The 142,111-nt window shown below is 35.9% G+C and overlaps 13 protein-coding genes and 1 long non-coding RNA gene across 28 annotated transcripts in view; 5 read left to right on the forward strand and 9 right to left on the reverse strand.

Moving 5' to 3' along the window:
• The window catches only part of LOC306882054, a 2,480-nt gene extending 1,294 nt beyond the window's left edge, over positions 1 to 1,186 (forward strand). Inside the window, exon 3 of the long non-coding RNA XR_013785208.1 lies at positions 1 to 1,186. This exon is cut by the window's left edge and continues 42 nt beyond it. This is a non-coding gene — a long non-coding RNA (uncharacterized lncRNA).
• A 7,175-nt stretch (positions 1,187 to 8,361) lies between these two features.
• gpr137ba (G protein-coupled receptor 137Ba) lies at positions 8,362 to 17,172 on the forward strand. 2 transcript variants are annotated; one of them, XM_079436832.1, is made up of 7 exons: positions 8,362 to 8,913; positions 10,960 to 11,009; positions 11,975 to 12,197; positions 13,684 to 13,833; positions 14,525 to 14,653; positions 15,256 to 15,377; positions 15,895 to 17,172. In XM_079436832.1, exons 1-7 carry the CDS (start codon positions 8,563 to 8,565, stop codon positions 15,998 to 16,000), a joined length of 1,131 nt encoding a protein of 376 aa, XP_079292958.1. In that variant the 5' UTR covers positions 8,362 to 8,562; the 3' UTR covers positions 16,001 to 17,172. The 2 variants fall into 2 exon arrangements, with proteins under 2 accessions (XP_079292958.1, XP_079292957.1); XM_079436831.1 differs by having other exon boundaries at positions 8,365 to 8,913; positions 11,951 to 12,197; positions 15,895 to 17,168.
• A 2,948-nt stretch (positions 17,173 to 20,120) lies between these two features.
• LOC306882904 (interferon-induced, double-stranded RNA-activated protein kinase-like) lies at positions 20,121 to 24,848 on the reverse strand. The gene is made up of 11 exons (XM_079437898.1): positions 24,220 to 24,848; positions 24,088 to 24,132; positions 23,810 to 23,926; positions 23,424 to 23,546; positions 23,226 to 23,351; positions 22,960 to 23,016; positions 22,087 to 22,270; positions 21,867 to 22,004; positions 21,656 to 21,757; positions 20,949 to 21,011; positions 20,121 to 20,871 (listed from the first exon to the last, which is right to left on the reverse strand). Exons 1-11 carry the CDS (start codon positions 24,675 to 24,677, stop codon positions 20,749 to 20,751), a joined length of 1,536 nt encoding a protein of 511 aa, XP_079294024.1. The 5' UTR covers positions 24,678 to 24,848; the 3' UTR covers positions 20,121 to 20,748.
• A 2,643-nt stretch (positions 24,849 to 27,491) lies between these two features.
• Positions 27,492 to 38,927, reverse strand: eif2ak2 (eukaryotic translation initiation factor 2-alpha kinase 2). 3 transcript variants are annotated; one of them, XM_079437245.1, is made up of 19 exons: positions 37,721 to 38,927; positions 37,490 to 37,619; positions 35,421 to 35,566; positions 35,120 to 35,255; positions 34,983 to 35,035; positions 34,418 to 34,576; positions 34,221 to 34,353; positions 34,102 to 34,142; positions 33,894 to 34,008; positions 33,703 to 33,737; positions 33,543 to 33,594; positions 32,644 to 32,720; positions 32,444 to 32,563; positions 30,606 to 30,731; positions 30,305 to 30,509; positions 29,241 to 29,384; positions 28,867 to 28,968; positions 28,281 to 28,343; positions 27,492 to 28,121 (listed from the first exon to the last, which is right to left on the reverse strand). In XM_079437245.1, the coding sequence occupies exons 1-19, from the start codon at positions 37,831 to 37,833 to the stop codon at positions 27,996 to 27,998; spliced, it is 2,076 nt and encodes a 691-aa protein (XP_079293371.1). In that variant the 5' UTR covers positions 37,834 to 38,927; the 3' UTR covers positions 27,492 to 27,995. The 3 variants fall into 3 exon arrangements, with proteins under 3 accessions (XP_079293371.1, XP_079293373.1, XP_079293372.1); XM_079437247.1 differs by having other exon boundaries at positions 37,490 to 37,588; positions 37,721 to 38,047; XM_079437246.1 differs by lacking the exons at positions 37,490 to 37,619; positions 37,721 to 38,927 and adding an exon at positions 37,258 to 37,330.
• Positions 38,928 to 39,165: 238 nt separating this feature from the next.
• Positions 39,166 to 45,544, reverse strand: gpatch11 (G patch domain containing 11). Its single transcript, XM_079437312.1, has 8 exons — positions 45,389 to 45,544; positions 44,033 to 44,259; positions 43,525 to 43,566; positions 42,225 to 42,345; positions 40,433 to 40,523; positions 40,188 to 40,310; positions 39,891 to 39,972; positions 39,166 to 39,813 (listed from the first exon to the last, which is right to left on the reverse strand). Exons 1-8 carry the CDS (start codon positions 45,436 to 45,438, stop codon positions 39,755 to 39,757), a joined length of 795 nt encoding a protein of 264 aa, XP_079293438.1. The 5' UTR covers positions 45,439 to 45,544; the 3' UTR covers positions 39,166 to 39,754.
• Positions 45,545 to 46,642: 1,098 nt separating this feature from the next.
• Positions 46,643 to 70,268, reverse strand: mypn (myopalladin; the record flags this gene model as incomplete). The annotated part of the gene is made up of 20 exons (XM_079437306.1): positions 46,643 to 47,528; positions 48,533 to 48,666; positions 48,836 to 49,001; positions 50,993 to 51,200; positions 52,214 to 52,340; positions 53,237 to 53,313; positions 53,404 to 53,553; positions 54,204 to 54,425; positions 58,304 to 58,381; positions 59,537 to 59,678; positions 59,964 to 61,403; positions 61,997 to 62,798; positions 62,884 to 63,000; positions 63,098 to 63,121; positions 63,291 to 63,432; positions 64,218 to 64,292; positions 64,376 to 64,775; positions 64,871 to 64,916; positions 65,007 to 65,182; positions 69,367 to 70,268. The coding sequence occupies 20 exons, from the start codon at positions 70,266 to 70,268 to the stop codon at positions 47,353 to 47,355; spliced, it is 5,604 nt and encodes a 1,867-aa protein (XP_079293432.1). The 3' UTR covers positions 46,643 to 47,352.
• Positions 70,269 to 74,754: 4,486 nt separating this feature from the next.
• Positions 74,755 to 80,233, reverse strand: cacul1 (CDK2 associated cullin domain 1). 2 transcript variants are annotated; one of them, XM_079436835.1, is made up of 8 exons: positions 79,952 to 80,233; positions 78,608 to 78,734; positions 78,433 to 78,535; positions 77,238 to 77,333; positions 76,947 to 77,049; positions 76,768 to 76,857; positions 76,373 to 76,511; positions 74,755 to 76,296 (listed from the first exon to the last, which is right to left on the reverse strand). In XM_079436835.1, the coding sequence occupies exons 1-8, from the start codon at positions 80,094 to 80,096 to the stop codon at positions 76,257 to 76,259; spliced, it is 843 nt and encodes a 280-aa protein (XP_079292961.1). In that variant the 5' UTR covers positions 80,097 to 80,233; the 3' UTR covers positions 74,755 to 76,256. The 2 variants fall into 2 exon arrangements, with proteins under 2 accessions (XP_079292961.1, XP_079292960.1); XM_079436834.1 differs by having other exon boundaries at positions 74,756 to 76,296; positions 78,433 to 78,734; positions 79,952 to 80,199.
• A 1,279-nt stretch (positions 80,234 to 81,512) lies between these two features.
• Positions 81,513 to 90,280, reverse strand: sirt1 (sirtuin 1). Its single transcript, XM_079437652.1, has 9 exons — positions 89,800 to 90,280; positions 88,658 to 88,777; positions 88,295 to 88,533; positions 88,057 to 88,209; positions 86,222 to 86,369; positions 86,043 to 86,122; positions 85,159 to 85,345; positions 83,620 to 84,210; positions 81,513 to 82,689 (listed from the first exon to the last, which is right to left on the reverse strand). The coding sequence occupies exons 1-9, from the start codon at positions 89,993 to 89,995 to the stop codon at positions 82,409 to 82,411; spliced, it is 1,995 nt and encodes a 664-aa protein (XP_079293778.1). The 5' UTR covers positions 89,996 to 90,280; the 3' UTR covers positions 81,513 to 82,408.
• An 8-nt stretch (positions 90,281 to 90,288) lies between these two features.
• On the forward strand, positions 90,289 to 94,204 carry dnajc12 (DnaJ (Hsp40) homolog, subfamily C, member 12). 2 transcript variants are annotated; one of them, XM_079437655.1, is made up of 5 exons: positions 90,289 to 90,422; positions 90,674 to 90,752; positions 91,345 to 91,484; positions 91,614 to 91,731; positions 91,801 to 94,204. In XM_079437655.1, the coding sequence occupies exons 1-5, from the start codon at positions 90,345 to 90,347 to the stop codon at positions 91,881 to 91,883; spliced, it is 498 nt and encodes a 165-aa protein (XP_079293781.1). In that variant the 5' UTR covers positions 90,289 to 90,344; the 3' UTR covers positions 91,884 to 94,204. The 2 variants fall into 2 exon arrangements, with proteins under 2 accessions (XP_079293781.1, XP_079293780.1); XM_079437654.1 differs by having other exon boundaries at positions 90,320 to 90,422; positions 90,659 to 90,752; positions 91,801 to 92,454.
• A 563-nt stretch (positions 94,205 to 94,767) lies between these two features.
• Positions 94,768 to 97,178, forward strand: cox5b2 (cytochrome c oxidase subunit 5B2). Its single transcript, XM_079437656.1, has 4 exons — positions 94,768 to 94,936; positions 96,492 to 96,562; positions 96,650 to 96,749; positions 96,868 to 97,178. Exons 1-4 carry the CDS (start codon positions 94,840 to 94,842, stop codon positions 96,978 to 96,980), a joined length of 381 nt encoding a protein of 126 aa, XP_079293782.1. The 5' UTR covers positions 94,768 to 94,839; the 3' UTR covers positions 96,981 to 97,178.
• Positions 97,179 to 97,370: 192 nt separating this feature from the next.
• Positions 97,371 to 120,299, reverse strand: LOC306882772 (putative E3 ubiquitin-protein ligase HERC4). 3 transcript variants are annotated; one of them, XM_079437650.1, is made up of 24 exons: positions 120,115 to 120,299; positions 118,369 to 118,651; positions 116,577 to 116,736; positions 115,944 to 116,020; positions 115,626 to 115,847; positions 115,463 to 115,554; positions 113,741 to 113,871; positions 113,446 to 113,606; positions 113,027 to 113,103; positions 108,946 to 109,070; positions 108,748 to 108,807; positions 108,544 to 108,655; positions 107,647 to 107,836; positions 106,686 to 106,858; positions 102,887 to 103,006; positions 102,239 to 102,337; positions 101,988 to 102,161; positions 101,773 to 101,916; positions 100,907 to 101,073; positions 100,642 to 100,708; positions 100,458 to 100,540; positions 100,126 to 100,309; positions 99,594 to 99,696; positions 97,371 to 99,491 (listed from the first exon to the last, which is right to left on the reverse strand). In XM_079437650.1, the coding sequence occupies exons 2-24, from the start codon at positions 118,592 to 118,594 to the stop codon at positions 99,283 to 99,285; spliced, it is 3,156 nt and encodes a 1,051-aa protein (XP_079293776.1). In that variant the 5' UTR covers positions 118,595 to 118,651; positions 120,115 to 120,299; the 3' UTR covers positions 97,371 to 99,282. The 3 variants fall into 3 exon arrangements, with proteins under 3 accessions (XP_079293776.1, XP_079293775.1, XP_079293777.1); XM_079437649.1 differs by having other exon boundaries at positions 113,027 to 113,127; positions 118,369 to 118,713; positions 120,115 to 120,277; XM_079437651.1 differs by having other exon boundaries at positions 118,369 to 118,713; positions 120,115 to 120,271.
• Positions 120,300 to 122,653: 2,354 nt separating this feature from the next.
• ccnj (cyclin J) lies at positions 122,654 to 126,959 on the reverse strand. Its single transcript, XM_079437433.1, has 6 exons — positions 126,804 to 126,959; positions 126,357 to 126,432; positions 125,584 to 125,794; positions 125,175 to 125,474; positions 124,892 to 125,051; positions 122,654 to 123,571 (listed from the first exon to the last, which is right to left on the reverse strand). The coding sequence occupies exons 2-6, from the start codon at positions 126,423 to 126,425 to the stop codon at positions 123,229 to 123,231; spliced, it is 1,083 nt and encodes a 360-aa protein (XP_079293559.1). The 5' UTR covers positions 126,426 to 126,432; positions 126,804 to 126,959; the 3' UTR covers positions 122,654 to 123,228.
• Positions 126,960 to 128,464: 1,505 nt separating this feature from the next.
• On the forward strand, positions 128,465 to 136,970 carry LOC306882646 (uncharacterized protein). Its single transcript, XM_079437436.1, has 3 exons — positions 128,465 to 128,775; positions 130,636 to 132,576; positions 133,770 to 136,970. Exons 2-3 carry the CDS (start codon positions 130,653 to 130,655, stop codon positions 134,504 to 134,506), a joined length of 2,661 nt encoding a protein of 886 aa, XP_079293562.1. The 5' UTR covers positions 128,465 to 128,775; positions 130,636 to 130,652; the 3' UTR covers positions 134,507 to 136,970.
• A 558-nt stretch (positions 136,971 to 137,528) lies between these two features.
• The window catches only part of blnk (B cell linker), a 22,948-nt gene continuing 18,365 nt past the window's right edge, over positions 137,529 to 142,111 (reverse strand). For all 8 annotated transcript variants that reach the window (XM_079437437.1, XM_079437440.1, XM_079437439.1 and 5 more), the window contains 6 exons: positions 142,051 to 142,111; positions 141,923 to 141,954; positions 141,738 to 141,787; positions 141,451 to 141,534; positions 139,500 to 139,655; positions 137,529 to 138,080 (listed from right to left, as the gene is read on the reverse strand). The exon at positions 142,051 to 142,111 is cut by the window's right edge and continues 30 nt beyond it. In XM_079437437.1, coding sequence (XP_079293563.1) covers positions 137,964 to 138,080; positions 139,500 to 139,655; positions 141,451 to 141,534; positions 141,738 to 141,787; positions 141,923 to 141,954; positions 142,051 to 142,111 — 500 coding nt within the window. In that variant the 3' untranslated portion in view covers positions 137,529 to 137,963. The remainder of the gene's footprint in view (positions 138,081 to 139,499; positions 139,656 to 141,450; positions 141,535 to 141,737; positions 141,788 to 141,922; positions 141,955 to 142,050) is intronic.

Consider the following 142,111-nt stretch of genomic DNA (forward strand, 5'->3'; position numbering starts at 1 on the left):
GGCCCAGTGTTGTGCTGGATACAGAGTCACCGTCAGTTATTCTGTGGGGAGGTGAAAGGGCCTGCTTTACTCCAGATGGAAGGTAAAAATGCAGAATGCCATCAAAGACTACCTGGGGTCTAATCGAATGAAGCAACAGATGTTTTTTTATACATCTCTCTGGACCTGAAGTGGGACAATCACATTGACTCCATTGTGAAAAAGGCCCAGCAGAGGTTGTACTTTCTTCACCAGCTGAGGAAGTTCAACCTGCCACAGGAGCTGCTGAAACAGTTCTACTCTGCCATCATTGAATCCATCCTCTGCACTTCAATAACTGTCTGGTTCAGCTCAGCTACCAAATCTGACCTCAGAAGACTACGGAGGGTAGTCCGGACTGCTGAGCGAATCATTGGTACAACCCTCCCCACTCTCCAAGAACTGTACTCATCCAGAGTGAGCAAAAGGGCTGGTAAAATCACTCTGGACCCCTCACATCCAGCACACAACCTCTTTGAAGTGTTACTGTCTGGTCGACGCTACAGAGCTCTGAGCACCAGAACGACCAGACACAGGAACAGTTTCTTCCCTCAGGCAATCTACCTCACAAACAGTTAAAAGTTCTCCCCACTGTGCAATAAAACATGTGCAATACCAAACTATCCATACTTATATTTATTATACATATGTTTTTGATTTAATATATCATACATCTATCCACATTCCCTTGCATAATTTGTATATAGCACATCTGTACAATACAATATTCTGATTGTTTGAGTATCCGGAGGAGCTGGACACATTCATATCTAATTGTGTTGCTGAACAAGGCTTGAAAGTCCATGCCATGTTTCTGTGAATAATCTAACAAGGTGTACTGCATCTCAAGAACTGTTTATCTGATCATTCAGTTGTTCATTTATGATAGTTGGAACATATCTCTTATAGAACATATATTTTTAATGGAATTATTTTTGTAAAATAATAAATATAAAAATACCAAAAGAAGCAAGAGATGTCTGTTTATTCATCTTTAAATATGTGGAGGACCTGGACACACTTCATATGAAGTTTTGTTGATGAACAAGGCCTGAATGTTAATGCCATGTTACTCGTTATAATCTATCAAAGCAAGCAATCTCTGTTTAGCATATGTATGTATTGATGATAAGTTTTCTTTAGAAAATTAAATGACAATTATAAATTATAACAATGTGTTGTGACTTTATGTGTTGTGACAGTAACAAAATCTAATTGTCCCCTTTAAATGTGATAAATCTAAAAGGTGTCTAGGTAGTTTAAAATCAATAGTAATAAATGAGAATTGATCTCATTACATATATGAATAAGGCAAGGTGTAGAGGTTTTTTATTACAATTAGCCTAATTTAATCAACTAATGTAAGTGTTTTACAGGCTGTTGTGATGAGAAATCAGCTCCTACATTAGACATATTAAATATATTAGATTTAAGTTGAGCTATTTTAGTCTAGACATCCTTTAAAGAAATACGAAAACGTGTATTAGTAAAACGAAAGGCAACATTATTTTATTTAGATCCCCGAAACGCTGTAAATTGTTTGGACATTGAACTTACATTTCACTGCTGGTTATACTCTGTATAATTGCGTATGTGACAAATAAAAAATCTTGAATCTTGACATAACATTACTTCCGGGTTTCCCGGGGAATCACAAGAGGTGAGGTATATGATAGGGCGTTGTTTCTGACGTAATGGTTTGACGTGGGCGTGACTGTATTGTATGGGCGTGGCTTGTGACGTCACACTTGGATGTGGGCGGGGTTGTATGTCCACCGCAGGCTGCAGCGAGCTCTACTTGGACTCATGTGAGAATGAATGTTTGACATTTAAAAGAGTTTAAATTGAGGTACGAGACATGATGCAGAAATGCAATTCAAGTTTAAACTTTTTTTCTTTCTTTTTTTATAAAATGGAATGAAATTCATATAACTATTCACATAACTATGCATTTTTCACTATGGATTGTATAATATAATGTTCAGAGTCTGAAGTGACACTTTGAATTGAATGAAATTTGTATTTATTTTAAACATTACTTACATGTTAGACCATTCCCAGAATGCGCTTATCGTCTATTTTAAATCTTCTAAGTGCAGCCAAACAACATAAAGTGAGTTTTCCAGATGAAAACCTTGAACAAAACACAAGAAATCATCTGCGCTGGAACATTTTAGTTGTTATGTTGAACCTATGAAATTCCTCTGTTGAATGATTGTGCTGAACATCTTTAATTCCTCTTCCTGTCTTTCCAATTCAACTTCCTGTGCTGTGGCCTGAATTGAAAGGAAGCCGGTTTTTATTAGATGTTTTTTCCTCAATCCTGCTACATGAACTTGCACAGCAACATATTCATGGTTTTAATTCAAATAATAAGGCAAGAATGTAGTGAAACATACCTGTATGATTTTCTTGTGAATTTATGAATTGACAAAAAGCACCATGAACGTTCATACAGTACCGTAGTACTTCTTTATTGCTTTTGTTAGTGCTAATCCCAATCACAAATCACAACGAGTATGACTGGGTTATATAGTTATAAACTGAGACACATGAAACATGAAAAGATACATTTAACTCCCTAATAACCAGATCAGATGACCTTTATTACAGTATTATTATTGCACTGTTGATTGATTTGTCTCACAGCTGTCCTTTGCTGCCCCGTCTCAGAGTACGATGAGAGCTTGACCTCTGACCTCTGGGTGACCTCAAGCTGACCTGTGAATGAGAACCTAAGCTACATCAGCAATAATTCACAAATACAGTCCCAGACACAGAGAGGTTCTCATGGCTAGAGGAGCGTGGTAAAACCAGAGGTTAGTCAAACAGAAACAAATGCCTAAAAGTTATAACCCTTCGCAGAGATTTCATCAGGCTGTAATGAGGTTATAATAATAACTGGACTGGCTAACACAAGTCTGAAATCATGAAGAGCCAACACAGACAGAATATTAATTCGTTTCCTCACTTGAATATTTAATTAGCGACTTGATTTTGGCAAACTGACAAGAAACAACTATTCAGCATCTTAAATGGGCCTTTAAACCTGACTGAAGCAGGAACATTTTAATACAATTAAACAAAAAGGGTGATTCTAATGTAATACATTTCTTCAGACTGACCACTCTAATCCAGTGTTGTTAAAAATACAATAAAATATAAACGTTAGATGGAAAACAGAGAAAATTTAAAATGTTGCCATAGCAACTAATTGGAAAAAAAAAAAAGGTTTAAGTTAAAGTACTAAAATTACTAAAACAATAACTGAAATAAAAAATAAAGCTAAATAGAATGGAAATTATTGTTGATATAAAGTTATTTTTTATAAAGTCTCATTATGCAAAGCAAACAACAAAGGCTCTAATGAGGATTTATACAATATTTATACAATAACTTATACAATAATTAGGATTTATGGCAAACTGAAGGAAAATGCCAAAAAAAAAAAAAAAAATTAATTGAATTGAATGAATGAATGAATGAAAGAAGGAAAGAAAGAAAATTAAAATAAAATAAAGATTTATACTAATTCCAAAAAGTTAAGATTAATGTCTTAATGAAGGAAAATGAAGGAAAGAACATTTAAAATAAAAATTATATTAATAAAAAAAAATCTAATTTTGGTTTGAAGGAAAAAATACTGCAAATGTCCCTGGTTTACATGTATTTTTTTTTTTATATAAAAAAAAAAAAAAAAAAAAAAAAAAAAAAAAATATATATATATATATAGTTACGGTCCAGTGGTTGTAGACAAAAAGGCGCTCGACGAAAGTATAACAAAGGAGTAATTTTTAATCAGTAGCATCAACACACATAAGACATAAAGTAAACTCAAGATCGGACAACAATACAGGCAGAACTGAGGACTTATAAAGGGAGCGATCAAACAAGGAAACAAGATAATTAATAGAACACAGGTGATGACGATAATTAATTAACAGAACTAGGACACAAACTAAAGCAGGAAGAACCAAATAAGGAAGAAACAGAACAAAACCAAAACTGACATATTACAGTATCTCCCCCCCCCCGGAAGGTGCGTCCCGCACCGTAACAGTAACATCGGGGAGGGGGGGCGGGCGTCCTGGAGGCTGGAGCAGGACCAGGATAGGATAGGGAAGCCTCCAGGACGGATCAGGAGCCTTGAGAGACCATGGCAGGACTGGAGACTCGGGAGTCCATGGTGGATCCGGAGCCTTGGGAGGCCATGGCAGGACTGGAGATTCGGGAGGCCATGGCGGATCCGGGGCCTTGGGAGGCCATGGCAGGACTGGAGATTCGGGAGGCCATGGCGGATCTGGAGTCTTGGGAGGCCATGGCAGGACTGGAGATTCGGGAGGCCATGGCGGATCTGGAGCCTTGGGAGGCCATGGCAGGACTGGAGATTCGGGAGACCATGGCGGATCTGGATCCTCGGGCGGCCATGGCGGGTCGGGGTCCTCCGTGGCCTTGGCCCTTGGCCTGGCCACACAGACTGAGACTATATGGCCCCCCCCCAAAATTTCTTTGGGAAAGCTCCCCTCTGGGGGCCACATTGGAGGAGAGGGTTCTTGAGGGCGCTCTGGAGGAACGGACTCTTGGGGGCGCTCTGGAGGGGCGGACTCCTGGGGGCGCTCTGGAGGAGCGGGCACTTGAGGGCGCTCTGGAGGAGCGGGCACTTGAGGGCGCTCTGGAGGAGCGGGCACTGGGGGGCGCACGGGAGGCGCGGAGCTGGATAGAACCAGCGGAGACGAAGGAGCGCTGGACGGGACCAGCGTAGATGCAGGAGGGCGCTCTTGCAGCGCGGACTCCTGAGGGCGCTCTTGCAGCGCAGACACTTGAGGGCGCTCTTGCAGCGCAGACACTTGAGGGCGCTCTTGCAGCGCAGACACTTGAGGGCGCACGGGAGGCGCGAAGCTGGATAGAACCAGCGGAGACGAAGGAGAGCTGGACGGGACCAGCGGAGACGCAGGAGGGCGCTCTTGCAGCGCGGACACTTGAGGGCGCTCTTGCAGCGCGGACACTTGAGGGCGCTCTTGCAGCGCGGACACTTGAGGGCGCTCTTGCAGCGCGGATTCAAAGGGGCGCTCTTGTAGCGCGGACATTAGAGGGCGCACGGGAGGCGCGGGGCTGGACGGGACCAGCGGGAACTCAGGTGGGCTGGACGGGACCAGCGGGAACTCAGGTGGGCTGGACGGGACCAGCGGGAACTCAGGTGGGCTGGACGGGACCAGCGGGAACTCAGGTGGGCTGGACGGGACCAGCGGGAACTCAGGTGGGCTGGACGGGACCAGCGGGAACTCAGGTGGGCTGGACGGGACCAGCGGGAACTCAGGACGGCTGGACGGGACCAGCGGGAACTCAGGACGGCTGGACGGGACCAGCGGGAACTCAGGACGGCTGGACGGGACCAGCGGGAACTCAGGACGGCTGGACGGGACCAGCGGGAACTCAGGACGGCTGGACGGGACCAGCGGGAACTCAGGACGGCTGGACGGGACCAGCGGGAACTCAGGACGGCTGGACGGGACCAGCGGGAACTCAGGTGGGCACTTGCGAGGTGCCGGAATTGGTGGGCTCAGACGAGGAGCCGGCACAGGAAGGCACTGGCGAGGAGCTGGCACTGGAGGGCGCCGGCGAGGAGCAGGTACTGGATGGCACTGGCGAGGAGCAGGCACTGGATGGCACTGGCGAGGAGCAGGCACTGGATGGCACTGGCGAGGATCAGGCACTGGAGGGAGTGTCATGCCCTCAAACTCAATTAAAATCCCTACCGGCACCTGTTTTTCCTTCCTCGGTGGTTCAGGGTGAACCGTTATAGGCGGCGGGATCCTCTCCAGCGCGGACGGCGCAACGTTCATCGCCCCTTGCGGCGGAATCCTCCTCGCCGTGGGCGGAACATTCATCGCCGTGTACGGCGGAATCCTCTTCGTCGCGGACGGCGCAACGTTCATCGCCCTTCGCGGCGGAATCCTCTTCGCCACGGGCGGAACATTCATCGCCGTTTCAGGCGGAGCGAATTTCTCTTGGGCGGGGGGTAAGGGCGAGCGGCGAATGGCGACCCGTTCTCCCCAAAACGGGTGGCCTGGGTAAGCCGCGACAGCCCGCCCGACATCCCACGCTGCACGGGCAGGGGCGAGCCGCGAACGGCGGCGTGAACCCCCGCAAACGACGGGAACCAGCTCAAGCATTTCGAGCGGCTATCTCGTCTTCGGTTGTTGGTCCGATCTTCTGTTACGGTCCAGTGGTTGTAGACAAAAAGGCGCTCGACGAAAGTATAACAAAGGAGTAATTTTTAATCAGTAGCATCAACACACATAAGACATAAAGTAAACTCAAGATCGGACAACAATACAGGCAGAACTGAGGACTTATAAAGGGAGCGATCAAACAAGGAAACAAGATAATTAATAGAACACAGGTGATGACGATAATTAATTAACAGAACTAGGACACAAACTAAAGCAGGAAGAACCAAATAAGGAAGAAACAGAACAAAACCAAAACTGACATATTACATATATATTGGCAAAATGATTTATGCAATATTTATACAATAATTTTTACAGCACTCTTAATGACTTCGATCCAACTGAAAGAAAATGCAATCAAACGAATGAAAAAAATGAATGAATAAAAATTTAATTAAAACTTAGATTTATACTAATTCTAATTATTTAGATAAACATAAATGAAAATGCAAAAAAGTGAAGAAAACAAATGCACTTGCCCCTTGTTCATATGAAAAATGGAAAAAGAAAGAAATGAACCAGTATCCATACAGTATAATAGAGTATAAAGTTACCTGTAACCTGTGTTTCATTATGTAAAGCGCTACTGAATCTTCAAGCTACACTCTAAAAAATAAAGGTGCTTCACGATCAGTGTTGGGAAGCTTACTTTGGAAATGTCATAGGTTACAGATTACAAGTTACCTTACTTAAAATGTAATAAGTAGTGTAACTTTTCAATTACTTTATTAAAGTAATGTAACTGATTACATTTGATTACTTTTTGGAATTTCAGTGTTTTCAACTGGTAATGCGGCAACGAATGCACCTAAATTAGTTTGTGTCTGCGCAAATCATATTAGTCCTTTGCTTTCTGAATGAGGGACAATTCAAGGCAGGTTTTGTTAAAAAGTTAAATCTCAAGGATGGATCAGTACCGATTGTTCGTGATCCAGATGCACTTCCAGAAATAGTAAGTCTTACAATTTATTATTTTTTTTAATGATTATTTGCTAATCACCTTTGCTCTTCCACCGAAGAGAGGGGCGGGGTGAGCAGAACTCATTAGCATGTAAAGAGATATGCACCGAAACAGCCGCTGTGAATGGAGCTGTTTTTGACAAGGTAAAAACAGCACAACCACTGAGGCCATTTCAAAAAGACCCTAAATCATACCAACTTGTGGAAAATGGGCATCCGATGTCCCCTTTGAAGCACAGCCACCACAAAATCAGACTTACTTTGAGATCATTCTTAGGTTAAATACAGATTTAAAATCATAACAAGAAATAGTTTAATAGCTATGATACTGTTTTTGAAATCAAATCTTTGCATAGCTATGACAGGAAACACTGGAATCTAACAATACTCACTGCAATTTATGAAAGAAATCAATTAAATCTGTATGGGGGAGTGTGTGTGAAAAGAAAAAAATATCAGATGTAGTAATCCTTAACATTTTCATAAGTAACTGTAATTTAATTACAAATTTTTTTCTCAGTAACTGATTACAATTACTTTTATTTTGTAATTAAATTACGTAATTCAGTTACATGTAACTAGTTACTCCCCAACACTGTTCACGAAGAACCTTTTTTGTCTGAATGGTTCCATAAAGAACCTTTAACATCTGAAGAACCTTTCTGTTTCACAAAAGGTTCTTTGTGGCGAAAGAAGGTTCTTCAGATTATAAAAAGGTAATAAAGAGATGGTTCTTTAAAGAATCTTTGACTGAATGCTTCTTTGTGGAACCAAAAATGGTTCTTCTATGGCATCGCTGTGAAGAACCTTTGAAGCACCGTTATTTTTAAGAGTGTAACCTGTAAAAATTCAGATTTGGTCCAATTTAAAGTAAAAAATTTGGTTTATATGGCTAATAAAAAAGAAAGAAATTAAAACTGTCCCTGGTTTAAAATCGCTTATATAAAGATTTCATTCTATAAAAGCAAATAATCTGTTCTGAATCTTCAAGCAAACCTGTAAATAGCCATATACTGGTCAGAGAAAGCAGCATAAGCATCCTGTGGGAGTCTGCCAGCGCTGGGAAGCTGAGCACAGGGTTAAAGGTACAGTAAAGCACGTCAACACGGCGTCAGAGGGGCTGTCCTTCCTCCTCCTCCTCCTGCTTTCACTGCACAATGCTCTTCCTGCAGCTGAACACAGCTCACTCTTTTCCTCTTTCTCCCTCGTTTCCTTCCCCTAAACCCCCGGCCGCTCTCAGAGGCTCGTTTTCTCCAGCAGAATCAGGGCGGTAGTGATTTTAACACGTGAAGGAGAAGCAGCAGAAGCCGCTGGAGGAGGAAAAGCCCCTTCTAGGAGGAAAGCAGAGCCATGGAGAGCGACTCTCTCCCTCCTCTGCCAACCTTCAGCCCGGCCGTGCCTCCCTTCGTCAAGCTGGGGCTGACGGTGGCCTACGCCGTCTTCTACTCGCTGCTCTTTGCATTCGTGTACGTGCAGCTCTGGCTGGTGCTGCGATACGGACACAAGCGCTTCAGCTACCAGACGGTGTTTCTGTTCTTGTGTCTGCTGTGGGCGGCTCTGCGAGCGCTGCTCTTCTCCTTTTATTTCAGGGACTGCGTGACAGCAAACACGCTCGGACCCTTGGCTTTCTGGCTGCTCTACTGTTTCCCAGTCTGCCTGCAGTTCTTCACGCTCAGCCTCATGAATCTGTACTTCGCACAGGTGAGTTTGACACCTTTGCACCTTGCAATTGCGGAGACAGTAAAATAGGGTTTTAAGACTAAAGGTCACATGAGCAGAATACAAGCAAAAAAGTATTTTGGACATTAAAATGTAAGCAGGAGGAGATATTCTGTCCATTTTTCTCTGCCTTTATATATGGAAGCAAGGAAGTTCCAAATAAAGACAGTATATAATATAATAAGGAAGGATCCCTATATAATAAGGATTTTCCTGGTTTTATTAAACATATTTCATAACGTATAAATGCATAATTAATTCCAGGGTATAAATGGTCTTTTTATTATTTTACCAAAATGCATTAACTTAATCATACAACAACTTTTCGGCTGATGTCAGTCCCTTTTATTTATCCAGCCACCTCCAGTGTTACTTTAATATCACTGATATACCGTTATAGTTTTTGTTAATATTATAAATTAGATTTTATTTGTTATTTAAAATGAACCATATATAATGTATAACATACAGTATTTTGTTAATATTTTAATTTTAATTTTCTGTTTTTCTTTTAATCTTACTTAAAGTTTAATAATAATTATTTAAACTTTAATTATTAAACTATAATTATTAAAATGAGAAAATATTTATTTAGTTATTTTTGAATTATATTTTCTGTATCATTTAAATATTTTATTATTTTAAAGTTTTAGTAATTTTGTTGTGTTTTTGTCATTTGTATCATTTTTATTAATATGTCTATATAGTTCTTATTAAATTTTAGTTTTAGTAATTTTTTTATTACTTCACATTAAACTAAACAAGAGAATAAGAAATGTTGCCTTGTCAACGAGCTGAAAGATTTTAATTAATTTTGTATTTAATTTCGTATTTAATTTAATTTAATTTAATTTAATTTAATTTAATTTAATTTTATTTAATTTAATTTAATTTAATTTAATTTAATTTAATTTAATTTAATTTTATTTTATTTTATTTTATTTTATTTTATTTTATTTTATTTTATTTTATTAAGTAATAAAATGTTGTTTTTTTAATGGTTTTAGTTTAAGTTAACAATAATAATTCTGTCCACCTCTTTATACAGAAAAACTCCAATCAATATCTGATGGATAAAATAAAAAATATATAAATCAGATTTATCTCGTTAGTCAAACCTTTCATGCAAAAAGCATCAACAGCAAAAAGCATCTTGATATCTCAGAGTGGATTATGTAATCATACTGTATAATATAGAAAAAACACTCAATTCATCATTATTGCTCCATAGATCATAATAATATGACAGCGAAGGTGAGGAATTATATGAGAGCAGCTAAGGTCATTATTGATTCAAACCCACTCTATGCTTAAGTCAGTTCAGCTCAATGTTATGTGTATTGTATATTCTCACAATGCGTATTGTTCCAAAGCAGAGATGTAGCAGCACAGAACTATTCTTCCTGTTTTATTATGATCAAAGCTGCGTATGTAAATGAATCATACGTGTGGGAGTGCAGCGCGAGCAAAAAAAGAGAACTGAAATCATTCGCTGCGGTCTGAAGCGTTTACACTGCACTATAAAACACACTACAAGAAAAAGCTGTTAATTATTTACTGTAAACCACCATATCTACCATATATATACAATAAACAACTGATTTATATTTAACACGACAATACATGTTATTTTAAATGCACAACAAGCAGGTGTCCACATACTTTACTGTACTGTATATATGCTTAAGAACTGTAAATTATGCATTTGTGGAATAAATGAGTGCAAGATCAGGTTGAAATAGCTCAGTAAAGTAACTTTTTACAGTATATGACACTCTTTAGTCCCCCAGACATGCCTGAATCAGATTTGATGTAATATTTCTGTAATATTCTGATACTGTATGTCAGTGCAGTGATTCAGACGGAGATGAGCAGTAAAGCACTTGCTTGTTTCTGTTATGACCAACATGCTGGGAACTGGTGACTTTTATGATCCTGAATGTGTCATTCTCTGTTTAATAAGTCATGAGCTTAAAGGTTTTATGCATGCAATATTTACACTAACATGCAGCTTGATTTCTGGTACAGGTCATTTTCAAGGCGAAGTCTAAATATTCACCAGAACTTCAGAAGTACAGGTGAATATGGATCCAAAAACTCTCATCTGAAACTTATGCATTTGTACTTTTAAAAAATATATATTTTTTAAATAATTTTTAAGTTAATTTTTTTTTTTTTCCCCGAAATGTTGGAATAATGTACCTCAAAATCTATCCAGATATTCAAATCACACTTATTTTACAATCTGTTTTTTTTTTTTTCAAATGTTTTGTTCTTACCTCTGTATTATTTGTTTTTGCTTAGATGTATTTGTTTTATTTATTATGTATTATGCATTTGTAAAGTGACCTTGAGGTCCGGAAAGAAGCTATATAAAACAAACTATTATCATTATTATTATTATTAATGCTATCTGATTATTAAAAATATGTGGAAAAAATAAAGTGGAATAAATATTATAATACATTTTAGGCAAAAAGGCTAATAAAAATATTAAACAAAAAAAAATACTATAGTTTAAAAAGTTTTTGTTTGCTTTTAATAATATTCTAATATGCTTATGAGCTTTAATTATATATATATATTATATATATATACACACACACATAGATAAAGCAGAATATTATTTATAATATTAATATATTTATATTAATTTTCACATAATAAGTATCAATGAGATATCATTATAGTTAATATTTTAAATAAGTTTTGATTTTTAAATGTGCTGTTTTCAATTTGATTTAATGTCAAGCTTGTTATTTTGTTGTTTGTTTTGTCATTTTTAGTAGTTTTTCATATATATGTTTTTTATACATTTTTAGTTTTTGTTTTTGTTTTAGATTTTAGTTTTTAGTTATTTTAGTTAGTCGTGTTGAATCAAATTAAAACATAAATACATTAATTTCAGTTAATGTTTGTTTTATTTCAAGTAATGAAAATATTTATGGGTTTAACTCCAATTTTAACTCCAGTTTAGTTTTGTACAATAACCTTGCAGCATGCTGTAATAATGCGGTAGCTTCACTCTGTCGTGTCTCGTCAGGCTGCCGCTGTACCTGCTCTTCCTGTGCATCAGCATCATCTTCCTGCTGGTGAACCTGACCTGTGCTCTGCTGGTGAAGATGACGAAGGCCGACACAGAGACTGTAGTGCTGGTGCGCGTGGCCATCAACGACACTCTGTTCGTCCTCTGCGCCGTCTCACTCTCTCTGTGTCTCTACAAGATCGCCAAGATGTCTTTGGCCAACATCTACCTGGAGTCCAAGGTAATGAAACACAAATACTCAAAGACCAATTAAAGCAGATGAAAGTTTGGGTTACACTGTACAGCAAGATTAAAGGGGTCATCGGATGCGACATGCACTTTTACAAATTGTTTGAACATAAATGTGTGTAGGCAGTGTTGGCCACCCAATAATGATAAAGATCCATAAAGATTAAATCATTTCCCCTTTCTCAAATCGAGCTGACCTCAGATGCCTGTCTGTGTGACGCCCCTCCCACGATTGTTTGATTGACAGTAGCGTTTTAACACAGACTGCACTGGTGTCTTACCTCAGGCCGGCCCTGAGTGAGCTGTCATCAGCTGTTTCACCGCCGGAGCAGATGTAGACAAGAATGATTCCAAAGCAATTGAGGTGTTTTGTTGTTGGATGTATAATATACATATCAGTCGTCATTTACTCCCGTCATCTGAGCCGCTGAAGACACAGCGGATTACCTTTTTTTTAAGGGACTGCGGTCCCCGATCTACCTAAATGCGTTTATGTTCGTGTGAATCATTCGTGATCCAGCTTCATCTACAGAAAAAGTGAGTGTAAAGTTTTTTTTAATGAAGCTTTGCAATTCGCCTTTCTTAATAATGTGCCAGCTAACAAGTTTCGCAATGAATGCGGCTCAAGTTTACCGTCTCTCAAAGAGTGGCTCGGAAGAGAGGGGCGGGGTGAGCACAGCTCATTTGCATTTAAAGGGACATGCAATAAAACAGCTTGCTGTAGACAGAGGACAGGGTAAAAAGGGTGTTGTTTTACACTACCATTGAGAAATTTGAACCAAACTATGTTACAGACTTTCCATTAAAACCCTAAAGAATCAAATCAACTTGTGGAAAATGGGCATCCAATGACCCCCTTAAAGACAATATAAAATGGGGGAATTTATTATAATTACGTCCATAACCTTTTAGTGGTATTTGGGTGAACTCCTTAATCTGTTGCTTGACCTCCTTAATCTGTTGCTTGACCTCGTCATATTTAGGGAGAGAACTATTTAGTTTCCAAAGTATTTTCATTTAATTTGAGATGAAATACTAAAAATAAATAAACAAAAATTAATAAAAAAAAATACTATGTAGACACATTTACAGAAAATCACAAAAACACAAAATTGTCAAAAGGTTATCTAAAATTAACGTGAAAACAGAAAATATAAAAATTAAACCCAATTCAAAACATTAACAAAAATATAAGTGTATGTGATACTAAAATAACACTGATGCATATTCCATTAATCAATTAAAACAGACAATAACATATTACAAACACGTTGTCACACATAAAATCAGTTTTAAACTATATTAAATTTATACAATTCATGTAAATATAAAACAAGATTGGTTCATGTTAAACTGAGTTTTATTTAAACACCCGTGTGAAATAATCCCTGTTCAAAAACAGTATATTTTCTTCACTGTAAAGGAATTGGATGGTGTTTTGTACCAGAATTGAATAACGTCTCGTCTCTTCTATCCAGGGGACATCCGTGTGTCAGGTGACTATAATCGGAGCGACGGTGATCCTGCTGTACTCGTCCCGTGCCTGTTATAACCTAGTGGTGCTGGCACTGGCAAAAATCAAGAGCATCAACTCATTCGACTACGACTGGTACAACGTATCAGATCAAGTATGTTCAATGCAATTGTTTTGATAGAGGGAACGTGATACGTGTTCAGTTTCAACATTATTTGTTCATCAGACGTACCTCTTTAAAATAAAAAAGGCATCATCTATATGCAAAAAGTGACCCATTTTGGTTTTTGACCACTGAAAAAGTGTATAATTTACTCCTGGAGCCACATTGAGATCAACATACGTATCTCTGAATTTGAACCAAAGTTCCAGTATCTAAAAGGATATTAAGATTATCTTTAATACTTTTTGAGTAACAGACATGCAAAAACACGAAAAGTGCTTTTCCCCATTTCTGAGCTGTCCCCATTTGCATATAATTCAACAAAGATTGCTAAAATCAACAGATTTTGCTAACAGATCTACCAATCTTTTGTGTTAAAATAACAATGATGCTGCCATCTTTCTAAAGTCATTTAAAGTCCTGTAATTTGGCTCTAAATTGTCAAATTTGGTAATTTTGACCCTCCTCTACAAAATAGTGGATTATTCAGTAAATAGTCATCTATGGCATTTCATATTTTGGCTTTCATTACTATTCATATTAGTCTTTCTTCAGAAAAATATAGAGTTTGGGAAGTTTTTTTTAATTTGGTTGATTTGACAGAATGAGCCTTTTAGTATGTCTTGATGAATTTGGCCATTTTGCTGATTTTTGCAACCGCTGAAATGACTTTATTCTACAGGCAGATCTGAAGTCGACGTTGGGCGACGCTGGATATGTGGTTTTTGGGGTGATCCTGTTTGTTTGGGAGCTGCTGCCCACTTCACTGGTGGTCTTCTTTTTCAGAGTCCGTAAGCCGGCTCAGGATCGAGTACGGGATTTATAATATTTTAATAGACTTCCCAATATTTATACATACAATATTTAAATTACCATTCAAAAGTTTGGTGTCAATAAAAAAATATATACTTTTATTCATCAAGGATGCATTAAATCAAAAGTGACAGTAAAGATAATATTTACAAAAGAATGATTTCTGAAGGATCATGTGACACTGAAGACTGGAGTAATGATGCTGAAAACCACAGGAATAAATTACATTTGAACAGATATTCACAAAGAAAACAGCTATTTTAAATTGTAAAAATGTCACAATTCTTATTGCATTTTTGATCAAATAAATGCAGCCTAAAGGAAAGGGAAAGGGAAGTGGTGTGTGGCCAAGTATGGTGACCCATACTCGTAATTAGTGCTCTGCATTTAACCCATCCAAGTGTACACTCAGTAGTGAACACACACCCGGAGCAGTGAGCAGCTATTGCTGCGGCGCCTGGGGAGCAGTTGGGGGTTCGGTGCCACAAGACTGCCACAAGTGACTAATAAAATCATACCGACCTCAAACTTTTGAACTGTAGTGTACATAACACATAATATCAACAATATAATGCTGAAGACTCTCTCTTTGGCTTGTAGAGCGTGTCAGTGATCCCCGGCCACATGTTCTCATCTAGAGCATATTTCTTTGACAACCCGCGGCGTTACGACAGCGATGATGATCTCGCGTGGAGTATCATCCCACAAAACATTCAAGCCAGGTACGGCAGTCAAGTTTGGCATTCAGTCTGAAATAAATCACCATTTGTAATAATCTACTCCATGCCTTCTCTTGTAAATCAGTAATCCAGTAAGTTATTTTAGTGTAATTGTCCAAACGTCCAGCTTCAGCTGCTGCTTCATCAGATCTTCACTGATCTTAATCACGTAAATGTAAGAATAACTAGTAATATTTCAAGATGAACACTCACTGGACTGAAGCAGCTTAGTTTTACTTGGCTATGTAGTGTACCAGACATCATTAAAACAATAAAAAATAAAATGTGAGTATCTAATATAAATCATATTATTTGTTTGAGAAGCAGTCTATTTATTTTCCAATTGCATATTCTTGGTATTATTGTCAAGAATTAATCTGTATAAGAACATCTGAAATGACATGCTTCAGCTTTAAATTTCAATGCTAAGCTGCATTGCACTAAATTAGACTGATATAAGACCTGAATGTAAGATCTGACCAGAACGGTTTTATTAATTGCCTGTTGCTTTCGTTCACAGTGTTACGCCGGACAGCTATGATTGGGGAAGTCAAAACAACAGTTTCACGGCATACGTTGAAGGTGAAGAGTCTCATCTAGTGCCGGAGGAGTTGAATCCTTACTAGAACATTCCCAATGAGGAGTGGTATTATTTTGCACATTCACCATCACTGATGGGAAATATTACACACCACAGATGTCTTTACCGCTATTTATTACGGTATTTCAACATAATACAACAGTACAGCTCTGGAAGCAAAACTACCAATCATTTTCTCCAAAAAGAAGTCGATTCTTACCAGTAATGTGCAAAATCTTCTGGAGAGGGAAGCAGTAATATTAGTTTCCACAGAAGTAAATGTGATTTCAGATACACTACCCAGAGATAAATCAGAGAAATCCCATGATTCAATGCAAATTAATCGTGTCTGCCTTCATACATTCTACATAGTATTTGATTTAAATATTTGTATTTATATAAAATATTTGCATTTTGTATTTAAATATTTTAATGTAACTATAAATGGCTCTAAGTCAGTAGTTTTATATTACACAGCTGTTTTTGATTTGATTATTTGCAATGCGTCATGGAAAGAGTAGTTTGCTGACTCATTAAATAAATTAAATATAATTTCTTCTACAAATACAAACTGAAATCCCAACGGAGAAAATGAACGGGGGAAATATTTCCAGAATCAGTGCTCTTTGTCGCGTTCATTTCTTTAAACTTGTAGGCCAGTAGTTCTCATTTCAGATGTACAAAACCTCTCTGAATTATTCTGTACGAGTTTGCACTGTCAGTTATATACAGAAGAATATATATGAATTAATATATTAAGTATACTAGATAAGTATGCTAATATTCCACTGTGTGAAACATAGTTTTTGTTGCTATTTTTGTATTGCTGCTCTATAAACAAAATCATTACCTTCATTTCAGTTCTGCTTAGATTCGGACACAAACCTGTTTAATAAAACCAGATGAAGGAAATAATTCATATTTACTTGGCCTGAACTGTGAAAATGTTATTGACACTCTCCCATTGAAAATGTCTATTTTTGGAGACGTTTTTCTATAGATAACTGCAATATAATGCATTAACAGAATGATCACAAATGAAACAAAAAATGTATATATTTTGAAATGTTGGGAAGTGAATGAAGGAGTTTGGTTTGTTGTCCATTGTTTTTATAAATGCATTTCTAGTGTTTGATTGTACAGTTTGTAGCTTTTGCACTTTGTAAGACTTTGTTTTCTACATGAATAAAAGATAAATTCTCTACATTACAGACAATGAGATCGCTTGTCTAGAGACTGAATGAAACCTATTGCAGAATGACACAGACTGTTTAGCATTGCATCACTTGCTCAGCAATGGATGCTCTGCAGTGAATGGGTGCCGTCAGAATGAGAGTCCAAACAGCTGATAAAAGTCGTGGCCTAATGGTTAGAGAGTCGGACTCGTAATCCAAAGGTTGTGGGTTCGAGTCTCGGGCCGACAGGGATTGTAGGTGGGGGGAGTGAATGTCCAGCACTCTCTCCACCCTCAATACCACGACTGAGGTGCTCTTGAGCAAGGCACCGAACCCCCAACTGCTCCCCGGGCGCCACAGCATAAATGCTGCCCACTGCTCCGGGTGTGTGTTCACGGTGTGTGTGTGTTCACTGCTGTGTGTGTGTGTGTGTGTGTGTGTGTGTGTGTGTTCACTGCTTTGTGTGTGCACGTTGGATGGGTTAAATGCAGAGCACGAATTCCGAGTATGGGTCACCATACTTGGCAGTATGTCACTTCACTTAAAAACATCACAATAATCCACAAGTAATCCACACTACTCCAGTCCATCAGTTAACACGCATCTTTTTGGTTAACTGATGGACTGGAGTGGTGTGGATTATGGTGATGTTTTATCAGCTGTTTGGACTCTCATTCTGACGGCACCCATTCACTGCAGAGCATCCATTGCTGAGACACTGATGCAGAGACACATTTATACAAACCTGATGAAGAAACAAACTCATCTATATCTTGGATGGCCTGAGGGTGATTACCTTTTCATTTTTGGGTGAACTATTCCTTTAAGAAGCATGTGCTCTCTACTACAGAAAACAATGGCAGTAATGTTGTTCTTGCCTATAATATACTCATTCATATCTTTTTTTAGACACACTGTAACTGCTCATCCATTATAAAAGAGGGTTGTTTTGTGTCTGCTCGTGTCTAATGCCTCCATTCATTCAGACGTACAACACAGCATTCGGGCTCATAGTGACTTGTGCAATCACAGCTGCCAAGTGTTACTCTGGTAAATTAAAGAAAGCTACATACATAAACTCAAATTTGCAATAAGTAAATATTATACAGTAGTTCCAGGCAACCGATTTGAACAGACAAACGGTGTTACAAGGGATATTTCTCATCGTTTACCTACCTTCATGTTGTTCCTAATCGATATGACTTTCTTTCTTCGGTGGAGCATGAAAGGACAAATTCTGACAAATGTTCATGCTGCTCTTTTCAATGAAAAGACAAAAAATAGCAGCACCATAAGTGTTCAGTTTAAAGAAGAAAAAAAATTAGAAGTGTTTATATTCTACTTTTTTTATCCATTCTTTTTTTGACATGAATTTCAGGGTCGTTAATATACTTAAATAGCATATCTGGCAACTTAAAACGTTTTCTCATTTTAAGTATGCATGTTATAAAAGAGGTTAAGCGCACAAAATGTTTTTTCCCTTGTACGTTTACTGCTATTCTGAAAAGTTAACATCAATAGTACGGAGTAATATTTCCGTTTGGTATGTATAATTTTAGTACTGGTTATGTCTTGACTATATAGGGTAGCTAACAAATACGTAAAATCAAAACCAAAGACATTAAAGCTGCAGTAAGTTTTGGCTCTTTGTCGCCATCTCTGTTTGAAAACCTGGAATTGCAGCCAGGTGCAGAATTATCTTCCTTGCATGGGTTGTGCTCCGGGACGGCTCCAGCTCGGATGAATCTAATGTTTTGAGGTGAATGTGTGGCAGTCAGTCACCGCACCGGTGTGAATGTTTACTGTACTTCACAATCACAGATTCTAGCCTACATCTTGGAATATACTGTATGACCCAAATAAGACTTTTCATCTTGTATTGCCATTGTTATACTTTACTCTCAAATTATTAATGTTAACAACATCAGCATTGAGTATAGTATATGCGTGTAGATTTTAATTTCTGCACAATCTAATTGTCATGCCATTCGAATTTCATATTAAGAAATATTAAGAAATTCTTTTAACCCAAAAAGCTAATTATGCTCCCTTCAAACTGGTTTTCTTTAAAATACAAATCCTGTGTAATCCCAGGCTATCTGTAATCAGAAGCACATTTAAAACTGGAATATAATTTAATTTCATTCACATGTGTTTCATAAGCACATAAACCTTTCTGGATTACAATCCGCCATCAAAATGATACATTTAATTATTCCAGCTGCTGTGAGAAAAGGCTATAAACGATCTTCCACCTGCAGGATCCTCACATGACTTGTTTAGGTTTCGTAGCAGAGGTCGTTATTGTTCATATGCTTGTGTAAAGGTTGTATGTGCAAAGTAATCTGATTGTGTAAAAGTTTGAGCAAGTTCTTCATTTTTTATGTCTAAAGGGATGTAAACAAAGATCTAAATTTACTCACATAAGAATACAAAACATTTATCTTGTATCTCATCCTTTCAATCAGAAACAACTCGTCTCATTCATCAGATTATTGTTAATACTGAGATTTTTTTTTATTTGAACTACAACAATGAAAATAAATATACAATATATCAAGATATCAAAAATACATAAATAAAATTAAACGTGGGTTTACATTACAGATATAAATATACAAATATACATTTTGGCAAGAATACAAAGAAAAGACAGCAACTAAATGCCAATAATCTAAAAGACAGCATATATTAGATCACTTTTCAATTAAATTCAGCTCTTTAGCAAATATAATTGTATTTTTTTACTATCAATAAACTGAAGAGAGTCCTTATATGAATGTACATCAACCATAAAAACCTTCAAACAAGGTTTAGAATTATTTCTTTTACTTTTATGGATATGAAACTTACCAAATAAAATCATAAGATTCAGCATAAAGTTAAAATACTTACTGAGATTTGCTTACTTTTCCCTCTAAAATGATGTCACTTCCTGGAGGACGATGGTCGTTTTGTCATTGTAATATGAAAGAAAAGTAACAATTTCTTACAAAATGTGAGTTTATTATTTTATCCGATGTCAGAACACATGATATTGTATTAATGAAACATTTTCTTTTTTTCTTTTCATTCTACCAGCATAAACAGTATATTTGTCAAGAAAAACTGATGGCTTCAAGTCAACTTGAGCAGCAATCTTCCCCACCAGCACAAAATGATTTCACATTACATAATATTGCATTACACTGTAAGCAAACAACTGCCACTTTGATGATCTTTTAGTGGCATTACATTTAAGACGTAAATCCATGTTCATTTTATGCAGCTAACATAAAAATGTGAAATTTCATTCGTGTTGGGATTTCTAAAAAATAACCTCACAACGTCAATATAATGTATTTTTATGATGAAAACAGAATGAGACTGAACTTTTGAAACTTGTAAAATATACTAGAGAAATCTAATTTCAGATTATTTTTTATAAAATCACTCCCCAAATGTTCAACATTTCACGAGTTTATATTATCACCTAAATCAGAGAACATGAAATAGTTCATTAGATCATGAATAAATCAATTAAATCATCATAATGAAAAAGCTGTTGCTTGTCAAAAGTACTCTGTGGTAATTCATTATTTTGACCAAAATGCTGAAACGATTTCTATACATAACAATCTCAGACGGTTTTCTGGCTTAGACTCTGATTCAGAGAGAAAAGCGTCTCCAGGTTTTCTTTTAAGTCTTTTGCATGTGGCCTGTGCTCTGGTGAATACGATAACATCTTCATGATGAATTTACTCTGAAAAAGAAGCATAATAAAGTTATAGGGTAAACTCGCTCCAATCAATACTGTTCAGGTAAAATCAAGTTCCTTACCTCAGTCGGATGACTGCCACTGAACCCTTCTGGAAACCTTCGATCTCTCAGATCCATCCACAGCTGTGCAACGTCAGGGGAAAATCATTTCAAAATTAAAAGAATTGTTTTTTGTTTTGTTTATTCATCAGAACAGATTTGGAGAAATGTAGCATTGCATCACATACTCAGCAGTGAATGGGTGCCGTCAGAATGAGAGTCTGATAAAAACATCACAATAATCCACACCACTGCAGTCCATCAGTTAACATCTGGAGAACACAAAAGCTCAAACAAATCCAAGAAGTCGTTTTTAACTTCAATCCGTTGTTAAAATATGAGTCCATAATCCATAATAACGTTTCCTCCAAAATCCTGTTCTCCAGCCACATATATGTTTAGAGCTGTTTTGGCGAGTAAACGGTGCTTGATCTGTGCAGATTTCTCTCCTGATTCGCCTTTTTCACTGGAGGAAGCGTTATTATGGATTATGGACTTAATGCTGGATTTGTTTCAGCTTTTCACTTCACAAGACATTAACTGATGGACTGGAGTGGTGTGGATTATGGTGATGTTTTATCAGCTGTTTGGACTCTCTGACGGCACCCATTCACTGCTGATGAAGAAACAAACTCTTGGATGACCTGAGGACGTTTCCTAATGTTTTATTTTTTGCAAATACAGGTAATATGTGCTTATTATGATGACTGTCATGAAATACTACTGACCTTCACTCTTTCGTTACCAGTAGATATTTTCCAGATCATCTCAAACCATACGAGCCCAAGGGGAAAAATGTCTGTTTTTTCATCATAATTCTTCTTACATTTCTAAGGAAAACAATGCATTTTTTAAATTCATGTATTTATTTAGCAAAAAAAGCAGTCTATAAGTCTTATGGTTTAATTATTTCTCTTAGAGACAATACAAATGCGTTACCTGTTCAGGACTCATATAAGGTCGTGTTCCTCTGTTTGACCTCTCTATAGGGTCACCGTTTTGATCGGTCTGAGCCGCCACCAGCCCAAAGTCTCCGATCTTCACTTTGCCATCAGCGCCAAACAGTATGTTATCAGGCTAAAAGGAAAGTGCACATGGGTAAAATGCTTATTTGTTTAAAAACAAGTTTAGTTGCCTCCCAGTAACTAAAATGAAATACCTTCAAGTCTCTGTGGATGAGCTTGTTTGCGTGGATGTATTCCACTCCAGTGATAATTTCATTAAATATTTGATGGATTTCCACTATGGTTCTCTGTTTTTCCATATGATTTCTCGCCTTTATCCAATCAGTCAGTGTTCCTCCCGCACAGAACTCCATCTGAATAAATAAATATGTCCTGCTGCTGAAATAAGAGAGAGGGAAAAAACAGGCATGCCACACGGGTCAATATTTAATGTTGCAATACACAGTATTGTCCTAAATGAGTCTTTTTTTCTTATTTTTCAAATAATACATTTAATATCATCATATGTCTCTAAAAGTTTGTGTATAATGTTAGTCAGTGTTTCTTGCACCAGATCATATTTTTTGTATTAAATTATGATTTTCCACGCTTTTATCTGGTCCTTGAATTGAGATTACATTGTAACCAAATCATCTGCAAATTTGAGACAAATTATATTTTAGATTTAACAGTATTATTCATTATATTTAACTGTAAATACATTGATTTATGCAGGCATAAAATTTAGAAATAAACAGCTCCACCCTTCAAGAACAGCCTCTTTCATCACATTATGACAGATTCATAATTCAGATTCAATGTGTAACTATTCAGATCAAACTGAAATGCACAGGATTATTTTTATTTTTTCTCAAAATATTAAACTTCAGCTCATTTCTAACACTGTTATTCTTCATAGGGAAATGCAGAGCAGATGGATTTAAACAGATGGATGTTTTTGGACCTATTTAAAATTTACAGTAAAATAAAATCTTTCTATTTCAGAGAGCAAAGAAAATTTGATTCCACGGTATACGAGTCCAATAATGCAGTTGTGTCAAAAATGTGAATCAAACAAATAAACTCACTGATTTGAACTGTTAGTTCTGTTGTTTCCTGAGGGCTCAGCAGCAGCGGAAGCTGATCTGAGAACAGACACAGTTACAGTTACATTTACATGCATGCATTTGGCAGATACTTTTGTCCAAAGAGACTTAAAGTGCATTAGTGCTACATTTTATTAGCAGATGCATCAGCTGGGAATAAAACCCCTGACCGGTTGACACACTGTAGTTTACCCTAAAAGGAGCAAATATAATAAAGAAGTGTCTCATAAGAGGAATGCTGGACATACTCTGTCACACTCAGACTTTCCATTCCTGATGTGACATCTTCTTCATCATCATCATCATCATCATCATCTTCCCTCTCTTCACAGCCGTCTCTATCAAAGGTCACTACATCTGAAGAACCTGGTGCACTGAACATAAAACATAAACATGACTATTGAGAAGCAGTGAATGTTTTATCAAAAGTGCTGGAGATTGCTTACTTGTTCACTTGGTTTCTTTCTTGGTTTGACGTCCAGTTGTCAGAATCTGTCCAGCATGTGATGTACCGTACTATGTTTGGGTGAACTAGATCAGCCAACGCCATCACCTCAGAATCAGCTTTCCTGTTTTAAACCAATGAATGAATAAAATAATACAAAATAATGAATGCATAAAAAGTACTGCATGAAGAAAATTAATTAAAATAAGGAAATTAATAAATAAATAATGACAAACAAACAAATAAAAACAAAGAATGAAAATGAATGAATGAATGAGTGAATTATATTATTCTCTGTTTTTTGTTTTTTTTTTCCGCCTCATAATCATGACAAATGTTCTTTTTAAAATGAGATATCATATGTTCTTATGACTTGTATGAGCGTACCTGGTTAAGATGACCCTCTTTACAGCGTAGATCTTGCGATCATATTTATGTTTTACTTTATAAACGCAGCCAAATCCTCCTTCACCGAGTTTTGTGATCACTTTAAAATTCTGCAATCTATAGATGAAAACATACATGTCAATAGACAATAAAATCACTATGCATTATCATATAAACCAAAACATTGATTTAAAACATTTCTCTTTGATACATCTGAATGAATTAAACAAGAAATATATTTCTGGTGGACACAAAGCTGTCAGGTCCAGTATGCTTACCCTGAAACTGAATCCAATCCATGATCACTGGGACAGGAGCTGGAGCTGATCAATAACAAATCAGATTTCAATTATTATCCAAACACCAACCAGTCATGATAAATCAGTACTGTAAGTATTGTTAACACAAACCTCTCTTGGCTGAAACTATCATCGCTCCACTCCTCATTCAGACTCCACGTGCTGCTTTTGCTACATTTCTGTACTTTACCCTTCTCCATCATACTGTACAGCTGTTTGTTGATGGTTGTTCTTGACTGTCCCAGACCTGTGGCGATCTGATGGGCTTTTAAAGCTCCTGATCTCAGCAGATCCTCCACATGTTTCTCCTCACCGGTGTCTCTTGTAGTCGGAGACGTTTGCTCTGGTTTGAGAGTCTGTTTGATCTCATTCTTCTTCTCCATAAGATCCCAAACAGGAGGCAGTTCGTCAGTCTTGAACACCTGATTTGATCTCTCTAGGTCGTACAGATGTTTGTTCACGGTGCGTTTATCTAGTCTGATTTCTTTAGCAATTATCAAAGCGGTGCTTTTGCCGTTTCGCTCCAAGAAGTCACAGATGTTTCTCTCCATTTCAGTGTCGGCAGACATTTAGCTTGATTTTTAACAGAGTTCAGATGCTGTCAGAGTGTTGTCTTCTACCTTCTCCTCTCGGTCTAGAGACTAAAAGTCTCAGATAACAGTGTCGGTATTTAAACCAGCCTTCTGTAGCTTTCTGTTTCGATTCACTCTCTCTTTCCTCAGACATGTTTATAACACACCCTATGGCAAGCCGCTTTAGCATTTAATCTATTAACCGTACTAGTATCTATTTTCATGCTACTAGTACTTATTTTTTAGATACTAGTATCTTTTCCATTAAGTACTAGTACTTATTCATTAACTACTAGTGCTTATTCTTTAGGTACTAGTGTCTTTTGTAAAGTTACTAGTACTTAATCAGTAGATAGTACGTTTTCATTTGATACTAGTACTTATTCATTAAATACTAGTACTTAATCAGTAGATACTAGTATGTTTTCATTAGATACTAGTACTTATTCATTAGATACTAGTACTTATTCATTAGATACTAGTACTTAATCAGTAGATACTAGTACGTTTTCATTAGATACTAGTACTTATTCATTAGATACTAGTACTTATTCATTAGATACTAGTACTTAATCAGTAGATACTAGTACGTTTTCATTAGATACTAGTACTTATTCATTAGATACTAGTACTTAATCAGTATAGTACGTTTTCATTAAATACTATTACTTATTCTTATTTCAATAGATGAATATGCTTTTATTTACAGGTATTTTCATCTGGATCTGATACACAACTTAAAAGATAGCACCTTCTATTTGAACAATGAGTCTAGAGGTCACTCGATGACCAACAAACGCATTAAACTACTATGTTTACGTAATTACAGTGTTTACAAAACTGACACTATAGGTTTTCTATGTGCTTGTGTACAAATGATTGTTTCTTTTCTATGTGGTTTCCACAAAAAAGTACATTCATCTCCTTTCCGTTTCTTGTCTAATCTCTCTCCTATATGTTGCTGGTTCATTAATATTCAACATACGATTAGCATACTGGGCAGAAATGCTAATTTTAAAAGTACTAGTATCTATTAAGTTCAGGATATCTCTGGTCTAAAAAGTTACTAGTAACTAAAAAATAAGAACTAGTTCTATTTTGTCTTAACAAGAAGAGTATAAGTAAATACTAGTCACTATTGGAATAAGTACTAGTATCTAATGAATATGAACTAGTATCTAATGAATAAGTACTAGTAACTTTACAAAAGACACTAGTACCTAAAGAATAAACACTAGTAGTTCATGAATAAGTACTAGTACTTAATGGGAAAGATACTAGTATCTAAAAAAAAAGTACTAGTAGCATGAAAATAGATACTAGTACGGTTAATAGATTAAATGTTAAAATGGCTTGCCATACACACCCAGCTCTGGGTTTCCATATACAGCATATTACAGAAGAATGGAATAATACATCTATAGCCTAGTACAGAATTAAAATACAGTTTGTTTGTGGAATATGCGTATAGCCTATGTAGGTGCTTTGGAAACATAATATCATGTCTTAATTTTCATTTTTAATTCATTCATTTAGAATGAAAAAGCCTAGAAAAATAAAAAAATACTTGTTCACTGAGAAGGTGACCATAGCAAGAGTTCACCAAGTTTAAAATTGATCTTAGCCTATTATAAAAATTATAAAACGGTAGGTTTTATAGATTTCAACCACAACTGCATTGTTTGTTGGAAGAATACTGTTTTTATATCATTACACTTATTTGCTCTGTTTTATTCTGTGACCAGTCTTAAGTCGCTGGGGTATATTTGTAGCAATAGCCTAAAATCATGGGTCAAAATTTTAGATTTTTCTATAATGCCAAGAAACATTAGGATATTAAGTAAAGATCATGTTCCATGAAGATATTTTGTAAGTTTCCTACTGTAAATATATAAAAACTTAATTTTTGATTAGTAATATGCATTGCTAAGAACTTCATTTGGACAACTTTAAAGGAGATTTTCTCAGTATTTTGATTTTTTTGCACCCTCAGATTCCAGATTTCCAAATATTGTTCTATCATAACAAATCATACATAAATGGAAAGCTCATTTATTCAGCTTTCAGATGTTGTATAAATCTCAATTTCGAAAAATTGCCCCTTATGACTGGTTTTGTGAAAAGAAACCTTACGAAGTATATGGAATAACCCTTTTATAAAAGCAATACGCTCTGTGAAGCCGTGGTTTACAGTGAATTTATAACAGCTTCTTTCATAGCTTCACTAGGTGTGACGATTGTCTGAAGATAGACATAATACTAATGTTTGGCATTTCTAACTGCAAGCACTGAGAGAATTTTACTCTAAAAACCTTGAGCACTAGACTCATTGTTCAAATAGAAGGTGCTATCTTTTAAGTTGTGTATCAGATCAAGATGAAAATACCTGTAAATAAAAGCATATTCATCTTTTGATGTCAAACCCAAATATTTTCAGTCTACAGCAAAAATAAAGGAATTGGTCTTACTGTCCCGATACTTTTGGAGGGCACTTTATATACACACATAACACCACTTAATTTTACTACACTATAAAAAAGTTTTACAAGAAAATAGGCTACCATTTCAGCTTTTCTATTACTTTCACATGTAATTAAATGTTACTTACCGTCCATTTGCAACTGTGAAATTTAATAACAATTTCTGAGTAATAATTGTTAACACATCATTCCTTCAAATTGAGTACTTTAACAGATTTTTAAAAATATTTTCACAACAACATAACTTTATAATATCAGATGTGAGCAAATACAACCTTCACAGACTAAAAAGAGAAAAGCATAGATACAAATGCACCACTTTAACTGTAGACAAGATTAAAAGCTCATGATTTATTGTTACAGAATATTATTCAATACAGACAGGTTCACAATCAAGACTGACAGCTAATGGATTCAACTTCTGTTCCAAAGGAAATTCATGTCAATTGAAACTAAGTGAATCAACAATGTGTCAACCATTGTTTCTTGACATGATAATTCATGTGAACATACAGACTGAATTACAGTAATACAACAGCATGATCCGAGATAAGTGTTAGACAAGATAAACTGATTTTATACCTTTTTGCACTTCTGGTTTACAGAACATAGCAGACATTCTGTTACATATTTTCCACAGACTAACGGTATAAGGATGAGTAACTGATGACAAAATGTTCTTTTATTTTTTTTTACATCAACTTGTAGTTATTTTTAGAATTGCACACTTGCCATGTGAAATTTTAAGATGCAGCATCTGCTAAATGTTTCACCTTAAATGTTACAGTTTAAGCAACTGCTATTATTATAAAGGCATATAAGAGATGAGATCTCATTAAATCGTCCTGTTGTCTTTATCTGCATTCAGGATTTTAGTATATCGGTCCAGCTCGGTGATCAGCTCTGAAGCGTCTGGTCTCTCTTCAGGACTGGGACTCAGCATTCGATTTATGAGCTTGTGCTATTTCATCAGCCGGGAAAAATGAGACGGCATGTTAGATAACAGTCAGCTTTGAATAAGTAATATTTAAATTGACTGATAATTCAACTGAGTTTCAGCAGGTAGCACTTGCACCAAAGAAAAACATGCTAATATTTCCAAACATGAAATTACACGCACCTCAAAGCTACATTTCTTGGTGAACTGTGGTGGAAAATTCCTAATTCTTACATCATCCCAAATCTAAAAGTCAGTCAGAAAGTAAAACAAAAAATAATAAAAAAACAAAATTTTTTTATACACTTTATAACATGTATACACTTTATATACATCATTTATGCACTGCAAAAAATATGTGTGATACTCCGTATTCTTTGTCTTGTTTCTAGTACAAATATCTCAACATTCTAAAATAATATAATGTAAAGATGTTTTCCCTTTAAATTAACTTCATTTTTTTTTTTTACCCCACTGGCAGATGTATGTTCCTGTTTTAAGGATAAAATCATTCAATTTTAATATTATATATAATTCAATTTTAATATATTTTAATTAACACTTAAAAAAAAAAAAAAGTTAATATAAGTCATTTTGGTATGTATCTTTGACTTAAGAATGTTTACATGTTTGTACTAGAAAACAACAAAAATACTAAGAAAATAATTATTTGTAGTGTGACACATCAGACACATTCATGTAGACTAAATTTCAGATTCAAGATGAGTACATATATTGTATTATTAAAGGAGTAAAAGATAAATCCAACCTTTTTCCTTTCATGCACTGTGAAGAGATTCCAGATAAGCTCAAAATAAATGAGACCCAGAGCGTATATATCCACCTTTCTGTCATAGGATGTCTCCGTCGCCTACATATTCAGTTTAGAACAATGAAAATGTCAGCATTATACTCACATAAAACACACTATATTACAATCTCCTAAAAAAAGCCTTGTTCAGACTGACCAAATCTGATTTTTGTGCATGTCCGATTGGAATCCGATCATATTTAGCAAGTCTAAACAGCAAAACATCATGTGAAATTGTTGTTTCACCATCATTTGTTTTTGTCTGACCACTCAGAACGGATTTTGCGTAGCTTTTTATTTTTTATGCCATGTAAAACGTAAACATGTCAGACCTGCTCTGGGCTCATGTAAACACGGGTTCCTGTCCTTTTAGTCCGCTCCAGCAGTTGCTCATCACTGTCATTTTCTGCTGCGGTCACGAGGCCGAAGTCTCCAACCTTTACTGTTCCCTCGCTGCTGAACATTATGTTTTTAGGCTGAGACAAAGAAACAGAAAGAGCAATCAGAACAGTATGCAAACCATGACTCTATTGGAAATCTGAGGTCAGGAATTCCTTTTCAATTCAAAATCAGGGATTCTGTCGTTAACTAAAGCTAAAACCATTCAAACATTTTCATTACTTGAAATAAAATAAATGTTATTTTATTTCAGCTAGTTACCAAGGCAATCTTTTCTAACTTGAGACACTAAAATAACAAAAAAAATATTAATTCATTAAATTCTTCAGACAATTAATATAAATTATACAGACATAAAAAAAAATAAGACCATCGTGGTTACATTTTCACAGAATGTTCTTTACCTTATGAAGGATGACATAATATAGAAAACAGTAAATCACCAAAAAATGACTTTAGCTGGGTTTGCACAGCCAGAGTCACAAATTATATAAAAAAAATTCACTTAAATTACAAAATTTGAACTAAAACGAAAATGAAAAAGCTATATATTCAAAGCTAATTCAAAATATTAATAATACCAAAATAACACTGATCCAATCATTTGAATTCAGCTAGGAAAAAGAACCAGCACCGTGTATGTGTACATATCATGTCTTCTTCAAATGAAATAAGTGCAAATAAGGGCGTGTACGTCTGATCATGAACAGAGGATTATTGTGATGCACAGCAAACAATCATACAGACCGAAAATTCAAAGTAACGGCCTTTATTCTTTCTGTTTTAAAGATATTTTAATATTCATCTGTCTGTAGGTCTGTGTTATTGGTTGTTTTCTCCCTTGTTCCCTTCCTCCACACTCCCACTTTTCCACAGTTTTACACGCCCAGTTCTGGAGTCTTTTTCAGGTCTAAGGTGTGAAAGACCGGTGCTGAAACAGGGGGGTTTCATGACACTTTAATTCTAGTTCTGCCTGAGCATGATGTAAACAGCCCACCTTCAGGTCTCTGTGGATCAAGCTCTTGGAGTGGATGTACTCCACGGCCTTCAGCACCTGCCTGTTGATCTGTGCTGCCTTCGTCCTCCGCTCTGGATAACCAACATTTGAAGAGTTTCTTTTATCAATCCAGGCATAAAGCGTGTCTCCCTCACAAAACTCCATCTGAATGTAGAGGTACTTTGTTCCCTGGTCACTGCCAGAACTAAAGCCAACAGACAGAGAGACCAGAACAAATATGCATGTTACAGCTGGTTGAAGGTAGAGACTGCAGATTGTTTCAGAAAGAGTTATTAATTACTCGGAGAAGCTGTAGCTCTCTGAAGAATCGTGTTTGTACGCCGTGTCCTCGAGCCAAGAGGAGTAGTAGCGGACGATGTTGGGATTATTAAACCTAGCCAAAGCACCAACCTCACGAAGAGCTTTTCTGGGGAAATACAGTATATATTAGGGATTGAACGATGTGATTAAAGTCGCTGATGAGGTCATTAATAAAAACACAAGAGATGGGAATGTTTTGCAACATGCCAAGATTTGCAATGTATTTGCAAAAATATACAGACAGCTCATAACATGTTGCAACTTAACAGTAACAATGCAACAATAACAATAACTCCCATTTTAGTGCCTATATTTTCTGATGTTCATCTTGTTCTGTTCTGAACACCGGTAAAATTTAAAGGATCAGCGACTAATCAATGTCAAGATTAAAGGGATAGTTCACCCAAAAATGAAAATTACCCCATGATTTACTCACCCACAACAAGCTTTCCTATCAATTTAAAGCATCACAGCAGAGCATTAAAGTCGATTAGTTGACTAATCTGTGGAACCTCTCGTATATTTGTGACCCAAAACCAGTCATAAGGGTCAAAAAAAAAGATATCTCAATATTTTTTGATAACGATAATTAGATGATATTTTGCTGAGTGTGTTATTGTGCTGATATCTGACTACCGTGGACAGCTGCTGTTTTTGATATTCTTCATATTCTGTGTGGTCAGTTCACATCAGTGATAGAAATTAATCTTTTCATATAAGTTTAAATAGATTTTTACCTTTTATGGGCAATTTTCCCTTTAATAAAGCCATTGTTTTGAGTCAAATTGTTACATTTATTGTTACATTGTTACAAATTGTTACATTGTTACCAATCAAATTGTTACATTGTTACAAATTGTTACATCAGTCAATTAGAATAATAAGACATTTAGGCTGTTACCAAGCAAATGAAACCAGTATCATCAAAATGAATCTTTGCAGAAGTTGCATCTGAAGTAGCATTTAGATGTGTTTACACACGGTTTAATGCAGCTCAGAGGGACATGGAGTGCTTTAGCCTGCAGTTACAAATGCATAATGTTTTGATATTTTAAACAAAAAACATTAAGGCCCGGTTTTACAGACAGGGCTTAGACTAAGCCAGGATTAAGTCTTAGTTCAATTAGGGAATTTAAGTAGCTTTTCTAAATGTGATTTAGAAAAAAGCATTACTGGTGTGCATCTTGAGACAAAACAATAACACTGACAAATTTTAAGATACGTTAGTGCAACTGGCTTTCAGTTAAAACAGCTCAAACATGCATTTTAGTCCAGGACTAGCTTAAGCCTGGTCTGTGAAACCGGGGGTAAATACTGATATTTGAAATTATTTTAAAATGAACAGATACCACGCCAGTAGGTGGCAGCAAGTCACTGTTAAGGGAGTCATTGCGACTGAACCGCATCACTACAGCAAAAATAAAGGAATTGGCCTTACAGTTCCAATACTTTTGGAGGACACTGTATATACACACACATCTTCTGCCCCCATATCTTAAATTTTGTGATAATTTTTAATGCATTTTAATAGACTGAATCATGCATGCAGTGAAAGAACACACTCTATACGACTATAAATAATCGTACACCCCTAGGTCCAGGGTCACATATAATGACATTATTTTACATAGCACAAAAATAAGGTACATTGCTTATATACTGTGTTTTAAAAGAACTTTGGAAATTATTGGCACACAACCAGCGTGAAACCTAAATCTAATATCACAGATGTAACCTATAGGATACATATCAAGTTCAACTATCAAATTACATTAATCATTTAAGGACGGACACGATAAAAGAACTTAACTGACTTACTCTGTACTCTTCACTATCTTCACAGCAAAGTATTTCTTCTCAAGCTTTCGTCTTGCCTTGAAAACACGGCCGAAGCCACCTTTGCCGATCGGATTTATTAATTCAAATTCTTCTAAAAACCTACAAAGACGAACATAACAGCATCAAAACTTTCTAATGGAAAAAAGCTATGGTGATTGACACAAAGTAATATGTTTTACCTTGACTTTGTAGCTTGGTTTGAAGTTTGACCTCCCGATGGCTTTGCTGGTTTTCGTAAGTTCATGTTAGGACCAAGCTGTGGAAAGAATTAGAAGAGGGAAAATAAAAGAAATGATAAATTAGTCACTTTTTCTTACACCCCATAAGAAAAAACTATGCTTTGGTAACAGCTTATCAAGAGTTGACCATGTTTTTGATCAATTTAGCCTTAAATACTTGACTAACCTACAATAAAAACAGTGATATAAAACTTGTTAGTTTAAACATTATCCTAGTGTTTGTGCAGAAAGCACGCTAAAGTTTGATTATGGAGGCGCCAGTGCGATCACCTGCATTTTTAAAATACACCATAATTTTTGCTCATACAGATAAGCGTAGTACATCATTCGAAAACTATAAAGGGTCTACTTTTATTTGTGTTCACTCACAAACACAACAAAATGTCATGCTTTTGTAAAATAAAGAAATGAGATGTTCATTCTGCCATCTGTCTCCTTAAACTGGTGCATGTCAAAAAAAGAGAACCAAACAGTGTATTTTTTGCCTCACCACTTTCATTACACATGATAAATACAGTGGGGCAAATAAGTATTTGATACACTGCCGATTTGTCATGCCAAAGCATGATTTATTTTTTTAAATGTAGCAAAAATGGCTTCCATACCCTTTGGTCTCATTTTACAACATTGTTTGCATTTATCTATTTATTTTGCATTCATTACCTTATGGAGAATACTCATAATAAAGCAAAACATACAAATCTCAAACTTCACATATATGTTTTTTCAATCTTGATTTCTTTGTATTTTTTCATTTGTCACAGAAAATGTAACTCATTTCACAGATAACTTTTTGCATTTATTCACTTCTCCGTTACTGGTAAATAATGTTGGAATACCTCTTTACTACTGGCCAGGCCATTTGGTGACAGTTGAAAGTTTGGGGCTAATCTAAAAGAAAAAAAATGTAGCATGTTATTTTGTCATTAAAGATTAAAAAATATGTAAAAAAAAAAAAAAAAAAAAAAAAAAAAATATGTAACAACTGTAAAAGCTTACTTTATTTTCGGCTTCACATCTAGCGGACTTATACTCTGCAACACAGATTGATTCATGAGTTCAAATATATATAATGCACTAAAATATGTTTGTTTTATGAAATGGATAGGTGTAATGTATTACTTTGTGAAATCTGTGAATATTTCAAAGTCAAAAATGCAAATGCTACCAATAATGCACAATGGATTTACAGGACTTATGGCCATAGGTGAACCGACAGCAGATGAGTCTTTGAAGACAATGGAAGAACTTGAGCTTGGAGTTTCACACAAGCTTATTGAGGAGTGTTGTGCATCCTGAGATTTACTATGAAACAGATAAACATCTCTTTAGATTATTACATGCACGTAATATATACTTATATAAAGATGCACTGTTATTTTGTTCATTTCAACTTACGATGTCTCTTGAGTTTGTAAAGAGCTGTCATCTTCAGAACTCTGTTAATACATGCACATGTATTAATAAACATGACATCATTAGACTATAAACATATCTGTATTTGTGAAGCGTCATGCCTGTGTGGTCCATCCAGATTGCATATTGATTTCGCTCCAAGCGCGCTGAGCAGCATGTTGCTTCGCCTCTTTTGCGCTCTTTCCTTGTCCTTCAGGGTATTCCTTCCCATGTATGACAACTTTAAATACAAACCTGAAAAAGAAAATTTCAGTTTTTCGTTTTCAACTCAAACGAATCTGCAGAGTTCAAGACTTACTCAGGGTTGTGAGAAGGGCCTCGTTTCTCCACTAATTTGAAATGAAGTGCATGTTTATTTTTCTGGCTGTAGTCATTGAGACATGCTATGTAGTTGCTGTCAGGCGTGGCGCTTCGAGATTCATCAGCCAAACTGAAACTGGCACGGTCCATGCTAGCACTTAAATAAAGGACAAGATGTCAGCACAATATAGAGTATAGTAATTAAAGGAAAAGTTCAGCCAAAAATTTAAATTAGCTGAAAATGTCCTCACCCTCAGGACATTCAAGATGTAGATGAGTTTGTTTCTTCATCAGATTTGTAGAAATATGTCTCTGCATCAGTGTCTCAGCAATGGATGCTCTGCAGTGAATGGGTGCCGTCAGAATGAACAGCTGATAAAAACATTACAATAATCCACAATTCACCCATTCACTGCAGAGCATCCATTGCTGAGACACTGATGCAGAGACACATTTCTACAAACCTGATGAAGAAACAAACTCATCCTAATCTTGGATGACCTAAAGGGTGAGCACAATTTTAAAAATAAAGGTCAATTACTGTCAGTCATGATGTTGTTTACCTACGAGACGCAACCTCTGACCTCTGTGTTCGCTTGCTATTGTCATCAAAGACCTTTAATGCCAAAAAAAAAAAAAAAGTCAAACAAACAAATAAATTAGAGCATTAGAGAGTCCAAGTAGATAAATGCTGTATTACCTCTGAATCTTGTGTTTTGAGTAGCTCCTCATAAACACATTTTGCCGCTGCTTCTTTAGCATCTTTCTTATTTTTTCCATAAGCCTCAGGAAACTCTCTATCACCACAAACATACTTACAAATATAAGTACACAATCTGCAAAAGAGATAAGAGAGAATTAAGTGTTATTTCTTGCTAGGGGCTGGAATTTATTTGACAGATTGTGTACATTTTAATTTAAAACGTACTGTACTTTTCTATCTTTTCTCAGCAGGACATTGTGAATCAGAAGAACAGGTGTGCAAATGTTTAAATACTCACTGAGTAGCGTTTCCTGGATCCATCTTAGTGGACTCGCGAGCCTTGAATAATAACTTTTTCTTCTGTGAATATTCATTAAGCCAGCAAGTATAATTCCTCTGAGATACAGTCGTATTGTTGGGAGTGTTTTGAACAGATGATGTTGTCTGCATTTAGAGACAAATACATAAAATTTTATACAAATGATCTAGATTGTAGAAAATAATTATAATAATGAAAATAAATATGAAATTTGGTAACACTTTACAATAAGGTCCCATTAGTAATGCATTAATTAACAGTGAACAATACTTTTGTTACAGTATTTATGAATGTTTGTTAACATTAGTTAATAAAACTATTGATTGTTAGTTAGATTACTAGCTCAAATCCATAAATAATATTAATAGATACAACAATTGATTAAATAAAGCATTAAATGTTGAAATTAACATTAACTAAGATTCATTTATTAATATATGATTATTTTAAAGTATTATATAATGTATAATATGTATTTTGAAACAATATTTTTGTATAATATTAAACATAAAATGTAATATTATATATGCATTCTTATATTGAGCACTAACAATATGTATTGTAGAATTTGTAGCATCAAAATTATATATATGTGTGTGTGTGTATACATACATACATACATACATATATATGCACATACACCCCTCACATTTTTGTAAATATTTTATTATATAAGAAGATTGCCAAGACCCTGAAACTGAGCTTCAGCACGGTGGCCAAGACCATACAGCGGTTTAACAGGACAGGCCTCGATATGGTCGACCAAAGAAGTTGAGTTTGAGTGCACGTGCTCAGGGTCATATCCAGAGGTTGTGTTTGGGAAATAGACGTATGAGTGCTGCCAGCATTGCTGCAGAGGTTGAAGGGGTGGGGGGTCAGCCGGTCAGTGCTCAGACCATACGCCGCACACTGCATCAAATTGGTCTGCATGGCTGTCGTCCCAGAAGGAAGCCTCTTCTAAAGATGATGCACAAGAAAGCCCGCAAACAGTTTGCTGAAGACAAGCAGACTAAGGGCATGGATTACTGGAACCATGTCCTGTGGTCTGATGAGACCAAGATAAACTTATTTGGTTCAGATGGTGTCAAGCGTGTGTGGCGACAACCAGGTGAGGAGTACAAAGGCAAGTGTGTCTTGCCTACAGTCAGGCATGGTGGTGGGAGTGTCATGGTCTGGGGCTGCATGAGTGCTGCCGGCACTGGGGAGCTACAGTTCAGAATGAGAAGAATCAGAATGAGCTTTATTGGCCAAGTATGTTTACACATACAAGGAATTTGTTGTAGTGACAGAAGCTCCACAGTGCAACAGAAAGACAGTAACAGGACAGGACACAGCTAATAAAAGAATAACAACAATTAACCAAAAGACAAATGTACAAAGCAGCAAAAACACAATATATAATATAGACAACATTGAGGGAATATTGACAGTTTATTGAGGGAACCATGAATGCCAACATGTACTGTACTGAAGCAGAGACTGGGCCGCAGGGCAGTATTCCAACATGATAACGACCCCAAACACTCCTCCAAGACGACCAATGCCTTGCTAAAGAGGCTGAGGGTAAAGGTGATGGACTGGCCAAGCATGTCTCCAGACCTAAACCCTATTGAGCATCCGTGGGGCATCCTCAAACGGAAGGTGGAGGAGCGCAAGGACATCCACCAGCTCTGTGATGTCTCCAGTGGCAACCTGTGAAGCTCTGGTGAACTCCACGCCCAAGAGGGTTAAGGCAGTGCTGGAAAATAATGGTGCCCACACAAAATATTGACACTTTGGGCCCAATTTGGACATTTTCACTTAGGGGTGTACTCACTTTTGTGGCCAGCGGTTTAGACATTAATGGCTGTGTGTTGAGTTATTTTGAGGGGACAGCAAATACAAGCAGTACTTTACATTGTAGCAAAGTGTCATTTCTTCAGTGTTGTCACATGAAAAGATATAATAAAATATTTACATAAATGTGAGGGGTGTACTCACTTCTGTGAGATACTGTAAATACACTCAATCAACAATATTTTAAACCTATATAACATATTTGTACTTACAGGTTCAGTATTTTGAGTGCTTTTTATGCCATTAAGGGCGTTCCTGGCAGCATTTTGCTTGGCCTCTTTCTTGGATTTCCCAGTGCCCTCAGGATACCGCTGTCGATTAACAATAGCCCTCATAGTGAACCTGATAACACACATTTGATTGAAAACAGCACAGAAACTGTTCTCTCAGCACACTTCACTCATTTCTACTGCGTGTAATGTTAATGAATGATAGCTCCATACGTTTTGTTGTGGCTCGGTCCATCTGTGGATCCCTCCTCGTACTCCACAGTGCACTGTGTCTTCTGCTGGTACTCGTTCAGCTGAGAAATGTAATTCCCTGACAGAGACTCCATTGCAGTTAAAATATAACTAAAATAGCAGCCAGTGACAGAAGTTCACCGAGTGTTTACGCTGATCAGCACGTGAGCGCCACGCAGAGCGTCACATCACTAAAAGACGCATTACCGTGTTTTTACATCAATATAACACGGTACTAACAGCGTCAGCTCAGATCGACATCGACCACAGACACGAGTTCACTTTCATTTCTTCGTATTATTTCAGATCGATAAGTTTCGATTTCCGGAATTCAACGTCATTGCCAAACATTGTATTGACCAATCAAAGCCCGAGCGTGTTGCTAGGCCACACCCACCTAAATATTTACTTTACTTTACTTACTTTACTTACTTTTGTCATTTAGCAGACGCTTTTGTCCAAAGCGACTTACAAATAAGAAAAAGTAACTAAAACTAAAAAGTTACAACTCTATAAATACTATCTACCCACATATTTAAGAAAATAAAGAAATTAAATAAAATTAACACATGCATATAACAACAACATTTCAATAATAAACATATCAATGAAAAAATTAAATAAAAAGCTACTACTATCCCTTGCCGGTGTCCCTGCCCGGTGGAGTCGCACGGTAGAGTCGATGGTCTTTACACTCTTTACTTTTTTACTTTTGTCATTTAGCAGACGCTTTTGTCCAAAGCGACTTACAAATAAGAAAAAGTAACTAAAACTAAAAAGTTACAACTCTATAAATACTATCTACCCACATATTTAAGAAAATAAAGAAATTAAATAAAATTAACACATGCATATAACAACAACATTTCAATAATAAACATATCAATGAAAAAATTAAATAAAAAGCTACTACTATCCCTTGCCGGTGGCCCTGCCCGGTGGAGTCGCACGGTAGAGTCGATGGTCTTTACACTCTTTGGTCTTCACACTAAGAGGGCTTCACACGACGACTGCCGCGACCGCTGCCGCGGTATAATAACCTTTATTATACCAAACCAACAAATGATCATTTCAATTCAGCTGGACCCACTTTCCTGTTTATCAACTACAAATGGCCAAGCAAGTGCACACACTGACAAGATACACGATACAGTACGAGACCAAACGCGATTTCAGCAACTCTCATCCTAGTAAACAAAATAAGCGTTTCCTAGCAACGGCAAATGCGCTAAACACTGAGACAAGTAAATACACTTACGAGCTGATTTTAAACTTCCGCTGATAGACTGCTTCTCTTAAAGACCACTTCATTACACTGCCTTCTGCTGGCGCTTGAACCCACTTTCCTGTTTATCAACTACAAATGGCCAAGCAAGTGCACACACTGACAAGATACACGATACAGTACGAGACCAAACGCGATTTCAGCAACTCTCCTTTACCTCCTTTTTAACTTTAGGAGACAAAGCACAATTATATAAATTTATTTTTAATGTTTTTAAAAATAAATAAATACATTTTTAATTTTCTTATGTTAGTTTTCCCCCCAGTTTGTTTCTGTAAATATGAAATCTGGCAATAAATAGACAAATAAATCAACAAAATATCATTCGTTTAATCTAGATGCTTAAAACTACACTATAAAACCACAAGAAAACGTTAATACCTAGAAATATTATGTACAAAATCATTTTTTTAATCTTTATATTGGTTTTATGCTAATTGGTCATCTACAAATATTACAGTATTTTCACACAGTCCACAATGAATTAATCAATAAAAAATAATTAAATTAATAACCATGCAATCACAATCTTTGAGACTGGCTGAGATTCAGTTACACAGAACAATTGAAGTGATGCATCAGGGTCGATACTGATATAAAACCACACAATTACAATCAAACAAATCAATGCAACATTTAATGAACGAATATGAAAACATAAATATTAAACAGCTATGCAAAAACCTCAAAAGCAAATTAAAAACAAGTGTTTGAGATAATTTCAGGTGGCTCTAGTCGTCATGATCTGCTGCGGTGTCACCAGGGCAGTTTGAGCTCAAATCCTCCTCATCTGTTGAACAAGAACAGATTAGTTTATTTATCATTTATGTATCTGCTCAAACATCTTTATACGTTAACACTTCTTACCATTAAATGCCGTCCCACACCATATGCAGTAAAAATGCACTCCTCGCAGATACGAGGTGAGAAACTGCAGCTTGTCTAAAGGCTGTAAAGAAAAAACGGTGCTTCTAAATAATAATGCAACATAGTAAAATCATTTTAATACACAGAGGCACAGATAAGGCTCCTCTTAACACATTTCTTTAAAAAAAAAATTAATTCTAAAATGATACACAATGCAAAGTTATTGCAAGACAAATAATAAAACAAATTATTCCCCTCCAAAGCAACTTGTTAGCAATGAAAGTGTCATAAACTCACTGTTAGTTCCTCCTCGTCGTCACTTTCCTCTGATTTGGTTTCTTCCTCCAGAAGCTCTGCCTCTTCCTCTTCATCTTTCACAACTTCAGGCCAGTACCAGCTGTCTCTGGGAACAGTGATGCGCTAAAAGAAGAATCACAACAGCAGGCGAGCTTCAGAGATTTCTGGTTATATGAAATGCGTTCATGCAAATGTATTAAACGTCAGGTTTGACCCTCAAAATAAGGAAAAAAAGTCTTTCTGACCTTCTGGCTGTCGAGCTGCTCACAGGCCCGCTGGCTCTTCCTCAGGTCGCCCTGTATTTGACGCTCTTCTCTTTCGGTTCTCTTACGCACTCTGTAATAAACATGTTACTCAACACTGCTGCTCAACCACATTCACACACAGAGAAGCTTAAAGCCTGACCTATAAATAACAGTCAGAAAAATCTGCTTTTTTAAGTTGCATTTGTGTTTTATGCCTGCAATATAGTGAAAATATGCAGAAAAAACAGCTCAAACGGAGCAAAATATGCAATTTGATGCAGATGCTGATATTTATGTAGACAAAAAGTGATGAAATTACATAAAATTATATAAATATCAGTCATCACTCTATATCGCCAATAATATGTCTTAGTAAAATGATATTTAAATGCTTAGTTTTATTATCAAAACATAATGCAATACAATTCAGTGAGGACTGAGAGATGAACAAATAAATGTTCCACAGAAGCTTAAGGCTGGAAGAAGCTCCTATACTTTGATCTCCTGAGATACAGACAATGCAAACACATACAGGCATCAGTCTCCACACCACACAGAGAGAAAACGCAGGAAAGCCTCTTTCACATGTGTTCCTTCTCTTCACTCAGAATGACTTCATGCAACATATAATGTTCTGTGTCAATGCCTGAATTAACAGTCATGTTTGATATCATTTAAAATGTCTCAGTGTGACTGGTGCACGCCTTCATGTCCAGAGAAACAGACTAAAAGTTATTACAAGAAAGTTTAGGGATATTTTACAGAGGGTTTGCCCTTTTCCTGGGGTCTTTCATCCAAATGCCCTCCTGGGTGTGCATTCCCCAGGCTTAAGATCCGATTTAATGCAAATTCCAGTTATTTCATGCCTCCGTTTGGAGAAAGTTTATCTTGGTCTGCAGAAGGCTCAGGGTGATTCTGTATCCAGAGGAGCCCATACACTCCACACTATATATATATATATATATATATATATATATATATATATATATATATATATCTTACTGGAGTCAGGAATGCATCTGTGTCCCTGGAGCACAAAAGCAGTCTGAAGTCGCTGGGGTATATTTGTAGCAATAGCCAACAATACATTGTATGGCTCAAAATTATTGATTTTTCTTTTATGCCAAAAATCATTAGGATATTAAGTAGAGATAATGTTCCATTTGTAAATTTCCTACTGTAAATATATCAAAACTTCATTTTTGATCAGTAATATGCATTGCTAAGAACTTCATTTGGATAACTTTAAAGGAGATTTTCTTGCACCCTCAGATTCCAGATTTTCAAATAGTTGTATCTCAGCCGAATATTGTCCTATTCTAACCATACATCAATGGAAAGATTATTTATTCAGCTTTCAGATGATAAAAAATTGGCCCTTAAGATGGGTTTTGTCAGTCACATATTTGATATTCACATTTAAACACGATTTTACTACAAAATGATGTCTGGATTATCAAGTAAACCTAAGTTGCTTCAGTCCAGTAAATGTTCATCTTCAAATATTACTAACAATATCAAAGTCATTTTTACGTTTACTTGATAAAAATCCAGATTTGACAACAAAGAGACACGTGAAGCACAAGCTGAAGATGGATGTTTGTACAATCACACTAATATAGCTAATAAACGTAAGAAATATTAATCAGACGACAGAAGGCATGGAGGAGATTGTGTGTGACAGGTTTTCAAAGTTGGATCATTTAGAGGCCTTGCATATCAAATACAATACTGTAGCTTTATAGGGTTTAAGAAACATGAGCTTGATTTGATGTCATCTGCAGGTTCATACCTGAAATCCTCTAATGATTTCTTCTCCACCTGTTGTTTCATTTGCGCTTTTCTCCTGTAATTCTGAAGCTCCTCGTCTGCTTTCCTCTTCTTGACTTCTTCCATTCCAATGCCGCCTCTGTCTGACAACAGCACACATACAAACATCAGCGTTTCTGAACAACGGCTCATCATGATCAACAACACCTGCTGTTAAGAACCAGAAAAGACACCTCCAGCAGCTCAGATGGTTAACTACTGAAAAAAGATGGGCACTTCTGAATCTAAAAATGGTACATAGAACAATTAATAATAGAGCTCCGGTGTATTTTAAGTCTTATTTTTCTCAGGTTAAATTAAGACCAGTGTTGGGTATGTTTTTCTAAAAAAGTAATTATACAAGGATACAAATAAAACGGTTCTTTCAAGTAACCACATAAATTATTCTGGTCCAATTCTCACTATTAACTATGACTTTTGCCTCAATATACTCCTAATTACTGCTTATTAATACTCAGTAAAGTAGTTGTAAAGTTTAAGAATTGGGTAGGATTGAGGATTTAGAATAAGACATTAATATGCTTTTTAAATAATAATAAACAGCCAATATCCCAGTAATATCCATGCTAATAAACACCTAGTCAATAGTGAGAATTGGACACTAAAGTGTTACCTGTATTAACTCTCCAAAGTATTTAAAGTGAGTAGGGTACATAAAAAGCATGCATTTTAAGGTTAAACCTTAAATTGATGTTAAATCCACTATTGCATTGAATATAAATGTTCTACAGTCTATACAGAGTATTAAGTTCAATTACATAACTGTAATTAAATTACAGTAACTAATTACACCCAACACTGATTAAGACATGGTCATTTTACTAGACAGAGCATTATAGATCTTAATTTATGTAAGTTTAGGACTTTGTATGGACAAAGGGCATTTGCGTATTCTGGTGCACAGGAGTGGAATAACTTGCTTTTGGACATTAAAGTTATGACGGTTCATGAGGGTTTCAGTAAAAGACTAAAAATAATGTTTTTAGATGGGCTGTCTTAAATTTGACAGATTAGGATAATTGTACTGTACTGAAGATTGTCTCTGTGGTGTGTGATTAAGTGTGAACATGATATTTGTTTATTGTAATTAGTATGAAATGTATGCCAAAAATGGCTGTTGTCATGAAAATTGTTTTTGTTTAATATCAAGGACCACAATGGAAATAAGTCTTGTTACTTTATCGTGATATCCTTAACAAAGAAGCGTAATGCAGATGTATTGTCACTTGTTATGTCAAATAAAACTCAAACTTTTTAAGAACCTGTTTTGATGTTCAGAGAAACCGGCTCGACCCGTCCAGCACCTGCAGCATGAGAATATTTTTAATGCACACAAAACCACATTATGTTTATGGGGTATTTGTGACCCTGGACCACAAAACCAGTCATAAGTAGCACAGGTATATTTGTAGCAATAGCAAAAAATACAAAAAATATTTATTTTATGCCAAAAATCATTAGGACATTAAGTAGAGATTATGTTCCATTAAGATATTTAGTAAATATCCTACCGTAAATATATCAAAACTTCATTTTTGATTAGTAATATGCATTGCTAAGAACTTCATTTGAACAACTTTAAAGGAGATTTTCTCAATATTTAGATTTTTTTCCAGATTCCACATCAATGGAAAGCTTATTTATTCAGCTTCCAGATGATAGATGCATCTCAATTTTAAACAATTGACCCTTATGACTGGTTTTGAGGTCCAGGGTCATATTTTTGCTTTTTAGAAGCAAGCAGTCCATTTAAAAATCTCAATCACTGACCCTCTTTTCCCAGGCCTTGTCCTGCTTTATATCCCATCTTCTGCAGTAACGCAAAGCCTTTATTTTGGCTGCTTATGGAGCTCTGCAGCGCGGTCTCCCGACTCTCACGCTCCTGCTCTTTGTAGCTCTTCTGCCGGTTCTGTGCGTTTTTCTCCTTATGTAGCGCCTCCTTTTTTATGGTTTCCTTCAAACGGTTCACCATCGGGATGCCAGGCCGAACATCTGGGCTGTTTTTGTGTAAAGAGCATCAAAACAATTCAACAAAACAACATGTAAGACACAGCGAGGAGCTATTTATGTTATTTAGGACACTGGTGAGCTGGAAGAATTGGGAATTATAGATGTTGAGAGCCTGAACTGAAACATTTGTTTTTGTGACCCTGGAGCACAAAAGCAGTCTTAAGTAACACAGGTATATTTGTAGCAATAGCCAACAATACATATGTATGGGTCAAAATTATACATTTCTCTTTTATGCCAAAAATCATTAGGATATTAAGTAAAGATCATGCTCCATGAAGATATTTTGTAAATTTCCTACTGTAAATATATCAAAACTTAATTTTTGATTAGTAATATGCATTGCTAAGAACTTCATTTGAACAACTTTAAAGGAGATTTTCTCAATATTTAGATTTTTTTGCTCCCTCAGATTCCAGATTTCCTAATAGTTGTATCTCAGCTGAATATTATCCTATCATAACAAACCATACATCAATGGAAAGATTATTATCAGCTTTGAGATGATGAATAAGTCTCTTTTAAAGACACTTAAGACTGGTTTTGTGATCCAGGGTCACATTTCTTTTTTGTATTTCAAGGTTTACAAGCATATTCACTGTCATACATTGTAAAAAATGACTTTTTAAAGTTATAAATATGCATTTTACAAGAAAATACTATTTCCCACTTAAAAATGTCATGTTTAATTCAATGTGTCACAAGCGTTTCTTTGTAATAATTTGTGATATTTACTAGCAATTTCTCAGTTTCAAAGTAAATCCTACATCAATTTCAGGATACAGAGTTTACACAAATGTTATGCTTAAAAATAAATCATACTATACTTAAAATAAAACCACTGTACATGCCCAAAAAACATAGCATTCCCATTGTTTGTTGTTATAATTGTTTGGATGTGCATCAATTCACACCATTAATCACAGCAGTTTTGATGAATTCAGTAAGAAATAATAATCTGAGGAAGCTAAATTACATCATCCACTCATTTAAAAACATGTAAAAATGTTTGTTTGCTAATAAATACAAATATTATTCCATGTTTATGTCTAAAGCACAGCAAACAGCACTCACTCTGACAGTGACATGTTATAACAGGAAAAGATTTTAACTCACATTTGGTTCAGGAAAGCATCAGACATGTAATCATCTTCTTCGTCTGCCATTTGTGTAATTAATGAGAGACTGAGGACAAATTATAGTTGAAACAGAAAATTAAGTCCTTGGATCGCTTTAGTTGTTTCCGCCAGTAAATGCGTCCGACTGAAACACAGCAGAAAGTGTGTTTGGTTCCGGTTCCTGTGCAGAGCACATTCAGGGCTTTATAGAGATACCAAATGACTGGAATTTAGTCAAACATCCTTATGGAAATATGATTATATTGTGTAATTGTCATTTAAATCTGAATAATTTTCAAATTGTTTGTCATAAAGCAACATCTCAGGAAAATGTTATGCATTTCCAAATTCAAATATGACTTCTTGTTATGAAACAGGACATAATTTCATACATGTCCACTCTAGAGGACACCACTTTATTATGCATTTTGGAAAACATAACAATTGAATAGGAAAATAAATTATATATAAATTTTTATTATGAAATATTAGATATTATTATGAAAATCTGGCCAATTATTACTCCCATTGTGTTTAATAGGAAAACCAGTTTATAGAATTTTTTACACACATATTGCATAAAACAAAATGGTACATCAAATATCTTATATATTTATATATATTTCATAACATAGTTGAGAATCATCCTTAAACAAAGTTTTTTTTAAATCCCATCTATTCATGCCTTTTTTATTTTTTTAGAAAAACTGAGTCCTTATCTCCTCTACAGAGGATATAGAATAAAATATGAATAAAATGCAATTTTAAATTTTTTTAATTTTGTAATAAAATGTAATTTTGGAGGGAGGGGGGTCTCAGGAGGATATATATATATATATATATATATATGTGTGTGTGTGTGTGTAATTATAAGTGTATTTAATATTATTTATTCATAGTTCAGGCTGTTATTGAGCAGTAATAATAATAATAAATTACTATTCTTAAGTATAAATACACTAATAGCATTTAGTAACTCAGATATATTTGTCGTGCTTTCTATAGATTTTTAAATTAATCTTCCTATTTTAATACGTTCAACCAACTTTAGATGATGGAGACTCTTAATCTGAAATCAATATTTAAAAATGAATTATTTAAATGCAATAATTTACTCAATTACAAATGTATTCCAATAATATCTCTATTTATTCAAATATCAGGATGTTTTTAGCAGTGATAACAACAATAATAGTAATAATGAATGCAGTTTGTTTACAATGCAACACATTGAAGAAGAGACACAGTCCTTGATTGAATAAATATAACTTTATTTTCAAGAAAAACAACTATTGTACATTTTCACAAGTTAGGCATTTGCATTTATTTATTCTAGTGACTGTATAACAATACATTGGATTTGTAAACTTCCACAACAACTTATAATATCCAATATTTGATATATATATATATCATATTGCTCTACAGAGAATTACCTGAAGCAGCAGTATTCATTATATAAACAAGACTAAATGATTTTTTTTATTTATTTCTAGTATTTCACGTGTTAAAGAGATTTGTTGAATAAAACCAGCTGAAGCTCACATTCACAGTTAATGCAACAGACACACAGTCTAATAAAAAGACCAGATTAAACTGACCAGAACAAAATTGCATAATGCCTCAAATGGCACAAATTGAATCAATTAAATGAATAAAATCATGTGCAAATAAAGTGAAATGCAGGAAAAACAACCTGTAGATGCTCATCTACCATTAGATCTAAATATAGTTCAGGCCAAAAACTTACAATTTGCTGAAAATGTGCATACCTTCAGACATCTAGGATAGCCTGCGTATGAGCAGATGTTTAGCCATTTTCATATCTGGCTGAACTATTGCTTTAAATGACAGGCCCGTGTAAAGACACATACAACAACAAATGAGTGCAGAAACATCAGATCCTTGTTTGCTTCCATCTACTCAGAAATCATCTGTGCAGCATCATTAACCTGCGAGCATCTACAGCTCCTCACTCTCTAGCCTTCGCTCTGGTTGGGAGGAGAACATGACGGGGCCGTTGTCGCTCATGGAAAAGGCTGACTTTATATCCAGACCCTGGCCGGTGAGAGCAGCGTATCGGCTCCCAGCAAACTGTGTTTTGTTCATCGGTGGATGAACGTGCTGATACCACTGAGCTACAGAAAACAAAACATATGAACATATTCGCCATATGTGCTGTGAGTATATATTTGTAGTCAGATAGTTGACACAACTACATCGTTCATCACCTTTTGGGTCAACTGTGATATAACTGTATAAGAGAAAATGCATGTTTTTGGTGCTTTAACTGCTCGTCTTTTTTTTTTATCTTTATAAATCAGCTTTTTGCAGTTCACTTGTCCTGCATGAGGAAAATGAATTTATCAAAATACAAACATTTAAATGTATAGTTTAATTTATATTAGTAAGAGTTTTTTTTAAGAAAATAAGTTTAAAATAGAGTATAATATAGTAGTTGAATTACATTTTTTATTATCAGAATCATTTCTCAAAAAAATAAAATAAAAATGTGCTGTCAAACGAATAATCGCATCCAAAATAAAAGTTTTTTACATAATACGTGTGTGTACTGTGTATATTATGTATTTACTCATACTGTATATATTTAGAAAATATTTACATCTATATATTTATATTTAAATAATTTATATTATATATAAATATATTTAATAAACAAATATAAAATTTTTCTTAAATATATACATGCATGTGTGTGTATTTATATAAATGTACACAGTACACACATATTATGTAAACAAAAACATTTATTTTGGATGCGATTAATAGTTTGACAGCACTAGAAAAAATATGTTTAAAATAATTTTAAAAGCAGCATATTATATATTTTAATTTAATTTTTAATTATTAGAATAATTTCTTAAAATAATCAGAAAAATTGCATTTTAAATAATTTTGCATGGGGTATAATATAGTAGTTACATTTTTAATAATTAAAATAATTTCTTAAAATAATTAGAAAAATTAGTTTAATAGAGATTTTCATTTATTTATGACCAGCTAACAAGTACTGTACTCTGTGTGTGAAGTCTTTGCAGTCAAATTGTAGCTAAAATGCTTAACTATTTTTTAACTTTACTAATATATAGTGATGCAATATTAAGAAATGTAATTGACTCACCGTATATGTCTAGTCGTGCTGTGCATGATATGATTCCTGCTTCATTTTTTGCAGACACCGTGTACCAGCCAGCATCTTCCTTTCTGGTCGGTTGAATCAGTAGACAAACATAACCTGTCGTGTCCTGATGCATGCTGGGATAACAAAGTATTCAAAAATATGAATGTTCTTTTTATTCATTTACTGTATGCTATACTGCATTTATGTTCTCATACAGTAAGTAAAAAGCACAGTGTTGCTCATATCTGGGAAACCCTGCTAAAACAGTTGCTGGCTGGTCAAAGCAGATGTGAGCAGACTCACCTGACTCTGTCTCTCGAGTGAGGGATTGTGTCATTGTCTTTCTTCCAGTAGATGACCGGCTGTGGCATTCCCACAACTCTGCACTCCAGACGCACCGGGGCGCCCTCGGCGATGCCCGTATTCTGCAGCTTTTCCACAAAATGCGGCGCCTGCTTCAGCTCTTTTTCTGCATGTGTGCATTTGACAGGGAAAAGAGGGTCAAATATTTGTGTGTTATTAAGCGATTGTGTGTTAAGTCAGAATTGCTTCTTTTCTCAGAACTGCAAGATGTAAAGTGCAATTCTCAGAGAAAAATAAAAAGCCTGACTAGTTTCTTACAATTGCAAGTTTACACTACCGTCAAAAACGTTTTAGAACAGTAAGATTTTTATTATTTTTGCATTTATTTGATCCGAAGTACAGAAAAAAGTGTCAAATTTTGAAATATTTGTACTAAAATAACTGTTTTCTATTTATATATTTTAAAATGTAGTTTATTCCTGTGATTTCAAAGCTGAATTTTTTGCATCATTACTCCAGTCACATGATCCTTCAGAAATCATTCTGATTTGCTGCTCAAGAAACGTTTATTATTATTATTATTATTATCAATATTTATTAATAGTCGAGTAATTTTTTTTCCAGGATACTTTGATGAATGGAAAGATCCAAAGATCAGCATTTATCTGAAATAAAAAGCTATTGTAACATTATACACTATACCATCCAAAAGCTTGGAGACAGTATCTTTTTTTTTTTTTTTAGTAAAGAAATTATAGAAATTAATACTTTTATTTAGCAAGGATGCTTTAAATTGATCAAACGTGATGATAAAGACATTTATAATGTCACAAAAGAGTCTTTTGAACTTTCTATTCATCAAAGAAACCTGAAACAATTATACTCAGCTGTTTTCAGCATAATAATAATAATAATAAAACATTTCTTAAACAGCAAATCAGAATGTTTTCCGAAGGATCATGTGACTGAAGTAATGATGCTAAAAATTCAGCTTTGAAATCACAGGAATAAATTACATTTTAAAATATATTCAAATAGAAAACAGTTATTTTAAATAGTAAAAATATTTCAAAATTTTACTGTTTTTTCTGTACTTCAGATCAAATAAACGCAGGCTTGGTGAGCAGAAGAGTCTTCTTTAAAAAAACATTAAAAATCATACTGTTCTAAAACTTTTGGCCGGTGGTGTATATCTCACAATACTGACTTCATAACTCTAATTGTGATTTAATAAATCAACAAGTCGAAATGATGACATAAAAAGTAATAAATCTGAGATAAGTCAACAAAATTATGACAAAGTCATAACTATTAGATGAAACGTTATAACTATGAGATAAATGATAATTATGACACAAAAAGTTAAATCTGACTAGTCATAATTTACTTTTTATGTCAATTATAATTTATCTCATGGTTATAACGTTATATCTAATAATTATGACTTTTCATGTCATAATTTTGTAATATCTCATTTATAACATTCTTATAAATTCTTGTCATAATTAACTTATCTCAATATTATAACATTTTGACTTTGTTAATATTTTTGACTTGTTATAAGTTGTTATAATATTGAGATAAGTTAATTATGACAAGTAGAAAATATGACAAGAATTAAAAACGTTATAAATATGAGCTATAATTTTGGCATGACATGAAAAGTCATAATTATTAGATAAAAAGTTAGAATTATGAGACGTCATAATTTTGACATAAGTCAATTGAGTAAAATAAAAATAATAAATAGGCATAATTGTGAGAAAAAGCAAAACTAGCATACATTGAAATTATGACAGTCATAATTATAACGTAAAAGGCTGAATTTCTGATAGTCAAAAAATGAGTTAGTATGGAATTATAAAATTACTGAGATACTCAAAATTAACATAAAATTCAATATTAAATTATGATATGCTAAGTCATAAAGTAGTAATTTTTAATGTCAGTCATAATTATGACTTTATTATCTCATAATGCCATAATTTAGATCTTTTTTGTCATAATTATGAATTTCTATCTCATAATTTTGACTTGTGTCATTCTAAGTCATAATTATGATTTACCAAAGCACTTTTTTTCCCTTTTTGGCAGAAATAGAAATGCTTTCTAGTATTTTAATGTTAAAAAGACATTCAGAAACGATCCGGCTCTCACCCACTACTCTGAGCTCGAGGCAGAATGAACTCTGTCCCGCTTTATTTGAGGCGATGCAGGTGTACGTCCCATCATCGGCTTGAGTCAGAGGGTCAATAACCAGAGAATGGATCCCATTTTCTCTCACGAGCATTCGGTGAGTAAGGTCTGGATATATGGGCTTCCCGTTGAGAAGCCACATGATTTCAGGATGAGGTAACCCACTCACCTACACAGCAGCATGAAGACTGATTTAAAAACATGGCAAAACATGCAATATGTTTTTTGTCATTGCATTGGATAACAGACAGCTGCCCCAAAAAGTACTTAGACACTTCAGTGACTTTTCAAGCATTTTGGAATTAGACAAAAAGAGTTTAAATAGTTTTAAATGATACAACGGAATACAAAGTCACTAGTAAGTACTTAAGTGACCAGGTTTCTTAAAGTACATTTAAAAAGTGCACTTTGTAAATATATAAAATTAGAATTTTATTTTTAAAGGATATTGAAAATCTGGGTTATTATAGGAAATTAAACTGAAACTAATATTAAAACCATAAAAAAAAAAAAAAAATTTGTTGCTTTTTTGTTGCTTAAAATGCATTTTTGTTGCTTAAAATGTTTTTTTTGTTGCTTTTTTGTTGCTTAAAATGCTTTTTTATTGCTTTTGTTGCATTTTTGTTGCTTAAAATGAATGTAATCTGAAATAAAATATAAAATGTTATTTCCCAAGGCAACATTTCTCATTTTCATTAAGTTTAACGATGTTCTAAAATAACTAAAATAGAAATAAAAACTATATAAAAATCAAAGAAAAATTAAGATTTTTTTTTTTAAATTAAGATGAAAATGTAAAAGGTAAAACCAAAAACTTTTTAAAAATATTAATTAAAAACTATAATAGTGCCTCAATTATACTAAAATAACACTGTTGTAAATCAATCATTGTTTTAAATACATGACATGCAAGTTTCAATAGAAATGACATTAAAATAGCCTATATATTTAGTTTATTGTAAATCTAGGTTAGTACATTCAGCATTACACTGAAGTAATTATGCAATAGATGTACTTAAAGATTTACTTAAGTCCTGCTCTCTATCTTCGTAAGTTAAAATAATTGAATTGAACAAATTTAAACTATAATACATTTTCATTTAATTGCTATTAACATGCAATAGAGTCCAAAACATTACATTCAGTTTGCACTTAAGTAGGCCTATATTATATCTCCAGTACCTTGCAGTCTAACCTACAGAGGCGTCCCTCGTGAGCCGACATGTCTCCTGAAGCCTGCAGGAAGTGCGGCCGAAAGAAGCGCTCTTGAGCCGGCTCGCCCTCCACTTCCTGTACACGCGCTCGGACTCTGAGTGATGACAGAAATATTAGAGATGCAAACAGGTAAGCGGGGAAAAGGGTGAGACCATTGCACGGATCGGGGGCATGCTCCACACAGAAGTTATTTTAAAGGAATTTGCTTTACATGCTCATTTGTAGTTACTTTAAGGTTTTTAAAAAATATTTTAAACACTCTTAAAAATAAAGCTGCTTCAAAAGGTCCACAGCGATGCCATAGAAGAGCCATTTTTGGTTGCACAAAGAAGCATTCAGTCAAAGATCCTTTAAAGAACCATCTCTTTCTTACCTCTTTATAATCTGAAGAACCTTCTTTCACCACAAAGGAGCTTTTGTGAATCAGAAAGGTTCTTCAGATGTTAAAGGTTCTTCATGGAACCATTTAGATAAAAAAGGTTCTTCTGTGGCATCGTGAAGCACCTTTATTTTTAAGAGTGTATATGTCCAAAACTGTAATTTTTCATGCATCTTGTTGCAACATTTTACAAAAATGAATATATTTGGTTAAAATCCTATGTTATATCCTATATATATATATAAATATAATATAATTGGCCGGCAATGCTGAGCTAAAATGCATAATGTTTGCCCTCTCTCTCTTCACCGTTCCCACATCTCAGATCTCAAATACATCAAATATTACCCTTTTTAGGCATAGTTTTTGAAGTAAAGAGTAAAGAAAATACTATGCAATACTGACTGAATCAACCACAGTTCTTTATTTACCCTTGTAAGACCCCCCCTCACACTTTCTCATTGGATCTAAGCAAATCTCATGGGTGACCTATTTTGATCTAAAAAAAAGTGAGCTGAGGAGTTTGCATCTATGTATTACACATGCAAGTCTATTAAACGTAACTCTTTGTCAGCTCTAACTGTATAAAACTGAGCACTGATCCGACTCACCTCTGCGAGTGAACCACGGGACGGTTTCGCACGGGACCCGTTTGGACAATCAAATGGCCAGAGCAACTTATTCTGCCCTGTGAACATGCAAACAGGCTCGATTTTCATTTCTGCTGTACATCAGAGTCATTTCTGATGATTTTCTCCAGAATGTTTGCTGGCGTTACCTGTGGATTCGCTGCCATGACTGTATAATTGCCGTCATCGTCACTTGTGATGGTTTCTATGTGTAATGAACACGTCCCATCACCATCTCTGATCTTCTTACAGTGCTCGTTTTTCTTCAAAATCTGCTTTCCATCCTTAAACCAGTAAACCTGTGTGGAAAAGTACAAAATAAAAGTCCATCAACAAGTAGTTTGAACTATATATTTATGTTTCTGTTATGCTTAAAGATTGAAATTAATATAAACTGTCCACAAAATGAATTATTTACAAAATAGTAATGATTAATTATTTATCTACAAGCACTAGATTATTATTTTTTTTAGCTATATAAAATAAATGAGTACTTTTATTCATTAAGGAGGACGTATTAAATTGATCAAAAGTGAGTGTAAGGATATTTTTAATGTTCTAAAAATATTTCTGTTTCAAATAAATGTTCTTTAGAACTTTCTATTCATTAAAGAATCCTGAAAAACAAAATGTATCACAATTTGCACAAAAATATTGGGCAGAACAACTGTTTTTAACAAATTATTTCAACTTAATTATCAGAACTGTTTTTTTGAGAAGCATAACGGCATATTATTATGATTTCTGAAGATCATGTGACACTGAAGACTGGAGTAATGATGCTGAAAATACAGCTGCAGATCACAGAAATAAATTACATTTTACAATTTAAAACAGTTATTTTATATTGTAAAAATATGTCCATTTTATTGTATTTTAAAGAGACACAATAAAAGTGTTATTTTTTGTGCATGCATTACAGGATCATCACAGGCTGTCAAAAACTCACTTTAGGAACTGGAATTCCAACAACTTTACAGGTAAATGTGACAGGAATCCCTTCCACAGCCCTGAAGTGCTTCAGTTTCTTGTCGAAGATGGGCGCGATGCATTTTCCAGTGGGAATTTCATCGTGCTGCACTTCATCATCCGACTCTTCAACTGGAGTTCTTTCCAAACGAAACTCGATCTCACTCAGTAGCCTCTGCTCAAAGCTCGACACCTTGTATTCCTACAAAACACATCGTTATGAATGAAATTATTCATGAACGTGTCCCATTTATGTTTTCATATTAACTACTTTTTCCAGGTTCTGTGGAAACATTGCTCACAGTTGCTACTTAAATCTTAAAGTTTCCAGAATAGTCGCATAATTAAACAATCAAATAGTAATGTCTAAAAATATCAATAAACATAAAAACAAACAGATATCTGATAAATGACAAGGCTAATCAGTGGTCAGGTTATTTTCAACAATCAGTGTGAACTTGTATATTTGCATGACATATTTTACAACATAAGCCAATTACAATTAAAAGCGGGCTTTGTGGAGATAATATAACATTATAACATATAACCTATTTGAAGGTAATTGCGACTTTTTATCTCACAACACAGTTTTTTGCAATTCTTGGAAAAAAGTCAGAATTGCTAGATGCAAACTCAGAATTCAGAGAAAAAAGTCAGAATTGCTAGATGTAAACTCAGAATTCAGAGAAAGTCAGAATTGCTAGATGTAAACTCAGAATTCAGAGAAAAAAGTCAGAATTGCTAGATGCAAACTCAGAATTCAGAGAAAAAAGTCAGAATTGTGAGATTTAAACAGAATTCCAAGACAAAAATTCAGAATTGCAAGATTTAAACTCAGAATTGTGAGAAAAAAATCACATTTAGCATTTTGTTTAACCCGTGGAAAAATCAAATAAAGCTATATATTGCTAGATGTAAACTCAGAATTCTGAATTTCTGAAAAAAAGTCAAAATTGTAAGATATAAATTTGCAATTCTGAGAAAAAAAGTCAAAATTGTGAGATTTAAACTCAGAATTCCCAGAAAAAAGTCGAATTTAGCTATTTTTTTGATCCCGTGGCAAAAACAAATAAAGCAGAATTGCTAGATGTAAACTCAGAATTCTGAATTTCTGAAAAAAAGTCAAAATTGTAAGATATAAATTTGCAATTCTGAGAAAAAAAGTCAAAATTGTGAGATTTAAACTCAGAATTCCCAGAACAAAGTCGAATTTAGCTATTTTTTTGATCCCGTGGCAAAAACAAATAAAGCAGAATTGCTAGATGTAAACTCAGAATTCTGAATTTCTGAAAAAAAGTCAAAATTGTAAGATATAAATTTGCAATTCTGAGAAAAAAAGTCAAAATTGTGAGATTTAAACTCAGAATTCCCAGAAAAAAGTCGAATTTAGCTATTTTTTTGATCCCGTGGCAAAAACAAATAAAGCAGAATTGCTAGATGTAAACTCAGAATTCTGAATTTCTGAAAAAAAGTCAAAATTGTGAGATTTAAACTCAGAATTCCCAGAAAAAAGTCGAATTTAGCTATTTTTTTGATCCCGTGGCAAAAACAAATAAAGCAGAATTGCTAGATGTAAACTCAGAATTCTGAATTTCTGAAAAAAAGTCAAAATTGTAAGATATAAATTTGCAATTCTGAGAAAAAAAGTCAAAATTGTGAGATTTAAACTCAGAATTCCCAGAAAAAAGTCGAATTTAGCTATTTTTTTGATCCCGTGGCAAAAACAAATAAAGCAGAATTGCTAGATGTAAACTCAGAATTCTGAATTTCTGAAAAAAAGTCAAAATTGTGAGATTTAAACTCAGAATTCCCAGAACAAAGTCGAATTTAGCTATTTTTTTGATCCCGTGGCAAAAACAAATAAAGCAGAATTGCTAGATGTAAACTCAGAATTCTGAATTTCTGAAAAAAAGTCAAAATTGTGAGATTTAAACTCAGAATTCCCAGAACAAAGTCGAATTTAGCTATTTTTTTGATCCCGTGGCAAAAACAAATAAAGCAGAATTGCTAGATGTAAACTCAGAATTCTGAATTTCTGGAAAAAAGTCAAAATTGTAAGATATAAATTTGCAATTCTGAGAAAAAAAGTCAAAATTGTGAGATTTAAACTCAGAATTCCCAGAAAAAAGTCGAATTTAGCTATTTTTTTGATCCCGTGGCAAAAACAAATAAAGCAGAATTGCTAGATGTAAACTCAGAATTCTGAATTTCTGAAAAAAAGTCAAAATTGTGAGATTTAAACTCAGAATTCCCAGAAAAAAGTCGAATTTAGCTATTTTTTTGATCCCGTGGCAAAAACAAATAAAGCAGAATTGCTAGATGTAAACTCAGAATTCTGAATTTCTGAAAAAAAGTCAAAATTGTAAGATATAAATTTGCAATTCTGAGAAAAAAAGTCAAAATTGTGAGATTTAAACTCAGAATTCCCAGAAAAAAGTCGAATTTAGCTATTTTTTTGATCCCGTGGCAAAAACAAATAAAGCAGAATTGCTAGATGTAAACTCAGAATTCTGAATTTCTGAAAAAAAAAGTCGGTTACACTTTATTTCGATAGTCAACTTTAGACATTCTACTAACTATAGGTAACTTTGTAACTACATGTCAGCTACATGTCAACTAATTCTCAGGGTGGACTGTTAGGGTAGGTTTAGGGTTAGTAGAATAAGTTGACATATACTTGCAAAGTTTCTTATAGTCAGTATGTTGTATGTTGTGGACCCATCAAAATAAAGTGTTAGCAGATATTAAGCAGACAGGCTACTAATACTCTAATACTCTGCTAGTTGACATGTAGTTGCAAAGTTACTAACTGTTAGTAGAATGTCTAAAGTGGTCTATCGAAATAAAGTGTTACCAAAAAGTCAAAATTGTGAGATATAAATGTGCAATTCTGAGATAAAAAGTCAGAATTGTGAGATAAAGTCACAAATGTTTTTATTCTGTGGTGGAAACGTATGTTCTGGGGGTTAGAGAAAGGATGAAAAATGGTCATATCTCGCTAAATTATTAATGTTTTTGGTGCAAAAATAAAAACTAGGTTACTAAATAGCTATGATATGAAACTTTTTAACACACCTTCCCATTTTAAAAGTACCTATTAGTATCTCAAGAGGCCTGTCCGGTAACAGCTCTCCTTCAGTTCTGGATATCCGCCAACATGTTTGAATACAGTCACCTCTATTTATAGTACAGAAGAGCCCTGTTCATTCCTATCTCTGTCTAGTCTCTCAAGCCCAGCGCTCATGTTTACTCACAGATAGTGTTTGCATTCAGATCATTCAGTCACATAGACACTGAACTGAACTGTGATGGCAATGAAAACACAACCCAAACTGTAGATGGTCTAATGTAGTGCTCATGTCATTATTGTTTCTGTTTTGAGACCCATTGAACACTGATATTAATATTCATGTAGTTAGTAAAGCGTTAAATTAAAGTCAAGTTGCTCATGCATAATCTTTTGTGATATAATTTTAGAGTATTAGTTACAATTTACAAGGACGCAGCTATATTTTTAATATTTGTTAAATGATTCTGACTTCAGGATTTAATGATGATTAGCCATAAAAATTATGGCTTTAAACATTCATACAATTAATTTTACAAAACATAACACTTTACAATACGGTCCCATTGGTTAACATTAGTTCATGCACATTAACTAACAATAAGGAAGACATTTGTTATAGTATTTATAAATCTTACTATTAATCTAATATGGCATATAATCTATCTCTATAATAAACAAATTTATTATAATATATTAAACGCTACTTAATAAAAACACAAGTCCACGTCAGCTCATAATATTAAGACATACATTAAATTAACTAACATATCAAATGCTTTATAAGTATTTTCCATTGTTAATGTTAACTGATATAGTTAACTAATGTAACCTAATTGTAAAGTGTTCATAAAATGTACTGCATCTTCCTCTAAAGAGAGTTATTATCCATGCAAAAAAATATCAGCTCAGGATCATCTTGTTTCTCGTTTTAATCAAAATTGATTATTATATTATGAAACTAATGCACTTCAGAACAAAGCACTGCTTGCAATGGAGAAAAATCCTTGTACCTCGTCATAGTTAATGACTGTTGCAGTGGGAATGTTTGGTCCGAGCGGTCGGCTCACTTCCCCCCAATAACTCCGCTTCTATGGAGGACAGGATGAATGACGATGATGTAAACACAAACGCTAGTCACACATCAAGACAAATGTGTGATAAATAGTGTTTTTAGCATGTTATTCTGACAAGAAACACTCCAGCGTGTGAAAGTGTTAATATGGTGCATCACATTTGACACATGAAATGTGAAAACAGTGAAACTGATTATTAAACAAAAGATTAATGAAAACAAAAGATTTTCATTAATAAGTGACAGCCATCAATACATTGAAATTGAAAGTATTACATGTAATGAAGCCCTCAAATAAATTATACTGACATTTAAACTCAACATGAAAAACCTGATGTGAAGCTGAGGAGGATATTACAAGAAAAAAGAAGTAGGGTTGATGTCATGTTGACTTTAAACAAAGCTTTTAATTGAAGTCCACTTTTACAGAACACCTAAATATTTACAGATTTGCGGCACTATGAAATATAAATATATTGCAAATGCAAATGCACATAATAAGTAAAATTGCAAGCATGCACTTAATCAAATGCTGTGTACACCAGTATATCAAATACAAAAATGCAGGAATTACACACATATATCTATATAGATAATTATAGAATTATCTGTATACATATCAATCTGTAATTCCTGCAAGGCATAATTTCGGCTAAATTCAGGTGATATATTTTTGCATTTGGTGCAAGCCAACCAAGAGTTAGATTCAGCCTTCAATTTCAACATCAAACAGAAGCTTGAAAACTTAAGCACAAGAGATAAAAAGAACATGTTTTCGCTAATATCATTACAAAGTCCTACCTATTTTGTCTTAAAGGGTAGCAGTGATTTATTTTATCAAGCTGTGGTACACGGAACATGTTATTTAGAGGGATATTTTTCTTCCCTATTCCTTCTCCATCTCCATCAATCTGTGTTTTGTGTAAGCACACACAAACTTAACTACTACAAACCAAGATTAAACCCTCTGTAATAGTGTCTCACATAAAGAAACCCGTAACTCAAAGTAAGATGATCAGAAACAGCAAAAACTTTCTTCTGTGAATAACAGAAGATGAGCAATATTATATAACTGAATTGTGTCTGTCAATCCTGCAAAGCATGGCCTAGGCCAACTGTTTGTACTATACACAACAAAACCCATCTTTGTAATATTTATGACACCACATACCTGCTGTCCAAAACTAAGATGCTCATCTCTAAATTGCAATTTCTTCTCAATATCTTGTAACAGTGTTTCCTTGCTCTCGCGGATGTCATCATCAGACATGAATCTGGAACCTCTTTGATTCTTCTTTAGTGCACCTTGAGGCCTGAACATGAAGTAACACAATGAGACTGAGGTAAGGCATTAAAATATGATACAAATACAAATTATTAGTGGTCTTCAACCCTACTCCTGGGGATCCATGGTCCTGTATTTCCAACCTGCTTCAGCACACCTGCATGTGTGTTTTCAATTAAGCTATTCTGAAGAATTAGTTTACCTTCAGGTGTGGTTGATTAGGATTGGAGCTAAACTCTACAGGACAGTGGATCCCCAGAAGCAGGGTTGTGAATCTCTGTTATAATGAAATGTTGTGTTTGTGTTTGTTTACCCAAGTGGGGCACTCTTAGGCAGGCCCATGGCATTGGTCGGAAGAGATGTTGGAAGTGAAGGAAGGACTGAACTAAGGAAGGCCACTGGATTTTGGATGGGGCTAGGAGAGGAACTGCTAGACGTTGGTGAAGAAGCTTGTGGGGGTGACTGATTTCTAAAAGAAAACACTGAATTCACCAGCCCAGGAGGCAGTAGAGGTGGTGAGGACACATATGGTGGGCTGCTTGGACACTCCAGAACTCTTGTTGGGAACTTTCTTGGGGACGGAGATAACTGGTTGACGGGCGACGTGAGCGCCCGTGTTGACTTCGGGAATATCTGTGCAGCTAATTCATGGAGCATTGGAACAGGAGACTCGGTTGGGGAAGGACTCCTGATAGGAGAGAGTGTCTGGGCCGCGATGAACTCCTTCGGCCTTGTATAGGTGAAGCTCTGAGTGGAGATTGGAATAATCCCAGGAAGTGGAGGCCGGGTGTCATTCAATGGAGGTGGAGACATTGGACTCGGGATGGGTGCAGGTTGATTTCTCACTAGATGTGATGAGGTGATTGTACTCAGGAGTGGATAAAACACACCTTGAGAATGTGTGTCTTGTGGAGCCATGCTGGGATGATAATTTGTGGTGATGTTTAACTTTGGCGCAGTGTTGTTCACCGTTGATGCATTAGGTGATATTAGTGCCTGTGTTCTGGCAACACTCGTGTCACTAACCGGAGCAGAGTTCATCTGCAAGGTTGGATTCATGTTTATTTGTGAAATATGGGTGGAAGGCGTAATGGGTGGAACATTGGCCACATGGTTGGGGTTTGGTTGGGTGGTTGGAGCCATGATAAGTTGAGGAAAATGTGCAGAAGGTCCCAAATTTGGAGGCATAGGGATGTTGGGAACTCCTCCTGGTTGAGTTATTGGGATTGTTGGGATCACACTTGGCATAGGGGTAACTGGAGCCACACTGGGTGAGATTGACCCCAAATTCAGCTGAGGAGGAGTGGGCACCACATTCGTTTGGGTTAGTAGGTTAGAGGGAACCATACCCGGTGGAACAGTACTTAAAGTAGTAGGAACCAGATTTTGTTGAGGTATTGGAGGGTGGTTGTGTAAGGTTGTGGCTGATGGAGTAAGTTGGGGCAAGGGCATGGAATTGGTTAAAGGCATGCTTAATTGGGATACAGGTACAGCTTTTAATATGGGAGCAGGTGCTGTAGAAAGTAGAGGGACAGATGCAGGGATCGGCAGTGGAATTGGAGCAGAGTTCATTACAAGAGGAGGTGGTTGGAGTTGGGAAGGAACTGGATTTGCAGGAGGGTGATTTGGCTTGACAGACGGTGGCTCACAACTTGTCTTGTCTAAATGTGGTGAATCTTGGCTTGGGGAGACGTTTTCCTGCCACTGTTCCAAAAGCACCTGGTTGTGGAGGATCTGAAGCTGCACTGGGTCTCTAAGATAAGACAGAAGAGGAAAACAAGCATGTTTTCTACTTCAGATATACACCAAAGGAAGTAAGCCTTTTTACTAAATAAATCTACACAAGTTGTGCTTAATGTCATATTTAATGGTGTGTTGAGATATTTAATATGAAAATAAATGTAGCCTAATTTGGTTATATGTCTTTTTTCTTATTTAACCATAATCATGATATTGTAGCTGTCGTGTCTTGCACACTTTTCCGTGAACATTCGCGCATAAATCATAACTGGGACTAATGAAATTCAATAATAACGGACCCGTGCAGGACTCTGCTTTAAACCACTTTGCGTCAGAGATGCGCCATTTACAGGTATTTCCCTAAACCGCCACACAGCTCATATATTTTTCAGCCAAGAGGTGAGAACTTAATGATTACGAAAACGATTATTTATTTTTGTTAATTATTATTTTATTTCAGTTAGTTTTCCAATAACTGTTGTTACTGTCGTTTCGTTTTAGTTTTTCAAATATTTTGATATTTTTATTTTATTTCCGTTTACGAAATAGTTTTTTCATCAATCGTTTTCGTCTTCGTTTACAAAAATAACCTTGGTTGGTACTTACAATTTTGGTTTGGCCAACACTGGTGGTGGATCTTTAAATGACATTCCTTTCTCTTCCTCGTCTTCATCCTCCGGGAGTTTAAAGGTTACACGGAGGCCAACTCGGGAACTAGAGCGGGATTCGCTGTGCATCCCTAACACACCCTCGGGTCTTGTCTTGAGGCAAGAAGTTGGGGGATCTGGTAGGGGTTTAACAGCTGGTTGCTCTTGATGGCTACTGGAGTTTACTGGTGGGAGACTAGTAACAGAAGGGCTGAGGGTTGGTTTTGAACCATTCGGTAATGGTTCAACCCAGGCATCAGAGCTCACAGTGATACTGGAGGCTGATTCGTTTGATGGACTTTGGGTCCCTTCTGTTGAAGGCTTAAAACCAGACCCTCCTGAATCAAAGTGTGTTGTGCTAGAGCTGAGAGGCTTATGGTTTGAGTCTGAGTTCAGTGAAGAAGAACTTAAGCTGAGTGGGTCTAGCTGAGGTAAGCTAGTCCTGAAAGTATCTGAGCTGTATTTTCCAATGCTGAGAGGGTTTAGACTAGGTAGGCTAGTGGTGAGATCATGGCGAAGGGTACTAGGATTTAGGGAATCTGAGCGAGGCGTTCCAGAGTCCTGAAGGTCTGAATGCTTATATCCAGAGCTCAAAGGGTCAAGGCAAATCATACTTGAGTGAAGCTTGTTGTTTACCAGAGGAACATCTGGTTTACGCTTTACAGTTGTTGACATCAGTTCTGTTGCCGGAACCTTTTGGAGGGAGGATTCCACTGTTAAAGTGCTTGTTGTTTTAGGGTTGGTGCTGTTATTATTGTATCCTATCAATGAAGACAAAATATTGTTCAGAATTAGACTTCAGATGTGATATATGTATACATTTTTATCTCAATAAAGCTAAATTACCTTTTACTCTTAAGACGGCAGTACTGGAAACTGTGCCATATTTATTGCCGGCTATGCAAATAAATGTTCCAGAATCCTCTGGAAAGACCTCCGCAATAACCAAAGTACATATCTCCTCTGATATCCACACCGAACAGAGAAATGGTACAATGTTAGGTGGTTAGAGTCATGAAACAATTACCTTGACAAAGCAGGGGTAATCAAATCCACCTACCAGATTCAGCCATGGATCTTGGTTCTGGGATGAAAAAAGCAGAATGTGTGGATTGTCAGATAACAATTTTAAGAAGAAAGAGTCAAGCACTGTAAACTTTTCTTTCAAGTTATAAGTTGAAACATTTTCAGCAGTTTTCACGGATGGATCCAACCACATATCTAAATGCACTGTGCATTAAAATTATACATACTCTTCTGAAGGATTCTGAAGTCTGGAGAATCTTCAATAAGTGTTCCCTCCCGGTACCAGTCCACTTTAGGAGAGGGAATGCCTTTTACTCTGCACTCCAGAACTACCAACTGACTCTCTAAAGCCAGGATATCCTGGAGGTTCTACAGCAAGAGAGACAATGGAATGGAAAACCTGTAAAAACTAGGTTTTAATTATTCCAAATTTTAATTATTCCGAAGGTAATAATGTATGCTGTATTCATAATGTATTCATGTCTTATAAATTGTTATAGATCCTGTTTTTTATTTGAGCTTACTGATCTGTACAGCACTTTGGTCAACCTTGGGTTGTGTTTAAATGTGCTTTATAAATAAACAATGAAATGAAATAACTATTGCATGACAATTTTTGAATAGCTGCCAGGGCATTGCTACTCTATACACCGTCCGAAAAAACAGCTTGGCACAGAGGGACACATTTGTACCTTCTTTACCCTGTAGAATAGTAGTAATATGTACTTTTCTGTTCCTAACATGCACCCTTTAGGTACAAAGGTGTCCCTTTGAGGGTACTGCCCCAGTGACAAGCTGTTGTACCACTAAAGGTACAATTTTTGCAAATTTTTTCTGAGAGTGAACAGTGGATTTTATGTATTTTAAAGGGTGTTCTGTGGGGTTGATAGTGCATTGCTAGGTGGTTTCGTACTGACCCAAGTCAAACTGGGACACCACCAGTGTCTGTGATATTTCTAAACATTCTAAGGCATTTTACAGCCTGCCAGGCAAAGCTGCATACCAAGGTTTTGACTCCCTGGATTTGGGATAGGCATCCATGCAAAAGTTGAAAACACGTCAAAATATACGTGTGTGTTTTTTTTCAAGCATTAATTTATACTTCATTGGCGCTCAATGTCAAGATTTAGAAATACAAGCTGTGTTTGCTCTACCTTCGTAAAAACTGGAGCTGCCATCATGGGCCTTACATCGAAGCTTTGAAGATAACTACTGCTGCCATTTAGATTCTGAAAACAAAACATATGGAATGTAAGAAAAACACATGCATTAGTGGGAAATCAAAACTGCAGATTTGGTGTGTTTTTCATACCTCAGAAATGCTCTGTTGAGATGTTAACAGTACATCGGAGATACTTTGGCTGGATGGTGGTGATGGTGGGGCAATGGTCAGTGGAGGACTAGGTGGAGTGGACTCCACCTCAGATATTGGCGTGGGTGGTTCTAGTACAGGTACAGTTGGTTCTACTACAGATATGGTTGGGTCTAGTACAGGTATTTCAGAGCTGACAACCTTGGAACTCAGAAGTTCTGTATCTTCCTGCTTAGAGGTTGGGTCAGCAATCAGCTCAGTCAGTGGCACTGCTTCTGTGTCAGAAGGTGCTGGTGGTTCAGCGAAGGTGGTTGTTATAGTTGGTGTGGTGTCTTCAGCAGATGTGTTGGGTTCTGCCAAGACCACAGCAGGTCTGGGCTGAGGAGAACTTTTATGAAGTCTGGAAAAAAAAGATGTGTGCATGTGATTTCAACCCCTAGGGGTTCAAAAGGTACTGCAGATACAGATTTCATAATGGAAAATATACAAACTCACTCTGCTTGAAAATGTTTTTCTTCGTCAGAATCTGACGAAGATGCTCCTAATAGAAAATGAAATATAGAAACTTAATTTCAGACTGAAGCTGCAATCATTTAGTCAATGTAGATGTCATATTAAGTCATTTACTTACCCTCAATGTAGATTTCTGCTGAGGTGGAGTCTGTGCCATAAAAGTTGGAGGCAAAGCACGAGTATCTGCCCGTGTCTTCTTCAAACGCCTCTGCTATGATCAGAGTGTGTCGCTCACCATTAGCAATTATCTGAATATCAGGACTGTTTTCCAACTCTTTACCCTCACAAAACCACCTGGAAAACACAATCAGAATGTTACATTCTGGATAGAAACACACATCTACAAGTACATCCACAATACAATAAATCCATGAATGAAAATGTAGAACATGCACACAAATCATGTTTTAATTTGACCTCAGTAAATCCAATGAATGTACATTCAGTTGTATACTGACATTAACAGACTAAAACAAAACATCTAAACATTTCAGCCCAGGCCATTTACAACACAAATACAATGCATATTTACTTAAATGTACATTTAATTCTTCATTTTAAAATTTCAAGTGTGCTAGTGACACTAAATTAATGCCTTTGAACACTATTTGCGGTCTTGCACATCAGCTTTTAGACATATTAAATGGTCAAACCAGCCTAATTAACGTAAAAGAAATACAGATCACAAATATCTCTTAACAAAAATAAAGAATAAATTAAAATTTTTAGGGAAGAATCTTTTGAAAACCTAGTTGATTAGAAAAAGCTATCAAATTTTCAAATTAACAAAAGCATGTAAAAAAAAAAACACCAGAATTAGAAAATAGCAATGGTTAAGACCAGCAGCAAATGTCAATAAGAAAAACTATCCAACATGCATCTCACAAATCATCCAAAATCACTCCTCCTTATCAAACTCGTCAGCAAAATAAGAACCACATCACAACACAAGACAAAGTACAACAGCATTCATTCAGTAATAAATCAATGGGCTAAAATTCTTGAATCCACAAATATAACTTTCCCACAACCTTACCTAGAAGATTGTACAACAGTTATTCACTTTAACTGCTGTTTCCTAAAATTTCCTAAAGCGCTTCTGAAGAGACGAGCTGTGGTTCATTCCATGGGCGAGACATGGCTGAAATGTATTGGGTTCGATCCATGAGCCAATGAGGATCATTTCTAATGAGTAAGACTCTACTTTGAAAGCCTGAGTTGTGGGGGAAAGACATCCAGGGCTAGATCTGCACCTGTTCAGGCTATTTTCCCTCTCGACTCACCCACGGCACAGGAACCCCTGTTAAAACTGGACACAGCATCCCTGACCGACACGCATGAGCTAAACATAGAAGGGCCACTCATACAATCACCAACACTGCTAATAGATCTGTCAGATATTTAGCAGGCATTTGCCTCTGACAGAGAAACACTTGACATTTTTAGTTCCAACAACTACATTTACAACATTTAGAACTTAAAAATAAAGCTTTAAGATTTTGGAAAATCTACTACAAAGACCAATTATTAAGTAAAATGTTTCTAGAAAGCATTGGCCATGTCATTTATGTAGAGATGAATGTTCTCAAATGGTGCTGTAAGTAAAATGTTGAAAAGTGAAGCAAGTTTGGGTCAGTGGAGGGATGATCTAATGTTTCTGACATCACAGTCTCTCGGTCAGCTGAGAACAGCTGTCCAAACACGTCTCCTGTCACACAGACACGCTCAGAAAAGCACGGGTTTCCTTGACCTGCCAGTGTGGGAAGTTTGCATTGAGTAATGTTACACTAACGTTTCATCAATGACACACTGATAACCATAATTACGTTTAAAAAAATAAATAAAATCATGGTGTTTAACAGGTGTCTAAATAGCTTGAATAGAGGTTTTGTCATGTTAACGCTATTTTAACATATATGTTTCAGTTTTTACACGATATCTTTATGCTAACAGAAAATGCTTCAATTTATGTTACTATGTAATAGGTTATTAAATGCAAAAATGATAAATGCATGATCAGTTCATTCAATGTTATTCAAGGCAAAAATGTTACATGCATGATCGTTTTATATGAAGTTAAATGCAAAAATGTTAAATGCATGATCAATTTATACAAACAAACCTATTAAATGCAAAAATGTTAAATGCATGATCAATTTATATGAAGTTAATAAATGCAAAAATGTTAAATGCATGATCAATTTATACAAAAAAACTATTAAATGCAAAAATGTTAAATGCATGATCAATTTATATGAAGTTAATAAATGCAAAAATGTTAAATGCATGATCAATTTATACAAAAAAACTATTAAATGCAAAAATGTTAAATGCATGATCAATTTATACAAAAAAACTATTAAATGTAAAAATGTTAAATGCAAAGCTATTAAATGTATGATCAATTCATACAGTTATTAAATACAACAAAAATTAAATGCATGATTAATTTATACGAAGTTATTAAATGCAAAAAAGGAAAAAGAATGATAAATTTATATGTAGTTATTAAATGCAAACGTTAAAAGCATGACCATTTTTTAATGCAAAGTTATAAAAATAAAAGCACAGCCAATTTATATGAAGTAGTGATGAAACAACCTCAAACATAATTTTAAATCATAACTGAAGAGAGAATATAATTCATAACGTGAGATGTCCAGTTTATAGAGAAACACAAGCTGAATATCCCGGCTGGAGCAGCACATTTCCACAATCTGAGTCATCCGGCTCTTTAGGCTTTACAAGTTATGAGAGACTGAAAGATAATCATCCTTTAAAGTTCATCTAGCCTCAAGACGATTTTGATTTCTTCTGTTCTGCTATTAGCTTTTAGTAACCATAAACATTATCAACATTTCCTGACAAACACACTCACTACAAGAGTAAACTCCTTCAACACAGTGTTGTTATTGTTAACTAAAACTATTAAAATCATTTTTGATCATTGAAATGGAGAAAATAAAATAAAATATAAATATTGGGTGAAAAACATAAAATAAGAATAATTTGAACTAATAAAATAACTACAACTTATAATAATAAAACTTCAAATTACAAGCTAAATTCATATTCAAAATATGAATAAATACTATAATGGTATATAAATAATACTAAATAACACTGGACAATCTTACATCACCATAGCATGATTTTTTTGTAAGGAAGTGACATTTATTTGTTTATTTCATGAATTAGGACAGAAAAGGCATTCATTGTGCCCAAGTAAACACTGCTACAATAAACTATAATCTTATATGCACTAATTGTGCAATAATTTGCAAAGCTCTGTACCCATTTAATATCTTGTTTACTCTTCTACTCTTTGGCTAACTGCGCTCTACTGAAGATGTAGGACGATCATTTCCACTGCATTCTCATAGCATCATATTTCCGATGGAGCAGAATTAGAATGGCTGAGCTCAGACTGCATGTTATACGGTCAGCTTTCACAAGACGTCTTTGTGCTCACAGGCAATGCTTGAGAAAGTAGATTTTTAGCATGCATTTGCTAGCAAAACCTGTTGCCATCATGCTATGGTGTTACAGATCCCTTGTGAAAAAGTACACTTTTTTACTTACTGTACTTAGGAAAAAAAACTAAAAGTATTTGTTATTATGGAAATATAGAATAAAGAATACAAGTGCAAAATGAATGTAATGTTTTTGGACGCTTTATTGCATGTTAATGGCAACTGAATGAAAACATTCTAGTTCCAATTTAGATCAAATAGTAGATAGTTCACCAAAAAATGACCTTTTTTTCTGTCTATAAGTCAATGGTTACCGTCATATCAACTCTTTCGTTACCAACATTCTTCAAAATATCTTCTTTTGTGTTCGAGATATTAATAATTTGCATTTTTTAAGTGTACTTAATTCTATTAAGAAACAGTCACAGTCTCTCTTTTTAAGAATGCTTTTATTTCATTAATATTATATTATCTGCAAGTAAAGTTGGTTTAAAAATACATTTAAGATTTGAAGTACACTACAAGAGCACATTCAACGCAATTAAATGCACAAGTTCTGTTGTCAAGGCGTTGTTATTTACACAAAAAAATATTTTTAAAAGTTTTTACAAGAAAAAACCCTGTCATCCTTTCAAAATCTCATGTTTTAAATCAATGCATTACTTGCAATTTCTGTATAATTATTTGTGATATTTACTTGCAATTTCTTAGTAAAAAAATTGAGTAAAAGTTTGTGTTTACAAAGAATTTACAATTTTTTTTTTAAGGTAAGTGGTTGCAATCAATTTATTTTAGCTACATTTAAATAAACTAACTTTCAATTTTTTGTTATGTAGCTAAAATAAATTGATTGCAACCACTTACCTTAAAGAAATTCAGCATCATTTTCTTCAGTGTTGTTGCTAAAGACTATTTCATGCATTTACTAGTTGGCTGCTTTCTGCATGAACAACAGTAATAATAATGCACTAATCATGTGCATCAATAAAAGCAGCTCAAACTCACCGAACTTCAGGAGCAGGCAGTCCTCTGACGATACAATCCAGCTGCACTTTACTGCCCTCGGGAACCTCCCTGCTTTTGAGTTTCTGTATGAAGTGTGGAGGTTCACACACAGGTTCCTCTGAGCCCTCCGGTGGAGTCAGAGCCGGTTCCTCACACGCCGACTCCGGCTCCTGAGGCTCCTCCGTGTCTCGACTGCTCTCCATCGGCTCCTCCATCGGCTGCTGGTTGAGCAGGATAGGTCTTTCTCGATCTTCTGCATTAATGGAGTACGAAGTGCCATCAAGCTGGATTTTGTTCTGGCATCGGCTCCGGTGGGGTTTGCAAGTACGAGGCCGAATTCGCTTGGTGCTGTTGGCTTTAAACAGAGACGAAAGCTCTTCTATGAAATCAGCTGCTTTGTTGAGGAACTCCTTCTTGGATTGGGTCTCCAAGCCGTATGGAGCGTTTCTCTGAGGTCTTTTGAAATCCGTTGCAGGTTCCCTAGCACTTCTGACGTTCCTGACTGCTTTATCTTGGATGGGAGTCTGGACTGTTTGTCTTTCTGAAATGACCTCTGCTTCTGGAGTGGGTTTGTTGGAAGGAAGATTATAGTGGCTCATTGGAGGATGTGCGTCGGATCTCTCCTCACTTTCTCGAGGATCGCTGCTGATGGCTTTGCAGGCCAGATCGACGCTCTTGTCCAGTTCCTCCTGGCTCAGGAAGGCAGAGAGGTCCGGGAACTGTGGCTCCGCTTTCCCACCGGAGTCGTCTGCTTTCTCCTTGAGCGTCCCATACACCAGGCGGCGAGGGGCGTCTATGCAGCTGGGTTCACCGTGTCTGTGATGAGCTCGGGCCTCGGCCAGGTAACTCTCACGCAGAAGCTGCGATAAAGATGTGGGCTGATCCATGCTGTTCTCCTGCATACTGCTGGAGACAAAAACACAAAGATGTAGAACAATGAGATCTCTGCAAGATCTGCTAGATCATCATCTACTAGTGATTTGTTGTTCCTTTTCGTCACTCTGCCTTTGGTTTATAGTCTTTCTCAGTGAAAGCAGACATAAGGATGTGCACATCTACTGACATGTTTAAATTAAAACTAAAATCTATCTCAAATCTGTAAACATTGACACGGTTGTGGTTTAGCTCAACGTTATCTTTACTGTTCTTTTTTGGCTCTTATAGGAGGTGTATAACTAATTATTACTGTGTTTGTTGTTTTGTTTTTATGTTTATTTGTGATTAGGATTACCTGCCTTTTCTGGGTACTCAAAGAGTGCAAATTAGTCTTATGTTTCTGAATATGTATCATGTCTACTGTTATAAAGTAATTTAGTTTACATGGATACATAACTCAAAATATTTCTGATTTCATTTTGATGAGATACTATATTATTTGTTCTTATAATATGTATAAATAACACCCCCATAACAAATATTTTTGATCATTAGATATGGATTTTTAATAATTATTTCTAACAAGACTGCACTCAAAAAGAGCAACTAATAAAAATTGAGAGGTGAGCACAAATAGAAAAACTCACATTCACTATAAGATTTAATTCTTTTAGGCCTGGAAATATTATAACATTACTGGATATTTTAAAGTTTTCTATGTAAAAACAAGGGGAAAAATGGAAAGCAAATGCCAATTTCATTAAATGTATAATAAATGCATCTACACTTTTGAAGTTGTAAAAGTTGTTACTAGAAATAAAATAAACATTTACTGAAATAAAATAAAATATATATATATATAAAATGTATTTCAGCCAGTTGACAAGGCAACATTTCTCATTTAACTTTAGTTGAACCTCATGTACTAAAATAACTAAAACTAAAATAATAATAAACACTTAATAAAACATTTATAAAAACTATATAGACATTAAAAAACTACTAAAAAAGACAGAAATACATTAGAAAATGGGAAATATAAAAACTGATTCAAAATGATAATACAATCTTTAATAGTATTTCAATGATACTAAAATAACACTGGTACGTTTTACAAAAAAATATTAATTCAGTCTTAAAATATTCACATTTAATTAATTGTGCTTCTTTATAATTATTTGTGAAATTTACTAGCAATTTTAATTGAAATCCTACACCTATATTTTTTCAGTGCACATTTTAAGCAATTGGTTTAGATAATTCAGAGCTTTTTGTGCCACAACAAACAGAATTCTTGTCATATTTAGAGCCTAATATCAACACATTTGAATCTTCCTTGCTAAATCAGAGAAAGGCTTTCACTGTTGTTATTGAATCCAGAAAGGGGATACGCCTGCAGATGCTACTGACACTCAAATCAGAGCAATTAACCGCAGCAGCGATGCCCTTCCAGCAGACCTGTGCAGACAGCTGTTGTGTGCATTAATCCTGTGCAGACACACTCCAGCCCCTGTCACTGCTAATTATAGCACAGCTCACTTTACATGAGCAAAACACAACACTATAAAAAACATATTACTCAAGAATATTACAAGAACTTTCGCAAAAGCACAATGACATGTATATGACTTTCTACCTCCAGAACTGTTATGACATGCCAAACTAAAATAGAAACTGACTCTGTCTGGACAAACATATACATAGCTGGATGCAATTTTACTCCATAGTTAAGCATATTAAAAAGTGAGTGCCTTGCATGCATATAATGAAAGCATTAAGTGGGATAAATAAGTCATTAGACAACAAGGTGCTTTACCTTTGAACTGTGTGAATGTCCACAACGTCTAGATCTACTGCACCTGCTTATAAACCACTTAATTCCAGCTTTCCAGAGCTGGCCTGAGCACAGCTGCCACAGCTTTTTCCTAGTCTTGAGCAAAGTTAACCTTGGAGTTTACAGCAGCAACGCAGAGACCGCCCGCCAGTAAAGCAGAAACATTTGTCAGCGTGTCGGTGGCAGGTTATTTGAGGAAGGTGGAGGGTTTGAAGCGTGTGCCAGGGAACGATCGCTCCTCATTGGCCGATGAGAATGCTGTCAGGAGAAGGGTGACACCTTTGTGAAGCACCTATGACAGTCTGTAGGACACAGAAGCAGTGCATTATGGGTATTAAAGGTGGAGTTCACCCACAAATGAACATTTGCTGGAAATGTATACTCACTCTTAGGTCATCCAACATGTAGATGAGTTTGTTTCTTCATCAGGTTTGTAGAAATGTGTCTCTGCATCAGTGTCTCAGCAATGGATGCTCTGCAGTGAATGGGTGCCGTCAGAATGAGAGTCCAAACAGCTGATAAAAACATCACAATAATCCACACCACTCCAGTCCAGCAATTGTCTTTAGAAGCCAAAAGTAGTGTTTGTAAGAAACACATCCAGCATTAAGACGTTTTTAACTAAAATACGAGTCCATAATCCATAATAGCACTTTCTCCTGTGAAAAAGTGGTCTGGTCTGAATCAGGAGAGAAATCTGCACAGATCAAGCAGCGTTTACAAGCCAAAACGGCTCTAAACAAATATGTGTCTTCTCCAGATATTAACTGATGGACTGGAGTGGTGTGGATTATTGTGATGTTTTTATCAGACTCTCATTCTGATGGCACCCATTCACTGCAGAGCATCCATTGCTGAGACACTGATGCAATGACATTATTTTCATGACTCTCAACATCTCATTATTATTGATATTATAGACATAGATATACAGCCATGGTCAGAATTGTTGGTACCCTTGGTAAATATGATCAAAGAAGGCTGTGAAAATAAACATGCATTGTTAATCTTTTTTATTTTTTAAAAATTCACAAAAATCTAACCTTTCTTTGGTGAATAAGAATTTAAAATGGGGGGAGAATCTCATAATGAAATATTTTTTTTTGTCTAATACACATTGGCCACAATTAACGGCACCCTTTCATTCAATACTTTTTGAAACCTCCATCTGCCAGTTTAACAGCTCTAAATGTTCTCCTATAATGTCCTATAAATGTTCTCTAGCCTGATGAGGTTAGAGAACACCTGACAAGAGATCAGAGACCATTCCTTCATCCAGAATCACTCCAGATCCTTCAGATTCACAGCTTCTTCTCTTCAGTTCACCTCACTCATTTTCTACAGGGTTCAGGTCAGAGGACTGGAATGACCCATTATAAGATTTCTAACAGAGTCAGTCACTTATTGATTTTTTTATCTGTTGGTATTTGATAGAATCCATGATGCCATGTGTCTGAACAAGATGTCCAGGACCTCCATCAGAAATATAGCCCCACAACATCAAAACTACAGCAGTATATTTCATTGTACACATGGGGTACTTTTTATCCCTGTGTTCACCAAACCCATCTTGAGTGTTTGCTGCTAAAAAGCTCTTTTTTTTGTTTCATCTGACCATAGAAGTCAGTCCCATTTGAAGTGCCAGTCCTGTCTGATAACTGAATATGCTGGAGATTGTTTTTGGATGAGCCAGGAGAATTTTTCTTGAAACCCTCCTGAACAACATGTGGTGATGTAGGTGCTGTTTGACCATTTTTTTTAAAGGTTTTCTGACCCCGAGACTCAACTATTTTCTACAATTCTCCAGCTGTGGTCCTTGGAGAGTCTTTAGCCACTCAAACTCTCCTCCTCACCGTGCATTAGGACGATATAGACACACGTCCTCTTCCAGGCAGTTTCATTACATTTTCTGTTGATTGGAAATTCTTAATTATTGCCCTGATGGTGGAAATGGGGATTTTCTCTGCTCTAGCTCTTTTCTTAAAGCCACTTCACTAATTTGTGAAGCTCAATTATCTTTTGCTGCACATCAGAAATATATATTTAGTTTTTTCTCATTGTGATGGATGATTAAGGGAATTTGGACTTTGTTTTCCCTCCTATTTATATTTCTGTGAAACAGGAAGCCATGGCTGGATAACTTCATGTTCATAATCACCTGGAGTCCTCAAAATTGTGAATATGAAAGGAAATATAGTTCAGAGATACTTTAATCATAATCATTTCTAGGGGAACCAATAATTGTGTCCAACATGTATTTGAGAAAAAACTTATTTCATAATGAGATTTTCCCCCATTTTAAATAGTTTTAGTTGAATTAAATGTTAGATTTTTGTGAATTTTTAAAATAAAAGATCATTAATAACGCAGGTTTATTTTCACAGCCTCGTTTGATCATATTTACCGAGCGTACCAACAATTCTGATCACGATTGTAGATATTTAGAGACCTGTGAACAAACAAATAAAACATTCAGAGTTGAGCACAACTAGAAAAACTCATATTCACTACAAGATTTCATTCTTTTCCAGGTTTGGAAATGAAATATAAAATTTCCTGATATTTCCAAGTTTTCTATGAGAAACTGGGAACTCCATGAACAACATATTCAACTTAATAACATATAGTCCTGTTTCGAGGACAATAACATTTTTCATTAAATTATTACGTGACAATTTTCTCTTCAATTATCTTTATTGCAATGCAAAACATACACTGTAATGCTTTTAGATTTGAACTATAATACAAAACAATAGAAAAAAACAAGTGAGATCATAATTAATTAGTTAATAACCATTTATTTTCAAGTGTTCTGCTCGCCGTTTTGCTCATTTCATACACGTAATGTAACGAGCTTACAAGGAAATTCTCATAAAAAAGATTTTTACAAATATAGCTTTAGTTTAACTGTCTTTAAGCTGATTTAAACAGAAATTACCCATAATATGATTAATGTTTTGCTTCCCTTGCACCGTTTAATAATTTTTATTAAGCCAGAAACAATATTAGAATAACAATTATATAATGTCTAAATATACTCCATATACTTTGAAAAATTAAAATATATGAATAAAATGTTAGTTAACTAATAATCTATTTAACATTATGCAACTTAATACTGCTTGTTAATGCCTCACTGTAAGTTATTAACAAATTTAAACTCATGTGTTTATTCCAAAACATATTTGCTCCCTTTTTGCATTTTTTATTAAGCCATAAATGATATTATAATAACATTACTATATAATGCTTATATTATACCTAACATACATTCAAATCTGAAAATGTATTAAATGTGCATTAAGTAATGATCTATTTAGCATTATATATATAAAATTGCTTTTTAATGACTTAATGAAAGTTATTACACACAATTCTTGTTTCAGTGTCATGAGTTTATTTCAGATAAATTATTAGCAGCCCTTTATATCACACCTGCATTTCAGATGCCCTTTATCTGTGGTGTTTTTCACAAACGTTTGAGCTTCCAGATTCAATATGCAACTTTTTTTTTTTTTGAAGCGCTGAAGAAAAAAAAAAAAAAAAAAAAAAAAAAAAATCAACAGCTGTCATAAATGATTGACTTATATCTTACATTTCACTTAAAAAGGAAAAAAGGCCAAAGGCACGTTATTATTAGGTAAAATGGTCATCACGTGTCAACTAAAACTGTTTAAAACTACAGTAGTGATCCTAAAATTAAAAAAAATAAAATTGGGTAAAATTCTGGATTTTGAATACCTTCATTCATCACCTAGTAAGACATTATGGATCCAACATCATGTTACTGCAGTCTATAACCATCCTTTCTGAAATCACCGCAAACCGGATGATTTGACTGAACGACAAAGTGAGGAGAAGGGAAAACAGCCCGCTTGATAGAATAAATCAACCTGGAAATATGATAAATACTGTGAAACAAATCCAGAACAAGAGAAAAGAGGCAATCCCACAAAGGCCGTAGATGATGCTCATGTTTGTGTAACGCTTTTATGAACTCTCAAAATAACTGAGAATTCCCAAAGGACTGTATGAAGAGATAAAGTGTCTCTGTATCAGATAAAGTCTGTTGTGAAGTGATTGTTAATGAATTACGTAGGCTTGAATTGCAGCAGCTTGTCGGCGAGTGCTTCGTGATCACAGGCGTGTTTGTGTCTTCTCACTGAAGTCCACGTCGCTGTCACGATTCTTCACTCGCTCGCTTCCGCGACTGATCGCCTCTGTGAAACAGGTGAAGTCAGTCATGTGATCTGGCATCATTTACAGATACAGCTTGAGGTGTGCAGACAGCGGTACCTGGAGAAGCCGTTGTGAAAAAGCTCCATCTGTAGTTTTTTATCTTGATCCGCGTAATGCGGGAGCTGAGATTCAAGAGCAGGAGGATCGATCTGAGGAATGAATCTAGAGAACAGAGCCGGAGCAAGAGGAACCCAGTCTATGAGGAAACACAACAAAACACATAAGATCCTAACAGAATGCATCTGGACTTAAAATGCACTACTTAAACTATTCTGGTGCAAACAGAACGACAAACAAATGACGGCGTCACTGACACAAAACAAACCCGCTGTAACTGTACTTCAGTACATGAGTACAGATCAGTCACTGCAGCTCTGTTCAGGATAACAAACACAGAGCGATGCATAGAGACATTTAAACTTACACCTGCATCACAACCACAATCCTCTCACCTGGCCGGAGGGCGTAAAGACCTTTCACAACACTCGCCATAGTTGATGGTTTCACTTGAAATGGCATGGAATGAGCCTTTTTAAGAAGAGCTGAGAAACAAACAAACACTTTATACACTTGTATTAATATATTTACAAAATGCATTGCAAAGTCAGAAGACTGTTTGATTTGCGCTCACGCAGCAGCGTGCTGATGTGTTTCTCTGCTACGTGATCGGAGAAGAGCTTCATGAGATCGTCCCGCAGGTCGCGGTTCAGCTTCGTCTCAATGTAGAACTTGTTCTTTAACAAAATCAGGTTAAAATGCACATAAATGAGTACAGCATTCAAAACATGGAAAGTGTCATGATAATTATATTCAAAAACACAGAGTATTGGCTTTTTTTTCATTATTTTTGTCAGAACAAGGTACATTGCAAGTATTCAGTGGTACTTTCAAAGGCATTCATTTTGGAGTATTGGTATTTTACCATATAGATGAAGACGGGAACGATGCAGTGCAGGGCGGCGGTGTACTGCGTCAGAGCCAGGTTAAAGTTCTCAATCAAATGTTCTGCTGGGCTGGCCTTCAGAAGAGATGACAACATTCATTTTTCTCATTTAGGTATTTATTGTAAAAAAAAAAAAATATCTATAAAAACAATAATTAAATAGAAAATAAATTAATTAATAAAAAGTATTTTTATTGACATTTCGAACGACAAATATTTAATTTAGGCATTTATTACTTTGCTTTTTCCAAGAATAAAACAACAGAAAATTAATACAAATTTATAAAATTATAATACAATAGAAAATTAATAAAAAGTTAATATTAAGTCATTTTTGCGAACACATTTTAACAACAGATTTTGGCATCACTGCTTCCTTTTTCTAAAAAAATAATAATAAAAAAAAATCTAATAGAAATTATAAAAATGGAAAAACATTAGCATAATAGGAAAATAATAAAATTAATAAAACGTTAATAAAAGTGTGTAAACATTTAAAGAAAAGTTATTACAAAATATATATAATATTAATAAAATATACAAAATTTATAAAATTAATCAAAATGTATAAAAATAATAATACAATAGAAAATTTATAAAAAGTTAATAAATAATTTATTAACATTTTAACAACAAATTTAGGCATCACTGCTTCCTTTTTCTAAAACAATAAAAACAAAAATCTAATAGAAAACATCAAAAGATTTTATATATATATATATATATATATATATATAAAACAAAAAAATATTTTATGAACAGATTTTTAATGACAAATTACATTTAATATAGGCATTAATTATTTAGATTTTTTTCTAACAAAAACAGAATTATTAAAATGCATAAAAACATTAGTATAATAGGAAGATTATAAAATTAATAAAAAGATATTAAAATGTGTAAAACATTTAAAGAAAAGTTATATGCATTTTAGACTTGATTGTCTTGATTTAAATAAAAACAAAAAAAAAATCATGTTTTTGGTTAAAAACCGTGTGAACAAAGACGACTTTATTAACATTTTCAAATAAATTCTAAAAATGTATATCAATGTATAAATCACAAACATCATATGACTGTGAAAGAATGATTTCATTGTGATAGATTTGAAAGCTCACTTTATTTACCCACAACAGAAGCACTAAAGCAGGTTGAGATGCGTCTGTGCACTGACCTGTAGCTCAGAAGACACTTGCTCTAGATGAGACGTGATCTTCCACATCAGGTCGTTGTAGAGCAGCTCTGAGTGCTGTTGGCACACGCACTTATAAACGTGACTGGAAGAAGAACAGAAGCACGTATTAAAACACACACGAGCAGCATGTTCGGACTCGTTCATCAGCACTGACCTGTAGATCTGCTCGTATGAGATGGAGATGTGGTCCATGGGGCTTTGAGTGAGCAGATGCTCAATGGCTCGCTCTAGTTTCGGCCAGTAGACCGTCCTGTACTCTTCTGCTGTCATCGCGTTCAAGACTAGACATGGACACACAAACAGAAGGGAAGCTTTCCTGAACTACTCTCTATCGCTTACACAAACAGTATTCTGCAGTAATCACTAACATATAAAAGAACATATACACTGCCATTCATAAGTCTGGAATCAGTATTTTTGTTTTTAAAGAATTTAAAGAAATTAATACTTTTATTCAGCAAGGATGTGTAAAACGTGATAGTAAAGATACGTTGTTAGAAAAGATTTCTATTTTGAATATGCTGTTATTTTTTAACTTCTTATTCATCAAAGAATCCTGAAAAAGGTATCACAGGTTCCCAAATATAAAATTAAAAAATTAAGCAGCACAACTGTTTCCAACATTGATAATAAATCAGAATATTCCTGAAGATCATGTGACTCTGAAGACTGGAGAAATGATGCTGAAAATACAGCTTTGATCACAGAAATAAATTACAGTTTAACAGATATTAAAATAGAAAACTGTTGTGTTAAATTGTAATAATATTTCACAATATTACTGTTTTTTCTCTATTTTTGATCAAATAAATACAGCCTTGATGATGCTTCTTTAAAAAACATTACAAATCTTGCTGACCCCAAACTGTAAATAAATATATAAACAACATACATCATTTAAGTTAAAAAAACAATACAAAATAAATAAAAGTAATTTTTATGAACAAATTTAATTCAATTCCATTTAATTTAGGCATGGTTTAATATTAGTAAATTAATATAACAATATGAAAAATTAATAAAAAGAAAACTAATACAATTATTTAAAACAAAAAGCTATTTTTATAAACACATTTTAATGGCAAATTACATTTAGATATTAATTATTTTGCTACTTATTAAAATATGCAAATTAATTTAAAGTTCATATTATATTTATGAAACATTTACATTTATAAAATATTATACTATGTAAAAAAATATGTTAAATAAAAATGATTAATTGTACAATAAATAGATAGAATAGAAATAGTGGTGTTTTTTTTAAAAGAAAACAAACAGTAAATGAATAGAGTGCATGTCGAAAAGAGGCAAGTTTTTAATTTTTTTTTAAAGAATATAATTATAATCGAGAGTGCTAGAGTTAGAGGGTGAAATAAAGATGGAGAGATGTGTTTTTAGCTGAAAGTGTGTCTGTGATGAACTTCAGCTTCTAGAGGAGCAGGGAAACAGCAATGCCTTGCGAGCAGCTGCTGGCTGATGAACAGAGGTAACTCACGGATCTTGGACGCGGAGTTGAGCAGCAGAGCAGATGTGGACTCACAGGTGTCACTGCTGCTGGAGTCTGAGTCCACACACACCTGCGCAGGTGCCTCCGCGCGACAGTTATGATTATCATCCTCGATGCCCTCCATCTCCTCCATGCTGCTGCCGCACTGACACAGCTTCAGCAGTCCATATCAGCTCAGCGATGACAGACGCATATTCACCGCTTCAGCTTCACTCCTGTTTGTTTTGTTGTCAATCCGAAGCGAGATCCGACACGGACTTCCGTTAAATGGCGGATGTGTCAAAATAAAAGTCCGTCGTTGGCATAAATATCGAATATTTAATTTTATAAATTAATAATTTATTTATAAATCAGTAGGTTTGCTATCCCTCAGACATTATGTTTACATTACATTTAGGCATTCAGCAGACGCTTTTATCCAAATGTGACTCTGGAGCACAAAACCAATTTTTCTAAATTGAGATGTATGCATCATCTGAAAGCTGAATAAATCATCTTTCCATTGATGTATGGTTTGTTATGATAGGACAATATTTAGCTGAGATACAACTATTTGAAAATCTAGAATCTGAGGGAGCAAAAAAATCTAAATATTGAGAAAATCATGTTTAAAGTTGTTCAAATGAAGTCCTTAGCAATGCATATTACTAATCAAAAAATAAGTTTTGATATATTTATGGAAAGAAATTTACTAAATATCTTCATGGAACATTTATTTACATTTATATTTAGAATACACTTTTAGCCAAAGCGACTTACAAATGAGGACTTAATGAATTTTGGCTTAAAAGAACAATATAATTTTGACTCATACAATGTATTGTTGGCTATTGCTACTAATATACCTGTGCTGCTGATGTTTTGTGTTCCAGGGTCACAGATGAGGAAACATAAAATTAATTTTGATATCTTGCCTTTTCTACTGCAATTTTCTGAGTTTTAAATTTTAAGCAATTAATTAAATACTCTTAAGTCTTAATGGATTTATTATATATACCTATATAAGTAACAGGCTGATTAAAATGATGTATTATGTTGTTTTAAAAAACAATACAATATTAATAAAAGGTTATCAATTAAGTAAAAAATTAACAAGTTAATAAAAACAGCACAAAATGCATTAAATTCTATTTCATTTAGGCATTATTAATGTATTTTTGTATGAATAAATATGAATAAAAATGTTCTGTAGAACGTAATGGATTTGTTATTGTTATCACTTGCTAGATCTATTGCTTAACTTACAACAAAGCTAATATTTAAAACTACATTTATATATTAAAACAAGCATTTTCTGCCAAAATAAGGCTGTAAAGTCAGTTATTTAATTAAGGACTTTATCAAAGATTATTTACTTAGTAGTAACACTAAATTTTTGCTAGTTGCCTGCAGTCCAGGTTCATCAAGATGCTATTATTTGCTTTAATAAACTACATAAAACTTGTAAAAATGTGCAGTAAATGTAGAATACAGTACATATTTTTGAAAATACAACTGTATGAAATAGTTTAGAAATGCAACTATGATAAGGCCTACACAACCCTCTGCTTAAACACAGCAGATTCTGCAAACTCTTCAGTATTTTATTACCAAGCAAAATACTTCTCTATCATTCTTAATTAAAACTTGCATGCATCATGTACAGTGTTCAGCTCAAGGATGAGTGATGAGTCAAAAATGCTACACTGGTGGAGTCTGTATTTGGTGACAAAAGTATTAATTTACTCTTTTGCAGCATCGCCAATCTGCATGAACGTAAACACAAAATCTGACATGAAAACTGTTGTTTTTGAACATGAAAGAAATGAGATTAAGAATAAACAACCAAAACTGCATCAAATGCACGAGGGAATCATGAAGTCGTGTTGATGTTATAACTTAACAGTGTTATAAAGATTTTAACGCCCGGTCAACAAGAGCAGGAGAAGACACTGCATTTAAAAAACAATCAACATCAACAGGCATATTAACCAAAAACTGATTCAGAACTTACTAAGTGCTTAAGGACAGGAATTACAAGAGTGTGAATGCATGTAAATAATATCTTTCTATAGGTTTAAAAACTGAAAACTAATGGAAAACATCAGTTTGATGCCTATCAAACTTTACTGGGTATAAAAGACTTCAACAGTATAGGCTGACCGTAGCTGCCAAATGTCTGAAAATGGAAAAAGTGATCTTTGGTTTGAAAATCATTCCCTTTTTTATCCCAAGCAATTACATGGCAAGTTCAATTCTCAGACAGAAACATTCACCGGAATTAAACGTATATTTTACATCTAAAAATGCAAAAATACAAAAAGACTGGTGGTAAACCAAAAGAAAGGTTTATAAGCCGGACAAATGAAAGTTGCTGCATGCATTAGAAGACATAACAGGGAGGGAGGAAATACAAAAATATATAAAACAGACTTGAGCACATTAAATGCAGCTAGTGCTAGTGAGTTATTGTGTGGTCTGTAGGTCTGTGTCTGCTGTGCAGTCCGTTTGAAGGCGTTTGTGTTCACTGTCCTGTACTGTCTCTGCGAGGCCGTCTGTGTTTTTGTCCATCACCGGTGCTCCGTCTTCCTCCACGTCGCTGTCTTCATTTTCCAAAGCGTCCGTGCTGCAGCGAGAGCCGTCACTGTCACTGCCGCAGGAACTGGACGTCTCGTCCTCTGAACTCGAGTAAACCTCGGCGCCGTGGAAAATGTAGCGATTTGGAGCTTGAAATAAATACTGCGAGGCTGCAGAAACAGAAAAATAACTAAATGACATTGTGCATGCAACGAGTGTTTGAAAATGTGAAACCTTCCAGAAATATATATCTGATAGCTTTGGTTTTAAGCATCTTTTATATGAACAGTGACTCATGTCAAACATCCTAGTGTGATTTTAACACATAATACACAAAAATATAATAAAAATAACATCAGAATCTAAATAAAATAAATAACATTTATCATAAAAACTATTTATAAATAAAACAATATATATTAATATAATATAAATGAATTACATAACTATAAATAAATAACATTTATACTAAAAACAATTGTATGCATGTATGTATATATCGCATCCAAACTAAAAGTTTGTTTACATAGTGTGTTTATTTATTATGCATATACAAATACACACCTATGCATGTATATATTTAAGAAAAATATGTTACGTTTATATACATATAAATAAATATATACATGTAAATACATGTAAACATTTTCAAAATATATACTGTATGTGTGTGTATTTGTATATGCATAATAAATAAACACAGAACACACACATATATTATGTAAATAAAAACTTTTATTTTGGATGTGATTAATCATTTGACAGCACTAATATATATGAAAAACAAGTATATTGATATAAATGTTTTTTATATGTATATTTATGTAATATATTTTATATTAAAAACATGATACACACACACATATATATATATATATATAATAAAAATAATGTTAAGATATAATTTAAAATATATTATATAATAGAAAAAGAAATAGAAATATAATAAATAAATATAGTACAAAGAACTATGCCATTTAATTTTGATTAAATATTAATTTGATAATTTGTGTGTAATTTGCTAGAAAATGCACAAATAAATCATTCTTAACAGCAGGAACATCTCAAAAATGTGTTTAAAAAAATAAAAATGATTTTACCTCCGAGTCGTTTGCTGATTGGACTCTGACAGATTCGGCTTCTCCAGCATCGTCTCCGCAATTCAAGATGTTGATAATCTGCCGTTTCTTCCTCCTTCAGGTCATCAGTAGTGTCCAGTGCATCTGAAGCGTCACGCGCTGCTCTCCTCTCCGGACAGGGACTCGCTGTCTGTGGAGAATGCTCTTTTGGGTTGGAGTCTAACTGGTCTGTGTTAGTTTCTGGTAACGGCTCTGGATGAGGGCTTGTTTCTCTGGCTGCTGGGGAAGATGTTGCTTGCGGTTCCTCCTTCTCGGGAGACAGTGAATTCTGACATTCAGTGATTGAGACGTCCTCTGACGCTCCTGTGACGGGCCCCTGAGCGTGATCTCCGGGCCCCTGAGCATCTGGGGACGGGCTCGGAGCGGACGGTTTCTCCGTGATCTCGCTGAGACGGGACGAGTTGAAGCACAGCTGCTCGAAGTCGCCCTCCAGACGATGGCAGAGTTCGTTCACGATGACGTCACAGTCTCCGAGCAGCTCCACGTCGAAGTTCAGGTGCGGCAGCGGCTCGCGGTTGATCAGGACTTGAGGCACGTCATGAGGTATGGAGCCTTCAGAGAGACACGCATTCACAAAACAAATATCATTTCACTGTGTGACCCTGGAGCACAAAACCAGTCATAAGTAGCACAGGTATACAGGTGCATCTCAAAAAATTAGAATATCATGAAAAAGGTCAATATTTTTTGTCACTGATTTCAGAAAGTGAAACCCATATATTATATAGATTCATTACACATCGAGTGTAATGTATATATATGTATTTATATAAATGTTATATATATAAATTTTATGCATTACATTTATTTTAAATAAATTACAAAAAAACAAATTATAACAAAACACAAATTCAATACTTAATCATATTAAAGTGTACATTGTATAATATTCAAAGAATACTGTTTAATAATATTAAAAAGCATACATGAAATTACAGCATGTATGCAATCAATCTTAAAACAAAGTGCAAAAATTATTAAAAAAAGGATTTCAGAATATTTTAGAAGTATATTTAACAATACTATAATAAATATATTTAATAAAAAGAAAAAAAATGGGAAAGTATTACCTTGTTTACCTGCATGTCATGTGACAATTAATAAACATGAGAGAACGGTGAACATGCAAATGTGTTGTTAAATACTCAGGGGGACTAAAATAAGAAAATATTTTAGGTCAAAGGGGTTTAGCTGACAAAAATGCTTGGGTATCACAGATGAAACCATCTTTAGTATTCGCTAAATTGCTGGTTAAGCTTCAAAAACAATATTCTTCATCTGAAAACACTCAAATCTCATTTGTGTGTGTGCATATTCAAATCTAGAGCCTGAAGAAGAATTACTTCGACTGTCTGAACCTGACCTGATGCATCATATCTGGATATACTCAAAACAGAAAATCCTAACCGAAAAGTTCTGAGGTGTCATGATATGATCAAGTGCAACAGCTTTATTTTTTACACCCAAATTATTAAGAAAAAAACAAGAGGTGGAACGTACTGGGTATGAGAGCTACTGGCCGAACTTTCAGCGAGGAGCCGATGACGATGAGAAGATCCACCTCATCTTTATCCTGCTTCATGGCTCTGTGGAAAAATTCTGGAAGGTTCTCGCCAAAGAAGACAATGTCTGGTTTCATGATGGCATACGGGACATCTGACGGACACCTCGGACAGTGAGGAACAACCTGCAACAGAACAACACGGTTTCACCAGCCGCAACACAATTGCAAACACATATTAAAGGAATAGTTCACCAATAATGAAATTTTCAGCAAATTTTGCTCAACCGTGCAAGATGTAGATGCGTTTGTTTCTTCATCAGATTTGGAGAAATGTAGCATTGCATCACTTACTCACCAATGAATCCTCTAAATGGGTGCCGTCAGAATGAGAGTCCAAATAATATATATAATAACTTTAAAACATTGCTTCCAGCTAAAATATCAGTCCATAATTTCCAGTGAAAAAATCCAAGCTATGGACTGCTTTGTCTTGTAAACAGTGCTTGATCTGTGTAGATTTCTCTCTTGATTCAGACCAGACCGCTTTTTCACTGGAGGAAGCATTATTATGGACTCGTATTTTAACCAGAAGCGATGGTTTGAAATTAAAAACATCTTAATGCTGGATTTGTTTCAGCTTTTGTCTTCTCCGGATGTTAACTGATGGACTGGAGTGGTGTGGATTATTGTGATGTTTTTATCAGACTCTCATTCTGACGGCACCCATTCACTGCATGGCATCCATTGCTGAGACACATTTCTCCAAACCTGATGAAGAAACAAACTCATCTACATCTTGGATGATCTGAAGGTGATCACATTTTCAGCAAAGTTTCATTTTGGGTGAACTATTGCTTTAAATTTGCATACTCAAGCATACCTGGTTGAATATATCCTCCCTTATGGCTTCACAGTCAACCTTATGTTTACAGACAAGACAGGAAGCAGTCGCAAAGGAACCTAAAATAATTAGTAAAAGACAGAGGATAATGAAAGAGTCTAGATACTGATAGAACAATGAATATCTAGGTTTAAATGAGGAATTAGGAGCAGATTTACCATGACACTGAATGATCTTCTGGATTCCAGCCACCTGCTCCAGTGTGTCGATATTCTGAGTGTAGTTCCTCAGTAACCTTCCCTTCTTATCCAGCATTGATATGAACCTGTGACACGGAGACGGCTGGAACTGTCCTGGGTAGATTTCCTACAGTATAAGCAAACAGAGAATATTGTTAATTATGCAGTTTTTATACATAAATGTATGCAAATGCATAAATGTAAATGACAAGACAACTGCTGAATAGGGTAAACATTTTAACTAACAGATCTCGTACTTTCCCCGGATGATTAATCACATTAAGACAATTGTTTTCAACTACAAGTTTTCTGAAATGTTACGTTTTGATATGCAAACAGTGCATTATATAATTAAATATCCAACAATTTGCATAAATTTCCAGAATGGAAATCTGAACATTCAGGTTCAAAATTCTTGTTTGATTTTTTTGTACATATTAGAGTTAAAGGGATAGTTCACCCAAAAATTTAAATTCTGTCATTAATTACTCACCCTCATGCCTTTCCAAACCTGTAAGACCTTTGTTCATCTTCAAAACACAAATTAAGATATTTTTGATGAAATATAAGAGCTTTCTGAGCCTGCATAGACAGCAAGGCAACTGAAATGTTCCTAGGCCCATAAAGGTACACTGTAAAAAAAACATTCTGTAAAATGTACGGTAAAAAAAAAACTAAACCAAAATTTTAGGTTTTACGGATTTAACTTAAATTAACATTTAAAAACTGATATAGTGTTAATCTACATCTTTATGTGTTAATAAACATTAATTTAACAACATTAGATGTAACAAATAACCCTAATTTACATAACTGGTAAGAAAAAACTACGAAGAAACGTATTTTTTACAAGAAACCATCAAATGTGAAATGTAACGCACGGAATATCAATTTAGGTTTTTTCAATGTAAATTACACATTCTTTTTCACTTCCAAAAACTGTACTTTACTGTAAAATTACATGTAATGTCCAACACAGTTTTTCATCATATATAGTATAGTAGGGGAACTTACTGTTAACCAATTAGTAGGTTTTATCTCTAGCATTTTTACAGTCTTTTCTCGTTAAAATCACAGTCATTGTTTTACAGATTGGACATCGATTAAATAGTGCATGCAACATCAGTGACTCAATGTTATAACATCAGTGTTATTTTTGTTTTCTTTGCACACAAAAAGTATTCTTTTAGCTTCATAACATTACGGTTGAACCACTGATGTCACATATTTTGTTGATGTTCTTGGTACCTTTCTGGGCCTTGAACATGGTAGGACCCTTGCAGTCTATGGAGGGTCAGAAAGCTCTCGAATTTCATCAAAAATATCTTAATTTGTGTTCAGAAGATGAACGAAGGTCTTACGGGTTTGGATGAGGGTGAGTAATTAATGACATAATATTTTGGGTAAACTATCCCTTTAAAGGATTTTGGGTTTCTCTTTTTAGAAATCAGATTTTAAATACTTTCAACAGACAGAAAATTCACCATGTTTTAGGAGTAAAATATTGTATATCAGGTAAATGGTACATGAACAAACCCCTCTGTAAAAGCCTTCAGTTTTACTGACGTGGAGAAAAAAAAACAGTCTTTAAAGATAAGCATTGCAACTGAAATCTACAGATGCAAATAGATCAAGTGCAATAAAATAAACACTTAAAATTGTGTTTTCCACTATGGAAGCAAAATAGACCAAATTGACCAGTGCATTAAAACTATGGGTTTGCCTGTAGTGTCTTGCGTTCTTTAAAAATGTATCATTACAGTAATTGTTTTCCATTCTTTGCTGAAATCAAATGAGAAGGCAGTGTATCGAACCTTGGCAAATTTGAAAAAAGGCCTTGGATCTCTTCTAAAGTACTCTATGTCAAACATGGCTTGAGGATCAGGAAGGTCAGGAAAGTCCACAGCGAGTCGAGCGTATATGCCGTCTCTTGACCGAAAGTCAGGAATCCCACAAGAAACAGACACCTGTGGAGGAACAAGAACAAGATCAATATTTGACAGACTGGACACATACTCCGAGCGCGTCTGAAAGTAAAAATCACAGACTCACCCCAGCGCCTGTGAGCACAAGTATCTTCTTCCTCTCGTTCAGGAGCCGGACGACGTCCTCTAATGTGTTGATGTCTTTGCGTTTCTTTCTTTTGGGCGGTTCTGAGATGTTGATGATGATCTGCCACAGCGTCATGTCGTCGAGATCCGGAGGAAGGACCGTTTCGGGAAGCAGGTCTTTCAAAATGGCCCTCGGGTCGGTTCCTCTCATGATGTGCTGCTGAATGAACCGATACGAGCCTAAAAGAAAACCAAGCTTTCATTTCATTCACAAAACACTTTTTACTGCCACATCAGCTTCACAGGCTATTTCATGGCAAACTAAGCACTGCAGACAACTGAGGATGAAGCTAGTTAAACTGACCGATCTGTGGTTGAGGCGTCCAGTCACTGGAGCTGGCGCGAGACGAGCAGTCATCATCATCATCGTGAAGAAGATCAGGGGATGTGAAGCCATTGGGATGGACACCTTCGTCAACTAGGTCTGTGAGCAAGCCACACAAAAACAGATTTCAGATTTATCTCTGTTTATATAGAGGACTAACCGCAACAATAGCAGCATAACACAACTGGCCACTACACTGCATGGGTACTATGCACATTTTCTTTGACTTAGTGCTTATAATAATAGTTTTGCTCAAATTTAATTCTATAAATCACTTATTTAATATTTCTATAAGAAGAAAATTTATTTAAATAAACAAGGAATGCATGATTGATTGGTGCATGAGTTACAGCTTCATTCATCAGCAATTAAGAACAAGAATGCATTATTATAGAGACTAAATATATTTTAATAAAGTATGTGAATAACTGTATAAATAAAGCATGAAATATTTATGGAGTTGACATGACAAGTCAAAAACGTGACAAGTTTGCCCCCTAAAACTAATAATAATAACTGAATAGGTAAATATTATGCAATAAATAAAAATAATAAAATAAAACAGAATTTAATTAATAATTAAATTACATAATAAAATAACAAATAATAATAATAATAAAGCACTTAAGTATAAAAAAAAAACAAAAAAACACTTAAGTTGCTATTAAATAATTATTCAAACCCAACAGATAACAACAAAAATATGATTTAATAATAGACTAATTAAATAATACAAGATTACATTTTATAAAATAATAAAACACAAATCAATAAAATATAAATAATGATAACTAAATATTTAATAATAATTAAATATAAAAATACAAACCTAAATGTAAAACATAAAACAAGTTTTTTATAATATTAAATAATTAATCAAAGTTCACGGATGATAATAATAATAAAATATATAAATTGCATAAAAACTAACAAATAATAATAATTATTACTATAAAACCATAAACCCCCGAAAAAGTAGCTATTGTATTAAATAACCATAAAAATGTAAAAACAAGGTAAAGTGAGTGTAACGTTACATGACTGTTAGCTTAGCACGAGACAAACCAATTAAACAAACTCCCAAAATAACCAGTGAATCACTGAGGAATGTATCGCTGTACCGGAGAACTCGGGCTCGAGGCTGTTGTTGTTGTTGTTGTTCAGTGAGGCCTGAGGATGGGACTCGTCCATCAGCGCCGGTTCCGCCTCCACCGGCTCGGTTCCGCCGGGCTCAGAGTCACCGCGCGGATCCAGGAGTCTCGGTCTCTTCAGAAGCGGCTCGGCGGCGTCGGCCCGTTTATTTTTGCCGTCCTCCATCTTCGCCAGAGAGTGAACGAGCGGAGGAGGACCGCGGGAGGACTTCCGGTAATGACGTGACGTCACGAGCAGCTGGACTGCACCAGAGCCGTTGAGAAACTTATAAAGTTATTGATTTAATTTAATTCATCCAGTCTCAAGAGTTTTTAAAAAGATGGAAAATACGTTTGTGTTAATTCATTTATTTATTTAAATAAAAAATATGGTATTTTAGTATGAGTCAGAGCGTCTGCGTCACGCAGACCATTTAAAAAGCACTTCTACCGTAAAGCGCCAAATACTGTCGCGAACCCGACAGAAGCACTCGTTTACGGTAATTCGGGTGTTGTTGTAGTTGAGTGTAGGAGGCATGGAGGCGATACTGAACTACAGAAAGGAGGATTTGGAGGATTATTACGGGCTTCTCGGCTGTGATGAACTCTCAACGGTAAACAACTCTTAGAGCGTGCGTTTTATTATTTCTGCTAGTGTCTTTAAGGGCAATGTTGAACTATAATAATCACAGTTGCAACATACGTCTGTGCATTTAATCTTTATTAAAGAGTGTTCAAATATTTGATAATTGTGACACATCTGATGATGACAGCCTGTGTCAGACACATCATGCTGGTGATAGTAACTGATTAAAGCAGACTGATCTATTACATGCTAATCTGGACACAGATGTATCTTCTACAGACTGAACAGATCCTCAATGAGTTTAAAGTGAGAGCTCTGGCCTGCCATCCTGACAAACACCCAGAGAACCCCAAAGCAGGTACAGAATAATTCAGATTTTTGTGCAAAGATGTAATCTATTTCTTTTGGTTTTGAGACATGTTGCACCAATACCACGGTACTCTGAATGATTACCATATTAATGCACTTTTTAATTAGTTGCAATGAATTGTGTCCAAAAACATTCACAGTTGTCGATTGATTTAGGTTTTCTAATAGACAATGACCGATATTATGCCAAATCTGAGACAATTCTTGACCTCTAATTGTTTAAATCTGTTTAAAAAGTAATTTACAAAAACAATTGAGTCATTATGAAATCATAAATTAAATAAAAATACAATAATATAATTCATTTTACAATAAAAAGTCATTTAAATACTTTAAAAGGTAATAAAATCATGAAAAATATAAATAAAATGAAAGGGATTTAATTTACAATTAATTAAATATACATTAAAAAAATTATTTACAATAAATAAATACAAATAAAATATTTAAAAATAATTTTTAGTGGACTGTGTTGTCACAATTTTGATAATGAATGACTCAAATAGTTTTTGGTGTTTTTTTTTAATAAATTGAAATGTTGATCATTTACGTTTATATGAAATATTTACACTTGTGAGCAGTGGAGGAGTTCCAGAAGTTACTGGAGGCTAAAGAGGTTCTCACGGATGAGAAGAAAAGAAAGAATTATGATCTGTGGCTCAGAAGTCGAATTGTAGTCCGGTTCAGCGAGTGGCAAGCGCTCAGTGACTCTGTTAAAACCGTGAGTGTTAGTCAGGACACTGATGATAAACACATGCATGCAAAATAACACTGCATTCTGTCATGCAACAAGTTGTATATTTGTTACAGTTTATAATAACTCAATTTGTTTCCTAAAATGTAATTTCAGTCAATGCATTGGGCCATGAGGAGCAAGAAAGAGCCGATGCTTGAGGCTGCAAAAGATCCAGATCCAGTGAATGTGAATGCAGTGAATCTTTCAGAAGAGAAACCGTCACTGCCATCCAGTAAGAGATTGCTTTTTCATGGCTATTCTTCAGTTCTTTGTTTTTTACTGTAATGTTTCTGTTTCACAGAGGATCATTGGCATCACAGGTTTCACTGGGCTGGTGAAGCTCCCTCGGGCCTTTTACAGAAGTTCAGGAACTATGAAATATAAATGCTCATTTTCTGCTTTTGTGAGTAAGTGCATGCATTCCATAGAGAACAGAATCAGAACTGACCATTATGCATAACATTGACGTTGTCTGTTTTGTAGAAAGGTAAGATATGTTGACATTAATGTTCATGCTTCCTATGCCTTAAATGTTCAATCAGAATGATTTTTTTTTTGTTGAAATATGAGTAAAACATTTTGAAGCCTGCAGATTTTCACTAGAAATAAAATTTATTTTAATGAATATATGTAATTAATAATGCATTTTAATGCATATCGCACCAATTAAATAATCAATATATATGGCTAAAAATAGCATTAAATTAATATACATATAAACCAGGAGTGTCTAAAAATATCACTTTTGAATTCATAATTTTATGTTCAGAGAGAAAAGAAATAGAAAAGTGTTTATCATATGAGCTCCATGTGCAATTTTGAGGCAAATATGTGTGTTTGTGTAAAAGTATGCGTCTGTAGCTATTTACATAACAAGTGTTATAGCCGTGTGTGTGTGTGTTGTGCTTAATTGTCAGCCCATGTTGCATTAATAAAACAACCTACTGTGGAATAGGACAAACATGTAGAAGTCATTATTATTTTTACTCAAATGGAACAAATCCTAAAGAGAAGTCTCCTCTAAACATCTATTAAGATTCTACTGGATAAACTTCAAATAACATGAAAGTTGTCATTTGAGTTTATCTAGTAAAATGCTATTTTAAACCAGATCACTTAGAATAGTTTATTCAGTAGAATCTCATTTAGGGCATTTTGTATTGAGTAAGGATGCTATAAGGGCTGTATTTATGCACGTGCCTATGCTCACTCGTCCAGGGGGGGAACAAACACAATGAAAAGAGAGATATAATATTTTTTTTAAACTATGGGCTATCTACAACAGTAAAGAACCAAAACCCCAGAAGACAAATATAACAACCAATAGGGTAAAAATGACAAACTATATCCATGTTTTCCACCTTATGTATGGACATTGCGCTTTCTTTCTCCCGTTCTCATTCTCATATCTCTCTCCGACCCTCCTCCTCCTCCTCTTCTCTCTGGTTGTGACTCAGGCCGTTAAAATTAAGGCCCATTAGAGAAATAATGCACTCCCAAAGAGGTAATATGGCCACAACGCCGGAGCCTATTAATGGAACGCTTCTCTGTTCTCAAAGAAAGAACTACATTCAATCTTTATTGCCTGAACATAGAAAACACGGTTTCCACTGATAACGAAATATTTTTGTTTGCTGGGGTGGTAAAAATGAGTTTTGCCTATCTCACCATAAAAGGTAAATCCATCCCTGAATCCTGATCAAACAATTAAATATATGTATGGAAGCACTGTTGTTGTAATTTCGGGTGCATCTGAAATAGGCTACACCATTGATATAAGCTGAGAAGTTAAAGAAATAAACAGTGCACTTTCAAGGACTCTATACATGTGCAGAGTAAGAACAAATAAGAGCCGAAGTGTTTGAAACATATGAGCACAGTTCAGCTGAATGATAAAGTTTACCCTCTTTAACTTCATGATGTTCTGCTGTTTTGTGTTCATCTGATTCTCCCATTTGCTCTTCTTACATTGACCATATAGACTCCTAATACAATCAGATAATTATTCACATTGAGTCCATTGTGAAAAAGGCCCAGCAGAGGTTGTGTTTCCTTCACCAGCTGAGGAAGTTCAACCTGCCACAGGACTTACTGAAACAGTTCTACTCTGCCATCATTGAATCCATCCTCTGCACCTCAATAACTGCCTGGTTCAGCTCAGCTACCAAATCTGACCTCAGAAGACTACGGAGGGTAGTCCGGACTGCTGAGCGAATCATTGGTACAACCCTCCCCACTCTCCAAGAACTGTACTTATCCAGAGTGAGCAAAAGGGCTGGTAAAATCACTCTGGACCCCTCACATCCAGCACACTCCCTCTTTGAACTGTTACCATCTGGTCGACGCTACAGAGCTCTGAGCACCAGAACGACCAGACACAGGAACAGTTTCTTCCCTCAGTCAATACATCTCATGAACACTCAACAATAAACGTGGAACACACAACTATAATACACTATCCATTCACCACACTCACTTATTTTATTTTCTCATTTCTAATTTGCACATACTTGACCTGTACATACATAGTTGTCTATATTATATATTGTGTTTTAGCTGCTTTGTACATTGCCTATTTGGATATTTGTATATTATTATTTTATTATCTGTGTCCTGTTGCTGTCTTTCTGTTGCACTGTGGAGCTTCTGTCACTACAACTAATTCCTCGTATGTGAAAACATACTTGGCCAATAACGCTCATTCTGATCATTAAGGTATTAAGTACAGATCATGTTCTATGAAGATATTTTGTCAATTTCCTACCGTAAATATATCAAAACTTCATTTTTGATTAGTAATATGCATTGCTAAGAACTACATTTGAACAACTTTAAAGGAGATTTTCTCAATATTTAGATTTTTTTGCTCCCTCAGATTCCAGATTTTCAAATAGTTGTATCTCAGACAAATATTGTCCGATCATAACAAACCATACATCAATGGACAGATTATTTATTGATGATGTTTTTGAAAAATTTACACTTAAGACTGGTTTTGTGGTCCATGGTCATGTTTAACTTTATTTTATTTTTCATTTAGTTAAACGGTTTAAATTTATTTATTCATTTATTAAAATCTGTCGGTTTTTTCACTTAATGTACTATTATTTTATTATTTTTTTGTCTGTTTTCCTTGTGACAGAACTAAAGGCAGTGGGAACAGATTTCACTTTTACTGTCCTCTCCAGTTACACACCTGTCCGCTCTTCATTCATTGGTCAGAGTCCAGCGGATCCTCTCTTTGATTGGTCAGTCCCTCGTGTCAATCATTCTATTGACTTTGACCGCCTCCAGTTCACATACAGTTGTGCGCGCAGAAGACCGCAGGTTTAAAGTCAAGATGGCAAGCAAAATCCTCCTGAGAGCCTGTCGCCTGACTCTGATGGGAAGACAGAAGTATTTAATGAAAACTCCTCAGCGTGCGATGGCTGGTAAAGGTAAGAGACATTCAAGAATTATTATAAAGCACGAGAAACTACTGATATTATTCATGCACGTACAAAAATAAAGCAGTATGCTGTCCTTTTCGATATTTTGGAAAGAGTGACATATGCTCTTATACAGAGACATGCTGTCACAAAACAGAAAGACACAGATCGGACATATGAAACTGCTCAGTGATTTTCTTTCAGTGAACATTAAATTACACTTAAAAGTAGGGTTAAATACGCTAGACATGACTTAAAGCGGTAACGTGGAGGCTCGTATGATATACACGGAGTGCGTTTAATCAAGGTCATTTGTTCTTTATGCTGTGGAGGCCGAGCTCTGGCCTTTCTTGGCACTAAACTCATGTTCGTGTGCCAGTTACTCCGGATCATGGCGCTCCGAGGCAAAGCGAGAGCGCCGCTTGATTTAGCCGCTGTTTGGCGACACCTGGTGGACACATCGTGTCATCGCAGCCTCGAGACCAAGTGCGAGTGTAAACACAACTATTTCCAGCAACATGCTGGTGACACTCTTTAAATTAGTAACATTAACATGATTGTAGTATATACTGCCTGTATAACTAATGTGTAATTAGTGAATGTACACATGCATGTAGAAGTAATGAAAAATAATTCATACACACCAGTGTTGTTATAATTAACTAAGCTTAAACTAAAACCATTAAAAAATCATTACTTGAAATAAATAACTAAAACGTCTACAGCAAGTTTAAAAAAATATTCAATTTAATTTAGGTTAACTTGTACTGTGCTAAAATAACTAAATTAAGAATTATACCATACTTAGTTAAAAGAAAGACAAAAACACAACGTGACTGCAATTTTTAAATGAAAACAAAATCAAAATATAAATAGTTTATTAATATAATTTTACTTATTTCTTCTTTGATTCCTTGAGGATAAATTTCAGATTATGAAATAATGCCATTATTATTTCAATGAGAATATTTGACGGGTATAATAGGTTATATTTAAATAAAAAAAATGTATATGAAATGTTTACTGTATTCCCTTACAATTAAATGAGTTGTTTTTTGACTATTAATGGCAGATATTTTCCCGTATTTTTTGTCCTCTAGGGCACCCGTCCGCACCCGTTCTTTTTTTTAACTTTGTGGGAAGTCGTGGCCTAATGGTTAGAGTCAGACTCGTAATCCAAAGGTTGCGGGTTCGAGTCTCGGGCCGGCAGGGATTGTAGGTGGGGGGAGTGAATGTCCAGCGCTCTCTCCACCCTCAATACCACGACTGAGGTGCCCTTGAGCAAGACACCGAACCCCCAACTGCTCCCCGGGCGCCACAGCATTGGCTGCCCACTGCTCCGGGTGTGTTCACGGTGTGTGTGTGTGTTCACTGCTGTGTGTGTGTGTGTGTGTGTTCACTGCTGTGTGTGTGTGTTCACTGCTGTGTGTGTGCACGTTGGATGGGTTAAATGCAGAGCACGAATTCCGAGTATGGGTCACCATACTTGGCAGTATGTCACTTCACTTCACTTTTACTCAAGCATATCACCGTCTTACCATGGATTATGTGTTCTGTTTTTCAGGTATTCCAACAGATGAAGAGCAGGCAGCGGGGCTGGAGAGACGCATCCTGCAGGCCATGAAGAAAGGCCAGGTAAAACACACACTGTCATTCTGTTTGACCGTAAGCTTTGGTGAGAGTGTAGTTTTCATTCTGAACCACCTATCATCTGTTATACAGGATCCATACAGCATATTCAAGCCAAAGGAATACACTGGAAGCAGAGACGACCCTCATATCGTTCCCAGCATCAATAACAAACGGCTGGTCGGCTGCCTCTGTAAGACACACACACAATGCACTTGTACTTGGTCAAACTGACTAGCTACAATTTATGCATAAATAGAATAAGGAAACCTTTCTAAATGCAAGATGTGTTTGTGTGTTGTCTTGTGAAGGTGAGGAGGACAACACTGCGGTTGTTTGGTTCTGGCTTCACGAGGGAAACCCTCAGCGCTGCCCATCCTGCGGCTCACACTACAAACTGGTCCATCATGAGCTGCCACACTGAGCTGGACCACACAAACACCTAAACCGCTGCGTGCCTATGCCAAACATGTACAGGAGTCAATAATACAATTATTTAATACAATCAATGCGTCAAAGTTTTTTGGTTCCATTGTAATGTGAAAAAAAAGGAAAAAAGAGGTAATTGCAACTTTTTTCTCACAATGCTCAGCTGAGATTAAAGTCAGAATTGCAAGATAAAAATTCAATTCAGACTCTCATTTTTCTTGCGTTTATATCTTACAATTCAAAATTTATATATCGCTCATGTCACTTATGAGTTTATAGCTTGCAATTGTTTAAAAAAAAAAGATGATAATTGCAATATATATTATGCTATATATATATATATATATAGCAATTTATATCTCACAATGTGGACTGTTTTCCCAGAATTGCCGATTTAAATCTAATAATTCAGTTTTTCCTTTTCTGAGAATTGCAAGTTTATATCTAATTTTTCTGAGTTTCTGAATTCATGGTGGCAACAAGCTTTCATACAATCCACTAAATCCAACTAAAGTACACGGGGGGAATCACGACATCAAATCTAGAAAAAAAGTGTTTATTTACAATTTACAAACACAGGAAAAATGTCAGCATTTTGATTGCTTCCTTCAACACACACACAATGGCACAGCAACTAGAAGTTCACACAGTATAGACGCGTGTGTGATGAGCAGATTAAGACTGATGGAGTTTAACTCGAATCATCAGACCCACTTATTATTTGTATTAGACATAAATTATTACTTAGATTATCATCAGTGGTATTTAATTTGATTCTGTAAGCATGCAAACTTCTTAACACCTGTAAGACTTTGCATTGGCACTCCAGTATATGAACATAATAACAGCGATGAACAGTTTTCATCAGACACATTCTGCTGCTGCTATCAGATTTTGATACTTACTCAAACTTCGAAAAAATGAAACCCAAAAAAGCCCAAAACAATCTGTGTGTGTGTTTTCAGTTAAGGCACATGACACAAAAGTGGTCTAAGATCCTGCAAGGAAACGCACCACTTCCTTTGAGCTAAATTATGTGCAGAACAAAATGATTCATCTGCATCAATATTCATCCTAAACTGAAAATTATTCTGCATTAATATTAATCCAGTACATCCTAAAGTGAATCTGAACAATATGCCAAAATGTTTTCAAAAAAGTCACACATTAAGCAAATCCAACATCTTAGTATCTATTGCATCCATGAGGCGTTAGTTTGTGAGGTCATTTAGAATAAAATCATATTCTATGTAATTAAATTAAATAAAAAAACAATGGTTTTGTAATGCTAACAGTCTTACTGTTAACTCTACAAAAAGATTGTATATGCTAACATTAGTTAATACTATCGTTAACAATAAGCAATAGCATTTAATAATCTCAGTGTAATTTTTACAGTAATAGTAATATAACTGTAGTTAATGCATTTTGAATTAATAATGAGCAACAGTGCATTTATAAATTAACATGTTCATTTTTTGTTTATGATACTTATGTTAATGTATAGAAATTTACTGTAGTATGTTGCATGTTTAAAGGAGTATTTCTTCCAGAAATTAATATTATCTGAAAAATGTGCTTACCCTCAGGTCAACCAAGATTAGGATGAGTTTGTTCATCAGATTCGGAGAAATGTGTCGCTGCATCAGGACTCATATTTTAGTCAGAAGTAACAGTTTGAAGTTAAAAACATCTTAATGCTGGATTTGTTTCAGCTTTAGTCTTCTCCAGATGTTAACTGATGGACTGGAGTGGTGTGGATTATTGTGATGTTTTTATCAGCTGTTTGGACTCTCATTCTGACGGCACCCATTCACTGCAGAGCATCCATTGCTGAGACACTGATGCAGAGACACATTTCTACAAACCTGATGAAGAAACAAACTCATCCTAATCTTGTATGGCCTGAGAGTAAGTACATTTACAGCCAATTTACAGTACATTTTTGGGTGAACTATTTCCCCTCTCCCACTCCAAAAAAAGAAAGAAATCATTTAATGCTCACTAGCACAAAAATATCACCCAAACTTTGAGTAAGTAACAAAACTCTGATATACAAATACTGTTTACATATTTCAGTCCCACTGGGACACTGTATTTGCAGACAAGTGTCTTTATTCAAATTGTAACTGATGATTATTCAGATGCATAATAAACATTTCTATGCTAATTTTGAAAACAACTCAAAAGGCAGCAGTCACACAATGAACTACGCAAACGTTTCTGTGGGCTGAAGCGTGTGGTACCTGTGTGTCATACAGTCTTTATACGGATTGCTCGTTCTGCGCTCGCTGAAGTCAGACGAGGTTGAAGCCCTGGTTGTGTTCGATGGCATGCAGCAGTTTCTCTTTGAGTGTCTCCTTATTAGTGTACTTGGGCAGATCCAGCAGGTTGAAGCATGTGTGCGCTACAGGGAAATATTGCTCTCCGCCACCGGTGGGCTGGATCACTAATGCCAGGCTCTTCATACCCAGGATGGGGATTCGGTCGCTGCCCGTGAGGAACACTAGTGTAGATGACAGGAAGACAACATCAAAACATGAGCTTGAGGTCCTGTTCAGAGCAGATGAATGATGTGTAAATCTAAACTCAAAGATGGTTCACTTACACAGGAACTGTTTCTTCTTCTCCAAAGGCAGTTTGTGAAACACTTCCCAGAATATCTTGATGGTGGGGTGATCGGCCCAGTACTCGCCCTTATACTCTGTGCTCTGAGAATCAATAAATACAGTCACGCAGAACATTTACAACATCAACAAACTACAGCAGCAAAACATTTCCAAACACTAGGCTTGGGAATCGAACATTTTAAATTTATCTCAATTTATCCAGAATCACGCAGCTCTATTTTGCACACAAACAGCTCTTAATCGAGTCCAGTTTTTATGTAGCCGGCTGATTTTTGTTGATGGTATTCAGTTGCAATTAAATGTTTTGCAAAATGAGACAGAATAAATATGTTTGATATCTAAATGTTTCACTTCAATTTTTAACCACAATGGGATTGAAACGGAATTGATCAAATTCAAATGATACCCAACCCTACCAAACACACAATGTTGATTTACAGCACAAAACCAGCTGCAGTCTGAGCAAATGATGCTATCAGCCGATACAATTCATACACAGTTAATTTTTACCTTCTCTAACTCCTTCCAGTCATAATTGGTGTTTCCTATGACCATGGCCTGCAGTTCACTGGGCTGGAAAAGCTCTAGAACCTTCCCTCCACACACTTTGTGAAATCCCGCGTTGAAAGCGCTGAACTGAGGAGCCACGGAGGTGTTGAATATATAATCGACATAGGCATTGACGAACTCCTGCCTGGATAGGTTGAATAGGTTAAACCATTTAGTTAGGCAAAAATATAAATCAAATCACAAATACTGGAGTTTATACGTGAACTGAAGTCAGTTAGTGTCAAACAGCAGTCGTGTTGAGTGAATGTATTATCTTATGGTACATTTAATACCTGTTGGACTTGTTGACGTTGATGTCTGTCCCGTTGGGAACCAGCTCTAATACCTCTGTGGTGCCAAACATTTCCTCTGTGATCTGTCATCATAAAATAAAAATGACTGTACATGCATGTATTTTTTTTTTTAAAGAATCACGCATTTAAAGACAGACATTACATACAAACAGCTTGTTCTTACTGTGAAATTCAGGCAGAAAGTGTCTTCAAAATCATCCTCCATATAATCCAGCAGCTGCTGAAGACTCCTGCAGATCCACAGACAGAGAAAACCATTGATGAGGATCACATTTAAACTACAAACATTTATGCTTTTAGGTCACAGTGCTTTCATAGTACATCAAACATCTAAAACAGTCAAGGTACATTTGATATTTCATAATATGAGCCCTTTATGCTCTGGAAATATTAAGCACAACACAAAAAAAACTAAGTTTCAAACCCACCTTCCAACATCAGGCATGAGCTCCTTCAGGTCCTCTAGAGTGGGAGTTTTCTTCAAGAGTTTCTTGTACAGCGCATGTGGGAAGTTCAGCTCCACTATAGTGAGGTTATAGATGGCCAATCCACAAACCACACCGATCAGATGGTACAGATCAATGTCTTCAAATGTCTGCAGTAAAGCATATCTGATTGACATCTCATCTTACACTACAGTAAGATCATCAGTAGCACATCTGATACACCTTATTTATATATATATATATATAAAAAAATAAATATTACATAGTATATATGTTGTTACAAGATTGTCATTTTTTTTTGTTTGCCAAAAATTGAAAGGGTTTCTTTAATTGCCATTCGATTAAAAGATTAATTAAATTCTTAATGTTTTATGGCTTAACATACACAACACAGAATTTCCGGAAAAAAATTTAACCTTTATATTATTGTAAAAAAAATAAAAATAAATTTGTTTTTATGAATTCAAATGATAAAGACATTTTTTTATTATTAAAATTAAAATGTAACCATCAAAATGGAATTAAGAAAAAAAAAAAAAAAAGATTTTGGTAAAAATTCTAGAAAAAAAAAAGTATTTCATAGGGACCAAAAAATGTCTTTCAATAAACTTAACTTTCAATAAATTGCTGTTAATTTGTGTAAGTTTCATGACTTCAATAAACTGGCCATATTTAACAATATTTAATTTAATCATTGGCACAAAAAAAAAAAAAAAAAAGGAATCCAGAGGGGGGAAAAAAAAGGAGGAGGAAAAAACAAACGGATTTCATTTGGTCCTAAAAGACTTTAGAATTGTTTTTCGTGAAGGACACTGAGTGTGGGCATTTGTGTTTATTTTTTACTGTACCTTGTGAGCGAACCAGATGAGTCTGGACTCCTCGTAATATCTGAACATCCCATATTTAGGGTCCAAAAGTTCTTTCATGATGAGCAGGAAGAACTCTTTTCTCACACCGCCAGCGTCTACGGCCTCCTCTCCAACGAAGATCACCTGCAGAATAACACAATTAAAAACTGCCAAAGCAGCACTAAAGAGGAACAGATTGACACTAACTCATTTACCTTAAGTGGCTTCTTGTAATCAACATTTTTGGACTTCCTCAGCACCTCCATGGAGTCCCCGACCACATTTTCTCGGCGTACAATGAGGATGAGGCAGGGGTTTACAGACTCCACTCCTCCACCAGACAGGAACAGAGAGTGTAAGTTTTGTCTCTGAGCCTGATCCACCGCCATCTGATCACAAACAGCACCGTGAGCTCACTTCGGTAAAACATGATGGCAAATCATCAGATGAGGCAGATCACGCTCACCTGCATCTGGATCACAGCATCAGTCTGAAGCAGCGTCGTCTTTGCCTGAGCATCAAAAACAAATGGGTATTTGCACATGGTCACCTGAGAGTCCATGACCTGCACAAAACAGACAACGAGAGACAGAGGAGAACATGAGGATGTGATTGTATGCAGCATTATGACTACTGCATTTACTGGAATTTAAGTTGCATACTTAAATTTCTCATTCTTGTTTTTTTTTCAGAATACAGTCAAATTTAAAGCATTTATTGTGGAGTGAGGAAATAAAATACATGTTTGTAGTGTTTGTAAATGTTTAAAAAATGTTATTGGTATTTTTATAATAATAAAATGTGACAGATGTGAATTATTTTTATTTTTGTCTGTTTTTATTTTTATTTTTTTTGTCTGTTATTTTCTCTCAACGATGCAAAAATTTTGGAAATTCGGTATTCAAAGATTGAAAGATGCAGAAAAGTGTAATTTTTAAATGACTAGTGGCAGCAAACAGATCCATCCAAAATAATAGTAAGTTTCAAACATGACCCTTTCAGTTTGGTGCTGTTAGTAGCAAAGGATTTACACACGCCACACTGTAGTTACTGTAAATGATCATAAAATTCAGAATTGTATAATGACTACCTTTGAACAATACAGAAAACTCACCACAGAGAACATCTGCTGCTGAAACCAGGTGACATAATCATTCCTGATGTCAATGAGCTCATCCAATTCATGAATATAAAACTTGTCATACTGGATGATCTGTCCAGCACGCTCATTAACCTGCAACATGAAAATCAGAATAATATTAGTAAATAAAAAAAATAACTTATTCTGCATAATGGGCACATCCTCTCTCTTCTAACCTGCTTCCTAATCTAGTTGCATAATAAAGCTACAATTGTGCATTATGGCTATCGTTGGTTCTTTGACAAATACCTTTGGATAAAAGCATTTGCTAACTGCATAAATGTAAAACAATATTACAGAATTTCCCATTTCAAAAGACAGGATGTGTTCCAATTCACAAATTTATGTGACACACACTAAAATGATTCATGTTTCTGGTGAATGTGAAGTACATCACCAGAGTATATAGTATAAATGCTGGCATACTCTTTTAACCCTCTGGGGTCTGAGGTAATTTTGGGGCCCTTGAGGTGTTTTGACATGCCCTGATATTTGTGCTTAGTTCAGCTTCTTACAGTGGTGTGAAAAAGTGTTGGCCCCCTTCCTGATTTTTTTGCACGTTTGTCACACTTTAATTTTTCAGATCATCAAACAAATTTAAATATTAATCAAAGATACCACAAGTAAACACAACATGCAGTTTTTGAATTAAGTTTTTTTTATTATGAAGGGAAAACAAAATCCAAACCCACATGGCCCTGTGTGAAAAAGTGCTTGCCCTCTAAACCTAATAACTGGTTGGGCCACCCTTAGCAGCAACAACTGCAATCAAGCGTTTGCCATAACTTGCAATGAGTCTGTTACAGCGCTGTGGAGGAATTTTGGCCCACTCATCTTGGCAGAATTGTTGTAATTCAGCCACATTGGAGGGTTTTCGAGCATGAACCGCCTTTTTAAGGTCATGCCACAGCATCTCAATAGGATTCAGGTCAGGACTTTGACTAGGACACTCCAAAGTCTTCATTTTGTTTTTCTTCAGCCATTCAGAGGTGGATTTGCTGGTGTGTTTTGGATCATTGTCCTGCTGCAGAACCCAAGTTCGCTTCAGCTTGAGATCACGAACAGATGGCCGGACATTGTCCTTCAGGATTTTTTGGTAGACAGCTGAATTCATGGTTCTTTTATCACAGCAAGTCTTCCAGGTCCTGAAGCAGCAAAACAGCCCCAGACCATCACACTACCACCACCATATTTTACTGTTGGTATGATGTTCTTTTTCTGAAATGCTGTGTTACTTTTACGCCAGATGTAATGGGACACACACTCTTGTCTTGGGAATCATCAAGATGTTTTCTGGCAAAACTGAGACAAGCCTTTATGTTCAAACACCTTTTCACACAGGGCCATGTGGGTTTGGATTTTGTTTTCCCTTCATTCAAAAACTGCATGTTGTGTTAACTTGTGTTATCTTTGATTAATATTTAAATTTGTTTGATGATCTGAAACATTAACGTGTGACAAACATGCAAAAAAATTAAAAAAATATCAGGAAGGGGGCCAACACTTTTTCACACCACTGTATAACATACTATTGACCAACATGTTTTTTTTTTTGTGTATTCAGCAAAAAATTTGCTACAATAATATGTGACCAAGATGGATGTACATGTTTGCAGTTTTTAGAAAAAAAAAAATATTATGTGTGGTTAGTAAGTTTTGGGGGAAAAAAAATGTAGCTGAAATAAGGCCATAAAAGCCCCACTACATAGTCCTGAATAAGACTTTTGAGTAATCAGTCTTGTAGGCTAGAATATTTACTTTTTTACAATATTTACAATTTTCACCTGAGAGACACCTTTCCTTTTTTTTTTTTTTTTGGGATATTGTGCAGTTGCTTTGACACAATTTACATTGTTAAAAGCGCTATATAAATAAAGGTGACTTGACTTGACAAAGGGCCCTCCCCTAAAGCTGCTAATGTCCCATCAGTGTGACTGTGACTGAGGCAGGTAAGACAGAGAGAGAGGAGATTGAAAAACATTTTTTTTATTTTTTATTTACAACACAGTATAATCAAAACATACATATTGAAGGTCAAATACACACTGATCTAACCACAGAGATGTGAACAGACTTTAACTCATTCCTGCAACAAATTCTGTTCAACAAGTGAAACAAGTACCTGATATTTACTTATCTTATTTAAGTGTTTCTCCTTACTTCCATGGATTCAAAAAGAAAACAAAAACAAAACAATCAGTAGTCAAGGATCTTGTTTTACCATAGAATATCAGTGTAGTTGAACATCTGATGTTGGTGCAGCGCTCTCAGAGAAAAACAGTTTGAAGAAAGTCGTCAGGATTCATCTGTGGTTCAGGTACCTGATTCAATCAAATACAACCAACCAAAAAACAATTTGTGAGCATGTTAATATCAGGAGCATCTATATATCTATACATCTATCTATATATATAGGTTTTATAAACTCACGCATACTTTGTACTATCGTAAACAAAAAAATATATTTTATATCTGAGAAACTAATTATTTAGTACATTATTAAAATCTATTTTTGAACAGAGTAGGCTATTAATCATAAACATGTTCTAAACATACTTAGACTCGTAGCATTCATCGTGTTACAATGTATTCTCATATTACTTTTATTGTTTTATATAGAGCATGAAAATATCGCTCCGAAAGAAATTTAAATACAATGAATTGCCCATCACTTTCAAACACTGTAGTCTGGAATTACAGTTTGGGAAAAAAACCACTATGATTTTGCAGTCATATAGCCTAGTATGTATGATTTTATAGTAGCTGTTATGATTCTGTAGCCATAGACTCTGTGATGCTGTGAACTACAAAATGACGTACTTTGTACTATAAAAAAAGGATATTTTATATCTGAGAAACTAATTGTTATTGTTTAGCATGCTATTAAATCTATTTGTGAACATTAAACCTTCTTAGATGCGTATCATTCATCATGTTGTCAACCCAACTAAACGCGTTCAAGTTTATGTCACAATAACACGTTAACTAATGCACAAAAGAAGTATTACTTACTCATCAGATCGATCTCCTCTTCTGGATGAACTCTTGCTCTTATTTTGAGGGAAATCCAGCATTTGCTCAGCTCGTCTTCTTCCAGAAATGGACAGTACAGCCGCGATGAACGACTCCTGACTCTTTGTTTATGTTGGGTGTCTCCATGCGCGCGCGGCTCACGTGGTAATTTACATGTGAACGGCGCGTGCCGCGAGGGGGTGGGATCGCATTAGGAATAATGAGTTAGATGGGACAGACTGAACATAGTGTTGCTTTCATACGGATTACTTCATCACAGAATGTTTGTTTTCGATAAGAAATTTACTTCAGTTGAAAGTAGACGCTTCAAGCTTTGTATATAGATAACTCCCATGTTTCTGTGTTGAGTATTTGCTGAGTTACACTTCATTTTAGTGACGTGTTTCAAAAAGCAGTTCACAGAGATGAAGACAAAGAGCGCACCCTGTTTGTTTTCTTTTTTTTTTCCAAAACCACAAAGTTTTGTTGTAATCGTGAGTGTACACAAAAAAAAATAAACACTTAACAGTTGCAATTGATGTATAACACTTATTTGTGTGACCAAAATCAACAGAGTATTTTTAGTGTCTTTTGCACTTATCTTAAAAAAACCGAGTTCGTATCGCCGGCGATACCGTCGACCCCAGAGGGTTAATGTACTATGATTTGGGACACACTAATTCTAATTTTAACATTTAGGACGGATGTTATGTGAATTAGGGCACAGCCAATGTCTACGTTTACAAACTGTGGTGCTCACAGAGTGGAGGATCTCCAGGAATTTCAGTGAGGTGTGCAGGAAGCAGGTGAAGATCCTCTGCTCAGAAAGAGGAATTCCCAGTTTTTGCATCCGCAGTAGATACACCACCACCTCCTTGTACAGCTCCACCAACCTCTGGAAGACCGTTGGCTCAAACTTTGACCACCAGTTTCCTTAAAAACAAAACAAAAATAACAATGGTTGACCGAAAATATCAGCAAAAATCACACGTGAAATGTGCAGGCCACAGATTTTAATCACGAGCTAGCCTGAAAATTTGAAGTAGCTGTAAAAGCTTGAAGTCTAAATTTTGAGTTGTTTTATATGCATGCATTCTTTGCATGAAAATTTTGGGGAGAAAATTTACTATTTGGCAAGAAAGTGTCACAATGGAAAAAAAAAGGATGATTTGTAGATGTAATTTTTTTGTTCAATTAATTATGATTCAGTGGGGTGAAGTATGATGACCCAGACATTTCCTCATGAGAATAATCAACAAACTCAATGAAAATAGTTAATCCTTAGAAAATAAACTATTTTTAAGCCTTACTGTTTTTTAGAAGTGTAGTTGTGAGAAATGAAATACTTCAGAAATGCCCAACAATGTGCAGAAGCTGACCATTGCCTATTGTACACTAATAGTGTACTGAGCATTTGGTACATGTGGCCATTGTGTACATGTATGCAGTTGCAAACTTGTTTGTTTTTTCAGTTCAAAAAACAAAACCAGCCTAGAATGTAAAGATCCAACTGGTCTGGAAATTTTCCTAGGCAGGAGAAGAAGTCTTGAAGTCTGTGAAGTATATTTGTGTCCTCCATTAATGAAGAACAGTCTAAAAATGTTCACTTTATATATAGCCTTTCTTTGAACAAGCCAAACGAAATATTGTTCGCCCAACAAACAAGTGAAATATTATGAAGCCCAACAAACAGAACTCCTCTCATAGAAGACGGGACGTACCAAGCACTTTGATGGGGGCGTCTTTCAGGCTTACGACGGCCTTGGCAAAGGGAATAGTGAGGGTGGTGTAGTTGTTGGGGTTGCTGAGAAGTGGACACTCAGGCAGCGTGAGGTACAGTCTCAGAGCCTCAATGTCCGGAGGAGAACTGCTCAATCTGGAGAGGAGATTCTTCTCCAAACTAGCAGCTACCTGTATTAAGATTAACCATGCACTGGTTACAATAGGAATGAAGAGCACTTAAAAATACAATCAAAAATGAAAGTTTGCTGAATATTTACTCACCCTTAAGTCATCAAAGATGTAGATGAGTTTGTTTGTTTATCAGATTTGGAGAAGCGTTAAATCAGTGTCTCAGCAATGGATGCTCTGCAGTGAATGGGTGCCGTCAGAATGAAAGTCCAAACAGCTGATAAAAACATCACAATAATCCACACCACTCCAGCCTATCAGTTAATGTCTTGAGAAATATGCGGGTGAATTTTAATGTGAGAGACAACAGGAAATTGACTTTTTCACTTCATGTTTTGGCCAGAAGCAAAGGTCTAAAGTTTAAAAGCCTTAAAGATGGACTTAAGATGGCTTCTTACAAACATGCAGCTTCTCACTTCACAAGATGTTAATCGATGGACTGGAGTGGTGTGGATTACTGTTATGTCTTTATCAGCTGTTTGGACTCTCATTCTGACGGCACCCATTCACTGCAGAGGATCCATTGGTGAGTAAGTGATGGAATGACACATTTCCCCAAATCTGATGAAGAAACAAACTCATCTACATCTTGGATGGCTTGAGGGAGAGTACATTTTCAGCAAATATTCATTTTTGGGAAAACTACTCCTTTAAAGTTACCATACGTCTACTGAATGAGATAAAATGACAAAAGAGAAGTGACTCACAATTTGTGAGATTTGTGGGTAATCGGGTTGGATGAGTCTGTGGTAGAGCAGGCGAGCCGTGTTAATGTCTACACCGGAGCACTTACTGTTAGTGCTGTAGTGATCTGGATTACTGCAGAACAAAACACTCTCATTAGAGAAAAGATCATCAGCATAAGGTTTACAGAGTAATATAACGTGTTAAATGCATAATGGCTTAGTTACCTTCCAGACAGAAAGCTTCCATTGAGACAACTTGCTGAAGAGAACACAAGATCAATCTCACTGCAAGAGACACAAAATACATTATCAGTATGATGGACCGTTTTAAGTTCTTTGATTTGAATTCAGGTTACACTTTAGTAGGTCAGACTGAGTTTCATCTACACACCTTAATTTAATAATGAATGTAAAAAGCAGTACTTGGTGATTTCTGGTGATAGTCTCCCATGGCCATGATTGAGCCATTTTTGGATGAGGTCATCACGGAGCGTGTATATCTGTCCATCAGATCTGGTTATCCTCAGATCAACTGGAGGGCTGTCGTCCTACAGCAATACAGCTGAGTCATTTAAACAGGAACATCAGTGAATGGCTAATTGCTACAAAGGGAACTGCACAAACTAACATACGGCACATTTTTTAAATACATTTCATAGTTTTGGACGATGACCTGTTATGGTACCATGTAAAGCAGGATGTGGGCTGACTGGAAATAATTCTTATAATTTCATCCAGATAAATACAGTACCTGTGGATTGTCCTTTTACCATATAATACCATAAAATAAATAAAAACTAGACAGTTGTTTCCGGTTTCATTCTGGTACCATCACAGAAATATTATTGTAAATATAAGACTCTCATTAGATATTGTTCAGCAGTTGTTCAGTGTTCACACATTGGTCCTTCATTCACTGCAAATATGATTTTAAGGCAACATGAAATTAAAGCTGAACTTTCTTTCTAATTAAATGTCCTTGGTTTTACTGCACATGACTCATCAGTACACGCTGCTCTGAAAAAATATTATTTAGAATAATCTAAATGTAATAATTTTCTCTAATTTTCTGATGAAACAAAGGCTGTGTGGGCCACGGGGAAATAATATTAAAGGGGTCATATGATACATTATTGTGTGTATTTGGTGTAAAGCAATGTGTTTATGCGGTTTAAGGTAAAAAAAAAAAAAACACATTATTTTCCACATATAACATTCTAATAACAATAATATATATATATATATATATATATATAGACGAGTCGGCTGCCTCCCCCCTGTCCATCATCACCACCCCGTCCCGTATTCGCCGCCCTTCAACAGGCTCCCGACGGGAGTGGGTGTGTGAGAGAGGAGGGGCGCTGAACACCTAGGGCTGGCGGCGTGTGATGAGGCGCACCTGATGTGAATAGAGCCTCATCACCGCCGCCGTTTAAACGCCGAGCGCGCCTCTCCTCGGGAGACCGGTCTCTTCCCCGTGCATGCACGCTGGTGTCCTCGTGGGTCCAGGAAGGGTGCGTCGAGCAGGAATGCCGCACCCGTAAGGCGGCTGACGGGCCAGGATGCCGGGCCGTCGAATCCCCCAGAGACGCCGGGACCATAGTAGTAGGAAGGAGCCGCGCAAGAGACGCCGCCGCCACTCGCTCTCGGCCCCGAGAGGGGAGTGCGTGCGGCCACCGGACTCCGCCCCTTCCCTGAACCCTTCCCTGACGAACACTACCCTCCTTCACTAGCCCCGCGGCACAAAGAGGACACCAGATTCCCCGTTTATTTGGACACTTTTCCCCTTGGACACTTTATTTTCCCTTTTTATTGTTTAATAAAAACCTCTCTGAGGCTTGACGCCACACCCACCGTGTCTGTCGTTGGCTCCTCCCGCCACTAATATATATATATTATATATATTGTGACGAGTCGGCTGCCTCCCCCCTGTCCATCATCACCACCCCGTCCTGTATTCGCCGCCCTTCACCAGGCTCCCGACAGGAGTGGGTGTGTGAGAGAGGAGGGGCGCTGAAACAGCCAGGGCTGGCGGCGTGTGATGAGGCGCACCTGACGTGAGTAGAGCCTCATCACCGCCGCCGTTTAAACGCCGAGCGCGCCTCTCCTCGGGAGACCGGTCTCTCCCCCGTGCATGCACGCTGGTGTCCTCGTGGGTCCAGGAAGGGAGTGTCGAGGAGGAATGCCGCACCCGTTAGGCGGCTGACGGGCCAGGATGCCGGGCCGCCGAATCCCCCAGAAGCGCCGGGATTTCCGAAGATGGACGAAGCCGCGCCAGAGACGCCGCCGCCACTCGCTCCCGGCCCCGAGAGGGGAGCGCGTGCGGCCACCGGACTCCGCCCCTTCCCTGGACCCTTCCCTCCTGAACACTACCCTCCTGCACAGCCCCGCAGCACGACGAGGACACCAGATCCCTGTTTATTTTGGACACTTTTCCCCCTCTGGACACTTTATTTTGATATATTGTTTAATAAAAACCTCTCCGAGGCTTGACGCCACGCCCACTGTGTCTGTCGTTGGCTCCTCCCGCCACAATAAATATAAATATATATATATAAATATATATATATATATATATATATATATATATATATATATATATATATATATATATATATATATATATACATATATATATATACATACATACATACATACATACATACACACACTCACCGGCCACTTTATTAGGTACACCTGTTCAATTGCTTGGTAATACAAATTGCTAATCAGCCAATCACGTGGCAGCAACCCAATGCATTTTAGGCATCTAGATGTGGTGAAGATGACTTGCTGAAGTTCAAACCGAGCATCAGAATGAGGAAGAAAGGGGATTTAAGTGACTTTGAACGTGGAATGGTTGTTGGTGACGGGCTGGTCTGAGTATTTCAAAAACTGGTGATCTATTGGGATTTTCATGCACAACCATCTCTAGGGTTTACAGAGAATGGTCTGAAAAAGAGAAAATATCCAGCGAGCGGCAGTGGTGTGGACAAAAATGCCTGGTTGATGTCAGAGGTCAGAGGAGAATGGGCAGACTGGTTACAGAGAAAGGCAACAGTAACTCAAATAACCCCTCGTTACAACCAAGGTATGCAGAATACCATCTCTGAACGCACAACACGTCGAACCCTGAAGCAGATGGGCTACAGCAGCAGCAGACCACACCGGGTGCCGCTCATGTCAGCTAAGAACAGGAAACAGAGGCTACAATTCGCACAGGCTCACCAAAATTGGACAATAGAAGATTGGAAAAACGTTGCCTGGTCTGATGAGTCTCAATTTCTGCTGCTACATTCAGATAGTAGGGTCAGAATTTGGCGTAAAGAACATAAAAGTATGGATCCATCCTGCCTTGTCTCAACGGTTCAGGCTGGTGATGGTGGTGTAATGGTGTGGGGGATATTTTCTTGGCACACTTTGGGCCCCTTAGTACCAATTGAGCATTGTTTAAACGCCACAGCCTACCTGAGTATTGTTGCTGACCATGTCCATCCCTTTATGACTACAGTGTACCCATCTTCTGACGGCTACTTCCAGCAGGATAATGCACCATGTCTCAAAGCTCAAATCATCTCAGATTGGTTTCTTGAACATGACAATGAGTTCACTTTACTCAAATGGCTTCCACAGTCACCAGATCTCAATCCAATAGAGCACCTTTGGGATGTGGTGGAACGGGAGATTCGCATCACGGATGTGCAGCCGACAAATCTGCAGCAACTGCGTGATGCTATCATGTCAATATGGACCAAAATCTCTGAGGAATGTTTCCAACACCTTGTTGAATCTATGCCACGAAGAATTAAGGCAGTTCTGAAGGCAAAAGGGGGTCCAACCCGGTACTAGCAAGGTGTACCTAATAAAGTGGCCAGTGTGTGTGCGTGCGTGCATGTCTGTATGTATACATACAATTTTAGATCGACGAACTGTACTGTATAGGATTTCTATTCAAACTGAAAGCATAATAGGCAAGCCACTGCCGTTTTCAAAGCAAAACTGACATTTCATTCACTGACGCTCTTCCATCAGCAGCGCTAAACCCAGAAGCGCATATACTTACTTGCCGGCAACCCGCCAAAATAAAAGCTAGCTGATTTTACGTTTTAAAAATGACGAATATTCAAATAATAATAATAAAAATGATAATAAAAATATTAGCATTTTTATTTTTAAGTTTACTATAAAATAATTGTATTTGTACGTAATACTCCCTTTTTATTTTAAAATAAAATCGTATTATCACACTTGCTTATTCAGTTTATTATTATTATAAAAAAAAAAAAAACTAAATTAAGTGCAATAATATTATTATCACTATTATTAATTAATTACTTATAGTGTATATACTTATACAATTAATTACTCCATGCCCGTGGCCCGTGTGAGGACCAAACCAAATCTCCTTATACATGCATACATACATACATACATACGCCTCGGTTATATTGCAGCCTTTAGTTTGACCCTTGACCTCTGCTCCTTGACCTCCCTGCCCCTTTACCTGAGGTAAAGCATAGTGAGCGAAGCTCTGGTCTCCTCCAGCATAGATCCTCTTCACACAGAAACTCTGCTCCACCTCTGAAATAGACAACCCCGTCAAATCTGAAACATCAAAACATGGTTTTCCTGGGGCGAGTCTCAATAAGCTCCATGAATCAGTACATTGATTCACAGTATACAGACTAGGACACTGATGAGTGAACAAAAGTGCTCATGCATAATACTAAAGTGCAACTCAACTCTGTGTGATCTAGTTACTTTTTTGCAAAAAGTTATTTGATTTAACGACATGCATGGAGCAAAGCCTTCAGCAAAAAGATCAAAGTCAATGCATTGCATGCATTTGAGAAACACTGAGAAGCACGGCTGTCAGAGAAATTAATTCTGCTGAAAGACTTCATGTAGACAAAGTCAACCCACCTACTTCCATAGGCACAGGATCAGAATGGGCTCGCCAGCAGCCCTTCACAGGGGCGGGACTTATCCTATTGCAGGTTGAGCGGGTTCCTAGCTGTCCGTTACCGCCGAGACCAAACGAGTCAATCTTTCCTGATGAAGGGATGAACGCCAAAGTGTGCTGCCTTACATGCAGGTGAAAACGAAAGCAATTCATGTTCTTCATGAGAAATACAAGACTCTTGGAAGTAGTCTCAAGCAACAGAAAACTAAGACACACATAAAATGAAACAATCATTATGGATGCTTTGATACTTACCTACCACAAGCTATCTGTGCAACCACATTTCCCATGAGTTCAAACACCTTCCTGGGGTTCACCTCATGGTGTGTGGTGTTGTGTCCCAGCTGACCGTAACCACCAGCTCCAAATGTAAACACACCTCCCTCCTACAAAAACAAAATGACTAATTACTAATCACGTAAATCTAAACCGGTTTATACTATACCGTAAATCCCAACAGCCTGATTTCTTAAAATTAGTCACAAAATGCAACTATATTATCTCCCAGCTCTTTATATAAAGCAGAATATATAGTTTTAAACCACATTTTAAACCACATTAGTCTTAATAACCAGGGGTGCACATAAGTTTTTCAGCCTGGTTCTCATATGAGTACCTGGAGATTTAGTTTGGTCCTCACACGGGCCACGGGCATGGAGTAATTAATTGTATAAGTATATACACTATAAGTAATTAATTAATAATAGTGATAATAAAATTATTGCACTTAATTTAGTTTTTTTTTTTTTTAAATAATAATAATAAACTGAATAAGCAAGTGTGATAATACGGTTTTATTTTAAAATAAAAAGGGAGTATTAAGTACAAATACAATTATTTTATAGTAAACTCAAAAATATTTTATAGTAAACTCAAAAATAAAATGCTAATATTTTTATTATCATTTTTATTATTATTATTTGAATATCCATTATTTTTAAAATGTAAAATCAGCTAGCTTTTATTTTGGCGGGTTGCCGGCAAGTAAGTATATGCGCTTCTGGGTTTAGCGCTGCTGATGGAAGAGCGTCAGTGAATGAAATGTCAGTTTTGCTTTGAAAACGGCAGTGGCTTGCCTATTATGCTTTCAGTTTGAATAGAAATCCTATACAGTACAGTTCGTCGATCTAAAATTGTAACTGTGCATTAACAGCAGTCATCCAAGTCGGTACGCAAATGTGCTGTCAGAACTTATTTAAACAGCTCATTTTTAATTTTGGTTGCGCATGCGGACCACTTATGTGCACCCCTGTTAATAACTACTATTCATTTGTTTATAATCATTTACAAGTGATATATATATATAAATAATAGTAACAAGGGCTAGAAGTGAAAACACCTTCTACTCCGATGTGCATAATTATTAAGCAGGTTTTCTTATACTGGTGAAATGGGCCAGAAAAAGAGATTTAATTCACACCAAAAAAATATATATATATTTATTGACCATGGGAAGGATGCAATACTATAAATTTAGCAAAATTAAGGCATGACCTTTGGACAAGAAGTGCTAATCAGGGCAGAAGGGTCACAAGAACTGGTTGAGAAGAAAAGCTATTAACTGCAAAAGACTTTGAGAATTAAGGTGAAGAATTGGGCATTCAATCAAGAATTAAACCATTGTCTCCAGTGGCAAAATTTTCCAGAGCTGCAAACTACCTGGAGTTTTCCAGAATAATAATTATGCACGCATTGTACTATATAGCATTTCTCAACTGCTTGCATCACAGCAAAAAGTAAACTATATTATTGTCCAACTCTAATCTGCTATATGTGACTATAAGGCATAAAGATGTTCAAATGTTATAAACATCAACATGAATTTCTGCAAAACAGCTGTGTGTGTTCAGAAAAGTGTTTGACCTGACTTCATCAAAACCCGACCGACCCGTAGACATTTCTGTGGGATGGATATACAGCATTAAATATGTAATCATAAACTACACTGTTTCTTATTATGCCTTATAGTAATCATACCTTTGTTAGTACAGCCGTGTGGTCCTCTCCACAGCATATGTAAACAACACGTTGGGACCTGAGAGTCTTCAGCAAAGCAGGGAAATAGCGATCTGAGGAACACCACGCATAAAATTATTATACCAGAGAAAACTCAAATGAATGCCGAAGGTGTTTGTTTTACCATCATTGTCACTGAGGCCCAGCTGGCCGAACTTGTTTCGCCCCCAGCCGAAAACGGCCCCAGACAGCGTGAGCCCGAAGCTATGAGCGCCCCCTGCAGATATCTGGGCAAATGGGACGCCCTGCAAAGACTGAATGACTTGTGGGGAGGAGACGCTGGCTCCCTGCATCCTGAGCCCCAGCTGTCCATATTTATTTTGGCCCCAGGAGAATATCTGACCTCCTTGAGCAAAAATATGGGAATAATACTGCATAATTAGGGTGAAGAGGGCACAATAATCAGGTTTAGAAATGTTTAGCATTTAAGTCAGAATCATACCTCTGGCTAAAGCAAGGGAATGGCAGTATCCGCAGGTCACCTGGGCAATGTGAAACTCTGATAAACTCTTGACAGTTCTGAGAGGAGAGAACAGAAACACAGTGGCTACGCCATGCAGGTAGATCACAGACTATGATTGTCATATTTGTCTACACGATTTTTGGCAAGGATCCAGTAGTTGTTGTTTTTTTTTAAATATATGCAAAATATGTTGTAAACAGAGAAGCTCAATGAAATACATTACAGCTAAATATACAAATAGTGGCCAAAAATATATTTACATATATTATAATATATATATTATATTATATATTTACATATTTTTGAAAATATATAAAAATATAAATATATGGAGGGCAAAAATTTAAAATAAAAATATATTTGAATACAAGAAAATACATTCCATGTCACATTTGAAGAAAAACTTTATTTTTGTGTATAACACATGTAAACATAACCTCTTTGAATAAAAAAAAATACATTTACAGTACAGGAAAAAAATTAAACTATTAAATCAATCAATGTTTTTTGAACACCAATCATTCAAAAAAATCCTTTTTTTTGCAGTACAGGCAAACCCATCACAGAGGTAATAATACTGAGATGCAGATTTTTTTTTTTTTTTTTTTTTACCTGGGTATACGGATACGATCTTCAATGTTTGAAAGGCCAAGCTGTCCGTCTGAGCCCAGACCCCATGCAAATACTTGTCCTTTATCATTCAGAGCCAGAGTATGAGCTTCACCGCAAGACACGGCCACAATGTTCTGAGCATCCAGAGACACGACCTGTTCTAGAGAGGGGATGTAAACATATAACAGCGTTTGAGTGAATTATACAGATGCACTACATGAAATACTGGCCAATATATTGTGTGTATGTTGCATCTGCTACAGCAAAATTCATTTGTATAATAATAATGTCCTTAATGTTCATTGTTGAAAGTTCTGTCAGGGCCACTATCGTCAAAGATGATTGACAATTAGCATACAGTTTGGATTGGCGGTATGGTTCTGTTCTGGGCAAGAACAAGAGCAGCGATAACCCCCAAGGGTAAACAGAACAGAACCAGATATCGTTAAAAGTTCAGTAATTTTGTGAACATTTTAGAATTAGTCTGATTCAAAGGAGAATCAGAAGCTGGATCCTGACTGACAGAGGAGGAGCTGGGGATGGAGGAGGGTAATTAGCTATTGAGCAATGTGAAAACTGCTGATAATACTGAGGGACCTTATATATGGATGCTTAGATAGGTGTCGTATTCCTATATATAGATGCAAGCTTGACTAACTTGACCTGCCAGAACTAACGCTGTCAGTTTTTATGTTTTGATCCTTTGGCTTGTGAAACAGTGATGCAAATAAAGGACCATTTCAAACCATCTTGATGTTTATATGGTGTGTGCTTGACACTTCTAGATCATGGAGTTAGAGGTCATGTGATATCTAAGGAACTGACAGTTAGAACAGCATTCAATGTCACACTGACCGACCCGTATGCATTTCTGTGGAATGATAATATGTTACAACGTCCATCAGATTGATTTCAGAGGAAGTACAGACCGTTTCATTGATATAACCTAAAATAACCCAGTGTTTTCAAACAGGGAAAGTTTGAGGGATTGTGATGCACTACCATTCAAAAGACCAGGCTTTTTTTAAATTTTTTTTTAATTAAAATAGTTTATACAGCAAGGATGCATTAAATTGACCAAAAGTGACAGTAAAAACATTTATAATGCTACAAAAATTCATTATTTCAAATAAATGATGTTGTTTTGACCTTTTTATTCATCAAAGATTCCTGAAAAATAAAAATGTATCATGGTTTCCACAAAAATATTGGTCAGGATCATGTGACACTGAAGACAGGAGTAATGATGCTTTGATCACAGGAATAAATTACACTTTACTAAATATTCACATAGAAAGCAGTTATTTTATATTAAAAAACATTTATATTAATATTTTATATTAATAAAATATTTCACAATTATGCAGTTTTCACAGTTTTTTTTTTTTTTTTACCCTTTGGGACAAAAAATAAAAATAAAAAAATGGGACAAATCAAAACAATTAAACCCTTTACTCAGATCTTAAATACAAAACTGATTCAATAAAACAATCATTCATATTATATTATTCTCAGGGGACAATTCTAGGTCAGCATGAAATGCTGTCTAAGATGCACTTTACATCAAATATACAAAAAGGGCGAGGCATGATTTAATCCAGTAGGATCATAAAAAAATGGGCGTATTAGAGAGGAACCACCTTAATATTACCTTATTAAAAATTTTGAAAAATAAGAGGGATTGATGACATCAGCCACAATTATTTGAAATGAATCATGTAGTTCAATAATTTAATTAAGATCAAGTAATTACATTAATAATGACACAATATTCTAGTGTAAAGTGTCTTACCTGGTTTCTTGCGTGCTTTGTCATGCCCCAGCTGTCCCAGGTCATTGCAGCCGCAGGTGTACACCGTCCCGTCCTCCAGAAGAAAGACACTATGACGTCTGCCGCATCCCACATCCCGCACACGCTTGCCCTCGAAGAACTCGCATTTCCTCGGCTCCAGCACTATCTCCTCATCAATCCCACCCAAACCCAGCTGCCCGTACGAGGCATTTCCCCAGCACAGCATGACGACAGGCCCGTATGGCTGCTCTCTTCCGCAGGTGAAGACCTACAGGTCCAACCGCTTCTCACACACACACACACACACACACACACACACACACCCACACACACACACACACACACCTGTCAGAGGAAAGCAAACTCTTAAATGCAGCAGCAACAAGATGCTAATTACTATTTTTGTATTATTGATTTTCACTCATTAGAAAACAGGAACAAATACCAGAACCACCTCAAACTAAAGTGAAGAGAAAACTAAAAAGTACAAAAATAAAGATACAATAACTAAAAATAAAATAATAATAATAATTTATAATTTTTAGAATGCATACGGGGTATGAAAAAAATGTGGAAAAAAAGGATTATGATAAAAATAAAACTAGAAAATGTAAATAAAAAATTATAAATAAATAAAAAACAAAAAGAGAATTGTGACATAAAAAGTTGCAATTGCAATTATTCAGCGTAAACAACTGCAAGATGTAAACTTAATTGTGAGAAAAAGTGTCAAAAATATGAATTTATATCGCAATTTTGAGGAAAATAGTCTAAAGTAAAAAATTAAGAAATAAACTCAGAATTGCAAGAAATAAAATTTAAATTAAGAAAAAAAGTCAGAATTCTGAGAGAAAAAGTCTAGTCAAAAATTTGAAGATATAAAATTGAAATTCTGAGAAAAAAATAATGAACTGTAAGATAAACAGTCACAATTACTCTTTTAAAAATGTATTAAATTGTTCCGTGGCAGAAACAAGCTTCCATAGTTACACAAAAGTACTAAAATGTACCTAATTACATTATATATTATGACTCTGAGTCCCACATTTTATATTGCCAGTTTGCCACCACTATACTATAACCATATACTCTAAACCACATACCCTAGACCTGTCATATTATATACCATTACCTGACTGATGGATGCAATCACTAGGTTACAAACCTAATAATAGTATAGCTGCAGTCACAGTTGTCAATGGGTGCCACGGTTTAAATAGATAAAAATGAAAGCGTGCAAGTTAGTCCCGCCTTGAAAAGAAAATTCTCCAGAAATCTATCTAGAAAGTTCAGTTTGAGGGAGGTGTGTACATAAACATTTACTGCATAACACAGCTTACAGTCAAATAAAACGGGTACTACAGCTTTAAGTGCTTAAAGATACATGTAACCGTTTCATATCAAATAACAACAAATGTAACACTGTATCGAATTTCACGTGAGATTTAAATGCCTTGATCTCTATGGAATGTGAGGAAATGACCGTTAAAACGGTTGGTATTTAAACGCAGTTCTGAGGCTAAATTCGTATTAGCGCAAAACTATATGTATTTGTTTTCTATGACAGCTTTTCAAGATAAAATAAACCACACCTCACTGCTGTTATGCACGAATGTGTGCCTTTAATAAGACTACAAACATATAGTCCCGAATATATGGCATTAGTTGAGTTGAACAGCGCTATATTTCTGCACCCACACCCATGAGGGATAACGTTACTCATAAATCCTGCCTGCTTCTTCTTACCTGTTGATATGAATATAACGCTCCTGTGGACGCGTCCAGCACACGTTCAGAGTTTATGTTTACATGAACATTAATGCAGATATGTTCTGTAATGAAAGAGCGCCAGCCGCAGGACACGCGCTTAAATACACACACAGCAGAATGAACGCGAAGCGACGGTAATATTCAGGAGCGACACCGGATGTGACGACACACGCACGCGGCGCTCCTGCGGAAACACTAATAATAATAATAATAATAATAATAATAATACGCGGTGGAGAATAATTGGCAAGATCTGATGATTTTATAATTCCGTTGATATTATGCCGCCTTTTTACGACATGTTCTACATGTCTAGGCTGTTGTTATTCTGTTAAAGTAAAAATATTACTTTAAGAAACAAACAATCAACTTTTAAAGTGTGTTTAATACAGTCTGACGGTTTTATCTACACGGGTAAAATTCTGGAAAAGCTTTACAGCCAAAGCTAGGGAATTCTTCAAAATAAATGTACTAATCAATTAATATTAAGATCACCTAAAAAAACAACTTCCATATTTAATTCAAAAACCTTATTCAGCATCACACCCATATCTTCTAAATATTTATGATTTGAGCCTGGTGGCCTATAACAACATCCTACTAAAAGTGACTTGACATGAGGTAATTAATCTGCAGCCGTAGAACCTCAACCTCATTAATATCATCCCTTACTTTTACAGAAATATTATTCTGCACATAAAAAGCAACTCCTCCACCGTACGCATTTCTATCCCTTCTATATAAATTATATCCACTTATAGACACAGCATTATCATCAAAAGTCTCATCCAAACGAGTTTCAGATAAAGCAACAATATTAATTGTGTTTGACAGCAACAAAGTAAAAATATATTGTTCATACTTAATGTTATTTGTGAATTAACCAATGTTAAAAACTATATTATTTAACATCAACAATAATTATATACCATTTATTAATGTTAATTAATATTAAGTCCAAAATGTATTAATACATTATTAAATTTTAAAGGTGTATCTTTTGAACATGACTATTTTTCTAACATTAAAAAGATTAATAAATGCTGTAAAAAAATGTTCATTGTTAGTTCATGTTAGTTAATGCATTCCCTAATGTTAACAAATGAGACCTTATTATGAAGTGTTATCAAAACTTTTAATGATTTATAAGCATTTTTTTTTATATTTTATTGATCTAAGCATTCGTGAAATATTTTTGCCTGCATTACAGCTTAGTCTGCATCTGTCAGCTGAACTGGTTTACTGTTACTTTTAAATCAGTATTAAAGCATCAAAAGTTTAAACAGACCCTCTCTTTTAAACATCTTCAGTATATTGGCATCATGTTGACAAAGTTTGGTGTGAACTACTTGTTTCTGCTTGGAGGAGTATGAATTTATTTACAGCCTGATTAAAACAAAAACACATTAAAATAAACATAGCCGACTTCCTGTTGGTCGTAGCTAATGACTGTAAATTAGAAAGTTGTCCGGCTTGATTAGAACAATATATGTACAGAGTTTGGTGTCTGTAGCTAAAACTAACCCCCCCACTTTTGACAAAAGGTGGCGCTATAGAGTGCCTCTTCCACGCCCGTTTATGAGCTTTTTCCAGTGTCTAACTATCATTAATACTGATATGTGTGTTGAGTTTCATGACATTCTAAACATGTTATCTGCCTCAAAATCACCAGAAACGAATTTTCAAGTTTGACACATTGCCATGGCAACAGTATTTTAGATATCAATATTCCCTTCACAGTTTTACATCGGCCTGTTTTGACATTATTCTGGTGAAGTTTGAAGCAAATCGAGTAAAAATAAGATGCTCAATTCAAAGCATTTTGAAAATGACACACTTCCTGCAGCCAGTTGGTGGCGCTATAACTTTCAGTCATAAAAGTCACATCTGATCGGCATCATACAACGAACGAATCAGTGAAGTTTGATCAACATCATACAATGTATGTGGACTCGCCACGGGCAAACGGTACGAGATATGAAAAATCTCTTCTCAATTTAGCGTCCCCAATGTCTTGAGATCATGTTCACCGAGTTTGGTGGCAATCGTTTGGAAATCCTCAGAGGAGTATATCAAATTCCAGAGCATGCGCTTTCTAAAGTCGACTTCCTGTTGGGCGGAGCTTAAGACATGCTGTGCGAAAGTTGTTCAGCTCAATGAGATCTATATGTGTACCGAGTTTCATATGAATACGTCCATGTATGACCTATACGTCAAGCTTTTTGACTGTGTTCTAGGGGGCGCTGTAGAGCTCCTGTACCACGCCCGGGTCCCAGCCTCTGTGGCATCCTAATGGCCGCAGTTTCCAATGTGCGTGCCAATTTTCAAGAGTTTTTGAGCACGTTAAGGCCCCCAAAAGTGCCTGGATAGTCGATATAAAAAAAAATTAAAAATAATAATCCTTAGGAAAACAAGAGGCCCCTGCGCCTTAGTGGCTTGGGCCCTAATAAATAATACAGTGAAATGGATTTAGTTTGAACTAATACAAACAAACAGTTTCAATATGTGAATGTTTGTGTGAATCTGAGAAGGGTGAATTTTAATCATGAACATGTTCCAGTGGCTACAAACCTCAGTGTAAAATTTCAACACCCAAACCCAAAACTAGCTACAACAAAATTTTATTACAAAAACAAAAAAAATAAAACGACAACACTGTACCAAAGTGCACTTGTAAGGTTACGAGACAACAATAGTCTGCATTCAATGAGGTAGAGCAAAATAACACTTGCTTGTGTTAGTAAAAACCACATTAATTTCTTATACAACATTGATTTGAAATCCCATGATGTCTTCATTTATGAAAGATGGCTGTAAATAATAATACTTAAACTTAACACAGCAAATGAAACACCATGCATGACAGCATTAGAATATTGCACATTTCGTATTATCCCACACCTCATGAACATTAAAGTGATTTAAATCATCTAGCTTTCACCCTGATCGCATAAATTAAAAAAAGGATTCAGAATTCAGCAGCTGAGGTGTTTTGATTCAAGTAACAGTTAAGAGCAGTGTGCTTGCTTTATGAATACAAACTCTCCCCTGTGCAGTGTAAACGTTCCGATGCTTTCCTGTCCCGTGTCATCACCTGTCGAAGCAGGGAGCGGCGCAGGGGTACAGCGAGTTCACCTGGTAAGCCCTGCTGGGCACGTTCACTTTGGCATCCATGGTCTGTGTTTGCGTGAGGCCGTGCAGAGGGGCCGTGGAGACCTGCATTGAGGCCGTATGTGTCAGATATGTCGCAGGACCTTGAGTGGACATTACCACCGGCTGGCAGTTCTGCTGCATGTATTGCGTGTTCGGCCGCTGCATGTATGGATGCAAGGACATGCTCTGACCCTGGACGGGATACACCATCTGTGCAGGCTGAGCACTCGGCTGTGGGCATTTCTGCTTATTTGCTTCCTTTACGTCACTGTCATGAGCACTGAGAAAGAGAAAGAGAGAGAGAGAGAGAGAGAGAGAGAGAGAGAGAGAGAGAGAGAGAGAGAGAGAGAGAGAGAGAGAGAGAGAGAGAGAGAGAGAGAGAGAGGGGGGTATTAGGGGAGATAATGACTTCCATGTTTGTTGCGCCAAAATGTCCATTCAACTATAACACTAACACATTATTTTCTGTTTTAGTTATTTTAGTACTTTAAGGCCCGGTTTCACAGACAGGGCTTAGACTAAGCCAGCATTAGGCCATTGTTCAGTTAATTTTTTTATAAACGTGCCTTAGAAAAAAACATTACTGGTGTGCATCTAAAGACAAAACAAAGGCACTGATATGTTTTAAGATCAGTCAGTGCAAGTTTCTTTCTTGCAGCTCAGACTTACATTTTAGTCCAGGACTAGGCTTAAGTCTTGTTTGTGAAACCGGGGTAAGTGAAACTGAAAGAAAATGAGAAATGATTCCTTTGCAAGTAGCTGAAATAAAATAAGTTTTATACTATTAAAATTTATTTTTATTTCATGTTTAGTTTATTTGAAGTAACAAAAAGTGCAGAAATGCATTCAGCAAAGCTGTATATGCATCCAATCAACTTGCATTTAAAAGCATTCAGTAAAGCGGCAAATGCATCAATTCAAGTTGCATTTACTGTACATGCATTCCATAAAGTTTGTATATGCATGAATTAAGTTGCATTTATATGCATTCTGTAAAGATGTAAATACAACTTAAATGCATGCATTTACATCTTTACTGAATGCATTCAATTTGCATTTACATGCATTCAGTAAAGTTTAATATTCATTAATTCAAGTTGCATTTACATGCATTCCATGAAAGTTTATATATGCATGAATTAAGTTGCATTTACATGCATTCTGAAAAGTTTGTATTTGCAATGAAATTGCATTTACATGCATTCAGTTAAGATGTAAATACAACTTAGCATGCATTTACATCTTTACTGTATCTACAACTTTACTGAATGCATTCAATTTGCAATTACATGCATTCTGTAAAGTTATATATATGCATCAATTCAAGTTGCATTTACATGCATTCTATAAAGTTTGTATATGCATGAATAAAGTTGCATTTACATGGATTCAGTGAAGATGTAAATGCATCTTTACTGTACGCAAGTAAATGTAACTTCAATGCATGGATATACAATTTTATTGTAAACTTGAATGAATGCTTATGGAACTTAATTGAATGCATTCAGTAAAGTTGTACATGCATGCAGCCAAACTATATTTACATGCATTTCATTTGTATGGTTTTTAGTTAATGATAACAACCTTGGGTAAAACTCACATTAGAAGTCTTTCCACACAAGGCAGCAGGTGCTCCCAGGTGTACGCTGACAGACGCTGCAGGCGCGGAGGCCAGGTCGGAGACAAACGCAATATTACCCTGGAGGAGGCCACACACGCCGCAGCAACCAGGGATGGGACGAATCGCAGAAATGCATGGTCTTGACAGAGAAAGGAAATGCAAAAGAACAAAACATTCTGATTCTGTATATCATGCAGTTCTTATACACTCCTACAAACATTCAACAGGTGAAAATGCACTGCATCTGAATTAGTCTCTGCACCTTGTAAAGACACCTCTAGGAAATAGTCAGCATATTTGGAGATGTACAGCATGGTCCTCTCCATGCACGCCATCGGCCAGCCGTCATGCAGGTCCGTCTCGTTCACGGCGACTGGCAGGTAGTACTCTATGAAGTGAGCAGCGGTGGGGAGGTACAGGTTCCACTGAAACGTCTCGAGGAGCAGCAGCTCCATGTGCAGGAGACCCTGTTTGGTCAGAACCAGGTTCATAGAGCTCATGCAGCCAAGACCGTTCAGTGTCTCCAGCTTCGGGACACGGTCTTCTCTCTCCTCAAACTTACCTGGTTAATAAAATTGGTTGCTGAGTGGTTATGGCACAACACTATGTGGTGTGCTTTGTGCATCATACACAATAACAAAATATCACAATAAAAGGAGTATGACTCTTACTGGCCAAAAGCAAGCAGGACAGCGCGACCATGTGAAGCTGCTGTACTGAGATGTCATAGCGGTCCATAAACAGGTCCAGCAGATAAACAGCCAAGTGTCTGGCCGCCGGGCACAGCTTGAAGCGATTGCTGACTATAGCGATCAGGTCTGCAAAATATCGCCTAAGGCTCAGCTGTGGGGACTGGCCTTTGTACGCAGGCAACCGCAGCTCCTGAAAGACATCCAATGAGACAAACACACTGCAATTAATAGGTTTTATAATACTGATTTGTGCAATAATCAGTTTAAGTTGCACATGCATGGAATCACCAAGTAATGTTGCATATTATGCATATGCTCGAATTTGCATTTATATAAATTCAAAACAGTTGCATGTGCATGCATACAAAGTGCATTTACTGTACATGAATTCACTAGTTACACTTATATTAATAGGTGCATATGCATGTAAACAACATTTACATGAATTCACTAGTTGCATATGCATGCATTCAATAAAATCGCTTTATTAATGCATTCAAGATGCATTTACATAAATTCAGAACAGTAGCATATGAATGCATTCAGTAAAGTTGCATGTGCATGCATTCAAGTTGCATATACATGAATACAGCAAAGCTGCATATGCATGCATTACATTATAAAATCCAAACAGACAATTCCACTACCATGACAATTTTGTAATAACATATTTGTGCAAGGTTCATGCATGCATGACATTATAACACACGTTCAGTGGTACCAAAAACCAACACAATGACAGGAATACAAACTTTGTAACGCAGGGCCTGATAGATGTCCTCTGCAAGTTCTCCTTTCCACCACTGACCCTCCAGCTCCATTGGGATCCTGGAATATATGAGGTTTAAAGATCAGCTCAGCTTCATTGAGCAAAAGCACCTTAATGCATCCCAAGACAAATCCAAGCTCCAGCAACAATCAGCACTGATGACGGTGAGACCGCTGAAGGTCTTGATTGGTCCAACACATTTCAGGAGGAGAAGATCATTTAGAGTAACAAGCCCGAGTCTTCCTCAATGTGCACAATACTTCCTTGCTCAAACAAACCAATGCATATCACAGAATGAGCGGAATGACTTACTAGCATACGATAACCTACTATAAATCAAAGAGTCGTATCAATAATAGAGCAGCGCTACATGTTTGACTTTTAAAGGGAAAAAGCAGACGATGAAAACTTTTCAGTGTTCAGAACTCACCGCACACAACGACGCCTGCATACAGACAGTACGATGAAAACTAGCAGCCGAACAAACTTACTCGGATAATCAAAGTGTAAATTAAATCAAAGTTTACACTCTGTGCTCACGAGCAAAGAAACAATACACGGCACAGCGAGCCTGACTATCTCAGCCAATCAAAAGTCGCCTTACAATCACAGAGCGCGACCAATCAGAATGAAGCGTTCATCCGCGTCATCACAATGCAGCGAGAAAGAGCAACTAATCACAGAATTACACAGAAAAATAATTGTTGGGGAAACATAAGATCTCAGCAACTATAAGTTTTCACTTATAGCTTTTTGTAAAGTTTGTAAAACACATTTCAACCCAAATATGTGGGGCTGCTATAACCCGATGTCACCAGCAGGGGCCCCCCTCTCCTCAATAATCAGCACATAACCTGCGTTTTAAAAACTGCATTGATTATTTTACTGATTTATGTGTTTTGTCATGTATTTCATTAAAGCATAAAAACAATTTTTTTTAATAAAATTAATTTACCCAACATATTGTATATTTAAAAAGGGAAAGCAAACAAAAGACTGAGCAATTCTAAAATAAAATGTTAACTGGACAAGCTTTTTGGCCTCCTGTATATTACTATACATATTACTACATCACACACAGTGTACTTGAGTTGTTTATGTTAAATTGCTTTTACAGGACTGTAATGTGACTTTAGCACACAAATCACATAATTATCAATACAAGTGCAGCAATAAAGATTATGTGACTGGTGATTTAGTGCAGGATTGTTTCTTCAGTTCATTTGCACCAAACAGGCATTTTCTACAGAATGCAAAATGCTTGTTTATTTTTTTTGCTATATCATTCCTAACAAAGCAAGTCATATTAGCACCCTGAGCAGAAGGGTGAATGCAGAAAAACCTCAATCTATTAGCATATACATTGAAAGGCAGACAGACTGTACTTTCCTTTTTAGATTTGTGTTTTCCTTATGCCTTAAAAAGTGCTGTCCAGTTTTTTGATAATTCAATTTTATTTACTTTTTATTTATGGCTTTACTTATGATGCTGATGATTTTGAGTAATAGATTTAAACCAATGTTGGCCTCATGCCATACCATTGAAGCATAGCTTCATTTCTAATTTATATTTTTGTTTTATTTTTGCATTAAAATGTAAAAACAATATACGTTAATTTGTCTTTTTTATTTAAACATTTTTTAAATTCACAACATTTACTTTAACCCCATGCACGGCCCTCAGTTAATGTTCCTTTTTGGTCCTTTATAGCTATTAAAAGTCTGGCCACCTCAATATTCAATCAATATGAGATTGTAACTATTGATTATTAAAATGCATCTTTTCTCCCATTGTTACATCCTTGATATCTAAATAATGTAATCCTCATGACTTTTCCATGACTTATTTTTAATGAATAATTTCTATTTTAATAATCATAATAATTGTCTTAACTTTTTGAAACTTGGAAATCACATGACATCTGGAACCCTATATTGACTTAAATGGCCATAAATTGAATAACAATTACAAAAAAGTAAAAATAGATTAAATAAAGTAAAAAATAACAAATAATTTCTACATTGTTAGAATGTGTGTGTTTATCTCCTTCTCTCACATTCACATTCCAGTGCTGTGTGCCTCTATATGGTCGTTATAAACAGTGCTGAGTGGTGTGTGCTGAAAGAGGAAGCACATGCTGTCTTCACAGGGCTGGACTTCTCTGTGCACACAAAGTCTGTGGCATGAATGAGCTTCTTTCATAAACAGAAAGCATACAACTAGGCATGAATGCATCGAAAAATGCATGCAATTTAGACAATGCAATTAGACGTTAGTATGATGTGGCATGCAGGTAATCCATTCTTGTCATGGGTTTGAGCTGCTTTTGTCCCCGGATGGAACTGTCATGGCTGCTGTGCGCTGTTGACTGATTCTGGTTGGACGGGAGGCGGAAAAGCGCTGTAAGTCTCGTCACCTTCGACACTTTTACATGCACTTATATGCATTTTCACATATGCACTCCATAAACTTTGACTTCGAAGCAGAATGAAAGTTTTATTAGTGGAAATGCAGTGTCGGACGCGCATAATGGCATGCACGATATAGCAGTTTGAAACATGTTTGTTGGTCAACTTTAAATAGGCAAGTCTGCATAGTTGCTAAAGTAAACTCCATCGCAGGCTATAGGCATTGCATTTTACTTTGCAGTGCATTAAGTTTGATCTAAAACGATTTTAAAACTTTATAACACGTTCATTGCATTGTGACATAGGGGGAATTAGGCAGCTGAACCACAGGTGCAAACTGATTATACTTTATTTAACTCACGGTGCATGCTTAGTTTATTATATTTGATTATATTTATGTCTTTTGAGATACATGGATCAGTATGCATGTGTGTATATTAAGACAAAGATGTGAATTAAATACTCATGTACTAGTAAAACTGTACAGTACCATGGTACAGTGATGTTAATGCCATGGTGCTTTGATGTGTATCATGGGGTTTAAATACAATAATTTTTCAGTGTATTTCAAAGAATACCATGGTATTACCATGGTACATGTTTAGAAAACACTGGTACTGAACTCAGTCATTTATTTGTTGCACACGTTGCATAAGCAGTTAAGGAATGGTCTGAGGAGTTAAAGGAGGACTGAGTACACTTATATAAATATAATAATTACATGTAAGTGAAAATGTACTATCATGATACCGTGTTCAAAAATGATGGTAATACCATAGTACAGAGCATTGAATGCACTTAAATTTAGGTTCATTCAAATATATTGACTTGTAATAAAGATGTTGTAGTCTGGTTTTGGGTAACTAAGGTAAGGTAATGTTATAAATGACATTTCAAAGAAGACCGGGTTCTGTTTTTTATAGAAAATTCTTGATGTACACACTGTATATGTAACAGTTTTTTTTTATTTTTGTCATATGTGGTAAGATTTTAATCCTAAACACTAGTTAATAATTCAATTGAATGTCCATTAAATAGTTTACACAGCATGCATTACAATAATTACTCAAAAATGTAATAAACAAAAGCACAGTTCTCAGAAAATGCATATGTACTGTATGCACTGCAAAAATTATTTTCTTGCACTATATTTTTGTCTTGTTTTCTGTATAAATATCTAAATATTCTTAAATCAAGATACATACTTGAGAGGCAAAATGACTTATATAATGATATAAAGCCTTGTTTTTTAAAAATTGTATCCTAATTAAGTGAGTTTAGGCTTAAACTAAGAAAAAATCTGTCAATGGGGTCAGAAGAATATGCTTACTCAGTGTTTTTGTATTGTTTTTAGTATAAATGTCTAAATATTCTTAAGTCAAGTTACATTTACTTGAGAGGCAAACTGACTTGAGATGTCAAGTCTTGTTTTCTGAAAAATGTATCAAAATTAAGTGAGTTTATGCTTAAAACAAGAAAATATTTCTGCCAATGGGCTAAGAAAAAAAAACAAGATTATTTTTCCTTGTTTTAAGCACACATTCACTTAATTAAATTTTGATCCGTTTATCAGAAAACACAATATTTTAAATAGTTTTCTTTCTCGAATAAATGCATCTTAATGAAAAAATGTGTATTGCCTAAATATTTGTAAAGGAAAGCAAGAGAAGAATACTAAACTAGAAAATATTTTTTTACAGCGTATCACTCATGACTTACATAATGCCCAGTATTGCAACTGGAAACATTGGTGAAAATCTAATGACACTGGTTATTAATTATGATATTGCAATTTTTGTATTGAGTTTTGAACATGATCTACCTAAAAGCTCAAATTTCCCTTGTCTTGTATAGGGCTCTGTACATCCAATATGAATGGGGTCAATGCCAAACGTGATGCTCAGGTTGGGAAGAAAGAGAGGGGCCTTTGGCATAAACGCCTGCGTCTCAGGAAGACCTCCTTTTCATTCCCTACTGAACGAAACACTGTGAAAGAGGAGAGAGATGTTACAGCACGTGGCTGGAAAGTAACACAGAAGTCCAAGAAGCGACCTCAAAGTCTTCAGGCAGCGAACACATTCTCCTGTTCCTCGTGCAACGACGGCATCTCCTTCAGACCTGATGAATTAATCATGCATTTTAAGATCGCCCACGGAGGCAAAGGAAACCCACCGATGTTTCCGTGCGACGTGTGCGGTTTCTCCACGCCGGTGTTCACTATGCTTCAGCAGCACCGAATGCAACACGAGGATTGTTTGTTCGTTTGTGAGATTTGTGATGACAACGTCCAGCGAACGCTTCCCCAACTGACCAAACATTGTCAAACTCACCATGCTCTAAACGGTCAATACGACTGTCCCAAATGCAAACTCTCCTTCCAGGAGATTAAGCAGTTTGTGTGTCACTCATGTTGCATTACTAATGACAATGCACAGAAAAACGATCCTTTAAAGCACAAGGCTGCTGCATGCCGTCAAAGGTGGAACCGAAGAAATTGGTGGAGAAAGCGGGCACCTGTTAAGCAAGACAATAACCTGTCTCAGGGGTTCAAGTTATTACTTCCAAAACCAGAACCCCAATGGACATCCCCATTGCTCCCGTTCTCCACACCCGGTTCTCTACTGGACGACCACGGCGTCTTGCTGGACCCAGAGAGGACCTTGGAGGAAACACAGCAGTTTCTCGAAAGGACCGTTTGTAGTGGTAAAAACCGGCCTGCATCTCTCAAAGGCGAGCAGGAGTTTGTTTCTCACGCGCCAAAAACACCCCATCCATCACAAGCTAATGCAAAGCGGTGTACCGCGCCACACCCAGGTCTGCGGCGTGCTAGGAAAGATAAGCTAAGTGGACTCATAGAGAAGAACAATATATCTGTTCCCCCAGATTGCACTACAAAGGTGGTCGGGTTCAAGATGGTGGATGGCAAAAAGCATTTAGTTCTCAAAGTCATTCCTTCAAACAAGCAAGACGTTTCGAAGGATGCTCACACTGTGAAACCAGCCAATCAGCAAAACGAATCCAATGATATTTCAGCTGTTAATGACTCAGGAAACCGTTCTCAGGTGTCGTCTAGAAGTCCTTCGTCCCAAAGAATGGAGCAGGAACGATGTGTAGCTCAGCAGGACATTTTGTCTTCAGTGGTTGAGAGGATAAAAAGCCAACAAAACAATGGATGCAACAATCAGGAACATGCAACTATTCATCTCAATGCATGCAACGCCTTCAACCATAATTCAGATATTCAAAGTCCGCATGCGAAAAGAGCAAATGACTGCCAAGACAAAGCCTTCAGTGAATCCGAGGAAAACTTTACCGCATGCCAAGGAGATTCAGGTTGTCATAGTGATCTAACTTCGGATACAGGTTCTTTGGAAGAAAGGTGTAGTTCACGACTCCTTACAACAGTGTTTGATGAAGAACCCAATCTTGATTCAAACGTCATTCTCCATCAGCCAAAAGCATGCTCCATCTCTGGGTTTGATTGCATGAGTCCGTCCTCTGGATCTCCTCTGAAGGATCTGAACGAGTCTTTGTGTCAAAGTGAAGACGGGGGCCTGTTATTCCATGGCAATGCTGACGAGTGCACAAACAACATGGACCCCAGAGATTCTCTGGTCCCGGTGGGTCAGCGCGACTGCGAGAGGGAAAGCCGCAGCGCTCCAGACCTGCTTCACACGGTGGATGAGCTGCCTTTAACAACAGACATCCATTTGCTGGATGAGGCAAGAGTGGATCGGACGTTATCTCCACACGCCAGCTCTGATGAACCTCTGAAAGATTTCCCACACACGGGAGGTGAGCAATAAGCAGAGCACTCTGGGATACTCAAGTGTACTTGTTGTGTGTTGTATTTTGGACATGGTTCCCATAGTTATTTACATGTATGAATATCTGTATATGCAGTAGTCTTTAGTAGCTGATTTTCAAAGGATTTAGTTTACCATTAATGTTAGATAGTTCTGCATATGGTAAATAAAAAAATAATATTGATCTTATAAACATTATAAGAACCCTATTATAGATATGTATAATAAATAGTAATTATGAATGAGTAATAATAATAAAATAATAATTATAAATATATAATATAATAATTAATACTTCTTAATAAATAATTATCAAAACATTTTTAATTTTTTTTTATTTACTATGAAATGACTCGGTAACCTTTCCAAGCAATCTATTGTTGGCACAAATATTCAAAGTATTTAATGCAAGAAGTAAAAGATTGTATAAACATGTTTACCATAAATGTATCAAAACATTGTATTTTCTAAATTTTAAATCAAAATATTTTTTCAACTTTAGGTATTTACTCTGGAATGACTCGGTAAACCATTACGATTACAAAAAATAAAATAAAATAAAAAATTACAAGACTTTTTTTAATGTTTTACTCAAAATGGCTAATGGTAACCATTATCCAAGATATCTATTGTCACCACCAACATTGAAAGCATTCAATGCAAGAAGTCAATTGTAGTAATTAAAATAGTTTAAAATATTGTTTAAACATGTTTCCATATATGCATCAAAACATTGTATTTCCTCTGAAATGGTTCAATAACCATCTTTCCAAGCAGTTGATTGTTGCCACAAAATTTTAATAATTTAATGCAAATTATAGTAATTAAAAATGTTTTTAAAAACAGTATTAATTTTTTTCAGCTTTATGTATTTACTCGGAAATGACTCCATAAACAATTACAATAAAAAAAAAATACAAATTTTTAATTTTTACTCAAAATGGCTAATAATGGTAAGCATTATCCAAGATATCTATTGTTGCCACAAACATTCAAAGCATTCATTGCAAGAAGTTAAATATAATTACAATTGTTTAAAATGTAGTTTTCCATGTTTTTCCACTGTATACAGTATTATCAAAACATATTTTAGCTTTGTTACCAGTATTATAATACAAATAAAATTTTTGTTAAATTATTTTAAAGCACGTTAGTTATTCTTCTGCTCCATGTTTTCATCAGATGCAAACCAGCAATCTGAGCCGGTCAACGCCAGCATCTTCTCTCCCCGGCCTGATGATTCAAACTCTTCCACATCCGTCCCAGCAACAGCCTCTGGATCCAGCGAGTCAAGCGGCTCTGTCTCGTCACTGAACAGAAAGCGCATGGGAGAAACGTCCTCGGCAGACTCTCCCGTCAGCAAATCCCAGAAGCCATCGACTCAAGCCTCCGTCCTCTTCTGGGAGCCGCCACCTCGAGACGTTCCGGCGACCCTTCGACTGATTCCCCACAGCTCCTCTCAATCCGTTAAAATCCCACGCGACAGCCAGCCTGTGATCGTCCTCAACCATCCCGACACTGATATTCCCGAGGTCACAAACATCATGAGAGTGGTTCACAAGCACAAAGGCGCAGTGCAGCGGGTCGTACTTTCTCGTAAAACTCTCAAAGCTCTTTCAGAGTTGAACTGCGATGCCTTTCGTGATAATCTCGTCGCCAATTGCCACGCGTCCCACCGCAGGAGAGAATGGCCAAAAGGGACCGTTAAAGAAAGGTTCAGCTTGAAACTGAGGCTCAAAAGAGTGTGTGGAAGAAAGTATACCGTAGTACCAACAGCATCGGAAAGCATCGTGATGCAGCCGACGTTTAAATGCTGGTTTTGCGGGCGGCTTTTCACAAACCAAGAAGCCTGGGTGGGTCACGGACAGAGACATCTAATGGAAGCAACCAGAGGGTGGAACCAGCTCTTCAACAGATAGAAATGCATTCATCAGCCAGTTTTAAGAAGTGCTGTGAAGAATCAGGGTTGCTATGCAAATCTCAGGGTGAGGAAAATACAGCTGGATTTCGTTCTTTATAGTAATAAACCCTTCTCAGGTGCTTGAATATTTATGATGACACGAGCAAGCATTATTTATTTTGTTCCACAATGTGAAAAAGTGCAGTGCATTATCTAATAGATGAAAAATCACTGTGCTTTTTTGATACGGTCAGACCAAATCCTTCTCGCACGATGCTGTGAGATTATTGCAGAGACCTCAGGTAATATTGTCATATTCCACTCTGTTAGCTTAATACTAATAGAAGAAGTGTGTTGACCTTCACTTCAAGCTGAACAACGAGTGATTGAGCAGTAAGACATCAGTTTGTCTTAATACTTTATGTAGCTTTGCATTATTTTATTGTGTTATTTTTGACGTTTAAAACTTGGGCATGTCGTTTAACCATTAATGTGTTGCTTTACTAATCATCTTTCAGAAGACTTTGTGACTGAAATGTTTACAGAACTTGTTGATTCTCTTTGTAGGAGGCTACGGATGTGGTTTAGCCTCCTCCGTTGCCGGTATATTTAGCATTAGTTTCAAACTACACCTGTATGCGAGAGAGCATATGTTGACTCAGCATTGGTGAAGCATCACTGAAATTATGTTTTGTATTTATGTGAATATTTATTTTTCAGCGTGCAGTCAGAACATGGGTTTGATTAAGGGTTTAATCACGAGTTTCAATTAATTACCTTACATTTATTAAATTGTTAATGTATTATTCATGGATAAAGAATGTATCAGTAGTCAAAATTTTCCCAAAATATTTTTATTCTCATTTATGAAGCCAAAGGTTTTTTAGGATCAGTGTAATCTGATCATTCTTGAGTTTATTTTCCCCAGGAATAATTTGAGTGCACTGCGATTCAGGCACTTAATAGTGGTGTGAATTTCTGTAAATGTCTGAAGATGGTCTGTGATCCACCTCACTTGAAAACCAAAGTAAATGTGTCTCTTATGTTTGTGTAGAAGTTTAAACACTGGTATAAGCACTAGTGTTGCGCTAACAGCTGTGAATGACACCTTGTATTGCTGTATTAGAAGTGCCTCCACAAAAAACCCTCTAGAGCTATCAATGAATAAATATAATTATTTTGAAAATTAATTTTTGTTTTTGTTTTGTCCGAGGTACATATAGCTCTTTAAGAAAAATACTCTTATCCTGACAACACAGTTTTGCATAATAACAGCAACACTGCTTTGCATATCTTACTGTACATCAGTGCTTTTTTTAATATAATTAAACAAATGACAAAAATATAATGAAATTTTCATATGAAATCACAAAACATTATCTGGAAGTTTAAAACCACTGATAGAGAAAAATATTTATGTAATTTAATGGTCACATATGGTAAATTTAAATTTTCGGGTCGCCCACATAAGGTTACTTTAAAAGTGATGAAATTTGTTTGTTTTTTCTCATTGTGATGGATGATTAAGGGAATTTGGGCTTTGTTTTCCCTCCTATTTATATTTCTGTGAAACAGGAAGCCATGGCTGGATAATTTCATGTTCATAATCACCCTGGAGTGCTCAAAATTGTGAATATGAATATATTTCAGAGATATTTTACTCATAAGAATTTCTTGGGGTGCCAATAATTGTGTCCAACGTGTATTTGAGAAAAACGTTTATTTCATAATGATATTTCCCCCCATTTTAAATTCTTATTATCCAATGAAAGGATAGATTTTTGTGAATTTTTAAATAAAAGATCAAAAGGATTAACAATGCAGATTAATTTTCACAGCCGCCTTTGATCATATTTACTAAGGGTGCCGATATTTTTGGCCATGACTGTAAGGTTGCCGTAAAAGTGATGAAATTAGTTTACAGGCATATCATTGAACAAATGTAGCAACAGAATCAACTGTAGCCTATATGTTGTAAAAAGAAATATTTATGACTTTTTACTATACACATTAACGGTTGTCAGGTCTTTAAATGACATACTGTTGCAAAGAAATACTGTTTTCGCTCATTGAAAGATGTTTGTAACACCAAGGGAATACACAAAGGTTTATGGTAACAGAGAAAAATGGTTGGGTTCAAACAAAAGGTGCTATCTTTTAAGTTGTGTATCAGATCCAGATGAAAATACCTGTAAATAAAAGCTGAAATGTTAATCTCTCATCTCATATTCATCTTTTGATGTCAAACCCAAATGTTTTCAGTCTACAGCAAAAATAAAGGAATTGGTCTTACTGTTCCAATACTTTTGGAGGGCACTGTATATCTGTGTATAACCCCATTAATTGTAATAATCCAGTGAGATTTTTGTCTGATAACAGCCCAAATCTGTTTGTCTGCAGCAACATCTCCAAGATGCTTTGAGAAACCTACCTGCAAAGCAACAGAACTGTTAAAAGTTTTAGGAACTTGTGTAAAAATGCTGTAAAATGAGGATGCGGTCAAAAATAATGTCATAAATAGATTTTCTTTATCAGTTAACTTCTGTTTACTAAATCAAATCATCATTTGGTGTGAGCATGCTTTGTGTTTAAAGCAGCTTTCCCTCGGTGCACTTGAGCAGAGTTTCTCAGGAGCTTTGCAGGAGGTTTCTTGAAGCGTCTTGGAGACACAGTTCTTCTGGATTTAGTCTCAGTTTGTTCTGTTTCTTCGTGTCATTCCAGACAGACTGGATGATGATCAGATCAGATCTCTGTGTGGAGCACAAACAAAAATATCACTGGATTATTACAATTAATGGCAAAATGAATGTTTGGAAATATAAACTGATGTTTCCTTCTGACACACTACAGCAAAAGATAGAAATAACTGACTTAAAACCATTTTTAGCTGCTGAAAATACTAGTGTTCTAATCATTTTAGCCACCACTGTATATATTTACAGTACCCACATGACACATAATATTCCCCTTATGCAACTATTTATGATTGTACAATGCATATCCTTATAATTTTACAAAACATACACAAAACAACCACTTTATTAAAAAAAAAGCCGTTTATTTTTTTGTTTACTGACACCTCATATAAGGTAAAACAGATGTGGTTATGCATCGATTCATACACCCATAAACATATAAACTGTACAGCTGTACCATATTTGCGTATCTTTATACTACATTGCTGTTCTCTCGGGAAGGTTTGCACAAAACGCGTTCTCCTGCGCTGTATTTAAATGCGCAACACTGACTGCGTCTCGCTGCTGTTTCCAAACGCAAGAGCGCGTCCTGCACGAACGGCCCATAACCTGGCATTCAGCAAAATAGGTTATAAAAGTAGCAGCAAGTCCCAGCTTTGCAAGCGTAGATCTATTTCCATCATCTATCAGGGTAAGATGTGAAACTACCACACAGTTGAATGAATGCAGTTATATTTGTCATGAATGTCTCCACAGCGGCTTCAGATTCAGTTTGTTGCCTCATGGCTTGACTGCATGTCTGAGTTTGGTGGAGTCTTTGGTGTTGCTTTGAGAGTCGACCAGCACTAGAGGATTCTTCTGGTGGTTCTCAATGATATCAGAGACGCTGCTGAAACGCTTGAGAGAGAGAGAAAGAGAGGATTGTTTAGTGACTGATCTTTTTCACCTCATGCAGTGAAACTTATGGAAGCTTGTTTTTTTCTATGGAATAAAAAGAAAATAATAATTATGACTTTTATTATTATTACCTCATAATAGTTTTTTTCCCCCCTCGCAATTATGAGTTTATATTACGGGTGTGCCATATTGATAAAAAATAATATCTTGATATTTATTTTTTTGATAATGATAATTAAAGGGACAGTTCACCCAAAAATGAAAATTCTGTCATTAATTACTCACCCTCATGTCGTTCCAAACCCGTAAGACCGTTGTTCATCTTCGGAGGACAAATTAAGATATTTTTGATAAAATCCGAGAGCTGTCTGACCCTCCACAGACAGCAAGGATATTACCACAATCAAGGTCCAGAAACTTTGCAAGGACATCGGTAAAATAACTGATGCATGTGTTGTTTAGATGATGCAGAAACAGACACATGCGTCGTGATATTCTCCACAATGGCAGCACGCCACAACATACGGGATGAGGAGGAGAAGAATTGTTGAATTAAGTTGTTATTTTTGTTTTTTTGTGCACAAAAAGATTGAAAAATTACGGTTGAACCCCTGATGTCACATGGATTATTTTACCGATGTCCTTGCTACATTTCTGAGCCTTGATCGTGGCTGGATCCTTGCTGTTGATGGGAGGGTCAGAGAGCTCTTGGATTTCATCAAAAATATCCTAATTTGTGTTCCAAACACGAGTTCAAGTTTGGAACGGTGTGATTAATTAATGACAGAATTTTCATTTTTGGGTGAACTAACCCTTTACACAACATTTAGTACCTTGTCTGGTTTAGGCCTGTCGTGGATAAATAAATGTGACACTTAAAACCGCCAGCATGTGGCAGCAAGGCCCTGATTCACTGAATCATTCATTCGAGCAAAAAACGGCTGATTCATTTAGAAATGAAGCAAGCGACTGTTTTTATGAATGTATAATTGAATCGTTGACTCAGATGATTTGTTCAAAAACAGATTCATCCAGAAAGGAAACACTGCAGTGTTGGTCTGAGTCACAAATGTTTGTTTGGAACCATCTTCTGTGGCGAAAACAAAACCATGTAAACTCAGAATTCTGAGAAAAAATGTCAGAATTATGAGTTAAAAAAATAAAAATAAAACCTTTTTACCTTTTTTTTACCTTACCTTACCTTTTTTATTTTTTTATTCTGTGGCAGAAAAAAGCTTCCATAGACATCAGAATGAATTTTGACACTTAAGTCACATTAGCGGAGTGGTATGAGTGCATTATTAAAATATTATCGAGTTTAGGTTGACATGAGAATGAGCAAGTAATGACAACATTTTCATTTTAAATGTGAATTAAGTGTCCAAATACTCTTCGGGGTAACATCCATGTGGTTTTTACCTCCTCTCCTTGTTTTTCTTTCCCCAAAGCATACTGTTTGGCGGAAGCGATGTACCGGACAGGGATGTTGTAAACTCGGCTGTTGTAAAACACCACCAGCGTGTACGGCTGCTGCGCGTCCACCCCAGAGCTCTTCCTGAGCAGAAAAGAGCCGTCCTGAAATCAAATCAGACAAAGAGACAAATAGAGATAGACTGATATTTTTACATTTATGCATTTTCATGCTTTTTAAAAGTGTTTTATCAGCTCATGCATTCCCTGGAAATTGAACCCATTGTGTAGTGAAGTGACATTCAGCCAAGTATGGTGACCCATACTCGGAATTTGTGTTCTGCATTTAACCCATCCAAAGTGCACACACACAGCAGTGAACACACACACACACACACACACACACACAGCAGTGAACACACACACCGTGAACACACACCCGGAGCAGTGGGCAGCCATTTATGCTGCAGCGACCGGGGAGCAGTTGGGCACTTGGGCACTTGCTCAAGGGCACCTCAGTCGTGGTATTGAGGGTGGAGAGAGCGCTGGATATTCACTCCCCCCACCTACAATCCCTGCCGGCCCGAGACTTGAACCCACAACCTTTGGATTACAAGTCTGACTCTCTAACCATTAGGCTACGACTTCCCACAACTTTTGCACCATGCACTACTATTTTAGCTACATTTTACTGTTTTAGCTATGAGACAGCAGCCAGTAATTAACTGGTGATGTTGTAAAGCAGGGGTAGGGAACCTTTTTTGACCAACGAGACTGTATTTTAGGTAGATTTTTCCAAAAGAATGTGGCTGGTCTGGAATGTGGCCTAGACCACCTCCTGAAGTGGTTTGAGTGAGGTGTAAACAGGCCCTTATAGAGAGGTGTGTGCCTTTCCAAATCATGTCCAATCAATTGAATTTACCACAGGTGGACTCCAATAAAGGTGTAGAAACATCTCAGCAATTATTAAGAGAAATGGGAGGAAATGCACCTTAAGCTGGTTTGCCAACCGCCATTAAACGTAAAAGAAGAAGAACAAGAAGAAGAAGAAGAAATGGGAGGAGTCGGTGTTTGACGGGTGGCAACACTGGATTGTGACTGGAGCACTAATGGCAGGAAATGATCCGGAAGTGATGCTGTATTCAGGAAGTGATCCGGAAATGGAAGCTGATTCGTGTAGCGGGAGTGCAGGAGGGAATGAATGGTGGAAAGTAGTCAATCGGAAAAGAAAGAAAACTAATAGTCAAGGATCATTTACGGATAGTGGAAAGGATGATCACGTGAGTAGGAAAAATACAGAAGAATATAAAGTAATGATGAAATTGGCAGAGCCTGGTATGACGATAAACCCAATTAAACTGACTAAATCTCTGAATAAAGTGTTAGGAGAAATAAATAGTGCAAAGACTCTGAGAGATGGAAACTTGATTATCATGTGTAAGGATGGAAAACCACAAAAGAAGGCACTAAGTATAAATTTGATGCTTGGATTCTCTGTATCATACACATTGATGAAGACGAAGCCTTGGGTTAATTACAGAGCACAAATTCCGAGTATGGGTTACGATACTTGGCCGTATGTCACGTCACTTTCACTTTTTTCACTTTATATATATATTTGAAGTAGTTTCTATTTTTATTTTCTGTATTCATTTTAATTCTAGTTAAAGTTATGTTTTTACACACGTCTGTGTGTGTATATATTATTATTATTTTTTTTTAAGTTTATTTTAATAGGTCACATCAAGTTGAAAACAAGAAATGTTGCCTTGCTGAAATAAAATAAGTTTTTTTTTTTTTTATATATTAACATGTTAACATTTAATTTTTCTTTCAAGTACTGAACATGTTTTTATGGTTTTAGTTAACAATAGTCCTGTCTGCTCCTTGCTCTAGCTGGTATTTATAATGCAGTGTCATTCAGCATAGTTTTGGGTTATTTTGTGCAGGTCTGACGTGCCTTAGATGAGCGTATGAGAGCGTCCTCTGCTGTCTTGCGGTCACAGCTGCTGGCGTACCAAATCTTTTTATACACACCAGCTTCCTGTGTGAGAGAACAGGACAGTTAGACTGACAGACACTGCAAGTACATGCTGGGATGTTCTTGATTATAGTAGTTATGCTGCGAACTGAGACACACAAACATCAGGAGCCTTTTTCATTTTCTCTCAGAGCCAAACCCTACAAAATGAAAACATATACATAAAGAAGAAATGCATTTAAAGGGAGGTCAGTAATTGCAATCACCTCTTCAGCATCTCTAGCTGATCTGCTGTCTGAAGGCAACGTCCCTCTGCCTGTGGAAATAAAACAATATTAATCAACAGCTAGAAAACGAAATTCATCAAGGCTGTCAGAATGTGTTGATATTTATATGGGCTTTATGGACACATAAATGTATCTATTGCAAACTGAAGAAGCTTGAATCTTACTTTGGGAGGGAAGTTGTCGAGGCAGAGGCATCCTATAGCAGAAAAGGAGACTGTAGTTTAGTCCTTTTTTTCTCATGAAATTAGAATAGTTTATGCATAAAGGAGAAAATTCAACTTTTTTTTTTTACTTGGCTCGATGGAACCCTGTTGGCGACGTGCTTGGCATGGTGTCCGGTGGGCTTCGTGATA

The sequence above is a fragment of the Barbus barbus genome (assembly GCF_936440315.1).
Source record: "Barbus barbus genome assembly, chromosome: 16".
Classification (NCBI taxonomy): Eukaryota; Metazoa; Chordata; class Actinopteri; order Cypriniformes; family Cyprinidae; genus Barbus; species Barbus barbus.

Coding starts and splice junctions, on each gene's coding strand:
- gpr137ba (XM_079436831.1), top strand. CDS start 8,563: ATGGAGAGCGACTCTCTCCCTCCTCTGCCAACCTTCAGCCCGGCCGTG. Junction 8,914..10,959: donor TGAATCTGTACTTCGCACAG/GTGAGTTTGACA, acceptor TTTCTGGTACAG/GTCATTTTCAAGGCGAAGTC. Junction 15,378..15,894: donor CCACAAAACATTCAAGCCAG/GTACGGCAGTCA, acceptor TTTCGTTCACAG/TGTTACGCCGGACAGCTATG.
- LOC306882646 (XM_079437436.1), top strand. CDS start 130,653: ATGAATGGGGTCAATGCCAAACGTGATGCTCAGGTTGGGAAGAAAGAG. Junction 132,577..133,769: donor AGATTTCCCACACACGGGAG/GTGAGCAATAAG, acceptor TGTTTTCATCAG/ATGCAAACCAGCAATCTGAG.
- LOC306882772 (XM_079437649.1), bottom strand. CDS start 118,594: ATGCTGTGCTGGGGAAATGCCTCGTACGGGCAGCTGGGTTTGGGTGGG. Junction 113,607..113,740: donor GCACAGATAGCTTGTGGTAG/GTAAGTATCAAA, acceptor CCTGCATGTAAG/GCAGCACACTTTGGCGTTCA. Junction 109,071..113,026: donor CTCACTATGCTTTACCTCAG/GTAAAGGGGCAG, acceptor GTATTGCTGTAG/GACGACAGCCCTCCAGTTGA.
- eif2ak2 (XM_079437245.1), bottom strand. CDS start 37,833: ATGGAGTCTCTGTCAGGGAATTACATTTCTCAGCTGAACGAGTACCAG. Junction 33,595..33,702: donor GATGTGAAGCCGAAAATAAA/GTAAGCTTTTAC, acceptor TTTTTCTTTTAG/ATTAGCCCCAAACTTTCAAC. Junction 32,721..33,542: donor GCCTGGCCAGTAGTAAAGAG/GTATTCCAACAT, acceptor TTCTTTCCACAG/CTTGGTCCTAACATGAACTT.
- dnajc12 (XM_079437654.1), top strand. CDS start 90,345: ATGGAGGCGATACTGAACTACAGAAAGGAGGATTTGGAGGATTATTAC. Junction 90,423..90,658: donor GCTGTGATGAACTCTCAACG/GTAAACAACTCT, acceptor ATCTGGACACAG/ATGTATCTTCTACAGACTGA. Junction 91,732..91,800: donor GAAACCGTCACTGCCATCCA/GTAAGAGATTGC, acceptor TCTGTTTCACAG/AGGATCATTGGCATCACAGG.
- sirt1 (XM_079437652.1), bottom strand. CDS start 89,995: ATGGAGGACGGCAAAAATAAACGGGCCGACGCCGCCGAGCCGCTTCTG. Junction 88,210..88,294: donor TTGTGCTCACAGGCGCTGGG/GTGAGTCTGTGA, acceptor GTTCCTCCACAG/GTGTCTGTTTCTTGTGGGAT. Junction 85,346..86,042: donor GGGAGGATATATTCAACCAG/GTATGCTTGAGT, acceptor GTTCTGTTGCAG/GTTGTTCCTCACTGTCCGAG.
- cacul1 (XM_079436834.1), bottom strand. CDS start 80,096: ATGGAGGAGATGGAGGGCATCGAGGATGATAATCATAACTGTCGCGCG. Junction 76,858..76,946: donor ACACATCAGCACGCTGCTGC/GTGAGCGCAAAT, acceptor TTTGTTTCTCAG/CTCTTCTTAAAAAGGCTCAT. Junction 76,297..76,372: donor TTTCACAACGGCTTCTCCAG/GTACCGCTGTCT, acceptor CCTGTTTCACAG/AGGCGATCAGTCGCGGAAGC.
- gpatch11 (XM_079437312.1), bottom strand. CDS start 45,438: ATGGCAGACGAAGAAGATGATTACATGTCTGATGCTTTCCTGAACCAA. Junction 42,346..43,524: donor TTCTCTGAACATCAAAACAG/GTTCTTAAAAAG, acceptor TGCTGTTGTCAG/ACAGAGGCGGCATTGGAATG. Junction 40,311..40,432: donor AGCAGCTCGACAGCCAGAAG/GTCAGAAAGACT, acceptor TTCTTCTTTTAG/CGCATCACTGTTCCCAGAGA.
- ccnj (XM_079437433.1), bottom strand. CDS start 126,425: ATGGAGCTGGAGGGTCAGTGGTGGAAAGGAGAACTTGCAGAGGACATC. Junction 125,795..126,356: donor ATCAGGCCCTGCGTTACAAA/GTTTGTATTCCT, acceptor GATGTCTTTCAG/GAGCTGCGGTTGCCTGCGTA. Junction 125,052..125,174: donor CCTAGAGGTGTCTTTACAAG/GTGCAGAGACTA, acceptor TTCTCTGTCAAG/ACCATGCATTTCTGCGATTC.
- cox5b2 (XM_079437656.1), top strand. CDS start 94,840: ATGGCAAGCAAAATCCTCCTGAGAGCCTGTCGCCTGACTCTGATGGGA. Junction 96,563..96,649: donor AGGCCATGAAGAAAGGCCAG/GTAAAACACACA, acceptor TCTGTTATACAG/GATCCATACAGCATATTCAA. Junction 96,750..96,867: donor ACGGCTGGTCGGCTGCCTCT/GTAAGACACACA, acceptor TGTCTTGTGAAG/GTGAGGAGGACAACACTGCG.
- LOC306882904 (XM_079437898.1), bottom strand. CDS start 24,677: ATGTCTGCCGACACTGAAATGGAGAGAAACATCTGTGACTTCTTGGAG. Junction 23,927..24,087: donor GGATTGGATTCAGTTTCAGG/GTAAGCATACTG, acceptor TTTCATCTATAG/ATTGCAGAATTTTAAAGTGA. Junction 22,005..22,086: donor TCATCCACAGAGACTTGAAG/GTATTTCATTTT, acceptor CTTTCCTTTTAG/CCTGATAACATACTGTTTGG.